The sequence below is a fragment of the Hirundo rustica genome, chromosome 11 (genome assembly GCF_015227805.2).
Source record: "Hirundo rustica isolate bHirRus1 chromosome 11, bHirRus1.pri.v3, whole genome shotgun sequence".
In the NCBI taxonomy this organism is placed as follows: Eukaryota; Metazoa; Chordata; class Aves; order Passeriformes; family Hirundinidae; genus Hirundo; species Hirundo rustica.
In genome coordinates, this window is record NC_053460.1 from 4,649,657 (window position 1) to 4,750,592 (window position 100,936).

Here is a 100,936-nt window from a genome sequence, read left to right on the forward strand (position 1 = left end):
CCTGGAGCAGATGGGGAATGGTCCCATCCCCCTAGGCAAGGACTAGGAAGCCAGTTCTGAGATTTGCCTAAATCTTGAGCACACACAGGAAACTCCTGGAGAGCATCCCTGGAGACTTGGTCCCCAGCCACGGGGAACGTGACACGAGTAACAATGTGCTCACAAATTCAGTTTGTGACTGGTTCAGAGATAGAGGCTTAAACTTCTTGCTCAAATCTCACTGAGTGCATTCGCCACACGCTCCAAAGCAGATTTGTTTGTTTTATCTGTTTTCTTTTTTTAAAAAAATGAACTAAGAACACCTAGTGTTAATCCTACTCTAAGTGTAAACATTTGGTTCAGTAACTTGAACTGCAAAACAGTGCTAGAGTATTTACTTGGATTTATCATGTACATTTATCACTTACGTTTTCTGGATGCTGAATGCCCTCAAGTGTACTGGGAAGCTACAGGGACTCGGGAGATAGCAGCTGGCAATATTCTGAATAACATTTTCAGAAGTTTTCCAAGCCACTTAGAAAACTGAGCTCAAAGTGAAACAGATACTTAGGAACATTCATCACTTTTGAATATGGGATCTTGGCACTTTGTCTGAGGAAAAAAAAATTGATCCGTGTAAGATTTTTTCAAAAAAGGGAAGTTTTACAGATAAACTAACAGCACTTGATTTATTTCACAAGACAGCCAAGGATGGAAATAGTGGTTCACATTTCTGTTGTAAAGCATTATATATAAATTTAAAATCTAAAGACATATATATACACACACCAAGTTTACTGCAATGCATAAATATATAAACTTTTTCATATGCCAACTAATATAGGTCAGAAAATCAATGTATATAGTTCAAGTTTTGCAGCACTTCAGCATCGTAAAAAAATTTCAAAAAAAAAAAAAAAGGTCAGTGGATTGGCTGCTGCCCTTTTCCCCACCCTCCCACACTCCTCTGCTCAGGAATCAGAGTAATTCCAACCCCACATCAGTGCTATGGAAGAACTGAGCAGAAATAAGTTTCAGAATGGCTCCTCACGGACTATTTAGTGAAATACTGATATTTTGAACTAGTTTGGGATAATATTTCAACATATGTAAGATGATTTCAATAAAGATGATGAAGGTTTACACTAACACAACTGAGGGCAGAGTTTGGCTTGTCTGAGGTCCACAAAGTTGCAGAATGGAAAGTCTTGTATGTAGTTATAATACTGGTTGTACAAAGTCTCTTTTTCTGAAGGGCAGGAGGTATTATTTCTATTTTCTATCTCTCCCATTTTATTCCTTTTAAATAAATACAGGTTATGTCCCACCCATCATAACAACAATGAAATCAAAAATTGAGGTAAAACTGTCCTACCAGCTGATCTTGACTACAAACAAAAGTCAATTAAATATCACTACTGATGAGAACAAGGCTTAGTAAGAAATAAAATGCAAGATACTAAGTTCTTCACTATAACCACACCATAAAACCCAGCTTTCAAAGTCAGACAGCAGTAAACAAGACTGTACTGTAGCACAGAAATCATTAGTAAACCAAGTTTTGATCCCAATTTAAAGTCATTGTACAAATTTTCCTTAACTCTTAGTCCAAACCCCATGTTTTCTGCAAAATAAATATATCCTTGTCACATTTAACCTTTGTTCTAAGAGACATAAAATACACTTTTCTATGATCCTCACTCTTAAAAACCATTCTTAGCTTGCAAGCAATCTGAAGTAAAAAGGAACACCATTTAATTTGTCCTTTTGCTCTTACCAAAAGCAGCAATCATTATTAACTGTTCCAAACATGCCTTCCCTTCTCACTTCAAGGAAAAACAGCCACCAAAGCCCACCCAGAAGTGCACGCCACCCACCTGCAGACCAGTTCATCAGGCTACTCGAATGACAGCGTAGAAAAAAAAACAGTTTACTTCTTTGTGGTGTACGGTATCCGTTTCCTGGGGTGTATCCATTTCAGATTAGTCCATTTTATATATATGTATATTAAAAATATTTGTCGGAATGAAACCGCTGCAAATGAATGAAAAACCGTATGTACACACCTCCACCACTTTTTAGGCACAGACCTTATCTTTTGAGGAAGGACTAGAAATAAAAGGTGCAACGACCAACACCTCCTGTGGCCTCACGCTCCAACAGCAGCACAGCAGGGAGGTTGGTTATCGTGGAGCTTCTGTGTATTACAGCTATCCAGTTCCAGATAGCACACGGATTCGTATCAGTTCCCCGCAGGGGAAACGCACCTGAAATCTTTTTTTTTTTTTTTTTTTTTTTTTGCTTTTCAATAAGCTTCGCCAAAGGAAACCGATTCTCACCAGTTTCAGACACAAAAATCCTCCTTCAATGACACGGTTTAAACTCCAGATGGTTACGACTGAAAGGTGTTTCCTTGATCTCCCCTTTTATTTTCCCCCTTCTCCTCTTTTTAATGTGTACTTAAGTTATTTGTTCCCAAAACAAGTACTGAGACTCAAGCTTTGTAAGCATTTAAAACAAAAACAGTTACCATACCAAAGCACAGCATACAGTGTAAGTTTCAGCTGTAATTTCTCAGCTTTTCCTTTAAATAGAGCTAGATTATGGTGGACTGCACAGAACTCTTCCAGTCTCCTCCCCTGGCAGCACGCGGATCACGGAGAAGGTACGCGGATGCGGAACAACCCCTGCTGCAGCTGCAGTCGGAAGAGTTTGCAGTTGGCGATCCGCAGCGCCGCGCAGCCCGTCCGGCGCAGGTCCGATGGGAACAGCGGCTTAGTGCGCTGCCAGGTGCCCGTGCTCCTCTTAAACTCCCTGACATAGTCATAGTTTGTACCTGAATTAAGGAAAAGAGAGGTGGAACGCTTAAAACTCACCGCAGCTGCCACCACGTTCAACCTCTCGTAAGGCAAAGACGTGAACGAGAGCGGGCACAGGAACACAAATCAGTGTCTGGATGGGTCGTTGAAATCGTCGTCAAAAGGGAACTACTACACTACTACCACATCACATTTCTGATCTACTTAAACCCAACAAATTTGGAATTTCGTTTGCTTGTATTTTGGAGAAAGCCCTGCTACACGCTCATATACGTGCACATGGCCACAAAAGTCTTCCAAATCTCTTTTACAGAGCGTGGCCAAAAGCTGGCAGCTGAGGATGGAGTATGTTTGATAGCACACATTTATTTGGTTGGGATTGAGAGCCAAGAGTCACTATCACATCCATATGAACCACTGGACAATGCCCCTCGAATGCAGAATTGCCTGTTTCCCTCTGCAAAGACAGGAGCTACAACCTCAGGCACTAACAGCTCTTCTTACATTTAGAGAAAAGCAGTAACACGCTCTTAGTCTCGACCACTTGTGGTCTTCAAACTAATTAACCAAATCAACCCAATGCTCATAGCACTGAACTTGTTACTGAAGGGGTCCAAAACCAACCTGTGTGTTTCTGTGTATCCAGCATAACCCCCCTGACCCACATTGACAGAACAGTGTCCCAGCCTCTTATTCTTAAAATGTTCAGTCTCATAAGTGCCAAGTATTCAAAATATTGGAAGAAAATGAGCATAAAGAGGTTTTTAGTCCTGGTTCTGACCTGTATCAAGATCTCCAATCACGTATATGCTGGCTCCGATGGGCACGGCTCCGTACACAAAAGAAGAGCTAGTTGGGATACATAGGTTCTGGTCATTTAGATAAATCCACCTGTAAAAATAACAATTAAAAAACAAGATTTGATTTTTAGTGAGCATGGTTAAAAAAATAATCCAGAGTCTTTCTGCAGCTGTAATCTTTAACTCAAAAGCAGAGTGTACATATTCTTTTGTTCTGTAAAGAGAACGTTGTATAGTTTGGGACAGTCCTGGTTTCTCCTAGCCAAGAAAAGCAGCTACTAGTGCTGTATCCTGAAGTTGCTTAATTTCAGAATTGCTCCACTCATCTGTGAAATCACCTATAATAAATTCTTTTTGCAGCCACCCAGTGTGACCTTCTGGAAGAGAGCAAGAACATTAGAGAGCCAACAGCTGTGCCAGTCAATCTTCCCTACAGAGAAAATTTTAGGCAGTTTTGTCTTAAAATTCGTCCTTAAATTGTCTTTAAAATAAACACATATAAGTTTTAATGATCCATAGTAAGGGAAATAACAAATTGCTATAGCAGAACCTTGTTATTAGGCAGTGTCTCCCCCATATAATTCTTCAACTTCTTTTAAAAGTGCTTTATCAGAGACAACAAATCCTTGCCTGCTAGGAAGAATGCAGCACTTGGCAATGCCTAACTTCAAACAAGGGATAGAAGACAGGAAATCAAAGTGGTAATGGAACTTGGAAAAGAAATGTCCTTTATCTGGAATTGCCACAGACCTTCCCAATCACATACCAGGCTCTTTTCAATCCCTTTCCAGTTCCTACAGTAATTTTCCAATGCCCCTGTGTTCACTGTAAGCACAGGCTCATTTCAACACTACATCAGCCTGATCTTTATACCGAATGAAAAGCATTAAATGCTGGTTTATAAAGAGGTCCAAAAGTTATCAGCATCCTCTCTGTGGTTCTGAAACAAATTCCTACAAAATGCTGCTGCACCTTTGCAGATGCTGTCACAGTTACCATGTATAGACCCTGAGATGTACAAATCAAGGGCATTTTAGGGGACTGCTCCTACACTTTTTATTAAATAATTTACAGAGAACATGAAGGTCTGAGAAACCTTTGAAAATCATCCCATATATTTTCATGGCCATACCATGTTAATTTGAAGGAAAAAAAGTTAGAAAATACCCTCCCAGATACTGCTGATCTTTGAAAATTCTGCATCATCTGAATCCTGATTCAGAAGTAAACTTCTGGCACTGAAGGAGATGCTGCTCCATATCAATTATCTTGGAGACAGAAATCAATTTTTAAAGGGCAAATGAAAGGATTAGTTGTCCATTATTTTGTCTGTGCTGTACACTGAAGGATCAACGCTCTGTGCTAAGCAAGGAAATGGTTTGTAGCTGTCACAGAGGAGGACAGATGAACTAAGGAGAGAAAAGGAGAAGTTCTCTACACTGGTTCAGAAACTCACACATCAAAACAACTTGCACCATATTTCATTAGTTTCCTTCCCTTACTGTAGGAGGACACAGTATTTTCACTGCTTTTAGCAGCAAGTGACCTAGAATTATGAAAACTGAGTAAGTGGCAGAGAAATGCAGAAGGAAGACAGGATTTTTTTTTTTTTTTTTTTTTAATTCTAACTATAGGACCAGGTTAAGGAATGGAAAAAATTCAAATTAGGAGTTTATCTGCACTAGATACCCGAGGTTTTGGAGTTTAAATAAAAAAACCCTAAACCCACAGGGTGAGACTCAAGCCTTTTCCTACTCTGCATCACCAAAGGACAATATTAAAGTATCTGTAGCTGCTTGTGAAAATTCATGCTCAGGCTTTCTCAATGTGTATACTTTAAAAAACAGGCACCACTTTTCAGGAACATTCACAGCAGCTTTAGCAGTTAAAACTAGGAAGGAACAAAGACAGGAAGGGCAAGGGGTCACGTTTCATCAGAATTTGACTGAGCTCCAGCTTAATGTGGGTTGTGCCTGCTGTTTGAACAGTATGGAAAAAACACCATGACCAAAAATTCACAATCTTCAGGAATCTGAAAACAGTCCTTGGAACAGAACTCTTGCGTACTTCCCTGGGATGGCTCCACTCAAACCGAGTCCAAGAGGAGCAGGGGGGAAGGCAAGTCCTGCTGCAACCACGGGCAGAAGTGATGGCTCTGAAAATGAACAGGCTTCCACCCAATTTAAAAAAAGAAAGGAAGGAATCCTGATTTTTTTCAGTCTTAAAGCGAGACAAACAAAATGATCCATCCACGCTGCTGTACTTAACGAGTGGGATGGGGGTAACTGCTTTATTTCCAAGTGGGAAGTAAATAAAGATGTGATACAGAACCCACATATTCCAGACACGTCACCTCAGGATCACCCCAGCTGAGAAAGGAAGCCTGGAAATGAATGGGAGTCCATGTTCCTCTCATCTGACAGTGCTATCAGTTAGTCAGTGTTCTCATTACATGTGCAAAAGCACTTGCTTTTAATGAAATTCCTGCACTCTGACTGGAAGAATGTTGCTAATTACACATACTATGTCACAAGACTATTTAGGTCATTGGTTATAAACTGCTGAAAGCTCCTCCTTATTTTTATGATGTTTCACTAGCAAAAAGAACATTGTAAAGGATATTTTACCAAAGCACTGCTTCTGAAAATTACCTCTCTTTTTTTTATCCCCCTTAATACCTCCAAATTTTCATAATTCTTTTTTGAATTATGAAAAGAAGGAAGAAATCCTACCCCACTTACAGGCCACTAGGGAAAGGCAGAAGTGGCCATACACAAACAGATCATGCAAAGAATCCTAAAGTCAATTTGGGCTCTATTAAATATTTCCAACCATCCACATTGAAAAGAAAAAACCCAAGTGTGTACAGACATCATCCAATTCTCCACTCACCTACGTGGTGCAAAAGGTGCATTATAAATTATGAACTCTGACAGAAAGAAAGTCTGACCCATCAAGGTCTTGAATACGTATTTAAGACTTCCTGCTTTTTATGGAGTAGACCAACACTGGATCACTGAGTGAAGGATACCTTCACATTTCCACCTTCCATTTTCACATTCATTAGATCTGTTTTTAGCTTGATCGATGCTTAAAAAAACAGGATACAACGCACACAAAGCTCAATCTACAGCCTTTGGAACAAAAAAAAAATCTACAGCCTGCAAAAACCCTGCAGTTTGACATAGAGCTTTTTCTATCTTTGGGTTCACTTAAATCCATTCATGCACATGACTCTAAAGACAGGCTGACAAAACATTTATTAATTGAAAAATCTCAGTTACAGCAGCACTTCAAGTATGAGAATTATTTCCTACATTACCCTGTTCACATTTCATGTGGATGCTACTATTCTGTCTCACTTCATTTATTTTATTACTTGTTTATACAGCACAGCTTAACAGGAGTCTCAATGTTTATTTTTTTGCTAGTGTGAAGATCTCAGCATATCCCCAGTCTTTGAAAAGTCTGCGTCATGGTTAAGAATAACAATTTTGAAAGACTCTGCTCTGCGAGCTATTTTGGAGTAAGTTACTGTCAAAGTAAACAATATTAAACAAGTCCAGTCCTTTAATCCTATTCAAGCCGGAATTATGGCAGCTTACATGAATTAATATGTTTGTACACTGATGTGAGTACGTCCTTAGACATTCACGCTGCAGTAAAACCTGTAACAGACACTCAGGCTCCGGGTGCCTGGGATGATGCTGGAGCCTGTGCTCTGGCAATGAGGCCCGAGGCACACGTGGAAATTCGTGCAGGTGACACAGGTGTGCACTGCTGCACGTACCCCACCGCCAACACCATCCCACTGCTGAACTCACAGTCCAGAGAGCTCCCTCCATCCACAGAGACAGTGAACATCGTGGAGTTCTGCACTCACTTCAAAACAGCAGGAAAAGCCCAGAGCTCATTACAAAGTATGCAGTATTGGCACGTAACTATTAAAAAAGTCACGGTGAATTTTAGTTTGAGACTGCTAGAACTGATCTGTTACACAGATCTCTGAAGCCTGGGATAACTGACAGACCCTGGAGCTGAGTGCTGGAACATAACACAGAGACACTGCACCCTCTTCTGGCTACAGCACCCCTGGGCTGAGCTGGGGCCTTCCAAACCCCGGGAGCACCATCCCCAGGCAGCAGCTGCCACCATCCCAAACTGCCACAGGAACACCCACAACCTGTGCCCTGCCTGCAGGTTTATGCTGAGTTAAATTTCTAAGCTCAGAGTGGGCAGTGGCAGAGCGGAAAGGCAAAGTCTGATACCTCAGCTGCCCTCCCCATGTGCCTCCTCCATCAGCTCCATCAGTTACCTCTGCTGCCTCCCCTGCCCCGTGGCAGCACAGCCCTCACAGCACACACCCAGCACTCAGAGCAGCTGGGGCAGCTGGAGCTCCATCACTGTTCCACTGGAATCCTGAAAGGCCTCGGGGATGGCGCCAGGCAAAGACACAACTCCATGCCACCCTGGGTGGCAGGTGTGGGTGCTGCAGTCAGCAGGTGGCACCACGGACTCACCTGCAGCACCCAGGCTGGGCCCTCCCAGCTCCCCAAACTCCACTTCATGGGAGCTCAACCTGCGTCAACCAGTGAAACAGGTTTGAAAAAACTGCTGAGGAATCACGAGCTGTAACCCTCTGAAGAACAGAATTGGGCTGGAAATATTTCAAGTAAATCAGCTGAAAATAGCAAGTAGGAGAGAGGGGAGCACTTATTTCCACAGTTCTTTCTTTTTCAAAGACCTCTTGCAAAACATTAATAAGTTTCTACCATTCCCCCAGCCCCCAGAATGCTAGCAAACACTAAGGGAGCATCAGCCCCTCTGATCTGTCTGCCTCCTTTAACCAATTTAAAGGATGTTCTTCTGCAGCTTCATTTGATTATAGCTAGTTTAGACATCACTTTGAACAACAGAGAAGACCTCTTCATACAGAAATTAAAGTCTCTTTACAACCATATCTTGCAAGAAAATTATATAATGAATTTACATCTACTGTTCTATTTTTGTGTCCTTTCATACAGGTCACTGTCATAAATCAGTCTTGATCTTCTAATAAAGACACGCTAATCTCCTTCACTTGTTAATAAGCCTTGAAACATCTGACCACAAAGTCTTTTTGAAATTTAATTTATGAAAGAAGAATAATCCAATTTAGTTATATGCAAGAAAAAAGTCACTGGAGGAACCAAGCTTGTCAGTTATGGCTGGAGAATAAGGTGACTAAACTATAAGGTGACTATATAAATATAAAACTATAAAATAAGGTGACTATAAGGTGACTAAAAAATTCAATGTAAGGTAACATTTTGAATGGTTACCAGGTATTGTAAGGTGGATTGCACTACCAGAGCCAAGTGATAACAAATGAAGTAATCAGAAGCAAATTCAAAACAAACAGAAGGAGATGAGCCATGCAGCGTGGTGAGGTGGCTGTGGGATGTACAGCATCCATAGTGTCTTTCCTATGGCAAAAGCCTATATGGGTGCCATCAGCGATAAATGCTTGGAAGAGAAATGCATGAAATTTCTCATCTCTAGTTTAGGAATTCCCTAAACTGCAAATCTTGAAGAAATATCCCTGTAAATACACACATTCCTCTGTAGAACCATGGAATCATTTAGGTTGGAAAGGACCTGTAATGAGCACTCAAGAGGGAGCCGTGGGCAGGAGCAGGGGTGGGGGCAGCAGTACCCTGAACTTGGGGAGCTTGCAGAGTGCAGGTGAAGAGCCACAAACTCCCTGTGTGACCAGGGTGCTTCTCCTGCTCAGGGACACTCAAGACCCACATGGTGGCTCCACGGCTTTAGGCTTGGCATGTCAGAGGGAAAAGTGGAGTGGATGAGCCTTCAGTAACAGCCCAAAACATGAAATGAGCAACAGCTACACAACACAGAGCTCATGTGCTTTGGAGTGCAGGAACAAGGGGCGAGGGAACAGGCAGATGACTGGATGGCAAGCTATTTTTTATGTTTAGAGCTGCAGCCAGTTACCTTTTAAACTCATCATGATAAAACTCTGATTTGCACGTCACCATCTCACTGGCTTGGCTGTCGTCACGACTCCTGACCCCACCAAATACATAAAGCTCAGAGGCAACTCCACAGGCCACTGCCCCAAATCTGAAAATCCAAATGAGGAAAGAATATTAGTGCAATGTATCAAAACCCTTTTGCATACCCTTGTGAACTGTCTTCATCTTTTACTCTTTTATTTATTTATACACACAGATGCCTTAAATATCCAACAAGACAAGATGAGTCATGGGTATTAATTGTAAACGCCTAATTCAGATCACAAAAGAAAAAAAAAACAGTAAAAATATTTCTTTCTAAAAATATTCTGAACTTCCAATTGAACTATAATTTCTAGTTTTCATTTTGCATCAGGGAACTATTGCTTGTAACATCAGGGCTATGTTTCTACAAAATTTGTATTTATTGCTTGGATGCTTGTCTTTACTCAGCCACATGTTAGCTACAGGCCACCACGACTCAGAAAGACCTGGTGAGATTCATAGGCCACCTTCACAGATTCATCAGAAAAAGGACATTTTCCCCCCATCAGAGGGTTGGAAAAGCAATCTAGACCCCCCCCTTCCATTTTCCCTCACCTCCTCTCTTTGAGAGGACAGATTGCTGTCCACTGCTGAGTCCTGGGGTCGTAACACTCCACAGATTCAAAGAGTTTTCCGTAGGAGCCTCCACCCATTGCATAGATTTTCTTCTTCATAGCTGCATAGCAGCCAATCTTACGGAAAAAAAAAAAGAAAAATATATCTAGAATGACACACAAATGCACAGTATTGAGAGCTCAAAGCTGTCTATACACACAGGGTTGCCTGTAACATGTCAAACAATGCAAAGAATAAGGAATTTGGTTTGGTGTATAAAGAGAGAAGCTGCTTGCTCCCATTTCGAGACTATTTGCTACAGCTTTTACTCAAAGCAAAAGATTAAAATATATTTTTATATATATATATATACATACATATATCTGCATTGACATTGTTTAACAAGAGGCAACACAATAAACAGGATGCAGTTTTTACCTTTCTAACCATGGTCAAGTCTGGCTGCTTGGTCCAGGTCCGGCTATAAATATCATAGCTCTCCATAGAGATCAGCTCCCTTTCACCATCCTCGCCTCCCAGAATATACAGAATCCCATCAATCTCTACCACACCAAAATTATGCCGTGCCTAAGGAACATCAATAAAGTCAACAGTGAAAAACAAAACTGCAATTGTGAATAAATAAATACAATTATATTTTTCACAGTATCTGTCTGCAAAGTGCTATTGGTGTTATGCCTGGCTTTTATTTTGTTTTTGTTTTTTAATGGTGAAGTTCTAAGCACCAGCATAAGATTATTAATTTAATCAACTAAACAAACAAAGGGTATCCAAATAACAACAACAAAAAAAGCAGAGCAGCAGAAGCCAAAGAGACCACACAGAAATCTAAGAACAGAGCTTGGCCATATTTCAGTTCCCATAGTAGTGGTCTCCACAATGAAGCTGTTGCTTTCAGGTCTCTATAGCAGCAAAGCCTGAACCCATTCTCTGTGCAAAGGCAGCTTCTATTTGGTATGTCTGAGCCCAGCTAACCCTCAGTCTCACAGCAAACACAGCACAAGCAGGAAACTTAAGGCATCATAACTAAAATTGTAGCCAAATCTACATGCCTTTGTCAACCAGAGATTGCAAAGAGGAAAATCCTGTGGTAAACAACTTCTTAATAAACACCCTGTGCTGATTTGTAAAGATAAAAACACAGGTGTATTAAGGATATATGTTTACTAATAACAAACTGTTACTTTTGGATGGAATGTAATTATGAAGAAGGAAGCATTAACTCAAACCAAACCTAAATATGTCTGTGCAAGCCAAGTTCTGTATGTTGGCCAGTCCTCTGTCCATCTTTTCTGCACAGTCCGATCCCTTTGTCCATCTCAGAGGTCTCTTGTTTTAGAAGGCCAGTACACGCAGAACATTAAGTATACTATAGGACTGATTCATTATGAAATTCCTGAAATTTTGTAGTTCATCTTACAGTTAGCTCTTCACCAATTGTTTAGTTTTTCCAGATCCAGCAGTCAGCATCAGACCACAAGAACAACAGGATATAAACAGAAGTCAGTGTGTAGCATGATATTGAATGTGTAAGATGCAAGCGACTGGAGATTCAGAATAAAATTTTGCAGAAGAAAAGGAACATTTTGCCAAAGTAAAAACTTAAATCCCAACAGTTAGATAGAGATCTTGCCTCATGCATTGGTGGTAAGGAACTCCATGAATTGGTGTCTGGATCATATTTCTCTCCAGAGCTTAGCGTTCCCTTGTTTTCATCCTGACCACCAAGCACAAATAAAAATCCTTCTGTAAGACAAAATGTAACATGATCTTAGAACAGAACTCTCAAGAAGAAGACTCACATCCACACACTGAGCAAAACAACTTGACTGGTGAGCTGTATTCTGGAATTCACCAGGAGATCCAGACCAGTCACAGGTCAGACTCTGGACTAGAGAAGGTAAAGCACATACTTACATCTGACTCAAGTCTACCCCTGCAGATACCCTTCAACATATTCAGTGATGCAGCAACTAGAATTTACTTAAAACATGAAATACTCCTGGAGAGACAGATGCAGCAGATTCCCACAAAAATGTTGCAGGAATAGTGGTTTTAAGACACTCGGGTGACAGGGATTTTCACAGAATCAGATACAGTTTTGGGCAGACAAAGGGGAAGCATGAAATTATCCCAGTGCAGTCAGTATTGAAGAAAATATATTATTTTAAGCTGTATCTCAGATTTTGAGGCACTGGTAAGTTTTAATAACATTGACTTTACAAAGACAAAGTTCCCCTTTACCTGCTGACAATACTCCATGATTGATCCTTGGAATACTCATAGGAGCAAGTTCAATCCAGAGCTGTCTATTGGGATCATAAAGAGGACACATACACCGCATCACTGAGGTTGGTTTCCGTGATCTGAACACAGGGTGGGGAGGGAACAAGCAGAAACAGAAAGACAAAGACAGAGATTTACGAGTTCACTGTTAACACCTTGTGTCCAAAGCTCACTTGTTCTTGTTTTCCTGTTTTTTCATCACGTGGCATTTCCCTGGTAAGGAGAAGACCCCCAAACCAAACATGTAAATTGAGTTTCTACAGACTTGGAGACATAAAAAGCTGATTCACTGCATTCCTACTGTATCTGCCTGTAACCACTTTTTATGAACTTTGAATGAGCTAAGAAGAGAGTATTAGTAATGTCTGAGTAAAGTGATTCACAAACTGATATGCAAAATGCTATCCAAGTGGTTTACTACGTTTCTATAAAGAGCTAACATCTAAATGCTAAATTTATTTAAACAGGACTGAATCCTCCTTTCTGCTGCAGGGGTACTCAAGAAAAGAAAGGGATTATTGTGTGGAACAGGAATTTTCACCTTATCTCAGATGCACCAATAATGATTTTTTTTTTTTTTTTTTTTGGAACCACATCTATTATAAACAAAGCAGTTCAAAGCACATGTTCATTACTTCTAAGTTTTGTTATAGATGCTTTTCAGATCATCAGAAATTATTCAGTTTAAAAAAAACCCCAGCGAACACTTACTGAACAAACAACCCTACTCTAAGCTTACTACAGGTTGACCGTCAGAAACAAAATAACTATTTATTGCTGAATCATCCCCGAAGGTATTTTAGGCGTGTCTGACCAACCTAAAAGAAACTCAAATGATAGAGTAATAAGCAACAGGTGCACATATTCTCTGCTCTCTGAGTGTTCAGAGCGCCGTGAGCGCTGGCACCGGGAGCAGCTGTGATGCCACCGCACACTTACACTCTCTCTTCCCCCCCAACAGTCACGATGCACTCGGAGTAGCCCCGGGGCTTGAAGGAGGCCAGCATGGCCTCTCCTTGCTGCGGGGGTGTCAGGGGGATGTTGTTGCACTCCTTGACGATCTCGCGGACCAGCGGCTCGCTCATCATCTGCTCGCGCAGATAGGCTGCGTCCAGCCCCGACACCCACACCGCCGACATGACATCCTTCATGTGGACCTGGGGGAGGCAGCAGGGACACAGAATCACCCCCAGCACGGAGCCACACGTGCACACAGATGCTTCTGTGTTGAGCAAATACTTGAGAGGTTTTGATGCTGGTACGTAATAAATTATACGACACGGTGTTGGTAAGAAAATGCATCAAACCCTCCAAGTTTCTGTATCAATGTGCTACTTGCTTTCTCACCGTGTAAAATCGTCAAATGTCAAAATGGTGCTTTTTTTCTTAATGCCTATTAAATAATAAAGGCAGGAGATGATAGATCACCAACACAGCTTTCACCTTTTTACTGCAATGCCATGGTCTGCATTTCAGGCAAAATTCAATAAATTCTATAAGAATAGTCCTGAAAGAAACAGATCTATCTCAAGTTCCCACCGATTAGAAAGAACACTCCGATTTGCGCCACGTTCAAAATACAAACATTTAGATGTCCTGACCTTTCTGGATTCTGAATCATGAGAAATCCACCTAATGACCGCTTCAAAGACGTATCTTTCGTTTCCAACATTGAGCTTTTCCATCGACAGCACTTCTTTCAGTTTTTGAGGAGTCAGTTCCAAGAATTCCTCTGTGCTGCTGACATCTCGAAAGTGAGTTTCCAGATACTCTGAGGCAAGGTAGTGAACATGATGCAAACAATAGTGCAGTGCAAAGTCCCGAATACCAATACAGTTCTCAGCAGCTATGCAACCTTCTAAAAACTCACAGCAGAGAGTTTTTAAGTCTGTAAGCAGCAGGAGATCAGCTGCCTGTACCACATCTTGGATAGTTTCTTCATTTAGCCTGATCTGCAAGAATTAATTTAGAAGTTATAGCTACTATCACTCATTTGTTCCATGACATGCCTGCATTCATTACACTCATTCTCAGTGGCTGAAGAATGGAGTATTACTGCCAGTGTAAAAATTAGCAGAAACTGATATGACTGCTAACCATTTATTAATTAACAGAGGGTTGGAATGGGCATTTGCTTGACAGAAGGTGTGAAGCAGAAATTTTCATAAGTTCCTGAAGTAACCAACCATAAAATTGCTCTTCTCATCCAGGAACCTAAAATGAGTTTTGCTGTAATAAATAAATACTTTTTTTAAACATACATGCAGCAATGAATTTCAAGCCAAATCTGCTTTTATTTCTATGCTGAAAGCTAAACTTGTTCAGCAATCTCAGTCTGGTTCCAAATAAACCAGACACACTAACTTTAATTCCTGCTAAGCTGCTGGCAGGCAGATCTGGTAAGAGGCCAGAGAGGTGTGCGAGAGGGGCAGGCAGGGAGGGAAGATGCCTGGTGTCTGCAACGCTCAGTGATGGGGTCTCCATCTCTGTGGCTACCAAAGCAGTCCTCTGTCACAGCTAACAAACACTGCTTGCTTTAGAGCAGGTTACTGAAGGTAGCCACCAATTTTAATACAAGCATTTGACATCGACTCTGAATTTTAAAGTCCTCCTCTGCGGCACAAGAAGAGCAGAGACAACTCCCGCAGAGCCTACTGCCTTGACTTTGTATGCACAGTCCCACTCTGCAGAAGTTTTATCACAAAGCTTTAAACACCTTTCAGGATAGTAGTGCTAAAACTCAAGTTATTTTGCCAAATAGTGAGGTTTAGGGGTTTTTTTAATACCATACCTGCCCACTGAAGATGTAATCTAGTATCTCTTTCATGATATCAACAGATATCCCTTCGAGTTCAATCTTGTATGTTGAGCCATCATCCTTTGGAGGATTGTAATTCAATTTTGTTCTAAGAGAAGAGAAAAAAAAAAAAAAAGAGGAAAATTCAAAATCTGGGCATTGCTTGCTCTCAGTTTCTGAAGAATCTGAGATCTCAGAATATGGATCTCTTGAGCCACAACAGAGATGTTAAAAGCTTTCAATGTGATGGAAAAAATTGTGCCTTGAATTAGCATGTAGGTATGGCCTCTGATACTGCTCATCACATTTCCAAACTGAACAAATCTGTCAGACTTGCAAACTACCCAGGCCATCAAAGAGCCAAAGTATTTTTTATCCCAGCTCATTCATCACAAACATTCAAAAACTTCACTCAGACCTTCCAACAGAACATCAGCTCTGCTGACAGATGAAACACAAGAATTTGCTTTGATAAAAGTGGGGGGGGGGGTGGGGGGGAAGCAAAACAAAACCAGAACTTTTTTTTTACCAAGGAAGAAATAATTAGAGTTAGCAGATGTGATCAGAATATTCACTGACAGCACAAACATTTGGATTGCATTACCATTTTGTGTAGTTTATGATGTTATCAGCCTAATGCTGTGCCTGGCTGTAACCGAGCCATGCACTCACGGTTGCAGGAAACAGCCCATGTGCTGCTCAGCAGAGCTTTAAATATTCATCTACATCAGTGGACACTTCACTTAGAAGCCATTTCTTTAAACATACCAGGAGCACTGTGATGTGCCTGTGAATAGAATGTTAGGGGCTAGGGGAAAATGTGAGGAAGTAATAATAGCACAGCAGAGACCTTGATCTCCAGTCAGCACAAACACTTCTTCCAGGAGACACAACTTTAAGTGTTCAAAAGGGAGCAGCATCCACCAGTCTGGTGCAAGCAGCCACAAGAGCTAATAAAAGATAATTTTTAACATATTTTTCCACATTTTGGTCAATGAAGAATACATTACATAAAGACAAGAAAGTTTGTTTCACTACCTCTGTGTATATATAGTGACCTACATCTACACCACAGGACATTAAAATAAAAGCTTTTAAAACTTTTTAACATTCATTTGAATATATCCTTAGATAGAATAATTTTTTTTTTTAATGTGAAAATCTGTGGCTTTGCTAAGCTGAAAGTGTCCAGCCTCTTACTATCTGCACTCACGCTAAGCAAATACATAAATAGGTCTTAGCTAAGGGCAGATTCTGCCTCACTTACTCATATTGGAATAAATTAGTTTCTCACAAAATAAGCCGTAACTCACATCAAATAAAACCTTAGACTGTAAGGAGCTATTTTTAAGTGTGAATAAGGGCAGTAATTTTAGCCCTTTAGTTCATCACACTTGTGGTCCTGTCTTCTCACCCCTTTTCTGCCCTGCAGAACACCTGGAGATAGCGGTGCTGGGGTGCCCAGGTACCACTGCACCAGGGCTGGAGCTGCTCCAGCCTGTCTGCACAGCACCTGGCACGAGTTACAATACAAATAACAACAACAGCGTGGCGTGGGTTAGGAAATTGTTTATTTCCTAACACTTGGAAGGGGATTAGGAAAATTATGTGACTCCCATTAAAGTGCATGCTGCAATAGCAGGCCCTGATTTTCAGCTTGTCAGCTGAAAACTCCTGTCCCAAATGCACATTTCCAGCAGAATGTACAACGTGTACCTCAACCCAAGCCATCCTTGCCCATGTGCAATGTGCATTTTTCATGTCTACAAGCTCCAAACGAGCCACAGAGCAGATACACACAGGGCAATGTGCCTTTTCACTTAGAACAGAGCAAAGGCTTCTTTACACACATCTTCAAATCTATCCAAACTACCTCAAATTACACTTGAGTTCTGGGGCTCTTGGTTTGTAACAAAAGGCACTTCTTTGTTTCCTAGGATGAAACTTTTCTTTTAATTTAACATAAAATGTATCAAGGTTCACGGCGTCTGGCTTCCTCCAGCAAAGACAGTCATTTGGGTGATCCCTGGATGTCACATGATTCAGGTACCTGTAAGTAGCTGTTATGATCAAATACACAATATCTACACAGAACCTGGGGTCTCCAACACATTGTGGGGCTTAAAACAGGTCCAAGGCGTACAATAAGCATGTTGATGCCAGCACAAATGGGGAGATTAGGGAAAGGACTCGTGCTATTTATCACTACCTTTCATCTTAGCATCACCCGTACACACCCAAGCTAAATCACCTTATTGCATGGACTTTACACTGACGCTTCCTGGTAACAAGAAAGTGTTGTTCAGAGGTTTTGGGTCTTATCAGTGTAGATGTTCTAATTACTGTGTGCTTTTTCAGGCATCAACAGTCTGTAAGCTGAAAAGAAATTACCTAGGCCCTAATGCAAGGCCAAAACATAAAGCCAAAGCAGAGAACAAATAAAATTACTTCAAAGTTACAGATACTTGTATCTAGGCAAACATTCACCTTATGCAAATGCTTCCCAGTTCAGATTAAGTTTTGTTCCTATCATCTGTCACAGGAAGCAATAGCGATCCATCTGTCACATGATTTTAATGTGTTGGTTAATAAAATACAAGGTTATTTATTTCAGTACAAGTACTTCTGGGATATGCCAAGAGAACCATTCCCAAAGGGAGCTGGAGGTACTCCTTGTCACTCATGTCAAAACTGCAGGACAGCTAATGGCAGTTGGGAGGAGAGGAGGAAAAATAAGATGCAGGGACATATTATAACCAGGTTTGGGGCGGGAAAAGTTTAAGGAAAAAAAAAAATCATGAGTCCAAATGGAAAGAATGCTGAAGGAGGAGAGAAAAGTAGGAGGTGTGCAAGCAGAGCAAGGAGCCACATCCCCTCCTGCATCACCGAGCACCAGCTGTGACCTGCACCCACACCTCGCCAGCAAACTGAGGCCTGGGCATCCCTGTCATAACACACAGAGACAGAATGAGAAAGTTTCCAAACACGTTTGTTCCCAGTTCAGAAAGACAATAGGCAGCATATGAAGAAATACTTAACCCTCTATCAAATTTCACTTTAGAATGTAAGTTACCAGCTATCTTAAGCAGAGGCTTTCCAATCTGTCAGCATCAGAAGGAGGATGCCCTCTTTCTGCCATGCTCCTCCTCAGGGTGATTTATTCAGCCTGTGATTTGTGTGGCTGAGAGCTGGAAGTGGCAACCAGCAACCCAAGGTGCAGGGAAGCGCCAGCTGCAGCACAGCTGCTTCTAACACAGGCCTGGGACAGCTTCCTACTGCAGACAACATTTCTAATTACTTTAAAAGCACTCCAAGCTGTCAAACCACAGCAGAAAATGCTGCCTCAGTCTTCCTTAATTCAGATGGATTCAGAACATCAAGATCTAGAAGGAAATAACCCTCCCAGCCAACCAAACCCCCATGAGTTGGGAGCAGAGCAGAGCCAAGACAGAGCTGGAGGAAATGAAACAAGGTAACTTCTTCATCCTGTTTTCTCAAGTAATTTAGTTTTGAGCAACTTGACTCCATACACGTTTTAAAACAATAATTTCCATTTTTTAATTAAGATCACGACTGCGAGTTGAAATTGCTTCCAGTAGCATAAAACTGTTCTATAAAAGCTCAACATCCACCCCAACATCTTGTGCCTCGTCAGGAAAACTGCTGGCACACACAACACCTTGAGCCAGTGGCAAAAGAACAAATGGGTTGATGTTGTGTTTTGATGTTGTCTGTGTGACAAATTTAGAATCTGCTGTTCCACATCACTAAAGGAATACAATCCTAATGAGTCATCTGAAACGCTCTACATGAGGCAGAATGAGGATAAAAATTCCAGTACCTCTTCTGTATATGTAAGCAGTATAAGCAAGGTGAATCCTCAAAATGAAAACACAGGCTCAAGAACTGATGTTGATGCTGCTAGGAACAACAATTTACCTCTAATGACATAAAACAGATTCAAATAATAAAACAACAAACACCAACCCACAAGCAAAAAGCAAACCTACAGGTAAATTAAGACTGTCCACACTTCTTGTTAAAATTAGGATGGAACTTCCAACTTACTGTTACATTAAAAGAGCAAAACTAATCAAAATGCAATTAATACTTCCAACCTCACAGTCAATCCCTGTGAAATCCCCCCACTGTTGTGGGACAGTTAAGATTTATTAGAAGCAGATTGAAAACCCGGTTTTCTTACATTTTACAGTTGAAAGTTTACAGGAGGGGAAAAAAACTCAACTACACAAAACAACAAACAAAATGAAAATTCAAATTAAGAACATGGTCACCACCGACACCACTTGCTTTCCTGAGTCAGACATAATTTCGTGGGAATATTTTCATCTTTGAAATCTCTGCTTTATCTGTGAAGTATTAAGAAGAGACAATTGATGTGTTTTTACAATGGTCACCAAAGTTATACAGAGAACAAGAGCACAGCTCTTGGAAAGCATTAATCCTTAAGGGCCGGTATATCGGAACCTAAACAAGTAAACACCTGTCTGCAAAGACTGTGCCTACGAGAATGCTCCAGACCACAGTCACCCAAGCAGATTGTTGATATTTACAATGAACAGGCATCAAAAACTCTGGGAAACAGGAGACAGACGCTTTGGGTTCGATGCTTTGCAACACCAAACTTTTACCTGCACCCACGTCACCGCGGTGCAAACGCAGCTCCCTGACCTACTTACACCGCAGGGTGTCAGGAACCAGACTGCTGGAGACAAGAGGGAGACACTTGTCTTTTGGAAAGGAGCTGACTTCCCAAATTAATGATTTTGCTCCAGATTAGGCGTTAAGGGCTGGTCTACACACGCTTTGCCGGTATTGCCACACTAGCAAATTTAATACTCAAGTAGCAAAGCTGTCCTTCGAAACCAAAGGGCAATAAAATTGGGGTTTGATGATTTATCCTCTACCTGCACCAGTGTTTTGGCCTTCTCCAGAGAGAATCAGCATTTTAAAATGAAGTTGGACCTCCAGCAAATGGTTCCAGCAAAGACATGCACCAAACCTAAAACACGCTCGCAAGGATGACTCAGTCCCAAAAATGGCAAGTGAGTACTTGGAGATTTTGCATCACTAAGGAGAAAACAAAAAAAATCTGCTTTTGATGCAAACATAAGGTCAGTTCAAGTCTCCTGGCCTGGGCTTCCTTATGTAGGTTTGAGTCTTTCAAGTACAAGCTTTCCATGGTAAATCTAATTAAGTCCTACTTAGGACTGACCATTTTAATGGTGAAGTTTTTCATTTGTCTGCCTTGATCCCTGCAATGTTTCCTCCCATAAAGGCTGGTCCTTCTACCTGCAAAAAAAACCTCCTTAATAATCACATTATTAAACAGGTCAGACATAAAAACATGATGCAGCAGTTCACTCCACCCACTGCCATCCTCCAAAAAGATATTTTACAACCAAATCAGAAGGTTTCCTTTGAGGTCGCACCCTGGCCTTTAGCACCACACATAAAAGTCAGTCTTCACCACGCCCTGCAAAGGGTGCCAGCTCTCAGAGGATTTTGGCTATGCCTCTCCTATGTCTCTCTCCTTAAGATTATCTGTAACTCCAATTCAGATCTCAAGGCAAAGGAGTCCATTTAACAGCTCAGCACAAAACCTGGCAGAAGTTGCTTTGTTTGCTTTAAAAGAAACAAAAAAAATGACATATAACTTAATTTTTTCAACTTATTGAAAAGTTTAAGTCAGGCAAAAATGTGGCTTGCCCCCTTTCCATAAGAAAGGGAACAAGGCAATTGCTTCAACAGCGGCACAGGGGACATGTACAGGGCTCATGGGCTTTGCTTAGTGAAGAGCTTGTTTACCATGAAAATCTGAAATTACCCTGATTACACTGAGCTCATCCGGAGCTAGATTGTAATCTAAATTGGAAATCTACCCTCAACCAGAGTGTCTTGCCTAAACATGTGAGTTAGCCCTAAGTAGACAGAACACACACTCAACAAACGGTGCCAAGGACGGACCCTGGGAGTTCTCAGCAGCACCAAGGACATGATGTTTCATTTCACTTCAGGTTTCTTTAGCCAGCACAGAAAACAACCAAGCAGCTGCAGCAGCTGAGCTTGCAAACAGGTCAAACACAAGCAATGCAGATGAACTGCTGGGCACCTGTGGCTTGTGCACCCCGTGCACGGCACGAAGCACAGTTCAGGCTCATCTGTGATGTGGTGGAGTAGACCTGGCTCAGCAGCCACTGTTCACCTGTGATGGACCTTCCTGTGACAGAAACACCTGCCACTGGGTTTAGAAAGGTGGCTTGGGTTTGGGTTTTTTCTGCTCCACTTGACACTCGAGTCCACACACTGAACTGACAATTCCCAGGACTGTCACACTTTTTAAGTTGCAGTTTGGAACCAGGACTTCCTCAAAAAACACAAGGGAAGACATTTTTTGAAATACAGTTTAAAGCCAAGAAATGAAAAGTGTCTTACTTGAAATATGTCTTCTTTCAAATTAACCCTACTTTTAAACTTGTTAAAAATGCTTTTTTAGGAGAAACAAGTACAGTGCCATACCCATGCTGCTAAATTTGCTGTTAAATATATTTAAGAAACACAATGCTGTGTAGCATGTGTCTAATAACCCAAATATTCCTGTAACTTACTATTATTATTATTATTTAAAAAACACCAATAGATCTGCTGGGAAAACTTGGATTAACCAGGTTTTTATACCTCATTTATCCTTACAGCACATGGGAGAAATAAGCAACAGAGTCAGAGAAAGATTTTTATTATTGGTGCTAAGTATGAAGTCAAATGGACAAAATTTTAAGTGCATGAGTAGTGCTGTGGAACAGCTGGAAGATGTTTGGAATCCAACTGAGGGAAGCACCAGAATTCTGGATATGTCCAGAGCTGGAAAACACAGATCTGCAAGAGTTTCACAGAAAGCAATGCCACAGCCAAGAGGAAAAAGGAACCAGGAACATGGATTCCATCAGCACAGGAGTCTCCACCGCAGAGCACTCCCCATGTCCACACACAAGAGCTGCACCAGGCAGCCCACATCATCCAGGGGATGTAAACCAACGTGCCTGAGGACATAAACCAGCCACTAACCACATGGCATTAAGGACATACTTCCTTGATAGGGACAAGGACTTTCAGAGCTGTGCATAAGCAGTGATTTATTTTGGATTTTTGCACATTTTAAGCCATGGCAAAGATAAAATATGAGAGGCAAAGACAGGCATACTACCCCTGTGTACGGGTAGTACTCAGTACCAGCACAGGGAAAAGCTTCTGTACAATATTCAGAATAAGAGTCTGAACAGAGTGAGAACCTTTTGTTACCATTTATATTTGTCACTCCACACCAGGAAAAAGTGCCTTTAGTAACTGCAGCTGAGACCAAAATAAACAAAACAGGTTCAAAGAATTAAAAAAAACACCACCAAAAAAAACCAAAACACAAGTCAAGCATTTCAGACTCGTCAGCTCCAGACACATCAGCAACTTCAGAGCAGCCCTGTTCCAGCCACAAAATACATTCTAATTTAAGCTAAAAAAAAAAAAAAAAAGGTTCTTTTAATAATAAAAGTTTTGCCAAACAAGGCAATTAACACAAGTGTAAAGGCAACCTACAGAGTATAAATTACCCAGACATCCCAAGCAGCCCCATCCTGCCACACCTTCCATCCCAGCTCGCCTCTTACGTCAGGCACGCAGATGAGCTGCGTGTCTTCAGATACAAAGAAAGGACAAAAAATTTCATCTCCAGTTCTCCTGGGTAAATAAGATGCTCTGATTCCCAGTTCTCCCTTTGCCTGACGTGTAGCAGCAGCCCAGCTGTATTTTTTTTACTATTTTGGGCTGGGTAAGAGCCTTATGGCTTCTTCCCCTCAGGCGATCTCTAGGGGCTTGCTGGAGCAGGAATATAATTAACAACTCCCCATTCAAGCCTGGTATAGTGACTCCTAAATCCCTTTTTAAAACCATAAACTTTTAACACACCTTTATCACTGTTGCCCCTCAACTGCTTATCCAAACATAACATGCATGTAGGCACTTCTGGGTTGTGCCAGAGACTTTCTGGCCAAGACAACTATTTTGATTTATTGCCTCTCGAAGCCACAGAGACTGTACAACTCAGCTACCACTAAAACATAACAGGTAGCATTTTAATTTAACTTTTTAAAAATCAAAACCTAAACAAAACTATGCCCAATTTAAAGAACAAAGTCTGGAAGCAAATTCTGGCCTGATCAGTTCCTGACTTCCTACTGCCAGGGCAGCCTCCAAAGCTCCCAGGAGACTGCCAGAAACAAACCTCTCAAAAGGAACCTTGAAGACAACAATGGCTTTAGAGCTCTCCTTGACAGTGCAGTTACCACAACACTGCCCTGCACACCCAGTGAAGAGGGAACAAGCCCTGGCACAAGCACAGCATGATTTGGCGAAAGCAGAACTTGGGAGCATGGGGTTCTGACAACCAAACAGCTCCCAGCTCCAGCTGCTATTTCTTTCCAGTCTGTTCTTGACTTCAATATGCATCCCAAAGTGAAGAAAAGTTTTAAAACTCTATAGAAGATCTCTGTAAATGTCAGTAAAAACCAAACAGGCACCAGGAAATAAGCAGCAGAAGCTCCTGGCATGTGTTGGCTCCTACTTGACCTTGCTCTACAATATTCACTGTCCAACAGGTGTAACAAGAACTGCCCAGTCACACCTCCAGGGTGCAGGAGGGACATCCCGTCCCACCTCCCACACCAGCACTCAAGGATGCTCCCAGACACACTCACACAGGGATGGAGTCTCAGCAGGCTCCCCTCGTGACAATTGCAAATGCTCCCAGTGCCAGCACGCAGAGGAAAGGGCAGGGGGTCACTGACGGGGGGCACGTACCCCCACATCTCCACGGAAATCCATTTCAGCATTGGCCGTGGCTGTGCAGGATCTTAACAAGGTCTGCAGTGTTTTAGGGATGTCAGAAGGCTGAACAGGACAAGTGAGAAGATGCAAATGCTGTCAGGTTATTTCTGACCAAAACCCATTTACAAGCAGTGCAGCTATTTATAAGTACGTAAAAATAATGTGAACTTAACCTTACATTTACATTCTTGTTTAGCTATATTATGCTCATCTGAAAAAAGATTTAAATATGATTACTGGTCCATTATTGAGTTTGAAAAGCCTTGGGGACCAGTAGAAAACACATACAGCCATCTGTAATCTGCTCACGCAGACGCGTGAAAATCAAAGACAAAACTTGCTGAGGTAACAAAAATGTCTTAATTCAATTTGTAATGCAGCAGCAGAATCCCTGCGTAACAACAGTAAATTTGTCTAAGAATATGGGCCTAAATATCCTCTTTGTTCAGGTAGCTCCCACATGCTCCCTGTGATCCAGGCAAGCAGACAGTAAGTGAGCAAAATATAAAGAGTTGCAAGTTTCAGCTGGCCAGGAACGACTCATGCCAGACAGTGACAGATCTGTTCGGATGGGAACATCTGCTACTGCTGAGGATACCAGGAATGCTTGGACCAAATCTATCCTATAAAAGGTTGGTGGATCTATGCCACAACTCAGGTCAAACTTACTGGTGCAAGCATGGTTTGTTCGGGTAAAATCCCTCTTATGCCACTGTAATTTACACCAGGCTCTCAAAGTAAATAAATTAAACCAGGGCAATGGATCTACACTAAGGCGATTGCCAGGACAAAGAGTGCTACCAAAAAAAGTTCAGGTTTCTGGCTGAATTGTTACAGAAGAGAAAACCAAGAGCTAAGCTGGCTCAAATATAACTGCCCTGGGATGCACAGCAACATCACCTTGAGCCAAACCACGCTTTGTCCTGTGGCGGTTTCTTCCTGAGGAACCCTCCTTTTCTCAGGCTCAGGAACATACCACAAGATGTTAGAGATATGCAGGGAGACTTCTGTGCTTTGTAAATGGCAGGATTTGCTCCAGGGGCACACAGAGGGATTAGGTAAACCTGTACATAAAAGGGACTTTGTAGGAATTCACACAACCACTCCAGACCTCACTGCCCTGAGAGAGCTACAAACCAGTTGGCATTAAGCAGTCGAGGCAAGACCTCAAGAATCAGACTACCACAAAAATTAAAATTCTTACTGGTCCCACAGACTGAAAATTTGAAAATGAAACAGGCCTTTTTTTATTTTTCTGTACTTGCAGAAGCCACACTATGGATCAGGCAGGCAGGTGGGACTCAGGACACCAATAACGCTTCCAAATGTGTTTCTGTGCCCCTTCAAGCCTTCTTTTCTCTCCCCACTGAAGCTGCTATCTTTGGGCTGCATGAACAATCCAGCTGCCAAATAACTAGTGGGAAAACACATCACTATAATTTACAAGTGTACTACTCATAACCAATCGGCCAAACAGCTTCCATGCAAAACTAAAAAACAGGTAACGCTCCTCTCCTTGTGGCTGCACAAATCCTTCAGCACATGCAGACTCTGCTCACACCCAACCACCCCCTCACAAAGTCCATGCCTACTTATTTTCCTACTCACACCCTAAACTAGGCATTCATGCAAACCCTACAGTTTCTGAACTCGCCCACCAATTTGCCCACAGCCACAGCACATAATGACACAGCCAGACACTGAAAACACCACATCAACTCATACTTCCACTGCTCCACTTCAAGTTGCACGTAAACGCTTGTTTTTATTCCAAGTTTTGCTTCTGAAATTACTTAATGGATTTTTCTGAGCTTTATATTGGAATTTTTCAAAATGAGAGCAATCTGAATCAACTGGCATTTGGAGACTGTAACAGCCTGTGGTACCAGAGCTTTGGAATCAGCTGCCCTTAAAATACAGGGGAAGGAAATTCTTGTCTCTCCTGCAATAACTGTTTATATAGAGGCCTAAACTGATTTTCTTTGGAAAACCAACACTCAAAATAAATGGGACTTGCACAGACCAGGTACAAGGTGGAGATTAATTTCATCTCCAAAAAAGAGCCACTGAAATATTACCCTTGGCTGGAAACACAATACTCCAACACTGGCAACCTACCTGACCAATTCTACCCAGTATGAAGACCAGCTGGACTAAGAGAGAGATTCTGGAGTGATAAAAAGAAGAGAGACAGGCAGCAAGTAAAAACTGGGCTCTGCAAAGGTAGGTAATACAAATGTGTTTCCTAATGTGCCATACCAGAACTAGGTACATGTATTTTTGGTTCTTTACATTTTGAAAGCCTGAGGAGAAGACATGAGTAAGCTTAAAAAAAAAAAAAAAAAAAAAAAAAAAAAAAAAAAAAAAAAAAACCAACCCCACACTTAATCATATTTATATATTAATGCATGTAACCTACTTTCACACATAGTTAATGAGTTCCTTCATGAGATTTGAACCTGAACAATTCTGAGTTTAAAAAAGCCACAACTCAAATGACTACAAGGGTTTTTTTGCTAATGTAGTTGTGTCTGGAGCTCTTACTCCTCACACACAATTAACCCATGTTTCCCCAGTACATTTTTCAGAGATTAACAAAATCTTAAAGATGAAATTCTGTGAAAAGGCACTTTTCCATAGGATAATCTTCAGTATCTTTTAGTTAAGCATTTCTTTTCACAGTAAAAAAGATGACATTTTCTGTAAACTCATCCTGCTGTAATAGTAGAACAGCAATTTTTCCAAGGACATGACCTCTTACCACCTACACCAACTCTTCTGAAACTTAATGTCAGGCATATGGTCATCTAAAATATGACAGCCAATGACCTAAAAAGCATCCAGGCATTTTAAAGAGTATGAATCAATGGCTCATTTCTATTTCACGTCTTTGATTTCTTTCACCACACTCTTCCAAATCTGCTTCTCAAGACAAGCAGTGACAAAAAATTATTAGTAGTACATAGGCTCCACCACGTCCTTTTTGCAAATTCTTGATGATCTTCCGTTTCTGTGCATTTTATTTTGTATCTCAGCTCTGCTAGCTCAATCAGTGGAGACAACCGTTTACTTAAAGTCTGTGCATGATCACTGCTATTTAAAAGTTATTCACCAGACTCATATTCTACTTCTTTTTAGCTTATTTTTGTACTTGAGAATGCTGAAGTTGTACTGCAATGGTCACCCAAGATAGCGTATTGCCTAAAAGCAGATGATATGACACTGCAGAAGGTGGCATTTTTTTGGCCTGTGGCATAAAGAATCCCCATCCTCACCTAGCAAAAAAATGGAAATTTTATGACAACTTCACGGGAAGCAGCAGCTGGAAGAGATGTCCAAACAGCACAAAAAGTCTGCTAGAAATTTATAATCCTATGTTTAAATGGTCCTGAAGGTCTGCTCCTACTTTACACATGAAGACAAAACAAATGCCTTTACTACCTCCAAATGAGTGGACTGAAAAACCCTTTGAAATTAACCACTTGTATATTTTGTTTACCTGCTCTGACATGCAGATATGTACCATAACATCTCGTGGAGGGTATGCTCTTTTCACCTGATGCGGCTGGACTCGTCAGCACTGAGCGTGATGGGGTTCAAACTGGTGTCAGCAGGACTTTCCCTGACCTGGCTTTCCCTGCACACACAGCCCAGGCACCTCGGAAAGCATGACTGTGCTAATGCAGCTCGTCCTCCCCAGCACTCGCTGTCGAGTGGCACAGTTCTGACTGCACATGCTGGTGACAGCCCTGCCAAGAGCTGCCAGCGAGCCTGGCACGGCCAGCCTTTGTCCCTCTGGCAATTTCCGAGTGATGTTCTTAGATGTCGTGGGGACACAAGCGATGGGGAGACAAACTCGTATTTTTATCTTTTTTAATTTAGAAGCCGATGTACTTCAGAACTCATGACCACCACCTGGAGCCCTGTCTTGCTAAAAGACATTAAGGAGGATAAAAATGATGCTGAAGTGCTGACTCGGTGCGGCCGAGGGACACACACAGCCCAGCGCCTCACAACGCCCCTGGGATGCTGCCCCTCGGCCGGACACCGCCCTCACCATCCTCACAGGTCATTCTTTGGGGGTTACTTGTTCAAACCACGCTCTTGGCAGCAATTAAGTTGTTGGGGGGATTTTTTTTTTTTCCCTGGTGGGTGACACAGCCTCTCAGAGCTGGGAAAAAGCAGCGGTGTGATGCCGAGAACAGCACGGCTCCTGCGGAGGGGCTCGGCGGCTCCGGCCCGAGAGAGGGAAGGGGGGAAGGAGGGAAGGAGGGAAGGGGGGAAGGAGGGAAGGGGGGGAAGGAGGGAAGGGGGGAAGGAGGGAAGGGGGGAAGGAGGGAAGGGGGGAAGGAGGGAAGGGGGGAAGGAGGGAAGGGGGGAAGGAGGGGGCCCAGCAGCTGCTCCCACAGAATTGCTGGTGCTGGAAGGGACCTCTGGAGATCACCCAGTCCAGCTCCTCTGCCAAGGCAGGGTCACCTGGAGCAGGGACACAGGAACGCGTCCAGCTGGGGTTTGAATGTCTCCGGAGAGGGAGACTCCACACCCTCCCTGAGCGCTCGGGCCAACTCCGGGCCGAGGCGCACCCATGGTCCGCAGACCTCCCCCGCCGGCCTTTCCCGGCCCCTTCGTCCTCACACGCCGCGGATTCCGCTCCTTACATAACCCCGGCCCCGCTCCCCGGAGCGCGGCCCCTCCGAGCGGCCGCCCGGGGGCTGCGGGCCCGGCCGTACCTGATGTAGGGGCTGGCGGCCGCCAGGATGTTCTTCTGCACCGGGATCTCCTCGCCCTCCAGCACCAGGTGCGCGTCGCAGAACCGCGTCTCCTCCCGGAACGAGCTGAGCGCCCGCAGCAGCCGAGCCGGGTGCTGCGGGTCCGACACGGCGCTCGGGCCCGACATGGTGCTGCTGCCGCCGCCGAGCCGGGCCGGGCCGGGCCGGCTCAGTCCCTGCCCTCACACCATGGCTGAGCGCCCGCCCGCCGCTGACATCATCTCCCGGCATCATCTCCCCGCGCCGCCCCGCGGGGGCGGCCCGGCCCGGCCCGGCTGCCCTCGGGCACCGCGGGGCCTCCGCGGGCGGGGCGGGGACGGCCCGCGGAAATCTCGGCTTTGTCTCCTCACGGCTCTGGAATGTCGCTAAAGGAGGTCCAGAGAAGGGAATGAAGCTGGGGAAGGGGCTGGAGCACCCGAAGGGAGCTGGGGGGGCTCAGCCTGGAGAAAAGGAGATTCCAGGGGGATCTTCTCGCTCTCCACAGCTCCCTGGATGGAGGATGGAGCCGCTGGGGCGGTCAGACTCTTGTCCAGGCAACGAGCGACAGGACAAGAGGAAATAGCCCTGAGCTTCGCGAGAGGAGGTTTAGGCTGGACATTAGGAAAAATTTCTTCCCAAAAAGGGTGATCAGACATCGGAATGGGTTGCTCAGTGGGGTGGTGAAATCACCATCCGTGGAGATGTTTAAGGAAAAGCCTGGAAATGGCACTCGGTGCCATGGCCTGGGTGACACGGTGGTGTTTGGTCACAGGTTGGACTCGATGATCACAGAGGTCTTTTCCAATCTAGTTGATCCTGTGATCCTATAAAACTGGCCTTTATTTATTTATTTACTTATTTATTTGTTCCTTTACGTGAGCTGGAGGTAAATGTTATGGGGGGTAGGCACAAGGAAAAGTAAGAGAATGAGAATTAAATACAGCAAGACTCATTGTGGCAGTGACCCTTTCCACTACTGCCCACTGGAAATGTGGCCTTTTCCAGCAAAAAAAGGTCTTCTTTAGGACTATTCACATGGTAAAAATTAGGGTGTTTATTATCGTGCTTAATTGCACATTAAGAGATTACTTGATTCCATCTGCTTTCTTAACAGCATCCTACATTAAAGCAGTGAAACTATTTGCACTGAGTGAAGGTGTTTCACAGGCTGTGATCTGCTCTAAAACAGACACCCAGCTGGAGCTGCTGGGAGGGAGCAGCAGAGCAGCTCTCTGTGTTCCCTGTGCTCACAGACACAGCAGCACTTGGATCTCCCAGCTTCTAGAGCACCCAAATGGATTTCATGCTGTCCATCCCTTCGCTGGGAAAATAATGTTTTCAGAGGGTCTGATCTAGTAAAGCTGTGGTGGTTCACCTACTTTTATTATTTTTATTACTTGCATTTCAGTGGAATGTAACAAAATCCTATCATTCATTCAGTTTGATGGTGTCTCTAAATCATTTTGCTACTTGGAAAATGAATTAGGGTATCTGGAAGTGACCCCATAGGAAAGAGAAGTTAATGCCTTCACAAAGGCAGCCCTGTTCTTTCCGAGCAGGACACAATGCTGGTTTGTTCTGCAGCTGGGACATCCTCACACATCACCCAGCAGTGCTGAAGTGCTCCCTGACTGGAGAGGGGGGAGTCACAGGGAGGAGCACCGTGCTGCAGGTTTGTTGTGCAGCTCTGAACGAGAGTTTTAGAAGCACAGGGTGTAGGACAGAAGGCCTAAACCCACAGCAATGTGCATGAGACACTGGCAGCTCTGCAACACTTGTTGTCGTACAAACCCATTTACAAATAATATTAGGCCACTTTTTCTTGCTTGGGTGTAATTATCCAGGATGTCAGGTGTAGGTTGAGGATCCAGAGGACACATTCGCAGCTCTCTTTGAGGGTAATGAAGGCAGAGAGCAAACTGCTCCTTGGCTGCAGGGGAAAGATGTATTTTGCTTGTCATTAATACTCATGTAATTGCAGAGCCAAGGGAGCAGTGGTTTAAAATTATTGCAAAAGCTGTCATTGAGTGGCCTGGTTATTTGAAAAAAAAGAAAGACACTGGATTGTTTCCCTGCCACCTGCACAGATTGTTACAGAGGAAAACATTGTTGCATTTCTGGTTTTTAAGGCGTCCTCCTAAACACTGTTTCTGCTTCCTCCAGCTGCCTATGTGGGGCAATGGGACAAGGTGTAACATAATATCCAGTTCCAGAGAACAAATTCATTGTTGTATCTTGTTATTTGTTCCATTTAATGGGTGTATTAATGATAGCAACAACAACAACATCCCAAAACAAAACAAAAAACCCACCAAAACAACAACAACAAAAAAACCTAAAGCAAACCAAACCAACAACAAACCAAACCAACAACAAACCAAACCACTCTATCAAGGTCCATTTGTAGCATCTCCGAAGTAATTAATTATATGTATGCATACCTGTGGCCTGATTCTCTTACTCAACTATGTATTTTTCTTTTAATGGAGATACTTATCTTTACTATTTTTTATTTGCAGTCACTCCATCTAGATTTGTGTTAAGCCATTATAATGATTCCAGGAATTTTGTTGAGTTAATTTATGACTTAAATTGGTGTAAAAGACAAACCAAACCCTTCTGGCCCTTGAGATTTCATTCACAGTGAAGGGTGTCAGAAGCAAACCAAATGACACTCATTACCACGTGCCATGTTACCACATCAAAAAAACCCTACAAATCTTGCAGCCACTTGGCAAAGCGTATCTGCATTTCCCCTTGCTTCTGTCACCCTGGAAATGATAGTGTGTTACCACATTCAGGGTAAATGTTTCATCAGATTGGTACTGCAACCACTAAAAACATCCTTGAACAAATTTGTGATCAGCTGTATGGTTTTACTCCTATTGTCTCTGCTGCAGGAGGATACTGGGATGAGCAAATGCAGATTTACATCACTGTTTTTCTCCTCAGCTTAACTACAAACTTAATGCTAATCAAATCCTGTGTAGTACTGACCAAGGGAATATGGCACATCTCATTTAAAAAATCACACCCAAGACATGTTCTTACCATTTATTTTCTGCATTATTTCTACATGAATGTAAATAACACATTTGCTTTCTTAGACTACAGGTTGTTTTCCTGATGAGTGTATTCCCTATCCTGTCATCTCTACCAGTAGAAATTATCTCCTCAGAAGTCAAATAACTCCCATACCCAAACCCATGATCATCTAAAAACAACCCTGTGAGTACTCAGAAGAAATTCTGGAGAGGAAACTCTTAGAAGGAAATTAGTGACAATAGTTAGATTTTTGATTCATTGCCACCTTGTAATTCTAGAAATGTATTTGTGGACATTTGTTAAATTGAAACTTTTTCATATGAAAAGAAACGGAGCTGATGTCTTTTGCTAATATCACAAGTCAGTCGTCTCTTCCACGTTATTTACAAAAATGGAATGAAATTTCTTCATTAGAAGATAAAGTGCTGTTAAATACTAATGGTAATATGCCCTGAAAACACCAAAAGTGACTGTTTCTGCAGACACACCTTACTGAAGTGTTTATTTCCATTTTATGGAACATGTAAACATTTGAATGCCCAAGCCTCCATATTTTAACTGGATCTGACCACAGTGTTGGCGGGGTTTTTTACATTAAAAATAGTCTATATATCTTTATCCTAAAAAAGTGCAAAGACTTAAGCAGAGGAACAGAGGTCTGGTTGTTACAGAACAGACAGGAACTGTGGATGATATTGGTTCAGTTTCTGCTCTGCCACAAACACCTCAGGCAATCACAAACAGGTCACCAAACACAGATTCTCATGTGGTGAGGAGGTAGTAAATGTCAACAATTTCATTCTGTTTCCTTCCCATGAAACACTGTGAGCAGTACAGGCACTGTTGTGTCAAAGTGAGAGGTACCTGAGTTGTGTGGTGACCAGATGAACACCCGAAATGGATGGATGTGCACCTGGTTTTCTCCATCAGTAAAGATGCTTCCAACAGCAAAATGCCTACAATGAGAAAATACAATTCAAAGGAAAAAAACCCCAAAAAACCAAAAAAACTCTCACTTAAGGAAAAGGCAATACCTCAAATCAGGAATACACTCAGGGGAGTAAGAAATGCCATTTCTGTAACACAACCCATCACACTCTGCTTGGCACTTGAACTTTATGTTGAAATGTGCTTTTTAATTGTGACTGTGAGTGAGAGTTGTGCACTTTTCTTAGGAAGCATCTGGTACAGGCAAGGATAAACACATGTGAGGACATGGATACTCCTAAGCAGACATAAGGCAAATGCTCAGTTGTGGCAATAACAGCTTCTAGTTCCAGCTACTGTGGGGTTCAGATGAGGCCCAAATTAGATCTTTTACCCTTTCTCTAAACTATTTGTTGCACGTGTGTGTCTGAGTTCTGCTAGAAATACACTGCCCTCATTCACATACATACTGCTACTAACAGAGACCAGTGGCAAGAGCAAATACTACAGTTCTTCTTATCTTTTACTCAATGTAATGATCTAATTACATGAAATGCCATGGCAGATATTCTGCTCAAGGAAAACTGATTTAAATACAGACTGCTTCAGATTTAATATCACTAAAGTATAATTGAATGCTACCTAAAACCATGTACTCTGTTTCAATAAAGTCACTTGATTTTGTCAACATAAAAGTGAAAAATACACCTTTAAATAATGAGAAAAGCTGGGGGAGCTAAGATTCTGGATAAGAAAAATGTAGCACCTCAGCCTAGTACTTTGGTTATGGTTGATTTTAAGAATTCAAGCACCAAGAGAATGCATTGCCATGAATTATTGGTATCATGGTAGATAGTTGAACATGAGGTTTTCTGGCTGGAGACAACTTTCATCGTCAGCTGCAGTCTTGCAACAGCCCATGGAAGCTACATGACCTGCAGACATGTGTGACTCATGCCATGTGTCACCTTATGAATACACTACTTCATTTGCTCAGAAAGCTTTGTTCTACTCAAATAAAACATTTCTTGATACCTTTGTCTCCTATTCCTTGCCCCACAAGCTTCAACACTAGCACTTCATATTGATAATTCTTCTTTTGGAATAGTAATATACCAGTTGTGCACACAATAATTTGTAATAAAGTCATTTCTGTCTCTTTTAAGAGCTTCTATGTAGATATTGAGTAGGTTACAATTAGTCATTTCTTATCATGAGAGAAGGCTGTTCCTGGAGGATATTATCCCACATTCAGTAGAAGGTTATGTCAGTCTGTGCAATACAACAAATAGATTTTACTCAGTCTCAGTTTTCATGGCTTGCTGTGGTATAAACATTCCATGCAGATCCATATGCATTTCCACATTTACTGTGGCTCGACCCAGCTCTGTGAATGTTTTAGCATCCAAGACAAGTAGGAAGGGTGGATCCTTTGGATCAGTCTTCACAACACAGGTCAGAACAACACCTGTGACAAACAAATGAAGAATAAGAGATATGAAAGTTTCACTAAGAAGAGAAGATAACCCCATCTCAAAGTGGAAGCATCAACCCGACTTTCTTGACTAAGAATATTGAAACCTGTAAGATTTAACACAAAACTCATGTAACCCCAGCTTTCAGAACGTTCTCATTATTTTACCATCGTCCTCTTCTTTTGCATCAGGTCTGGGAACAAAAACGGGCTCGGATGGCCAGCAGTCGTCCTGTCCCCAGTGGAGCATTTCCTTTGTCTGGGTGTTAAATTTTGCAATCTAAATTGTTGTGACAAGAAAAGAAAAATGTCACTGACCCTGACAGTGGCTTTTTCCAAAGGTACAACATGAACAGACTGATGGTGGGGGGACAAATGCTAAGTGTTAAGGCAGGTATCATCACAAGAAAAAACACCTGGAAAATGTTAAATTTTGGAGTCACATTTTGTGGCTGCATAATCACACAATGCTCTTTTAATTTCATTTATTTAGATTACAATTGCTCCTTTCATTTACAGGCGTTTAATAGTTCACAAATGTTAACAAGTCACAAGAGACCCTTCACTGTAAGTAATGGCCCTCACTGCAGAGAGTCCAACACACAAAATATTTAAGTGACTCGTTCCAATTCACTGAGATTCTGCAGTAAAGCAGGAAACAGGATTTAAACTTGCCATTTTCTAATCCTGTGAGTTATTTTTCTTTTATGGCTACTTCCATATTCCTCAAGGCCTTCTATTGTGCAGGAGGGTACAGAAGAAAGGCTGTTCCTAGTGAGGTGTAAAGAATAAACCAGTGAGGCACACACTGGAGTTTACTGAAGGAACAGAGTGTGGATTTTCATCCCATTGAGTGGCCAGACCAATGGCCAGAGGGGATACCTGGCATTTTCAATTCAATTCCATTAAGCCCTTTTCTCTACCCATAGAGATGCAGTTCTATTCTTTTCCATTTTGATCTTTAGCCAAAAAATATGTTTACACAGAAGTGAAACTATTCAAATTACTGGAGGAAGAATTAGAAAGAATTCTCTCTTCTAGTCAAGATGACAGCACTTTCACTGACAGAATTTACCTAAGGATTAGGTTGTTGTGCGTGCATTCATTAAACTGCAACTGATGTGAAAAAAGATCCTCCTACCAGCATTTTTTATTGTATTTGAATCAAGCAGAGATTATCTACACTGTAAATCATGAACTTGCAGATTTGTTTGAGTTATTGTCAGATGTACTGCAATAAATTTTCTTGCAGAAATCCAGCTTTATTTTGTAATCCGTTGTGGTAATTACATGCAAGAACCAACACTGACTTCAATTTTTGTTGCCTTGTGGTCACAGAATAAGAATTGTAACGAGTGAGTTTGTCCATATAATATTTTATATTTTAATCTAAATACTTTTCCTTTTAATCTATTTGTACTCCAGGCTGTCTCCTGGCATCATGCACATGTAAATAAAGCACTTACTGCCTCTAATAGAGAACTAGCCAGCAAAATAGGAAGCCTCCTCAAAATTAGGCATTGTTTTAATACTTAAAATGTATTAGGTAGTGTTGCAATATCTTATTTTTCTGTTAGGCTTCTTAAAGGGAAAAATATTAAATATATACATGTGAATAATGCTTCTTTTTCCTACTCCTTTGTAGTTCCTGGCACATCACAGAAGGTTCAGTCCAATTTTGCAGAAAAGTGGGGGTCTCAGTAACTATTCAAGAGACTTTCATTGAATATAAGGCTGGAGTAAGAAGCCTGAGTTTTGAATATTTTATGAGGGAAGTGGTACAACATGAACTTATCCTTATGAGAATTTCATGTTTCTTTGCATGTGAATGGCCCAGCGATGGGAAAACACTGACTTAATAAATGTTAATTATACCTTTGTAGGAACTGGACTCCACTGGACTTCTGTTGCATAGACATACTTGTATTTTTTGCCATTGTAGTCATAGTTGATGCGAGGCAGTTCTATCCCTGTGTAAAATAAAGTTCAAGACTTGGGAACAAGACAAGAGAAAACCTCAAATGTACATCTATATAGAGGCACCAATCTTCAGGAATTTTTGCCCTCTAAAAAACCTTGAAACTCCTTAATAAAGGTGTTGTATAGACTTTGAATGTCTGAATTTCTAAGAATCTGAAGATGGGTATTAACATAAGTAGGCCAGGGCTGTTAGTTGAAAAGGCAAAAATTTTTCATTTTTAGGGATTCATTAGACTGGAATTTATGAGGGTTTTTCTGTTTGTTTTTTTTTGTTTTGGTTTTTTGGGGGGGTTGTTTGTTTCTTTGTTTGTTTTGTTTTGGTAGTTTTGTTTGTTTGTTTGTGTTTGTTTGTTTGTTTTCCTTTATAAATACATGACATGAACAACTGGGATAGAATTGGAAGGTACCAGTCTAAGAAATTACTTTCACCTTAGGTAATTACATATTTCTGTTATTATCCCCTGATAAAAGGTTGAAAATCCTCTTTCAGAGGCAATCTTTATAAAATGCAGCTAAATTTGAAGTACTACTTATAACAGACTCATTTAACTAAAATTACTCTTTTAACTAGTAGATTTGCAAGCCATATTAATAGTTGTAAGATTAGACTTGGAACCCTGTATTAATACAAAACTGATGTAGCATCAGATTTTTAAAGGATGTGTCTCACCTTCACATAGTATTTCAGGTTGGCAATAGATGCTTCCATCTTTCTCCCTTACAGCAGTTGCAGTAGAGGGAAGTGTGACTAAATTAGAATCCACTGCAGCATCCTGAAAGAGACAAATGCTGGAAAAGTCATGGATTTCTAAAAATATGCTTCTAAGTCAGATTTTTGTCAGGTTTGATATTAATATTAACAATTTGGGGATTAAACAAATAAGCTTCAAGAAGATCCTTTGTGTGGCATTTTAGATTCTGAGATTTTCGTTAGAAATCTTGTTGCACTCGTAGTAGTTTAATATAACATAGAATAATAATTTTGGATCACATTGAGTCCCTAAAAATGTTTAGATACACATGGCTATGGTTCAGAAGTGCCATAAATTTGAGAATTTAACACATAAAGATGTGTTTCAAGGAACAAGGTGTCAAATTTTCACTGAAGGTTACCAAGGTTAGGTTTTTGCACCTGCTAAAATTCAGAGCAAAAATAGGTGTGATATACTCTATAATGTCCTACTGCTGAATTCTTAAGATTGAAGAACAGCTGGTGTGATCCAACACATCCTTTGTCATTGCTGCAGAGCTGTGTCTGAGACAAGAACAGAGCAGCAAGGTTGTAGGATGTAGAAAGAAAAAGTAATATCCATTCCAAAGGTATCAGGCAGAAACTTGCCCAAGTTGCTGGGCAGTATAAAATCTTCCACGCAAACGATGATGTAAAGTGATGCTTTCAATTAAACTGAAAGATAAAATCTTTTCTCTTCCTGCTATATATCACACTCAAATGAAATCTTCTCGTTTGAATTGAACCATTGCACCAGCTGGGAGCATGTGTGTATTGTCTGTGGGCTTCTAGTGTAGTGTAAGAAACAGATTGTGCAAAAGCTCATGCATGCCCTTGCAGTTAACAGCCAAGTGGGTATATCTGCTTCTGTTTGATGGCATTTAACAAATAATCTCATTGGGGTGAAGATGACATGTTCTTCACAGCCCTGTTCTCCAGAGTGGATGGTGTCAGAACCAGGATCCATAACCATGTCCAGCTGCCCACGGCCATTTCCCACAGGACATACAAAAACCAAACCTCCTGCACGCTTTGGGCATCACAGAATCAGTAATTTGCACATAAGGGCTGGCAACTAATGATATACCCATTATTCACACCTGATGTATTTTAAATTACAGATCAAAGAACAGGTTAAAAAGTAATTTTCTTCCTACCTTGTCATACTGCAGAGGAACCACAAATCTTTTGCAGGTTGGTATGGAAGTAAATTTAACATTCTCTTCAAAGTCTTTATCCAGGTTTTTCAGATAAAACATGTCATATAAGCTATTGTCTGTGTAGGCAATAATATCAAAAATAATGTAGCCATCCTCTTCATAGGCATTTATGTGGTGAAAAAACACCATAGCATCAGTGTAAAACTTGGTGGACACTTCTTTTTTAGTCTTCCTGTCTATAAAGTGAAACCAAGTCTGAAAGAGAGAAAACATTATTTAAAATCATTCAGAATCAGCAAATAGTTATTTAGAAAACTATTTTCTAATGGTAACCATCAACATTCTATCACTGTGTATTTGTACCGAAGGATATTGAGAACTCAGGGTTTGCTGCTAGGAGACAAGGTGTTCCATCCTGACAAAACACAGCAGTAAAATGACTGTGGGACAGCTTTAAGCTCATTTTACTGTTACAAATTACTATTTGGGCTGAGGATTGAAATTTTCCAGAAGAACCTGGAAAATCCCCGGCTCTCTTTTTCAGTTAAATAAACCTGCCTTGGTCATGAGTTTCTGTGGTGCCGGTGCCCTGTACCTCAGCAAGTCCCATGTGTTTATGCCCAGAGGATGTTGAAATAAGATCCTCAGAAACCAGGTTTTCTCTCAGTTTCCACAGTGAAAGACTCTTCTTTTGTTCAGTGCAGGCTTTTCCATGTCTGGATCTCCAGCACATGCAATGCACCTGGAGCAGTTCTCACCCACCACAGACAGAATTTTGTTTGGACCAGGAGCAACTAGATCTGTCTTGGATGCTAGTGCAGATTGGAATTTCTTTGATAGCACACAGTATTTCTAGCAATGCCAAATTGTCCCCTCTCTCAAAAGCTTTGGCATCAGATATTTACTTGAGAAATTTCTGGATATGGGAGACAGGATTCCAAAACACACAGCTTCTAAAAAAATTGTGCAACATGAAAGTCAGGGTTGGGAAAAAAAAAAAAAAGAAAATAAAAGAAAAAAAGAGTGACTTCTGAAATGAATGAACCAGATGATAAACAGAAGAGTGTGGAAGAGGTCACTGGCCTGCCTGACTCCATTGTTCAGCAGTAGGAAGAGTACCTTATCATCCTTATTAAAGGCAAGGCAGGAAGCCCAGCTCACACCTCGGATGTAAGCAGTTGCCATTTTGACAATATCCAGTCTGAAGGGCTGCTCTATGAAGATAATGTAATTCTCTGTGATTCCAAAGCTGTGGTAGTAGCTGGGGTGAAGCAGAGAGCGAGAGGGAATGGAGCAAACAACTTCCAGGTGCTTGAAACAAGATTTCTTCTTTTCTTTTTCTGAAGATGAATGATAAAAATTAAAATTATATTTCTTATAAATTCCATTCCAAACTTGTGCTTGGATTTCTCCCAGGCAGGGAAGAACTGGTTCTTCTCAATTTTATTTGCATTTTCCTGTTAAGAAAGTGTTTGTTTACTCCTGTATAATTAACCCAGAACGTTGCATGCAGGAAGTAACACAGTGAAATCATACCGCTGGATCCATTCAGAAGTTCCAGCATGGTGCAGAAATATGTTTAATTAAATCAGCAGCTTTAAAAAGGGGTTCAAATGTCCCTGTGTTTTTTAACTTCTAAGGAGATGTTCCCAAATTTGAGCCCCCAGGTAGAAATTGCAAACTGATCTTTGAGCAGTGGAAGGCCTCTCGATTGTTCAGGAAGGGGCAGGCAGCACAATGACAGCTGATTTTCAACAACATGCACCAAAAAAAGATCTTGAAGGAAAAAAAAAGCAAGGGATTTACTCTGTGAACTATGGACAGCATTTCAGCAAGGGCCAGTATTAGGTTAGAAAGGAATTAACTCTATATTAGGTTTTATTTGGTATCATGCTTCCCTATAATCACAGTGTCAGCACTTGAAGAGAATTTTCATTTACAAAAAAAATTAAAATTCACAGCTTCAAATTATATGTACTGCCCTATAGAGAAAATTTGTTTAAATTCTTCATCAAAAAGTAAGGTTCTTCCTACTGAAACACCCTATTTACACAGTACTCAAGAAAAGCCTTTGTAACAGTACATGCCCAGACAGACTAAGCAGTTAATATGAAGTTCACAATAGATTGAAATTAAGAAAATGAACAGCATTGGTTATTAGAACAGCTGTATCACCACCTTTGCGCTCTGAAGAAAAGAATTTGCTAACAAGTTTCTAGAAAATACCAATAACAGATATATCTTACCTGGTACAGAGGAAGGAATCTTAAATAGAAGGTATTTTGTCCTCCCTTTTTCAACTATTGAAGTGCCCATGTTGAGAACATTTCCAGCACTGTCATAGTGGGGGTGAGAAGTTGCCAGATTTACAGCTACGTATTTGTTGTAGTCAACCTGAAAAATGATACAATAGGAGATTTGAGAGATGTGTAAGAGAATGAAAATTGATTTCAGTTAACATCACAAAACCACCAGATATATAGCTCTGGCAGCCTTATATTGGGACCCCATTTACAAATGGCTTTGAAATTTAAATAATTAAACCAAATTACTCATTTAGTTATTTAAATTATTTCCTTATTCAAGGCTAAAACAAGTTACAGAATCTGAATTACAGTCACCTCTCTCTTGAAGCCACTTAACATCAGGGAGGATTAGCTAAGCAAGATATTCTGCAAATGCCTGTTTCACCCTGAAAGTACTTTATTTAACAGGGCTGTCTGGCAATCTGCTGGAGCAAAAAGATTTCTATTTTATCTAGAGTTTGGAAATTGTACTCAAACTGTGATGTGGGCTAGAAAAAAAATAATCCTTGTATATATCTCAATATTGCAAGTTCTCATTTTAATAATTAAATTATATCTTACATAAGGTCCTTGAAAAGTAGTCACATAACTGACCTACTGATTTTTTAATTATGTAAATAATTTTATAACTACAGATCCATAATAACAGCAATCATCCAAAATAATCATGTAACTGTGCTATTATTTCTGCAACCTTCATAGGTTATGTACAAGTGAAATTGTTCAAAGCCCAGCTTTTCCCAAACTAAACAGGATTAAAATTTGAACTCAGGAGTTCTTAAAAGATATCTTTTATCTTTTGGTATCTTCACTATTTCACTTTAGCATGATTTCAAAAGTAAGGCAACAGTAGAAGCAAAGTATTTTGTGTCCTGAGCATGCTGAAGGATCCTTATGAATCACCCTGAAATGTATTCATCAGCAGACAAGGAACCAGAATGACAGATGGTGGCTTGTACCTTCTCCAATGTCTCCAGAGTATGTGGATTAATTTTCCTGATGAAGTTAGTCTCGCCAGTAGCATAAAAATCATCCCCAGTTTTCATAATGTTGATCAGACAGTTGTCTGTGAACTCAGGAATGGTGTGAGACAAATAGGAGAATGCCCTGTCCAGAGGGAAATTTCATTAGAGCTGTGGAATCAGGAGCTGCCTTTGCCCCACACGGAGCACAAGTAACCCTGCAGTGCAACAGACCTGGGGCTGCCTCTCCCTGCTGTGCCCACTCCTGGCAGCTCCCTGGAAAGGGTGGGAAAGCAGAGGAGATGGACTTCTCCAGCGCCCTTGGCCTGGGTGAGGGTTAGGGACGTACAAGTAGCTGTTTTTCCACACACAAATGGGCATCCAGGCCCATTCCTGCTGTCAGCTTTAGGACATGCACTGGTTTATCAGGATGGGTTAATACCTCTCCTGAGCCTGTCTCAGGAAAATCTGGCCTACCAGTTCTTACCTAAAAGCTGGTAAGTTTTTCAGTATATGCCTTAATAAAATAGATAGGTTCATATACTCCTCAATAGAATACTTTTGCTTCCAGTGTAATTCTGTATCACAATTATGATTTCAAAGAAGACTGAACTTCACATAGGCTTGACATTTTGCTTTATCGGTATATGATTTCATCATAGTCACTAGAAGCCAAGACAAAGTTGCTATATTCCTTCTGAACTTAAAATGCCAGAGTTTCTCTATCACTGTTGGAAGAAGGATTTCAATTTACAACATATCAGCTCTTTTTCAATAATTATGTATGTGTCCTTACCAAATATCTGATTTGAGGTCACTGGGGGTAGTTCAGTGACAAGAAGGAGAGAAGGGTGACCTATTTGCACTTGTTAGTGAATTCCTACAGCAAATTTTACAAGACCAAGGATAACATGATGGCATACACCTCGCCTTTCTGTGAAACCATCTTTAATCAAGAAGTTTTTCTTTTTTTTTTTTTTTGTAGTTATTGATGCTTCTCTCTTTTTTGTTGTTGTTGTTGTTTTTGTTGAATAGACTTTGTGTTAATAGCTTCCCCATTTTTCTTTCTTGCTGCTTCTCCCCTTACTGAGTATCAAATGTTTCATTAATACTGGAGAAAGAAAATGGGTTTTTTATATATATATAACCTACTTGTGTAACTGAATAAAGCAGCAAATATAGGTGATAAAATGAATTTGAAATATTTGCCTTAGACTAACCCATAGGTAGTGCGTATCTCCTGGCCTTTTCAATATTTAGCAATTGTAAATTTACAAATCAACTTTTGTATTTTTACATATGTGTCAAGGGTAAACAGAAAGACATCTGTGCTGAAGAGAGGAAGTAGATAGAAGAACCTTGTTGGGAAAAGCACTGCTTACTTGGCAAATATGTTTTTGCATGGATCTGGATAAGCCATAGTCCCGAACTCAGACACCACAATTCTGTTTGCTTCTATGTTGCAGTTGTACGTGTCACTTCGGAGATATTTACTCCTGTAGTAAACTTCGCCTGAGGAAGAACAAACAGGTTTCAATCACATTTTATACTTAGTCCTTCAAAAACTTAGCACAGGTGGAGCCAGAGTTTTTCGAGCAGCTGTTCCTTAGCCATCAATGGAATGAAACCAACACTGTCCCCAACTCCCTGCTTTAAAAGTTTTATGGCTGCTGAGATTGGTAACAACTTGTCAAGATTCCCTGGCTCCCAGTACCAATACTGGGGAACTTGTGAGGGGAAAGGAGGGATTTGGATAAACTGTTGCAGAAAATAAAAAAGTGTGTGCAAAAGTGATTAAATGTACAATCCACTTACGGGTGGTAAAAAATCTGTATTGGCAAAATTGTTATGGGAGTAACAGATTGCTTGAAGCAATCAACAGTTTAATGATTCACTGTACTTGAACTAACTGAGCTCTTTAGGTAAGAGTAAGATATACTGGCAATTTAAAAAACACTGATTATTTCTTTATAGGTTATTTTGTTAAGGACGTAGAGCTGGACAGACTAGAAATCCTGCAATGGTATTAAATGCTTACAATCACAGAAATGGGAACTAAAAAGTAAACACTCAGATTAGAGGATAAAAAGAGTAACCCCCTTTTTTTTTATAGATACATATTTTTTGCCACAGGAATCCAGGTGTAAACCATCCTGTCTCACACTGTATAACAGCTGAATGGGTGAAAAATGTTGTAACTGAAAAAAAAAAGAATTAAGATAAATAGCTGGTATTTTTGCAGAGGCTCCTCTCTGTTGACAGTTGGGATGGAAAAGGCAAATCTGGTTTTCCTCCATAAGGATGACAAGCAGGAGGAGGGACTGTAGGGTGTCAAATATACCAAGTGAGTTTTGACATGTGAAGTGACACAGTGGCTCAGTTTCTCTCCTGGGAGCTGTTGTAGCTGCAACCAAATCCCAAGAGGGAGTACTGGTCCCCCCTGAAACTGTTCATCCACAGCAGAACAGCCTCTGGGCACTCCAGTACTTGTGGCTGCTCCTTTCCAAACAGCAGAGGTTTTCTTGCCCCAGGTGGAAGGGGAAGGCTGCCCTGCAGTGCCCAGAGCTGGGTTTGTGCTGTCCTGGGGTGACAACAGCTCTGAACTCGGGCACTGCGGAAGAAAGGAAATGCAACACCTCCCTGCAGAGAGCCCTGCAGAGCACAGCTGTGCTGTGAAGGGCCAGGTGTGAGGGAGTGTGGAGAGACTTCCCCCAAAGCATTTCCCCCCTCACACAGCACTCCAATCTAAGTCAGAACAGAATTAGCAATGTAAGGCACCAAAACGTGGGTTGTTGAGTTCCTTTCAATCCAGTGTGCAGCAACTTACCGTTTTTAAATGTAAAGCTGTGCAGCAGGGCCATGCCATCAAACCAGTGGTTGTACTTGCTGTCCCCTATGGTGTGCATCCCTGGGCCATTTCGGAGTAGTATCCCTTGTAACCAAGTGGGCAAGTGCCCTGTAAACAGAAGGGAATTACCAGGTCTTTCATTTAGGCAAGGAGGACGTTCCAGGACAGTTTTCCTAAAGGCAAAGGCTTCATGTAGTCAGACAGACTGTAGGTGTGTTGAGAGCCACAGTACCATATACTGATATTGGAGTCTGGGTAAACTGAAATTTTCCCTACTCAAAACTGTGGCACTAGTGACATCCTGCACGACTATTGCTATCAGAGATTGCTATAAGAAAATGAGATTGCTGGAATGTAATTTGTTAATTATCAGGAAGTAAATAAAATTGGACCTTTCCTTCCTGCATTCGTATTTTACAGTGATACATTTAAACCCTTCTACTTGTGCCAGGAAAAGCTAGAGCTTATCAGAAATAAATATATTTTATAGGTTATATGACTTGCATTGGCTTTCAGCACATCAGCTTAGACCTCAGGCTAAATTAATGCCACTAAAAAAGTCTTCAATTAGATTATGCAGCATAATATAGTGTCATTTGGGAAGTGCTTTTGTGACAGTAGTCATAATGTAGTGTTTTGTACAAAAATAAAATATAGGAATATTGTACTGAAAATGTATAGGTGCTGCTGAGATTTGAATCATAAATGTTCCTCATCAAATCCATGCAAGAAATGCATCACCTATCACTTGACTCACAGAATAATAACAATTAAAGAATGTCAATAGGTTTGAAGGGATGAACAAAGGCATATCACATATTAAATAAAAAGCTTGACTTGCTTCTTTGTGCATATGATTCCTGAGGGAACATTTAGGATCACAAACAGCTTCTCCACACAATTCTTGCACTGGGTACTGCCTTTGAATAAAGAGCTCTTCAGAACTTATATTTCTCCTTGTCATTTAATTTGTAACCCCACACTGATTATGTTGACAGGCTTTCTTATTAAAACCCCTTTACAACAGCTAGAAATGTCCTCCTATGGACCTTAAAAATGAACTCATTCCAACCCCTGCCATGGGCAGATCCATTTGACCAGGTTGCTCAAAATCCCTTCCAACCTGGCTCTGAGCAATTCCAGGGATGGGGCACCATCATTAGGGTTACAGTTCTGCAATACATGAGCTACATAAAAAATTATTGACACAATGGATGAACTTTCATCCTCATCATTATTATTGTTGTTGTTGCTATTTTCTAGAGGAGACTGGAAAATTAGACCTTACTTCTCCTTCTAACACAAGACACTCCAAAGCAAAAACTATAGTATATTTTTTTACATGATAATTTTGCTAGGAAGGATGAGAAAGGGAAAATATCTTTTAAAAGCAGTGTAGACTTAATTCAGTTTCTGAAATTTCTGGTGCAATTCCATGTAATTTCTAACATAATTTCAGTATGAAAAACAAGGAGCAAAGGGTCATCTAATGAGATTTTCAGATAATTCATCTTAGTGAGAATTAAACATTTCTATAAATCACACTGGGTACCAAATCAGCATCCAAAAGTGCTTATATAGCTTTAAAAATATGGACCTTACTCTTTTATGTAATTTATGAGGACACATTGGTGACACAATGAAATCGCCAAATATTTGGACATTTATTAACTATGGTAACGACAGAATTTCAGAAAATCACATGGTTGTAGGGATAATTGCAGCTGATGTCAGAAGTGTGATAGATATTTACAGTGTACATATTAAGTAGCAAGGAGCCAAAACACTGGCAGAATTCAGGATTACCAAAATATTTTAAGGGGTCATGGTTCTCTTTTATTTTCTTTAGCAATGAAGGAATATTTTGTGTGTGTTTACCTTCTGAAATATGCAGTCTTTGTTCAAATAAATGATTACATAATATAGATCAGGACTGATAAGTGGTATGTTTGCAAATAACTTCAAATATTTTGATAATAAGTTGTTATCTTGAGAAAAAAAATATGAAAGGCATAAACCCATAAAAGCCTAAAATAATTCAAAGGCATGAAAACAAAGCACTTTGTCTGACTTGACACAAAATCTTTTCCAATTCAGCCACCAAACTGAACAGCAATAAAGCCCTGAAGTTTTAATTGTCATCTCTTTACGTTTTGGAATTGTAGATTCCTCCAATTTACTGGACTATATATACAACACTGTCAAGATTTACTAAGCAGGGGATCCGAGCAACAAATCCATCCTGTAGCTGTAACAACAACAACAACAAAAAAAAAGCGGAAGGAAATGGGGTAAAATAACAGCTTGGTCGAGCGTCATCCCTAGAGAGCCACTTTAAACTCCCTTCCCGAGGGATATTCCGCAGTTTCTCCTGGATTGTCTTCTAAACTCTCTTTTTAACTCTGCCCTGCGGCATCCTGTACTGGTGCTTTGTTACTTGGAAATGCTGCTGGTGAAGAGCCCCGGGTTTAGGGACCTCCCCAGCAGAGCAGGGCAGGGTTACAGAGAGGAGAAACCGAAAGTGTGAGGGGAGCCATGGGGGAGGGAGGGGTGGCCCAGCCGCAATCCCGCTCTCTCCCTCACCACCGCCTTCAGTGAGTCCTGTTCAAACAGAATTTCGAAAAGTACACAGAAAAGCTCACGGAGTGAGGAAAAATCCCCCAGCGGGCTCACAAATATTATCTGAGATCAGTCCTTTAAACAAAATTCCCTTGCGCCTCTCTCTCAGTTTCCCTTTCCAACGCTGCCTCGGGCGAAGAAGATTCGCAGTTTTTACGGATTGGAAAAAAAAAAAAACAAAAAACCAAAACCAAAAGCAAACAACAAAAATAGCGGCTCGTTTTACGACAGATTTTTCTTTCACTTACCCTGCACCTCAGCTTTTATGGGCTCTGGGTGCTCTTCCTTATTCTTGCCGTATAGCGTATCCATCCCGGCTGAGGTAACCGCGCGGCCGCTCCGGCAGGCGCTGCTGTCCCCCCGGTGTGGGCTGAGAACGGCTCTTTCCTTTTACATAGAAAGATAAGGTCAAAGTGCAGCTCCAGCTGGTGGCCGGTGGCTTATAGATTGACTATTTATAATAGCTGATCTTTAATCCCTAGCACATACACTCTAATTCTTGCACATTCGTATTAAAATTAACTCCTTCACTGGCTCGAAGGGGAAGGCAGCAATGCATTAACTCCGCTGTTTCCTCCTTAGGAAGCTGGAAGAGGCAGGCAGGCACAGCCAGGGGACAGCTGGAGTGAAACATCACCTGAAACATCACCTGAAACATCACCTGCAACTTTCCAGGTAAATGTTAGACACTGCTAGGGATGCATATCACATTTGGCTGGTAGGGAGAGGAAAAGAAATCTCTGCTCCCTGTTCTGGAGTTGGCACTCTGGGAGTGACAAGCACGACAGGACAGGGGATCATCCTTTTCTCTTCATTTTGTGGTTTGAAACTGGGCTGTTCTGGAAATTAACAAACTATCACCACTCAATAATCATGTGATGTATTCCTTTACCTACAAGCTGTTCTAGAGTCAACTGGCAGAGTGGCACATCTTTGAACTAAATATCTTTTCACTCCACCATATTCTCCCATATGTGACCCAAATCCACCTATGAAAGTATGGCAGGATTCCTTAAAACTAAGGCAGATTTTTAACTTCGTGCTTTTGTTTCTAAATAAGGTACTTAACTGAGTTCAGTGTTGTTAATTTTAAAATCTTCTGTAAAGAGAATTATTTCAATATAAAGCATGTGATTGTGGAGTAAATCTTAGGCTCCACTCACCATGAAGGATAAAGAAAATCTTTACACAATTATATATTATGCAATTTCATATGAGGTTACCCTAAAATCCGATTTTTTCAGCTGAATCACCATTGTTCCCAAAATGTTTAACATCACTTCTTAAGACTGACTGATCTCTTAGAACTGTAACAGTTATTTTATCCAAAACACAAAACAGAGTTTTGTGCTACAAACTCTTCTGACACATTATACATTATTCCTCTTCTCTAAATCTCCTGTCTGATGGCTGATCTTCACTCCAGGAGATCAGCAGAACAGCATGCCTTGGTCTCTTTTTGGAAAGCACTGACAGAAGCAGATGATAACAAAATAAAAAGCCAGATTAGAAGAGAAAATATAAGGTCTTTGTTTTAAATTGTAATACTAATAAACAGCAGCATTGAACCAGAAGGCTGTAGGAGATGAAGGGGATCAAACCCCACATATATGTGGAGACACACAGACACGCATATCCACTGTATTTGTGCATGTGTGTACTTGCCTGTATGTGAGAGTGTGCACTGAGATGCTGATTCACTTTATACACAAAGCCGAGTAAGGGATTTTTCAGCAATTTAGGGACTGAAAAGGATCTGGCAAAAAAACCAAGGTTGCCCAACTCTACTCTCACTAAGCCGTGGGGACTTTTTCTCCCTCCACAATGTTCTGGTTTGCTTTAATATCTTTGTTTCGGTGTATACTCATCCATTTATATGTGCAGCTCTTAATGCTGCAGTTTTAATTATCTGACCTGTGAGTTGTCTAATCTGCAGTGAAATTAAGTTTTCCATAGAGCAAGCAAGCAATAAAAAGATTAATTCAAACCTCTTTTGCCTCGTCCACCCCAAGTGTTCATGTAGGTTAAGGTTCAGCCATGATGAGATAGTTGGAAACCTTGTTAAATGTTGTCTGAATGGAAGAACAAGGAGCTGCAGATATCCAACAGCTTCTGAAATACCCTAAATGTGTTTGGTAGCTAATTTTAGGTGCCTGTGACTGAAAATTTTGTCTCATATGTTGTACAACTAAAACAGAGAAACTTTATGAAGTCAGTTTTTCCTGCTTGTCAGTAAAAACCACTTCATTTACTAGCAAAACTCTTTTTTGTTGTTGTTTTAATCACACTAAAGACAAATAAGCCGTTTAGTACAATATGTGAAGAATAATTTTCTTGCCAACTGTGTGATTTCCTCCTTTTTTACATTGAAATGGCAAAATATCAAAGCACCGATTTACAATTATAATGTGTAATTGTCAGCAGTAGAGGATGTGGGTTAGGAGATTTTTCTAATTTTATTATTTCACAATGTTTCTTCTTGTTGCAAAACCCTTCAAATATAAGCCCTCCCCCAATCAAATCTCACATTTCTCTCCAAAAATTTCCTCTCTCTATTCACTCCCCATGACAATATTTTTGGAGTCACCAGCTCCCCATCACATGCAGATTTGCTTCGCTGTATTTCTTTCTGCTCTAACAACTGTGGTGAAGGCCACAGGCGCTTTCCTCTTGGGCCCTTTCTCACTTTCACTTCCCTCCAGTCTCTCTGTGCCCTGAGCTTCTCTCCCAGACTTCAAAATGGCCATGAAGATATTGTTGGAGGCTGGGGGTGACATTTTGGGTGTGATCTCTGAGGTTAATAATAATAAAAAAACCTTCCAAGACAGCATTAATTGCATTTCTAATACGACAGTAATGCCATTGCTGCGTGCCTACCTTTGTACTTTTGGTTCATTTAGCAAGAAGCAAGTTACTGCCTTATAAATCACAGAGAGACCAATATAATTCCTTATCTCTATTGTACTTAATTTATTTTAATCTCAATCTTTTGCTTCTAGAAATTGAGTCCTAATTAAAGCCCATTAACAAACATCAAATTGACTAGATATATATGACTTTAAGCTGTGCTAAGAACTTTCAGCTATCAGCAGTTATCTATCACTACCAAATAAAACTCCAGTAGTAAAACTGATATGAATTTCGGAGTTGTTCTTGCTGAAATCACACTGATTGCTATCTCACTTTCTAGAAACACAAGTTCTTATCTGTGTTAAATACTCTTTTATTGGCATGATCTCATTTCACAAAACTGCCACCAGACTATCTAGAAACACGTGTCTTGAACTGTCCAGATAAAATTGCAAAAGTATTCACTAATGTAGTTTGTTCAAATTTAAGTTGCAGCAGTTTCCCAATATTATTCTGACCAGATATTATTTGGGTCAAAACTGTTTTGATCATATATTGTTTTGCTCATTATTGGGACAAAAATATCTGATTTTGTGAGATTTTAATTTCCTTGATAAGATTTTGTTTTGGGGAGGGGAAGTTTTTTGTGAGATTTCACAATTTCTTTGATAAACAAAAGTATAGCTTTCTTTTTTACAGTCATAGTTTTCCTACCTATAATGAGAATTATTGAATTGTTCATTAAAATAAATGTATAATGTAACTTAATATCAAAACCCTTCAGGTGCTGAGGCATGGAGCTGCTGGCCTACCCATATTGGCAACCACCAGACTGAGCCTGCCCAGTGATCACAATGCCCAAATATTTAAACACTAGACATTAAAACAAATAAACAACCACAGTACCCACATAAACTCCCTTGCTGTAAGACTTCTATAACCATATCTGCACCTTTCAACATCCCTGTTTACATGTTTTAATATGGAAATTATACAGTTCAGTCACATGTTTTCAAGTGGGCAGAATGACAACATGAAGGTTGGCATCCACTTCCATGACTGAAGGTGTAGAAATGGGGTCACAAACAGGTACAATGACAGAAGTTAATGTTGCTGCACTCTATTCTACCTGGTGGCCTACTGTACATCTTTGGGGTAACATAAAGAAAAACACAACAGGTAGGTCTGTTTTCTGGTTTTAGTAAATGACAACTGAGTGTGAAGGGCTTAACACAAAAAGAGTGTTCCTGAACAGAGAGGCTGCTGGGCCTCCTCCTTTCAGACATTATCAACGAAAACAAATTGTAATAGAGCTTTTTTTTCCTCTCTGTTTCCATGCCCTGTAAGCTCTGAAATATCTCATAATAAGCAGAAGAAAAATGTGTAACCAAATTAAATAAAAGAAGCAAGAGGTGGAAACTGAAACACCTTGGAAGTCTGGCCAGTTTTACACTTATATGAATCTGGAGAGACTGCAGAGACAGTGGCTGTAAATGATGGCTGTAAATTCAGGTCCAAGTAATTTATTTTACCTCTGTGTGTGCTGAGCGAAGTTCAGGCCATTTGTATCTACCAGTTAATGTTTTACTCAAAAAAGGGCACCTTTAATGCTTTGACCAGTTCTCTAATTAAGATATTAAGGCAATGGCAGATCTAAATTGTGCCACTTAGTCAAGTATGATCACAAGGGCACATGAGGAGTCATCAGGTTCTTGAGATAGTTCTGCTCCTTTCTGTGTGAAAGGGGCTCAATTTGGCCATCAATAAGCGCAGCTCAATAAATGTTCTTATGGGGCCCACTCATCCCCTTCCTCCTAACAGCCAAAGTTCTGCTCTGAAAGGCAATAACGCAGGGGAAATAGCTGGGAAAGAGGCAGGGATTGGGGCATCGACTGTGGCAGTGAGGAGAGGCCAGCTATGAGCCTAAAGGCAATGCCAGACACTTCCAAGGGGACAATTCCTATGAGAAGATCCTCAGGGACTTATCCAGGTGACTTATCTAGGTAACCATACACATCCCATGAACAGAAATTATGTTCAAACCAATAGCTCCTGAACATAATCCTATTTATCTTTATCCTGACCCCATCATGCCAGGCATGAACATTTAATTTAATTATTGCACCCTGTACAGATAAGAATTGTTTTCCCTGTTTTTATAAACAAGATAACATCAAAATTGCAACTTGGCAGGGATCACTGGTAAGTTCAGTGTGTTGCCTCATGGAAAATTAGACAGTAGAAGCAACAACAAGACCAAACCCTTTTCAGTCAGCAATAACTGGGTCTCACCATCAGGACAAGCAGCACAGGAGAGAAGCAAGGAAGGAAGTGGGGTTGTGATCCACCTTCTTAAATGAATTGGCAAATGGGCATTTTTAAAGCCAGCTGAAGAGATGGAAGGTGGAGGTGGAGGTGTCTGCTCAGGACTCAGTACTTCCTACCTATCAGGGCAACAATGCTCTTCATAATGCAGAAGTTTACCTGACATAGTAAAATGGACTACTCTTAATCTTGTCTCAAGTTCATCATACCTGAAAATAATCTTTTTTATACTTCAAAGTCAAAGTAATAGAAATCAGTTTTCCATTTTTATGTTTATTCAATTAATAGAACACAAAGATGTTTATATTCCTGATAAAATCTGTATATTACATTCAGTAATATTCAGGAATGTAAAGATGGCAATATCCTTCTATAGTGAGCAAATTTACTTGCTCTTCCTCAAGGCAAATGAACAACAGCCAAAATGAACAGGGGTGTGATTTATTCTTTCTCTTTGGCAGCTCTTCACTTCCTTAATTCTTCAAATCTAGCACTTTCTGGTCTCTACTATGGCTTGTCAAACTATTTTGCAGTGCTGCAGTTTGAATCACAGGAGGTTCTCAGGCTGTCATGATGCAGCTGTAATCTATGATCTGTACTGGGGGTACAGATCAGGACCACTCCAAAGTCAATGGCTTCTGGCATAAGAAAATTATTAAAAAAAAAATCTTTCTGTTGAGGAAAAGACATGCAAAAGATATGTTTCCCACAAGAAGGTAAGTTAAAGGAGCACTGTTTACTTGACATCTAGTGAGTTTTCACTTATGAGTGAGAAGGGTTTTCAGAAGTTTCTCTCTTCCTGGAGACCCTAGCTGCTAATTTTGATGCTTTAAAAGCTGTATTTTCTTTTCATGTAAATTCTTTTCTCATTCTTGTGGTAAACAGAATCGACTGACAGAATGCTTTCCTGGCACTAAAGTATAAAAAGTCAACAAACTGCCAAAGAGGGAAATTGTCTTTCTTCCATTCTCCATCTGCTGCAGGCAGCTGAAGAGTAACTTATAGCAACCGCAGATTAGGAAAAAAATGCACATTGCTATAGAAATTGCCAACAGTAGGCTCACTTGGAGAGCTTGGCTTTATTTGTAGACATTTCCAAACATTATTTGTTCTTTTTTGGGGTCTATTAAAAATCCGTCAAAGCCAGAGACAAGACTTCCATTAATTTCAATGCCTTTGGAGCAGATTCACAGGGGAGAGTCTGTGGCACCCTCAGCCCTGGCATTTTTAGTATGTTCATACAGTCAGATTTCCAGTAGCAGAGAATGAACTGGACAATGCTACAGAACACATTCATTGCAAAAGCAAGCTCCCACTGGAAATGTCTCTATCACCAAGCCAGTACATTTAAGTATATTCTCCTTCATCATGCCTGTGCTTTCAGAAACAGGCTGTTTCTCATATCTAGAAGGACAAAGTGGGAGGGCTGGATGCCAGCTGCTGTGAGGTCTGGCAAGTCAGCAGGGCCCAAGAAGAAGCAGGGAGTCTGGAGAAAGCATCATGCAAACATACAGTGGCCAACTAACTGAAGAGCAGCTGCCCTCAGCTCTGTCTGCTGCAACAGCTTGAATGTAAAACAGTTGGATTGGGCGTTCCCAAACTGAAGCCTGTGAAGTTTTGTATGGGGCCTGAAAGGGACTCCTAATTTGCAGACACCCCCAAGAGAAGCAGCTGATAATCATAATTACACAGTCTCATCCGGAAAGGGGATGGGTGCCTGGGCAAATTAGCTAATTAGAATATGGATTGGCCTTCTCCAGAGCTGGGAAATTCAGTCTGAATATTCACATCTTAGCTGCTCCATAAGCTCTCCCTATTAATCAGTCAGAAATTCATATGGGATCTGCTCCAAGGCTTCCATAGCTGAAGTCTTGATTTACAGGTGTGGTGAGAAGGAAGACATCCAGCACAGTGTACTTTCTTCTCCTTCCCTCTCATCCCCTACAATTTTCCTACCCATTAAACACTTTCCAATTAACTTTATCTTGAAAACACTGATAACAGTCCTGCTTATTCCTGCTGAGCAAGACAGCCATAAACTGGAGGTCCAGAAAGGTCTTGGGACTGAAGTTCACTCTTAGATGTTGACTGGATGCAGTGCATGACTTGACTTTTGCAGAAAGCTTTGGAGCTAGACTGGCACACTGCAGGGATGGGCACTGCCTTCAGCCCAGCAGTGCAGAGCAGGAGGCATTTCTGCTGTGCAGGAATCCATCAAACACCTCTGATTCCTCTGTGTTGTGGTAACTGGCTCACTGACCATGTCTAAACATAAGTGCATGTTCTTTCAGTTTCGGGTTATAGTGGTATAAATTAATAATAATGGCACCAAACTCAATGGAGTTAATGCCAAAGACAGGAGGATCACAATAACTAAAATCCTTTTTTCTACTGTGATTCTACTAAGCTGGTGGCTTTGTAAACCCTATGGATATCTTTTATGGGGAAGTTGAGATGCATTAAGAGATTTCAGCTCCTAAATGTTGCTGGGCTTGCTTCCCAAAGTCCATCAGCAGCCTTTGGAATGCGCAAATTGGGCTCTCAAGTAGTTCTGATGATTAAGGCAATATTTTCATCTTTCCTAAATCATTGGTTTAAGTTACAGCTTTCTCTTCTGCCTCCCAGCAGGTATAAATACAGTAGCTCCAAATAGTTGAGCAGCTTATCTTTTAAGGGATGATGGGAGCATTTCACTTGGTGTGTGGAATTCTAAGCAGACACAACTGTTCACAATGAAGCTTACTTGGAACAGCTGAGATGAATCTTCACATGCGTAAAGAGGAGAGCAGGATGGATATGATACAATAATTACAGACATTACATTAACATCTAAAAGAAGCACCTCAAACAATAATTATTACAAATAAAGCAATCCAGACCAATTAAATGTATCTCAAGAAGCAGTGTGTTTTCCCATCTCATAAATCTGGGTGTTTCTCATTTTTCTTATTCTCACTATTGTATCTCTTTGCTGTTATAAATTTAGACCTCCCAACTTCAATGTCCACACAATGAAGCCTTTGAGTAAGAGCTTTATCTCATTTTTCCACCTGTTCAACAGCAGCATACATCAACTTTATCTTCTCTGCACATGAGTAAAGCAATGATTTAACATCTTCTTCTCAAACTGGTCTCACATGGGATGTGACATTTGTACAATAGAGCTCACAAGGGTCAGTGCAGGGGCTTAGCAACAGCACAACACCCCCCCAGACACAAGCACAATTATATATTAGACATTCTGTTCTCTTCCATGCTCTACTGCTGCTGTTGTGGCAAGCAGCAAAGAGGAAGGAGAAATGCTGATGGCATGGCAAGGATGACGCCTCAAGCTTTTGAAGAAGGCAGCAAAAAGAGTGGTGCCCTGGAAAGCAAGACAAGTGTGACACACAGCACTGAGCTGAGAATGTGGCTGGGGGTCACAGTTCTGATTTCTCTTGCTGTGTGCTTGGCTGTGGAGGAAGCAGCTGATGAAGGAATACCTTGTGCAAAGTACCAGCAAGCTTTCAACCATTCATGCTATGAGTTTGTTAGACTCCAGCAAACCTTCACAGGTGCCCAGAGCTGGTGTGAGAGAGGAGGAGGGCACCTTGTCTTTATTCAAAATGAGGACACTCAAGAGTTCTTGCAGAAACATATTGCTGAGGATCAGGAATGGTGGATAGGACTGATCTCAAACTCCTTGCTGAATGAAACTACTGATGGTAGGTGTTTTTAAAATCATGTCTTTAAAATTGTATCAGCTCATAGTGCTTTCTTAACATGGTGAAAATGCAGTGTCTTTGTAGATATCTGCTGAAAAGCCTCTGTCTTTTGTTGCGGTATCTTCAGATTTATATTAAGATGTTTAATTGCCTGCTTCGCTTCCTTGTTGCATGTTATCACCCTTTCCTTTGGATCTCGTGGTTGTGTGAACACATGGTGAATGAGACCAGCTTGCTGACCCAGTGAAATGAATGTGCTCTGTTAAGTCTCCAGTGGAAGCCAATTCATCCCACTAGGAAGTGCTGCAAGGTCTGATGCAAGGGAAATGGTGAAATCTTGAGGTTGGGAGCACAGGTGGAAGGGGCAAGATTGCATCAGGTTCAATATAAAATGTAATTGAAGATTCTTACCCAGACTAAACCACCTCTGCTTCAGTAGGAGCAGGGCAACAGTCCCACTCTGCAGGCTCTGACTCTGATTGTATTACTGTGGAAAATAAATATTTAGGACAAAATTTTTCTATTCACAGGGTCAATAACTTGGCTGGACACTTCAAATATAAGCTACAGTAACTGGTACAAGGATCAGCCATCTTCCTCCTCATCCACATGTGGGTACATTCTGAAGAATGCCAAGTATCAGTGGGGTGTGACTGAAAATTGCAGCCAAGAATTTGACTTCATTTGCGAGTTTGGTAAGACACACAACAGCTGGAACAGTGAAGTGAATGCGCTGTGATCACAATGGGGCATAAACTGCCTTGTTGCTTTCAAAGTAGCTGGGAAATAACTTAATGAATCTTACTAAACGTGAACAAGCCACATAACCCCAGCAGGCGCTCTTTTTCCAGTGTGCTGATGTAAGACCTGATCCAAAGAAGGAAGAACCCACAGAGCACTGGGAGATGTAGGTGCTCAGCAACCAGACATTAAGGTCCAGGGTTCCAGCAGACGGCTGGTAAAATAGAAATGGATCTGAGAGTGCATCTAATGTGTAGCTGTCCACATCTTCAGTGGACAAAAGCTGGCTTGGTAAAAACATGGCTGCAAGAATAAACTCTCACAAAACCATGGCACCTGAGTGAGGTGGGATATGTGTGGCTGCCCTGTAAGAACACTCATTAATGGATGCCAGAAAAAATTCCATTTGTAACTGCAGCAAAAATATAGTCAGGCTTCCAGAGGCACCACTCCTTGCAGCCTGGAATGAGCAAAAGTGAGAGCAAGTTTTTCTTGTTTCTTCTCAGACCCCTCCATCAGGTGAAGCTCAAGGGTTTCCCCAGGTTAAGGAAATAGACAGGAACCTGCACTTCCTGTGCTCAGACAGAAAATCCACAGACATTGTGTCCATCAAATTGTGACTTGGAACAAACAGTTCTGGAAAGGAAACTTTCAACATATAGATATGAGGGGAATTTGTGTTCCTTGCACTTTGCACAAGAGTACTTTAAACTGCAGCTACAACTGGGGTCACAAGCACTGGAAGGACAGTGCGGCTGTGGGCTCACTAATATAAACAGGTTTCCAAATCAAGCATGTAAGTTTAAGCATGTGGAAACAGGGTTCCACAAGCCCTAGAACTGCTACTGCCCTGTCCAGCAGTCCAATACTACTGACATAAATAACAAGTTGTTCTGCACTGAGCAGAACTAATAAAGTTTTGTTCCCTATCGTGATTTTCTTTTCCACATCCCCTCCCTACCCTCCTCCTCAGCACTCCCAGCTCACTCCCATATCCCCAGCATGTCTCCTCTCTGCAAATACTTTTCACTGCCTCAGCTCGCTCCCCTGAAGCTGCTCCAGAGCTCCAGCTGTATGTACTGACCCCTTGAATTCCATGTCCCAGAATAGGTAAACGTAGGGTCATGATTCCTACTCCTCACAGAGACATGGATGTAGCTTTCTCTTCTCCCTAGATATTGCACTTCATGAAATTTTAGGGTATTGGAGGTTTATATCTATACATCAAATTCAGCTGAAGATGACTAACATTAAAAATGACTAGGGGGGAGGAAACTGGCAGACAGCACAATGCCTTAAGCTTATTTTAGGTTAGCAGTTTATTATAGTAAATATATATGGACCGAGCCAGGGTTTGTACCTAGAAACAGACCAAGTTTTGTACATCTTTCCAGGTAAAAGTTTCTGAGACAGCAAATACTGTGAGAAATCTTCATATAGAGGGAAAAGAGAAAACAAACAAACAAAAAAACCCACAAACAAACAAACAAAAAAAACCAAAAAAACATGAAGGCATGAGATGGCAGTCCATACTAAAATTTACCAGCAAGTTATTTTTCAAGCTTATTTAGAGAGCTCTAATCTGCAAACTGATCATGTTGCTATAGTTACAGCCAGGCTTAGCTTTAGCCTTTAAATAACAATAGCACACAATTATTGCAGTGTGCACACATTGGCACTGTTAATCAAGGGACTTGAGGGTAATGATCCAAACGACAACGGGAGGACAATGTATTTAAACCGGGGACAGCTGAAACAAAAACATCTTTTTGCAACACTATATCAGAGCAGTTATCCACATTCTCCTCTTCAGGTTATTAACTATCCTGATTACTACATGATGCTAAGAATTCTGAAAGATAATTAACTGTCCCAGATTAATCAAAGGATGAGGTGTATGCATTTAGAGCTCTGACCTTACCCATCTGAGCAGTCCTGCTGAATGAAGTCAGTCAAATATCACACAGGAACAAAGGAGCCTTTGTAGCAGAAATGGGATCAGCTGCCATACTTAATATGCAAACTATTCTCCAAAGCAATTACCTGAATATTACGCAATCCAGACATCTCTTTCGGAAGTAAGGAGTAACTTTAAACCTTCCAGTATTTCAGGTCAAACAAATGCTGAGAGTTTTCCACAAAAATACTATTTCTTTTTTATAATTTAAATGTTTTTGCTTATTGAAAATGTCCTCAATGTTTCAAGGCAGTAAAAACATAAATCTATTAATTTTGGCTTTTAAAAAATATAAATATTTAATTCTTTTGTCATTTTCTTAAATCTTCTTAATTGTTTAGCTTAAAGGGGAGAAAAGGGAAGAAAGACAAACAAAAAAAATGGACATGCAATAGAACTGTAGGAGGATTTTTCAGAAATTCAAAGAGGTAATATCTGGGGTTTTTTTTCCTACTAGAATCTGGCCAGAGCATTGCTTGTGATAATTACAATGCCACTGTACAGTGTGGATCAGGAGAAGTTATTCAAATTGAAGAGAGCTTCTATGGACGGAAGACCCGTCACTACTGTGTGTCAGAGACTCCTCTCCAGCTGGAAACAGACGAAGGCTGCAGCTGGATCAGTGTCAAGGATGAAGTAGCAGGTGATATCCTACAGCATTGCTCGTCAGAAACACGGAGTGTGTATCAAAGCTCCTTGTCCCTTAAATACTTGTATTCCAGTAGAGTTAGCAAATGGGAAAGTGGATTATTCTTAAAATGAAGGGAATCACAGAGAACTTCTGGCAGGGAGGTTGCTACAGGAGGCTACAGGTTTTGGAGAGGAGTAAAGATTCAGAGAAGGAGGAGCAAAATGAGGCATTTGTGAGGAGCAAAGATTCAGAAGAAGGGAGGAGCAAATAAAGGACAAGGGCGTGCCTGGCTCCTCTCACTGTAGGAAGAAAATATGTGAGCACACTGATTCCTTGACAAATTCAGTGGGACACGCAAGGTTTGACAGAGATGGAAGGCAACACATCCAGACAAACCTAACTCCAAACCAGGAGGGGTGAAAAGGCTGACACCCACAGGGACATGAGGGCAGGAGGGACCTGTGCTGCCTGCCACGTGTCAGGCACCCACCCTGCTGGAGCCAAGGGCTTGGAGACTGAGCAATGACTGTGGCCCGGCCCCAGGGTGATTCTTGGGGCTTCCAGCCAAAATTAAACAAAAACCATAAGTTTTTTGGGTTGTTTTATTATTATTATTATTATTTGGTACTTTTTCAAATTCAGCTTTGTTCCAATAAAATGAAATGGTGCTAAGAAATGCCACACAATAAGCAATACACTGAAGTCAAAGTGATGTGGAAATTTGTCTAGAAATCAGAGACTTGATACTGCTCCTCCTGCCCTTTTTGTTTCTCAATCAGATTTTATCTGTGCTGTTGTGACAGTAAAGGCAAAAGCCACTCGCTGATCTGAAATGCTCCCTTTTCCAGGCCAGTGTCATGGTCTGCAGGCCTGCCAGGTGGCAGCAGATGGCACTTTCTTTGGAGATCCTTGTCCAGCTTTGGGAAGTTATTTGTCTATTCAATACCACTGCAAGGAAGGTAAGAGGGAGAGGACTGTCTACACTAGAAGCCTGTAACACTTTGCTGTAACACTGAGACCATTGATATTTATCTTAAAAATCACTGTTCCATCCTCAGGGAAGAAACTGAGGAATAGTGGTGATTGCTGAAAATAGGCACAAAAATGTAGATTCCCTGTCCTAACTGAGGGTTTTCAGTAGAATGCAAAGCCCAGAAATTCAGACACATACAACACGTTTAGATGAAAATATGTTCCAACAAAAATTTTGATTATTATCATGGAAAAGAATCAGCTCCCTGTCACACCACTAATGCACACAAATTAGCAGCAGCACCAGCTGTGGTTTGGAGCAGGCTGGCTCTCGATGCCTGAAAATTAATTGATTTTTGTAAGAAAAGTAGACAAACACTGGCACTGGACTGTCATTCTGCTTTGCAGGTCTGCACCTGGTTATGACAGATACATGTTTTGTCCTTGAAAACATCACAGTCACTTTGAACTGGCTGCTCTCACCATACTCTGGGAATCTTTCCTGTACCATTAGCACTGGAGATGGTCACACTATTGATCCTTACTACCCTCTAAGGTAAGATGTAGCCTTCATTTCTCTTCAGACAAACTATACATTACATTGTTTGCACTTTATTGAATGTGCCAAGTTTCATAAATGAGATGTTAAAAACTCAATAACTTAATAACAGAACATACATATGAGAAACTTGGATTCTGCAAAAACCTGTTTTGAAATCAATACAAAATTTTATATTAAGCTGCCAACCACCATCTTTCTTCTATTATAACAAGTGTTTCCTATTTTCAAGGCTATTTATTCCAGACTCAAAGACTGGAAGACTCAAAATTAATGAAAACATGTCAGTAATTGCCAACAGACACATAATATTTCCTTAGGTTTGAAGAGTGGGGTTTTTGATAAAGATTAAAATATAATAAGGGCATTCTGCATTTTTTCTCTTTTGTTTTAATTGCATAAAAATCCTGTCTTTAATAGATCAAACATTTTTCTGCTAGATTTAAAAAATCAGATTTTGTCTCAGTGGTAGGAACGACCTTTGAATGAATGAAATCTGGGGATGTGTTATCACGTAAGGTGAAAAACTTCCCAGGATAATCTTCCACAAGAAGCAGCTGTTCTCTTTCTATTCCAGCCTGGTCAGCAACCTCACATACAGCTACTCCTCTCCTGGGGAGTTCACAGTGTTTGTGGAGTGCAGCACCAGCGAGTGGCACGTGATGGCACAGAGGCAGGTGACTGTGCAGGATCAAGTGGATCAGCTCAGCGTTACTGGGTGCTACAGCCAGCATGAAACAGGGAACGGCTCCCAGTGCCGTACGCTCTATGGGGACGTGCTGTGGATCCAAGTTCAGCTCAGTGGAGGTGAGGATAATCTCTCTGTGTGATTGAAAGGGAAGGATAAGTATTATTGCCTTCCGTGGGATGGAAGTAAGTTTTTCATTATGCAAAATAATCCTTCTTTTTAGTGAATGCTTTCTCTTTAATTGGTGCGTTCCTGCAATTTTATTCTCTCAGTTCCCCTGGAGGGGTCCTTTCTCAGAGATATTTCACCACCAAAAGCATAAGTATAAACCCTTTTTTCCTATTGACAAAGCTGACAGAATGAGCGTAACTTTAGTCGCAAAACTCCATATGATGCCAGTCAGAATATTTCTATATTTGAAGTTAGAAATTTAGAGGAAATGCTCCTCTGATTAGAGTAAAAGGAATCCACTCTGAGCTGGTGTACATTTTTTTCATGCTTCAGGTTCCTGGAAGCCTCATATGTGCTGAAAAAAATTTAAAATTCAGTAGTGTATGCTTGAATTCTCTTCTCAAAACATTCCCAGCAGAAAACGCAAGATAGATTTTCGTTAAGTCACCTTAAGTGACTTTATTAAAAATGACTGCATTGCTGCAGTGTTCTTGTGACTCCTGTATAAACACTGGAATGCTGCACAAAGCAGATGGAATTTGTTGGCCTATTGCACAAACTGTGAGAAATTTTCATCTGTGTTTTTGCAGGCAATGGAGTAACCTACAGTATATTAGCAGATAACATGACACTGACTGAATCTAGTGCAAAAGAAGGCCTTGTCCCCCATAACCTGACACTCAACAGTGCCTCTCAAGAGCTGCTAGGCCCAGGGATACATCAGCTGGAAATCCGAGCATCCCGGGACACGGCATCGGAGATCTCCGGGAGTATTGCTGTTCATTTAATTGAGCCAGTATCTGGAATTCAGGCTGCAGTAGCTTCCCACACTCTGCAGCTGGGGGAGGATTTGGAGGTGAATGTCTCTGTGTTCCATGGTGCCCCAGAGAAGCTGATGTTTGAGGTGATTGGATCCAACCAAACCCACTGTCACAAAGCAGAGGGCCCTCGTGGGGAGCCGCGGACGTACAGCGTTCCCATGCCCTTGGAAGGTACTGACACCTCCTGAGCTTCCAGGACATCACAGATGAGTACTGGGCATGGGGACAGTAAAGTACAGCTGAATTCAGCAGCTTTTCTGACTGCTCAATCTTAGTCTGCAGAGCAGGATGAACAGCACAGTCCTATGGAAGTGAGCTAAAAACCAGAGCTGACAAATGGCTCTGCGTATGCACGCTCAGAGCAAGGCTTCGCCTGATTCTTGCAATGGAAGAGACACAGTGAAAAGACATAGGGTTTATTTTTTCATGGCACCATCTGATTGAAGTACAAATGAGGACATTTTCTTGAATAGCAAAGTGTTTTCCTCCTGTATGTTCATAATGTTTCAAGTTTAGACTGTTCTGCATTTTACACTGCAGTAATTCATAATCTGAGGAGTTCTCAGTAGACAAAGACAAAGAAAAGGGGAGTTTTTCTGCATGACCATTTCCAACACAACTTTTGTTGGAGTTAATTATGAATAAACATTTTAGTAATATTACCCTTCCATTATTACATAGTCAAAACCTTGAAAATATGGAATTAGTCAGATTGTACTTAAGAGTTAATTAACAGTGGCAGAAGATAAAAAAGTTTCCACCTCTAATGAGCTATTCCAAACCCATGACAAAGTGGGAACACTTAGCAGAAGCTAATTATGATTTCATTTCATATTTTTAAATTATTCAGTATTAAAGTTTTATTTGTTCTCCTTGTACCCATTTGAACATCCCTTGCCCGTAGGCAGAAATTTTCAAACAAGATAGCTGCTGTCTCAAGATGCCTAAACTCATTTGGCCTCCGGTGTTTGTACGCCTCTAGTTCCCTGTGTGATAATTTCATAGTCAGCTGACAAAGAATAGCATGACAAGGGCTAGGAAAAGGGCAGCTGAGCTATTAAGAAGTTGAGATAAAGTAGAAAAACATTCCAGGAAGAGACTTTCAGCAGTGAACATCCATCAGAAACCCCCCTGAAAACTCTTAACAGAAAAGAAGGGGGTTTTCTTTACAAATTGGATATTAAACCTCAAACCTGTTGGTCTGGGCCCACTCTTAACTGGCCCTTTGCCTTCTCTAGGTACTTTTCTAGTGAAAGTGGTTGCCATGAATGCCTTCTCAAACATGAGTCTGGATCTTGGATTCATCACTGTGCTGGCAAACAGTTCCCATAAAAAAGGTAATTAATCTGACAGTGCTGGTTTTGACCATGTGTCTTTTTGCAATTGGAGTATTTCATGGAGTGTTTATGGTTTGCATGTGGTAATTGCTTTCCTTCCAGCAACAGCGCTGAAAACTTTTGTGGAGGCTTCCTCCTGATGAAGGCAGATTCCCTGACTTTGATGTAGTCATAAATTAGCATCACTCTGTATATGTAACACATTGCACATTTGCTGTTTGTCCCTGGAAATAATGAGCGAAGTTTATGGCTCGGGACATAGCTTTGAAACCAGAAAATATTTGCATCACAGCAGTCTCATAAATTGCTGTCACTAATGGCTTCTAGATGGCTCATCCTTACATTTACAAGAGCAGATTATGCCAGAAATAAAATAACCTTAGCACTAAGTGTATTGAAAGTTTTCCAGTGCTTTCCATCAATTTTCCTTTGCACATCAGTGAAACTCCATCACCTTCTGTGAGTATATTTTGATTTATAGCATTGTGTTTTAAGAATCAGGATCATCTCCTTTGTAGTCTGTGATGAGCTTGTTGTTACCATTTTACCTATTTGGCTGTGCTGTTTATCACAGCTCTGGAATCTGATTCTTACAGCCCCATCTTTCACACTGTCAGTAGTCAAATCCTGTGAATTTAAGTCATATTCACTGAGGATGTCTGAAAGCTTTATAGGTAGCACTAAAATATTCTGTTCTTTTTTGCATTAAACAGATTCTGCTAAGGAAGAAGACAGCTACAAAACAAATACCCAAAAGAAAAATGTGAGTATTATTTAAAGATCTTTCTTTAAAATTGCTTAGAAATTTTTCTTACCAGTGAAAGTGCTGTATAAGACAGAAAAAAAGAAGTAGTTGTAGCATAATAAATGATGGACTAGAGGTTCTGTTCCCCATATGGCTTAACACAAAATCTACACCACAAGTCTTGGAGACAAATGTGTTTACAGGCATTCCATCTACAATTCATTAAAAAGATTAAAGAACATGAACTTTTCACAATTCAGTTTTGGAAGTTAAAATGTGTTAAATGAATTTTTAATTCATCTACTTGACTAATGCAAACCTCTCTCTGAAGAGTGATCCTTCAAGTAGAGTTTAATATATTTTATATGGTTCCCAAGTGTTTTCTCCTTCTGTATTGGAGTGTTTAAATTATTTTGCAATGAAAAATCTTCCAGTTTATGGCAAACTAAGAAGTCAATGATACACCAATTGCTAGCAGCTGTCCAAATTTAAATAACAAAATATTCTCTCTGGCATTTTTACCATCTTGGAAGTCTAGTTTTCAACTGTAACCCTAGCAGACAGACATCGGCTATGGGAGATATACTGCTTCACAAGAAGCCATCATGCTTTACAGGTTACCTGAGAGAATATATTACATCAGAGGAATATAAATCTATTCCAAACCCAAGTTTATCACAGTTTGGTACACAGAAAGACAAACTCAGCTACCCCCTTCTTCTCTTTGTTTATAGCTGCAATATATCCAATTCTGATAAAAAAGGGATGCACCAGAAGACAAATGGTTGTTCAAGGATTAGAAGTCAGTCCAGATGTGAAGGTTTAACAGGAAGTAATTTCCTAAATAGCTAGTTTTGAAAATGGGAGCTGCACTCCTAAACCAATTCTGCTTTTGGGAGAACTTTGCCAACAATTTTTCCGTGCCCTCTGCTTCTATTCCCATAGCTTCTACTCCCGTACTACCTCTGATGAGGGAAAGATCATATAAACTACAGATCTGCATCGAGTGATTTGGGGTCTAAACTTTCAGTCCTTTTTCATTATAAAGAAACAACATATGTGTGTGTTTATACATGTTTGTGGTCTAACTGATACATTTACTCCTCATTTAGGATCACAAAATATATATTAAACCCAGTCGCCATGTGGATCCTTTCACAACTGTTACACTTGGCTGGCCAGAAAACAACAAGAATTCCAGTTTTCTCTGGACCTGTGGTTTGTGCATTTCCTGAGCTTTTTTCATTATCTTGTACTTGATGAGTAACAAACTCACTGTTGTGTCAGATCCAGCATTGAAAATCTGACTTAAGGATGCTTCATTTTCTGGCTTTAAAGCTTGCCACTCACTGCACATAAAGAATGTTCATCTACCCAACCCTACTTTTGGCACTAAATTAATTATGGTATATAATATGGCGTAGTACTTCATTTAGTCTTCTCCCAAAGGTTTCACTTTTTCGGTTTTTCAAGGTCTACCTGTCCTAAGCTTCACTCTCATAGCCAAGGACTAGTCCCAAGTGACTTACACAGTCATTTGCAAAGTACACGTGTCTCAATAAAACAGCAATAATTAACATTAAACATGATGCAAAAACATTTCTGGCTGAAAACAGGATTGGGATTCAGGCTATCTGTGTTCTATCCCCATAATTATCCCTGGAAAACCTATATTTTTGGTTATCCAGATTACCAACTCTTTAAATTGTGTTCAAGAAACTTGTTTATAAAGCTCTTTGAAACTTATGTCAGGAAAGTTCTTTATAAGATGCTGCTCTAACTATTAAGGAAATGTTTCTGCAGGAGCTTGCTGGCCTGCCTGGAATGAATGTGTGAAGCAACAGATAATCCTAACCAACCAAAGTGAGGTGCAAATCCCATCTTCCTGCCTTCCTCCTCCGAAATCAGCAGTGACCGTCAGGATTACCGTCCAAAGCCATGGCAGTGAAGTGAGGCAGGATGAGCAATGTCTCTATGTGACTGCAAAACAAGAACTGCAACTGGAAATCAGGTCTTGTTTTAAACCCTGGTATTCACGAGTTAATATTATTACTGCACAAGCATAGTGCAAGGCCACAGTTTCCAATAATAATGATAATAAAGTGGTATTGGACTTTTAGAATAATAGAATCATAGATAACAGAATGATTTGGGTTGGAAGGGACCTTAAAGATGATTTGTTGATGTCACTAGAGGACCTCTCAGTCATGGGCAGGGACACCTTCCACTAGATCAAGTTACTCAGAGCTCCATCCAGCCTGGACTTGAACACTTCCAGGGATGGAGCACCCACAGCTTCTCTGGGCAACCTGGGCCTCAACACCCTCACAGTACAGAAAACTTATCATTCTAAATCCATTTACACCTTACCATTATAAAAATTACTGACCAAATAAGTCTTGCTGCATTTTTCAGTCAATGTTTCTAAACACAATCCTTTTATAAACTGAAACACTTTCTTCCAAAAACCACTTAGGGTTTTTGAGCCCACCGCATCCTTCCAGTGTTGGAGATTTCAATGTGTCAATCTCATTGAAACAACAGGAATAAATACCATAAGATATGTCTGAAATTTCTCCCAGACATCTCATACTATGTGTAACTCCCATCTTATTTCCTTGCAGGTGTGAGGCAAACTGCAAGCCAGTGAATGTTAGTGATGAAGTTGTTTTGAGTGTCTCGGGACAGGAGGACTCCCAGGCCATATATTATAACTGGTATTTAGATAACACATTCCAAAACAAGGTGAGAGCACCAGATTTTTCAGAAATACTGTACACACAAAAAATAAATATCTGCAAAGCCATATGGCCTCAGAGGGATATTTTGTCAAGTGGATGCTTAGAAAATACTAACGAAGACTGAGACAAGGGGCTGCCTGGATTGGGAGGGGTTATAATGAAGGGCACAAAACTGCCACCCTGCTCCTAATCAATCACAACAGAAAGAACAGCAAAGAGCCTCTACTGCCATGTGTTCTTCCCTGTCTGATTTTCCAGCCTACAACCCTCCCTCTAGCCTGTGGCCTGACTGGTTTCCAGCAGAACTCTTTGAATTTGCTTCAAAGCAACACATCTGTGTTGAGAATGACCAGCTCCTTCTTGCAGACACAGGGAGAAGCTTTTCAGATTAAAGTAACAGGTAGGGGCTAACAGGGATTTTAGGGTTTACAGGCTCCTTTGGATAGTCTCTGCTGACACAACATCATATTGATATCATACGTGCATAACCTCGCTGGCAAATATGAAGGTAAATTAGTCCACAAGTTGAAAGGTGTTATTTTATATGTGAGTCCTTTAAAATAAGGAAGATATAAATTTGTTCTGGGGTGTCACACGGCAGGAGAAATGCAGTTATCTTACTCCAAGCTGTTAATAACTTTGTTAAGGCTCACCTGAAACAAAGTTATGCTAAATGCTTGATCAAATAATAGAGCTTTTCTTTATAATGCAAACACTAACGTATTCGAAATAGTTCTTTTCCTGTTACGGCTTATTCAGTAGCAGGATTTCATCCTCATTAGGCACACGCTGCCGTGCGCGCTGCCTGAGCAGACAGCCCCGTTGCTCGGTGGGCGCGATGCAGATCGGCGCTGCTGGGTCAGTCCTGGCTGATGGTCCGCTCCCTCCACTCCCAGGCACGACTCAGCGAGGTTACGGGGAGGGATGGTTCCTGCTGAGCACCGTGCCCCCTCCCGAAGCCCCCGGCTGTGCGGTGAGCCCCGAGCACGGCTCGGTGCTCACCGCCTTCAGACTCTCCTGCGGCGCTCCCGGCTCGGAGGGGTCGGGCCGGTCCAGCCCTAGCAGGCAGCTCACATATTGCTTCTATGTGACACCAGGTAAGTCCCCAGCGAACTGCCTGGCTTCTCCTGACAAGAGCAAAGGCACGCTCTGCCCTGCTCTGCGGGGACACTGCCCTGAGCCCCTGCTCTCAGAGAGCAGGAGGTGTCTGTGGTGTCCGGTCCCTGACCCATTCTTTTCCTGTTTCAGATTCTCTCCTGGACTGTAGCCCGGATCCTGAACTTTTTCCAGTTTATCTTCCACTTGGAGAAGAGGAAAATAATTTTATTTTACATGTGACAATTATTGTTAGCAACAACTTTGGTGATACAGTTCGAACAAATGTTTCAGTGAAGGTATACAGAAGAATTAATTAGTTTCAAGAACTCTCAAGTTGATAACTAACCCATAACTGACTTTTGGAGCTTATTCCCATTTTAAATATATTACTTCCTTCTGAATGTGCCACAATTGCCTTTTTTCTATCTAACAGAGAATATTCTCTGTGCGCTCAAGGTCAAAAGATCTTCCACTGCCCTTTTTTCTAGAACAGAAATCTAAAAGAATTTCTTGGGCATTGATTGAACAGTGTAAGCCGATTTACTGAGTCTGAAGTTATTCTGTGTAAGCCCCAAAAGCCTTCTGCTTCTTCCCCAGTGCCACAGAAAGGAGACCCTTATCAGGCCATTAAAAATAAAACATTTAAAATGGGGAACATGAAATATTATGTCCCAATCTATCTAGACTGTCATTAAGACGATCATGGAAGCTGCTCAAAGAAAACTGTAACAGCCTTGGCAATGCTGAGAGCATATCTGATTCCTTCCTCAGGTTGGACTTGCAGATATGATGGATGGGAACCTGACCCTGCAGGCTGTGATATCTGAGAAGGCAAACACCATCCTAAAAGATGGCAACAACAGCATGAGTCTCTTCCAGCTGTACAAGTCAGTGACGTCTGTCCTTAATCAGCAGAACCAAGAGGAAAGTTTTAACATGTCTTTACAGACAAACACACGAAAAGAGGTCAGCAAAACGCTTTCTTGCAGTACAATGTCACATAATGGACTCTTCGTATTCTTTGACAGCTCTTAAGTAATAAAAAGCTCACATATCACCACTTGAAATCAACGAAGGTTTCAAGTTTCTAGCATCTGTCTCGGGGTTTGGCACAGGTTTCAGCTAGTTTTCACTATTTGTCTACATAAATTATTTGTTTTATCACTCATCAGTAAAACAGTTAATTCTCAATTTTTATTTCATTAATTTAAACTAGTTATTCTAAACCTGATTTTCCAAAGCAATTTAAATATCAATAAAATGGCATCTCTAGTGGGATAAATATCCTATCTAATTTCCCTCAAAAGCATTAGATGGCAGGTAATTTTCTTCTGTCCATTTTAGCCACCAGTTGATATTTCAGTCATAAGCTGATATTTGTACGGTGCTTTGAGTACCTCAGATGAAGAGATTGAGAGAATGTATCCTTCAATTAAGAATCATTATTTGAATAACATCAATCACACATGGTTCTGCTTTCTCTGGAAGTGGCATTTACATAGTAATTCACATACATTAGTACAAATTCTCACAAATAACTCTCCTTGCTCTTAATGGATGTTAAGTGTATGACTTCTCCGTGCTGGGAGGTAAGATAAAACTCATGATTATATAATTACTAGGGCAAGTGGCATCTTGTCAGTAGAGCCAATATCAGCTCAAATGATCCTAGCTGTGGAGCCTTACTCTACTGCATAACTTACAGCCAGCCTGGCTGTCAATACACAGCACTGCTTTCACAGTCCTAATTAGCATCTTGTTCCTTTGCCTAATTATCCCTTTTCATCCCAAGCTCCGAGGGCTGATGCTGACAACTCTCTCTGTTGTTAACATAACATCAATGCAGACTGCTCTGAAGATGTCAGAGGTACTGAAAGAAATCACTTACAGGAGTGAGGAGCTCTCTGTCTCAGCACAGGTAAGAAGCAATTCATCTTATATCTCCTCACACTAATAGTAGAGACTCTAATCATCCCACCGACCTTGGAAGAGTTTCAGTGCTTTATAATTATCTGGTTTTGCTCATTTTTTCAGCTGTACCAGGGTGTGTATTTTGAGCAGCAGTATTTTGACTCTGTTTAGAGTAAGCAAATTCAAGTCTCGGATATTGTCTCAGCAATCTCTACAATCCAGGCTATGGCTATTACATTTATCATACATTTTTGAGACAGAATCTTTAACTTTTAGTCAGAAACTTGTCAGGGTTCATGTTTTCTCTCATAAAGCACTTTAAGAACCCTGAAGAAGGACTGCCCCAAGAGGGTTTTTCTAGAATTGCCCACATTCATTCATCCTTGATCCTGGCACTGCACAAATTGCACATAGGCAATGGTCAAGGAACTATTTATGCTTATGGGGGTGAGCATATGTCAGGACAAACTGTCACTGGGGAAAGTTTCCCAGATATGCAGGCAATAAAAACAGCTGTCCTGATTTCTGATGTATTATAGAGTTGGAGCCAGACAATGGCTTGGGAGCACTTCAGCAGGATGTGGTTAACTTTGGCAAGACAAGAACACAGCTCAGGTCCAGCCCTCACCCTAGAGAAAGGCTGCTCAGTGTTCACAGGCTGTAGGGATGGATGTGTCCAAGCCTGCAGTGAATTTCCTCCTTCACTATCCTAGACTCCTTCACTATCCTGGGCTAAAATCTGGCCAGTGCTTTCCCAGTCACAAAGCTGCATCCAGGCACAAAATAAAAACTGTAAAACTCATTCTCCTTTGGCACTTAGCACTTTGGCACTAAGATAGAAATGTATAACCTAATTTACTACTTTACTGTACATCTAAAAGCTATCCTTGCCCAGGGTTTGACAGACAAGCCTCCTTCAGATGCTATTCATCTTTTTATGGATTACGTCTGTAGGAGCAGGCTGCATTTTTCATGCCTGTATTCCATTTTAGTGCACCATCTAGTATATCATCTTTATTAGCATTTGTAGTATTACCCCAGCACAAATAATTATAGTAAAAAACGGCATTACCCACTAATAGTCCCAAGAGATTACTTGCAATAATACGTTGCAATATTCAGTAAATGACACAAGTGGCACTTCTGTCATTTGTAGTGCCAGCACATATAAACTGCTCCCTGTGTTTCTCATGCAGGTGGAAGCCAGCAACACTCTGAAACATGTCAGTGCCTCCTTGCTCGCTGTAAACATGGAGCACAGCAGAGATGATCAGGAGTTAAAGGAAGCAGCCAACTATCTGTTTAATGCAGTGAGCAATGTTCTTAAAGCTTCTGTAGAAATCAGAGCTGCGAACACTTCAATGCCAGAGGCAGAACAGGTGATTTAGATTTGGTCGAGTTTGTACTGTACTGTGTGTGAGTATTTGTTTGCTTTGGGAGGTTTTTAAAATCTCTGGTCCCTCCTGTATTTTAATTGGCACTGGGAAGGGTTCATTGTGGCACCATGATGGACTTGAATATCAGAGGGGATTTCTCCCCAGTTAGATATGTTAGATTGAATGTCTGGTAATGAAGATGATAGAGACCTCGTAAGATTTGTTACATTGAGGGCTGAACAGGACAGAGAACACTGCATCAGCTCTAACCTCCGATTGATGACAAGCACATTTTTTCAGATTTGCTTCTATCCCCTCCTTTTGCCCTATAATTCAAGGAAGCCACAGGTATTAAATATTCATGATTGCTGCCACTACTTCACAGCTTGAACCAGCTCTGGTTGCTGCTTACACTTTTGTAGAAAGCTCTGATTATCTGTTCAGAAAGACACAGCATATTTATTTTGTCCTACCCTTTCCTATTTATATGTGAATTTTCATAACTAACTCTGTGAGTTTCCTGGGCTGAACATACTTTATCATACTTCATACTTTATCATACTTCATCACTGCAAGGGAGTAGGGATGAAATAAATCTAACCTGAGAGAAAAGATTATGAACTGGACAAGTTCCCCAACAACAACCCATTCATAATACACAATTGATATGTAATTAGGTCTTGCTTTTCCAAGTAACTAAACACTAACATCTGCAGATAAGGGCATTAATACACAAAAGTACATGAATATATTAATTGTAATTTCAATGTGTAGAAGTTATAAATACTGCAATCTAGAAGTAAAATTTGTAAGGCATTTTTTTTTCTGTCTGTAATGTTTCAAAGAAAATTACAGAAACTGAATTGCAATAGAATAACTTTCTCTGAGATTAGGAAGCTCATAACCAAGTTTGTCAGTTTATTAAGACACCAAAATTAAATGGAAGCAAAGACAAATAATGAGCAGCTTGATGAACCTGTGTACCTTTGTTCTAAGTTTACTCCTCCAATCCTTTTCCAGAGTTCAGTGTCAGACCAGCTCCTGAGTACAGTTGAAAATCTTCAGAGTGCCCTTTTGTTTGGGAAGGCACCGGGTGATGAGCCAACAGTCGTCACCTCTCCCTCTGCCACAATGTATATGCACAGGTAACAGCTGCAGTGTCCTCCACTGAAGCTTCTGAGAGCTACAAATATTAATGCCATTGTGCTTAAACAGAATGTTTGCAACTAACAAAATATTGTAGCATAATGACAATTTCAATAGTGAAACAAAGCTGTTGTTGGTGACTGGTAGTAAGAACATCTTGGACCCCAGGAACATCACCTCAGAAATTCCCATGCTGTGTGTTCTTTAACCAGCAGAGAATTTACTACTATTTCCTGAATGAGGCAGTAGTCACTTACTTTTGCAATTCTGTAGAAAACTCATGTCACGCCAGCTAAGGGCTTCTTTTCTTTTCCAAGTTGCCAACAATGACATGTTATATGGAACTGTACCCAGCTTGGCAGAAGCAAATATAATGCTGAGAGGCCTGATAAGCATTCTCCATTCCCTATAATCATCCCTAAATTGTTCCCTGAGAGCCTGGTTTACATCCACATCAACCTGTGCATTCAAATCAAGAGCATGTTCACACAGAAACCAAGTCTTACAAATAAGTACACCTTGGTAGAATTTCCTCTCCAGATATGCCAGTTCCAACCCTTTTTTTATGATTCTGTGGTAGCATTATGTGGAGTACTGCATCAGGGACAGATTCTTTTATGAAGTATTTACTGGCAGAAATAGTTTTGCAACTAAGTTATACTCATGAAGAGAGAAAGTTTTCTCTGTATATATGAAGTCCATGCTATTGATGTTTTGTTTTTTTCTTTTATTATTTTTTTTCTCTTTTATCCTGCTTTGCTTATGCCCAACCCTAACTGGACAGATTACAAACAGAAAACATGGATAGCACATTCATTACCATCTCCAATTCCAGCTCTGCCAGCTTTACTCTCCCACCTGCTTCCTCTCTCAATGTTTCAGGAGTTGATGGTGAAACAGTGGATATAAGGGCAAGTAAACAGCTTTTATCTAACTCTATCTGAGCTTATCTAACTCTACCTTCCTGATCTAATGGTTTTAGAATTGTTTATCCTCTCACAATGAACACACGAGCACACGTCGTTCCTCCTGTCATGCCAAGAAAATAATTTGAAAGTACTGGTCAGAGAAGCTTTCTTTTATCTTAATTGCATGAAGTTGGTTCTGAATTCTTAAATTCCCCATCCCATCAGACCCTTCCATTCACACCTGCATGGCAGGAGCAGGCAATGGAATGAATCAGTACCTAAAAATCTCTTTGCTGTTTGTTTACATCTTATGCTTTGAGGAGGATGCAACAGCTAAAAGTCCATATCACATTCAAACTAACCTATAGCAGCCTTCTTTTATCTTCTTTCATCTTTCAGCCTTCATTCAGGTGCAAGAAACATCTGAGTGTGGGGCACTCAGATCCTGCAGGAGACAAATGTGCTGATGCTAGCATGTCCCCCATCTGAATTAGGATGTGGTTTTTCCCTCAGAGCAATATAGATTGCATATAATTGTCATATTTTCTTCAAATTTTCTGAAGATATCTCTCTGGTTGATTTGACCCTCTCAGGAGACCCCTAAAATACCTGCAAACTTTTTTTTTTTTTAATTGCACCTTTTCCAACTCTATCAAAAAGGTGTCACAATATATGGAAACAATAAAAATTGCTGTACACGTTTCAGAATTAAAATCACTTCCAAGATTTATAGACCCACCTTAGAGATAAGGTAGAGTCTCATTTAAATTTGGATGCAGACTTCTTGGAAGTTGATTTCTATTTGGGTCTGAGCTCAATCTTTCACTATTCAGCAATTCAGAGTGTGAATAAAATGAAATATTGACGATAGCCCAGTTGTCTGACTGTTAATGTCTTCTAACAGATGGTGAGCTTTGCCATGAATCCCTTTTTCTCCAGTGATGGCAGTTTTGACATCAGTGGAACAGTGGGAGGTCTAAGTCTAACTGGTCTGGATGGTTTGATTATACCAGTCAGCAACCTCAAAGAGAACATTGAGGTAAATCTGCTATTTCCTCTCTCACCCCCTCTTCCCATTTTTTTCCCTTTCTCCATTATCCAACTGTCATTTGTTATCAATTGTGAGGTGAACACAAATACTGGTAGCGTTTATTAGATTAGACAGTGGGTTGATGCTTCCATCACAACTGTAGTCATAATGGAAGGATTTGTGTGATGTGGTGAATGAAATAACAAACAGTCTTTTCTTGAAAAGGAGACATTTTATTCTTCCTTTAAATGAATGTAAGAATGCTAATGGTTGTGGAAATAGATTCCAGATTACAGTTGTCCCAAAGGACAACATGAAGTTTGATTTCATCATCCAAACACTATATTTATTGTACTGCTTTTTGGCCTCCTAGCCCATGTACCAACTGACATCTAAATCATTCATTCATGCACTTCATGCAGCCAATGTCTCAGTCATAATCACAGTTCTCAGTTCAGAAATGCACTACGGGTCATAGGCTTGAAGATGAGGCTACACAGATTTCAAATTAACTTTTCAGAGGTTAGTTGACAGAATCAAGAAAATTACTTTGAAAGTGATATTTTTGCTGGCCATGCTTTCCTGATGTTATGAAAAAAGATAATCTAGCATGCTGAGAAGAAAAATGCTTTTCTGTATTTAAACCTGACTTTCTGTTTAAAAACAGATCATGTTACCGAGGCTTTCAGCAACTCAGGAAGATAAGATTCTGTTGAATCTGGGCAATTATAGCACTTTTCAAGTCAATGTTACCTCAGAAAACACATCTATAGTGATCCACCTGGAATCTGAACATGACATTCCACTAATACTTTACTTGGGGTATGGTTATCACCCAAATGAAACCAACTATGATATGAAAAATCATCTGTTCTATAAGAAAACTTCTGGAGGTAAGATAAGTGGTTAGTGACCCATGAAGTTGCAGAGTGAGCCTTGACCATGAGTTCAGGTGTCTAGCTGGAAAGAAACCTCATGCTTCAAAGTTCCAGTCTCTAGAATAATGTGTTCATTAGCAAGATCAAATATTGGGATGATTTGATTTATGTGTTGCCAAGAATGATTTCATGCCTGTTTCTTTTATGTATTACATGCAATACAGCTGCAAAATTCTGAATTAGCCTTTCTGTATATATATTGAAACTAAAATATTTATGTTCAAGGTGAGACAAACAGCTGGGTTCTCAGCCCAGAAGAACTAATTTTTGGAGAGGGAACCTACTATTTCATGGTTTTACAAGATATGGGAATGGATTCCACAGTCTACAGTGGGCTAATTATAAATGCCACTTGCTTTGCATCCCGCTGTGTATTTTGGGATGAGCACCAAGGAGGCTGGAACAGCTATGGGTGTCACGTAAGTAGAGCAAAACAAAACAAAGTGTCTGTAACACACTTCAAAGCCAGCCCTTATAACCACCATCATGTGGTAACTGACTCCATAAAACAAAGTCATTCTGAGATGTTTTAATAAACTCAAGAGGTTTAGTCATATTGAACTAACCTTTAAACAACATTCCTATTTCTATTTCTTGGGATGAACTTCTATGTAAGAAGAAATGGAACCATTCTGACAAGGCCATAATATATTGTAATGCCCATTACTGGTTAGGTGTTAGAATTAATATTCCTTATTGGAACTTGAAAAATTTGATGTGCAGCAGTTCTCTACACTAATTTACCAATTTCAGCACTGTCTTTTTGTTTGCTTGGTAAGTCATCAAATACTTTGAAGCCAGATGTTTTATCAGGAATCTTTCCTGGGTTTCAGGTAGGACCAAAAACAAATCCTAGCAGCACACAGTGCCTCTGCAACCATCTGACCTTCTTTGCGAGCTCCTTCCTTGTCATACCCAACGCCATAGATGTCAGCAAAACAGCACAGATGTTTGGTACATTCGTGGACAATCCTGTGGTGGTGACAACTGTAGGATGCATCTTTCTGATATATGTGCTTGTAGTTATTTGGGCTCGAAGGAAAGACATCCAGGATGATGCCAAAGTAAGTGCCCAACCAATAAAATCAATGTATTCAGGCCAATTCCCACCATGCCTAGCCTGTTTTAATAGGAAATCTTTAATCAGTCCTACTCCTTTCCCTGTAACTCACTGTTTACTGGTAAGTAAACACTCTTCACAAGATCACAAATTCCTACTCATAGCTTTCAGGAATCTGTACTTACAGGACAGCTAACACGCTGCTCGTGTTGTGTGGTTCTGCAGGTGAAAATCACAGTCCTGGAAGACAATGACCCCTTTGCTCGGTACCGTTACCTTGTGACAGTTTTCACAGGACACCGCCGTGGCGCAGCCACAACCTCCAAGGTATCAGTGGCACTGTGTGTGAGAAGAGTTTATTTGCTTAGAGAATTGGATGAATAATGGAGCACCTGAGGCTTTTAAACAGGACAGCTCAAATGCACTGTCTGAGCCAGAAAGCCCTTGGGTTTGATGAAAGAAGAAATAAACACACATAGGATCGAGATGTGCAAATCTTCATTTTGCCTTTTTGTTTTCCAGGTGACTCTCACCCTCTATGGACTGGATGGAGAGAGTGAGCCCCACCATCTAAATGATCCTGATACACCAGTCTTTGAGCGTGGTGGAGTGGATGTTTTCCTCCTCTGTACCTTCTTCCCTCTTGGGGAACTGCAGAGTATTAGATTGTGGCATGATAATTCAGGGGACAGTCCATCCTGGTAAGTGGACATCTAGAGATGTTGGGAAGTAAAAATCTACAAATATTTTTTTATAATGACAACAGCTTTCCCTTTCTAGCACTTGAAAATTATCCTTTCTGCAGTTCTAGAAAGAAAAGAAGTGTTAGATTCTAGTTTTTGCAACGAAATAGACCAAACCGTAGCCTAAACTGTAGGACCAAGAGTGCTTCCCATATCCCACGTCCAGTAAAGGGTGGGATATGTCCTGTGCCTTACAGTTTAGTCACCCTAAGAAGCTGAAGGCCAGAGTTTGTCCTCCACAGTTTTGTTGAGCTCTGGATTTTACACACTCAGTGACATGTGACTGTGCCTTGTGTGTTTTTCCAACAGGTATGTGAATCGAGTATTAGTCCATGATCTGGCATGGGATCAGAAGTGGTATTTCCTCTGTAACTCCTGGCTAGCCATTGATATTGGAGAATGTGTCCTAGATAAAGTGTTCCCAGTAGCAACAGAACAGGACATGAAGCAGTTCAGGTATCTCCTATTTCATGGATTTTTTTACTCTTCTTCTCTTCTCTTTACTGACTTCTTCAGCAGTCAGTCCGGAAAAACACACTTGAAAACAACAGACCAAAGCCCTAGAAAAAAAAGAAATCAAGGAAGGTCTTTCCACTGTCCTTAAAGGGCTCTGAACAAGGGAGAGAGGGAGGATGGTTACATAAATCTAATCATTACCCTAACAGTAGTACCATACTGAAAATATTGGTGCTAAAGAAGAATAGCCTGACAAACCTACAGAAACCTAAACATCTTCTCTTAGGTGTAATTTTCTTAAAACTTTAAATAAGAACTATTCACTGTCCCTCTATTCTGTGGCCAAAAGGAAAGGACATAAGTAGTTATGACCATTCCATGCAAATCAAACCATGATATTTGTTAATTTCTGCTAGTTATTACTTCTGCTGATAGTGCCTAGAAGCATGAACAGGTTGGGACCCTGAACTAGGGCTTTGTTCTTCCCTCTCCTTTCTAGATACCCATTTGATTTCCCTCTTCTCCTTCCCAGCAATCTGTTTTTCATGAGAACCTCCAAGGGTTTCCAGGATGGACACATCTGGTACTCGGTTTTCAGCCGCTCCCCACGAAGCTCCTTCACGCGAGCCCAGCGTGTGTCCTGTTGCTTCTCGCTGCTCCTCTGCACCATGCTGACCAGCATCATGTTCTGGGGTGTGCCAAAGGATCCTGCTGAGCAGAAAATGGATTTGGGTAACAATTCTCATCATTGCTCGGGCAGGCAAATAGCGAGACAGCAGAGTCTGGAAGCAAGAGTTGAATAAATGGGTTTTTTCACAAGAGAAAATCTTGCTGGTTTATTTTGCCTGGGGTTATTTTTCCTTCTCTCCTCTGTTTGACCTTGACAGGTAAGATCGAGTTCACATGGCAGGAAGTGATGATTGGCTTTGAGAGCTCTCTCCTCATGTTCCCCATCAACCTGCTCATTGTGCAGATCTTCAGGAACGTACGACCCCGGCCAGCCCAGCAGAGCAGAGAGAAGAAGCCGGGAAGGAATGGCCAAGTGTCCCCAGGCCTGCATCCCACCCCAGGGGTCACCCAGGCTGCCTCTCTCACTCCAGAGGCTGTGACAGAGGCAAGTCCCAGCGCGTCCTGCACTGCCCTCTGCTGCCACACAATACCGGCTTCCCCAGCTCCACAAATTTCCCTGTTCCGATGCCCCTCAGCCTGTCTGAAGAGAAAAGCCAGTTATCACTGGTGCGAAGCATTCATTTGCCCACCTAAATCCAATCCTACATGACGGTCTGCCTTTGTACATCCCAGCCCTTGCACAGTTGTTGTGTGTGACCCAATCACTGTGTTCAGGAGTTGAAGCAAACACCAAGTAAGACAGTGAAGATAAAAGGTATCATGGACCACATCTTTCTCAGCTTAGGTCCTCAGGCAGAAATTTCAACCCTGAAAGCTGCCTTGCTGAATTCACTGAAATCTTCCTGTCACATCCAGCACTATGTGGATGTGCTATTCTTATCCATTCTGGAGATTTTAGCAGTTGGTGCAGCTCCCAGCCAGCGGTTCTGTCAGATCACATCAGCTTAAGACATTGCAGCCAGTCACTGCTGTGTTGCTGCTCTCTTTCCTAGGATGTAAGAAGAATTGCCAACTCACTCTTTAAAGCCCTGAAGACTCCATCTCTCACCTCAGCACCAGACCTTGAAAAATCAACTAATATCAACACACTCCTGTCATTGATTGAGGATGTCATCTGTCAGCAGAACAGAGCTGGGCAAAGGTTTTATGATGAGAGCAAGAAGGATGGACCTATAACTGTCACATTGGATGCTATGGATATCCAAGGTAAATAATACACCGTGAAATGCCTGCTCAAACCCTTGCAATGAAAATGATGATAGCACTGGATGTGATAACCCAAGATGTTATTACATTCTGACTCAAAGGCAACAACAGAATCACAGACTCACAGAATAGCTGAGGTTAGAAGGGATCTCTGGATCCCAGTGTGCTGCTCAGAGCAGGGTCAGTGTGCGTAGGACTGCCCAAGATCAAATCACTCAGATACTGCATGTCCCCAAGGGTGAAGACTCCACAAATTCTCTGAGCAACATACTCTAGTGTCCAATATAGATATTTTTTCTTATGTTCACAAATTTCCCATGTTTTAAGATGCTCCCATTGGTTCTTGTTCTTTCACTGCACCACTGAGCACCCAACTAAGTAAAGACAACTGTGAAATCTCTGTTTCTTATGCTGTAAAATCAAATGTTTGCTACCAGTCTGGCTTGGGAGCTGGATCAGCATCTACAAATGAAAAGACTCACAGATATAAATTGTTTCACGAACTCTTTGACCTGTCCTTTTTTTTTTTTTTTTCCTTCTTCTTGGCCTTGTTCTCTTGTTTCTTTCAGTCTGGCTCTAAACTAACAAGAATATATGAATAAACAATCTCACTGATTTCATTAAGACTCACATTCGGCTTTTCCAAGGAGTCTTCCAAGCTACTAATTGCACAAGTCCACCATGAACAAATTAACAGTTGATCTGATCTATTAAGCTTTTTAGAACTGCTGTTTAACTCTGTTGCCTTCTGGAAAAAGTTCCAGGCCATTCCAGCAGAAGAGCATTAAGCTCTAGTGCTAAAGCTGCTTTAACAAGTCCCTTCAAATGTTAGTCTTCATCATACCCATGATCTTTAGCTACAGTTCTACCACCCTTTGTATTGAAAAGTGTTTAAATCTGGGACTACTTCTTTTCTCAATAAACAAATAAATAATTAAGCAATTCTTTGCCTGCAGAAAAAACAAGAAGTCCAACTCCAGAGAAAAGAATTTGTGACCAGCTGAAATACAGTGATTATCGTTGCTGCTTGTACATGCAACTCCAGCATGTAGAGATGGAGCTGGAATTACTGGGGGCCCATAAATTTCAGATGCCTCAGAGTTACACACAAGCTGTTTGTCAGGTTCAGCATATGAAGAACGTCCTGGAGAATCAAATCTGCTCATCAGCATCCATCAGTGAGGGGTAACCCAGTTCTCATTCTCAGGATAAGTAAATTCGGGTCATGAATTCAAAATTGGACAGGATGACAGAGCCCAAATAATTACTGCTTACCATGTGCTAGATAACTATTATTACATCTGTGAAAATAAGGGTTACTATTATATCACTGCAGGAGCTGCAAAGAAATTTCCATGCACTGTGAACTGCACACAAAGGCAATAATGACAGATCACTGCTGTTTGTCATTTTTGCCTCCACAGTGGAAAGCTACAATACAGTTCCATATGATAGTAAAGGACTGGGATAATCACCCAGCTCCAAAGTCACAGAAGTCTCTTAAAATATATGGATAAAGAAAAAATAATAAGAAGACAAAAATAGTTCAGTGAAATATGATAATTAAGTTGAAAGTATTGAAAACAATTGCACTAATTATGTCACTTGGACATTATGGTGATCACAAGAGATGCATTCAGCAGCTTTAATGCACTCACAGCTTTGTCAATAATTCTGCTGGAGATTCAATTATGCATGAACTGAGGAGTAAATAAGCCCATCACATTTATTTTGATTTTAGCTGATGTCTGCACACTTCCTCGTTATTTTTTCTCACTGTACTTTTTGGTATCTGTATATCCTATATATTAATCTATCCTGCATTAATTAAAAGAATATTTTGATTTTATATCGGAAGAGGTTGCCTATTCCCAGTGAACCTGATGACTGCGATTTTGGTTCCTGTTCCATCGCTGACCAAATTTTTTCTCTTCTGGTTGACTCTCAAGGTGGTCCCATACTCCATACCTGTCCAGTGATGACAAGAAAAGTTCTTCTCCCAGAGGGCTGCCCTGGTGGTTTGTGTTCATTGCTTGGTTCCTTGTGGCAGCCACCAGCGGTGTGTCCGGGTTCTTTACCATGCTCTACGGACTCCATTATGGCAAGGAGAACTCCATCAAGTGGCTCATCTCCATGGTCATCTCCTTCTTGGAAAGTCTTTTCATCACACAACCCTTAAAGGTGAGAGCCTCAGAAATACAACCACTGGCCAAGATGAACTCACCTGCTGCCATTGCAGGAAGACAATGTAATATGTTCCAAAGAGCTACAGGATTTAGGATACAAAATGAGAAACCTTTACCCTCGAAACAAGAGCTGCCAGGTGATTTACAGAGTTCTGTTGGGTTTTGGTGACATTAACCCCATTGGTTCCATCTCTCCTGCTTTGTCAGGGTTTAAGGAGGTGTCTGACTAGTGAGGATGTGTTGCAAAATCAGTTTTTTAGCTGGACAAACCCCAGCACTGTGCACTGTTTTCTTGTTTATGGGCTTCAGCTGCATGAGTTCAACAAACCCAGAGTTCAGTTGTTTTCCTTGGGTGCCTGGATCCAAAGGGATCCAGGTCAAAGCCAAAGGTTTCTTTATATGAAATGGGAATTTGGTGAGTCTATTGCTGATTCTTTCCAGGTGCTGGGATTTGCTGCTTTTTTTGCTCTGGTTCTGAAGAAGGTGGAACATGAGGATGAAGAAAATACAGCTATTGATGGGCCTTTATCTGCACCAGGTAACTGCTAGTGAAGTTAAAAATTGTTAAAGAAAGTGCAGAATTCTCCAAGATTTTGGAGTGCTTTATGAATGAATATGTGACTAAGCTCAACTGGCTTGCAACAAAACCTGTAACTATTACACAGCTTAGTGAAAATAAATAAGTGAATAAGTGACCAGTAAAAAAATGCATCCTCCATTAGACTGGCAGCTCTTTATCTGACAAGCATAACTAAAACTTCTCACAAAGAAATTTCCCACACCCTTTAAGCCCTATATGGATATTCTCAGGTTACATACTTTTCCACAGCCACAATTATCTGTATTATTCCCCTAAACTGCACAGTGGTTTCTGCAGTCATAATCATATCTAAATAAAGCCTTCACTAGCACACAGGAATCCTGGGGCACAACAATATTATCTGATCTACACCTTTCCCCCTGCTCAGCCTCAGGATGTGGATACAGCACCTTCTGAGATGCTCAGCCTAGAGAGAGACACCTGGACCACACCTGGTCCTAAACCCAACACAGTTTTTGTGAGTTCCTTCCCTCCCCACTCTTTGCCTTTCAATTGCTGTAATAATTATTTCAATCACATGCTCTATATTCCTGAGAGAAAGCATTAAATAGAAAGGTTTCCTTAGAAAGTTCAAACAAAAAGCAGGACTTGGATGATCAATTGAATAATGCCAGGGTTCATTGCTCTCCCTCGCAGGTGATTCACGCCCTCTCTTTGGGGTCCGAAGGGACAGTAGGAGCAATATTTACCGGCCACCTCCTGCTGCTGATGTGGAGAAAATGAAAATCAGCTGCATGAAGGAGCAGAAAGCATTTGCCCTCATCAGAGAAATCCTGGGTATTACGCATATGTAGATTATCTTGTTTTATTCAGTAATACTCATCAGGAATTTTACGCCAGTGAAAATATTGTTCTCTTGGGTGACAAAGTTTTGGCATATCTTCAGCTTTCTGCCAGCCATTATGATGTAGAGACAGGCTGTTCCACGGCAGCTGAAGCTGCAGGGAGGTGGGAATGTTAGCTGGAGATAAAAATGTGGCTAAGGCTTCATTTTATGGTAAAGAAACACATCACAAACACCAGAGATTAAAGGGAAACAAAGGATAAGAGGAGGACGACAACAGTTAAATAAAGTTGAAATCAAAGAGTGGATGGAGGCCATCTTTCTAAAAGCAGATACTATCTATAGATAATGATTTATGCCCCTGTTTTATTTCCTCTAAAATCAATGGAAAAAAAAAAAAAAAAAAAAAAAAAAATTACCTCAACTTCACTTGGAACAAAGTTAGACTACTCATTTTATTTGGAGCTGCCATGACTACTTCTATTCAGCCTCCCCACTTATCTTCTTGACTGCTACTCATATTCCAAGGGTGAAACACGCAAACTGCAGCCCATTGAAGCAGCTTGGGTGCATTCATTAGCACTGGTCACTCAGAGTCTACAAAGCACCTCCTTGGCCTAATAGATGCTGACAGCAGTAATCATTCATGCAATCTATTTTAAACAGCATTGTTAATTCAGAGCTCACATGTGCTGTCTCTTCCTGTTTTTTTCCAGCCTATCTGGGGTTTTTATGGATGCTGTTACTCGTTGCCTATGGACAGAGAGATCCAAATTCCTACTATTTAAACAAACACATTGAGGACAGTTTTACAGATGGATTCCGCGATGTCTACAGTTACCAGGATTTTTTCACGTGGGCGAACACTACTTTACTCAAAAATCTTTATGGATCGTATAAAGGTGCAGAGTCACATTGTTTCCCTTCAGCTTGCCAGATTCTGAGACATAATTTTTAATACTTAACTCTAACTTGCATATTTGAGTGGAGAAAGGGACTGTGAAGCTAGCAAGGAATCTTATAATATGAATACCAGTGGATAACAAAACCCCACAGTTTGACCCCTAGTTAAACATCTCCTGATATTTTCCTTATATTTAATATAACCCAAAAGTTCTGCACTGCAATGCTATTTTTTTCACATTTTACATTACTTACTCCAAGTATTCAGATATATCCTCAGTTTTACACACCTTTCTTTCCATAATTAAATAAACAAAAAACAAAAAACCAATTAAATAAAATTTAAAAGAATGGCAGACAGGTGGCACCATAAAGTTTTCCTCAGGCGTTTGCATCATGACTTGGGTCAATGTGAAGGCAAATTATGCAGTATCACCATGTTTCTCTCTAGCCATATCCAATAAAATATGACCCATTTTCCAGATCACATTTAAGGGTAAGTATTGAAATATATTAGCAGAGTTTTCTTTGGACACGACAGACCATATGAACACTGCATAAAGCTGCTCTTCTATGGGACTCGGGGTGAGTCACTTTTCTCCCCCAGGCCTCACTTTCCTTCTGTATAAAATACAGATGGGGGTGATACAGAACTCTGTTATTGTGACTGTTTAAGAATTCAGTTCATATCAACATGAGGGTTTCATTTTCATAACTATTTTGCTTACCGTGTTTCTGAGAAAATAATATATGGCAAAATATTAAAGCATCAGTGAATCATAAACGAAAGGAAGAAGTATTATTAATTTGTCATATTGCCAGTGCTGCTCTTTTCCTTCTCCTGTTTAGGATTCATTACAGATGGCAATTCCAAGCTGGTGGGTAGTGCTCGAATTCGCCAAGTAAGAGTGAAAGGAGACACCTGCCCTATTTCTCACAGACTTCAGCACGTAGTTGAGGAATGCCACGCTCCATATTCCCTACAAACAGAAGATACATCAGTTTATGGGGAGCACTGGAATACCTCGGTTTTTGATAACTCCTCTGAGTTGAGCTCAGCATGGCAGTATCAGAGTCAGTCCAAACTGAGAGGACATCCCAGCTGGGGTAAACTTGCTGTCTACGGTGGAGGGGGATATGTGATTCACCTGGGAACTGACCCTAAAAATGCCTCCAGGTACCACTTGTGTTCTTGTAAATTAGCAGTGCATCCTCCGTGTGATACTGTCTCATTCCTGTATGAATTAGATCACTGGCTACACATTCTTTTGGCAGAATTCTCCAGTACCTTTTCAACAATGTCTGGCTTGACACCTTCACAAGAGCAGTGTTTGTTGAATTTACAGTCTACAATGCCAATGTGAACCTCTTCTGCATTATAAGCCTGATGTTTGAAAGCAATGCTTTGGGTGAGAGCCTTTCCTAAGTTACACATTTCTGAAGACAGAAAGCAGTGTACCTACAGAAGGTAGATTTACACACTATGAGTGTTTTCCTGGTTCTTTCTTCAGGAAAGATGAGTGTGTTAATAAATCTAATAACAAGAAAATCAATGCAAATTTTCTAAACCATTTAGGAAAAATGCAGCATCACAGTAATACAGACCATAATGTAATATCTTATGCTGTGGTCATCTGCTGATGAAGAAAATATGGTACTGGAACTTGATCTCGAAAATTTACACAACAGGAGCAAGAAAAAATCTGTTTCCTAATCAGTTAAGCTAATCAATACAATATTAAGAAAAAAACATGCAAATAACAGTCTGTCTTTTTTGTTACAGATGACTTCTAATATACAGTTATGTAATCAGGTACTACATAATCTGGATACAGCAAAGAAAATAGTGAAAACAGATTCTGGTTTAAAGGCTATAGGAAAATATTTGGTCTGAACAGCAGCCTCCTTAGGGTGTGTCCAAGTACTGGAAAAAGCCCAAACTGAGCCCATTCTGGGTTTAGAATGAGATTCAGCTTTTTAAAAAAATTCCAAGTCCTTCTGTTGTATTTCTGCATTTGCAGTCCAATTCAAACTCAGTCCTGCTGGGATTACTGTTGTGCTATCGCACAAGACTCAAGCAGACAAGTACTATCACTCCAAAAGCCTTGACTCTCCGAAATTCCTGTTTGAGGAAAATTTCAAACCCTGACAGTGTTACTCACATGAAGTCTAAATCTTAGTTCAATGGTTGGATTCAGACTCATGCTGACATGAAAGCAAGTGTAGGAGTCTTACTGGTGAACTGAGTTGTTTGAATGGAAGCAGAAAGAGCCCTGAGGTGATTCCTGTTTGTTTTTTAGGGGCGTTCTTCACAAGTGCAGAGCTGCAAAGTGTCCGGCTCTACCCCTACACCAACAGCCTCCACATCTTTGTGGTTGCAGCAGAAGTCATTTATTTCCTCTTTATTGTGTACTACATGATAGTACAGGTGAGGCCAGTAGAAAGTTTGGCTGAGAGCATTATCTTGTGCCTGCTGTTGATTTCACGTACAAAAGCTTTAGGACTGTACTTGACTTCAGTAGCCCTACACCAATGGAAGATTGAATCAGGTACAGTGCCAGTATTCAATAATAGGAAGGCAACACTTTATTTGGCTTGGAAGCTGTTTTTGAGAAAGATAAAGAGAAACTAGTGCAAGATGTAATTTTATTAATGCCGAGCATTCTGCTTTATTGTGGAGGGCATTGCTGTAATCTTCAGAGGTGCAGTGTATGATAAGGAGTCATGGGACTGAAACAGTAAAACTCCTCACAGGGAAAGCTGCTGAAGAGTCTGAGATGGAGATACTTCCAAAGCAAGTGGAATCTCCTGGAGATGGCCATTATATTGATTAGCTGGAGTGCTCTGTCAGTGTTTGTGAAACGGACGGTCCTTGGGACCCGGGACATCAGCTACTACCAGGAACACAAGGACGAGTAAGTACTAATGCTATTTAGTGCATCCTTTGCTGTTGCTACTCATGCAGAAATAAATCTATTTTTCCTCTTCCCAGATAGCACCTTGTCTGTGCTAGATATTGCTACATGGCTATATATTAATGAAGTTTGCAAGTGTGTCAGAGCTGAAACCTGTGTCAGCAATAGGATTTTCTTCAGATACTGTTCTAATAAAATCCAGCAGACCTGAGAACCAAGTTCCCTTTTTTAGGTCCTACTTTTCTGTCCGCATCACCTTCTTGTGAACAAACAAGCCTTTCTGCTACAAGACACCCACCCAGAAAGCACAATATCTGCCTTGTTCTTTGTTGTAAAAAGCCATTGGTTAGTGGACAATAATGGAATATTTAGTACAGAATGGAAAATTATAACATCTTTTAAAAAATGGTCACACAGGAAAGAGATGATAGAATCACAGGATAATGAGCAGAATTTGGGCTACAGCCTAGACTTCCTCTTCTTAAAAATCTTAGCCACGCATAACTGAGCTTTTTGTGTGCACACAGTAGGAAGTGCAGGTGGAAACACTCACGCAGGAACTCATTAGGTCTCCACTGAAACCCTAGCACAGGGTGACTGGCTTTTCCAGCATAGCCATTTCTGCACTTCAAAGGATTCTGTGTGCATGGATTATGTATTTTCTTTTTTTTCCTAACAGCTCCATAAGCTTCAGTGAAACAGCAAGAGCTGATGCAGTTCTTGGCTACCTGATTGCATTCCTGGTGCTTCTCTCCACAGTGAAACTGTGGCATCTGCTGAGGCTCAACCCTAAACTGAACATGATCACTTCAACACTAAGAAGGGCATGGGGTGATATCTCTGGATTCATCACTGTTATTGCAATCATGTTCCTCGCCTATTCCATTGCTGTGAGTACCACGGTGCTTACTCTTGTGTGCAATCTGCTTCCAGGTACTGCTGGGTCAAATCAACCATTCCTGAATGCTAAAAGCAACATAGCTTTGCCATGTAAAATGGAATAAAGCTGCCAGTCTAAATCTTAGTTTAGTGGCTTGGAGCCCAAGTCTTCCATATGAGATAAAGAGAAGTTAAAACATCCCCTTGTCTTTTCTTTGCAAACTGAAATTTAGTGAAAAATCAAACACTGAGCTGAAAAATAAGGACTCACTCTATATGTAATAGATGTGACAAAGAACAAAGCACAGGAAAAAAGATTTTCTGGATAAAGCTAAAATTGTGGAGCATTCGGAAAGTGCCATTTTCTGTTTGACTAGTTTATAAGAGTGAAATAATTACCTTTTTTACATATCTAGTGGCAGGTTGAGCAGATATAAGACATATCTTGTATTCAAGCTAAACATGTTTTACAGCAAGGACTCTGATCGTAACACAAGACATGACTTTGTCCTCTGCAGGCAAACCTGATATTTGGCTGGAAGCTCTACTCTTACAAAACTCTCCTTGATTCGGCAGAGACCATGGTCAGCCTTCAGCTGGGAATCTTCAACTATGAGGAGGTACCACATCTAATATTGAGAAGTTTACAGCCATACAATTGGCATCTCAGCTATCAAATACGCTTTAAACCAGCAAATAGAAGGACTTTCAATTAGTGTTAAACATTAATCTAATTTTTCAAGCTCCAGAGCTCCCTAAAGCAACCACCTTTTTTCAGCAAGAAAAAGACATCAAGTGAAACATCTTTCATGTCCTATTTTGGCCACGAGGAGGCTCATAATGAACGTTTCATTAAAAAACCTGCTCACTTTTCAACTGAAGATGTTACTAATTGATTACAAAAGGTTTTGAGCAATTTCCTTAGAAAGCTACAGAGAGAAATGTGACCAAAGCCCTGTGTTTGTTCTAAACCATCTATCTTCCCAAGAAAGGCAAGGCCTTCCACAAGGGAACTTCATGTTAATTTTTTTTTTTTTTTTGTTATTCTTTATCTTTTTGTTATTCTTACTTTTTCAGTAAGGTCTTTCAGATATTTCGATATCCTTTGAACATTCCTTTGTGGATAATTCTTGGACATGTCTAACTGTGAAGTCCTCCTTGGTGGCTGTTTTTAGGATCCAATAGGATATGAGTGGCTTTGAAAATCAGTAATTTGGCACATTTTCACCTCTACATCCCACTCATGTTAATCATGAAAATATGTTCCTATGTTGTAGCTTATATGAAAATCAGTGTTTTGATTTTTCACAACCCTTGGTTTATGAGTGTCTCTGAAAGTCTGACTGTGCTTCTTTGTAAAGCATACAGCAAATTAAATGAAATGCATACAGGGATTTAATCTATTTTGAAAGCTGAGGCATTAGGAAGCTTCAGCTGTTCTGTGGATGAACAGCTCTCCAGGCTTGTCAACTTTCATGTGAAACTGTTTTACCATTACAAATCAAATGCAAATACTTTAAAAACCCCAAAGATTACCTGTATTCACACACACACACACACACATATAGAATATTCTCTTGTGTTTGTACTATATCATATCAACAAAGGACAATACTAGAGTAGAAAAATTTTATGTGTGTATATTACATATGTCATAATTAAATAGACAGGATTTTCAAGGTGACAGACTTCTTCTTGGTCTTAACTGCTTGTATGTATGTAGGTAGGTAGGTAGGTATGCTTTTTTGATTGCTTTTTTGATGTCTTACCTTATGCATTATACAGGTCTTGGACTACAATCCAATTTTAGGCTCCTTCTTGATTGGATCCTGCATAATTTTTATGACATTCGTGGTACTGAATCTGTTCATTTCGGTGATTCTTGTTGCTTTTAGTGAGGAGCAGAAGCATTACCAGGTTTGTTCATCTAAGCTCTCCTGCTTTTAGCATTTTTTGTTCAGTGCTTACTCAGGTATTCAACCATGGATGAAAACTGTGTAAATTCAGTCCAGCTCTTAAGAAGGCAACATTTTCTCAGAAAGTACACTTCAGATTTTCCAGATTTACACAGTCCATTCCTGTTCAGATGAGCCCCTGTTCAGATATGATTTGTAGCCCTCTGTTCACATACCACATCCATCAAAAATCTCTTAGGCATGTGCTGGGCTATATTGAAATCAGTGCCAAAACTGCTACTGAAGTGCATGAGGCTTTAGAGCTCCTTTTAAAACTCTCACTGTGAGTGCCTGACCCATTCAAGTTATTGATAGTGTGGTGTGAAATCCATCCTAGCACTCCAGTACTGCCCAGAATTCCCCTATGTTTTAAATAAAGTCAAGGGAGATGAAAACAAAGGATGTGGCTGATAGAAGACAGGATATATATTTAGTTTTTCTCATTTACTTCATCTAGTGTCTCACTGTGTATCCCATGAGCTGCATGGGAGCTGGCAAGTGCACTCTGGCTCCTGTAGAGAGATTTCCACGGGATTTGACAGGCAAAATTTCTGCAGTGTCCATACTCATCTGGGGCTTCTGTTTGGCTGAAAATATTGGCACGATGTTTTGCTTGGCGGTCACTCATGCTCTGCTGAAAGTTGGCTTATTTCACCTCAAGTAGAAATCTTGTCTTGCAACTTGCCCTGGCTTCAACAGAGACAGAATCCACTTTGGGTGTGCACCTCTGAGTAATATATTTGTTATTATTTCAGGCTTCAGAAGAAGAGGAGATTGTTGATCTAATGTTAATGAAACTCTTCAGTTTCTTTGGGATAAAATGCAAGAAGGAAGAGAAGCCGGTCAGCGGCGATCAACTGGAACAATCTGTCAGCGAGTGAATGAAGATCACCTTGAAAAGTCACTTTGCTTGTGGGCAAAGTATTTGTTTGCTATAAGCCGCTGTTGTTAGAGTTAGGTTAGGTTGTAGGCTTAGGTTATTACAGCTTTTGATTAAAATGGGAACGGCTGGAGCTGTGTCAGGGGAGGTTTGTGTTGGTCATTAGGAAAAGGTTCTTTACCCAGAGGATATTCGGGCACTGAACAGGCTCCCCAGGGAATGGGCACAGCCCCAAAACCTAAGAGAGCGTTTGGACAATGCTTTCAGGCACGTATGGGATTGTTGGGGTGTCTCTGCAGGGCCAGGAGCTGGACTCGATCCTTGAGGGTTCCCTTCCAACCCAGCCTATTCCGTGATTCTGGGAAAACTGCGCGGTATTCACCCCCAAAGCGCTGCCGGCGTTTTATTCCGGAGCGGTAGCTAAGAAATAGCGGTAACCCTAAGGCGAAACGTCCCACGTGCACTTGCTGTAGACTTGGCGCCTGCATTTATTTAATAAACACCGAGCGGCTGTCGCACTGTTTGGCCAAATCCTCTCCGTCTCCGCCGAGGCGGCGCACGGAACATGGCGGCTCCCTCAGGCCGCCCGGTGCCCGCTGCCAGCGGGGCGCGGAGCCGAGCGCGGGCCGCGGAGCCGAGCCCGGGCCGCCCCTCAGGGCCCGCGGGTCCCCTCGGCCCCCGCCGCCGCGCCGGCCCCGCCCCGCCGCCATCGCCGCCTCCCGCAGGCGCCGCCCGCGCCCGCCCCCGGCAAAGATGGCGTGGCGAGCGCTGCGGCGGGTCGGGCCGGTGCTGGCGCCGCGCTGCCCGCGCCTCCCGCTGCCGCCGCGGGGGCCCGCGGCCCGCAGGCTGGGCACCAGCTCGCTGCTGCTGTCCGGTGAGTGGCGGCTCGACGGAGGGAGGTGCGCGGCGGGCGGGCGGGACAGCGGCCCGGTGCTGCGGGGAGCCGGCGGTGCCTCTGCCCGGGAGGGCGGGCAGGGTGGGCTGCGGGGGAGACCCTGCCGGCCGGGGCTGGGTGCGCGGAGGGGCCGGAGCGTGGGTTCCGCTGGCGGCCCCGGGCGGTAGCCGCTCCTGTCCTTCTTTCCCTCTGTCCCTCTATCCGTCCCTCCTCCCCTGCTTCTTGCCGTGCCGTGACCCGGAGGCCACTCGGAGCGCGATGCTGCAGCCGCCCGGAGCCCCCCGGTGTCGGCGGGGCCCGGAGAACCTCGCAAGATGGCTGAAGCCCCGAGGGCCCCTCACCTGTCCCCGGACGCTGCTGACACTCCCGACCCCCGCTCCCGCAGGAGCAGCTTCACCTCCGTTAGTTGGCCAGAAACTTTTAAGCTCATCTCCACACTGCAGTTTTGAGCTAAGCGGCTCAGTCCCGCTCTGGTCCCAGAAAGAGGCTTCGCAGAGTGGGCCGAAGCGGGGAGCGCACCCAAAATAGCGGATCGCTTTCCCCGGGATTGGCGCTTGCAAACAGCTCGATGTTGGCTCCAAGGAGCATCAGCAGCACCAGAAGGGGCAGGGGGTGGGTGTCTGGCAGAGGCAGAGCCGCAGCAGGGACTGGCGTGGGCAGCCAGGGTGAGCCAGGGCTTGCAGGGCCTTGAGCCGCTCTGGGCTGCACAGGTTCGGCTCTGGCTCCTGTGCAGCCGCAGCTGCACGAGCGGCACGGCAGGCGATGGACTCGTGCATCAGTGCTTGCTGTGGTTTAGCATTTGGTGCCGTTAATTCTGAAAGCATCTACTGCTGTCAGAGCTCTCTTCGAATGGAAGTTACCCACTAAAGTCTGCAAAGCAGTCTGTGGTACTCTAGCGAACAGAAATGTTGAAAAAGTAGGCAAGAGAGGAGGAGAATATGCTGTAAAGGTAATGACTGCCACTAAGAAGAGCTCATCCATTTCAATCTTAAACCTACCTGTTTATTGCCTTCTGCTGCAAGTGAAAGAAATGACATTTATTGTTCATTACTTGCAAACTGAGTCAAGATCTAAGCTTCTCTTCACTATTCTGGTCAATGTACCCATTGTTTTTCTATACATATCACTTGGAGGAATAACAGTGTTTTTGTTTGAGACAGAGAAGAAAGTTTTGTATGCCACTGTGGAGGTGTGAGTTCACTATTTAGGTATATGTGAAACATTTAATAGACGCAGGTTACACTAAATGAAGGGCTGAGGTCAGAATGTGCTAATTAAGCTGAAACCAAAGTCCTGTTGGAATGAATGAAGCTAGAATAAATTCAGCTGCTCTTCTGTAAAAGAATGCAGAGAGATTTGGTATGCATTGACATTTCATATTCCTTTAGGCTAATTTATTTAATGGGCTGACCACATAAGCTCGAAGTTCAAATTTTGAGATTACTTATTAACTGTTTTTAATTTGACCTTTACTTTATTTGCAGTGTTTTTTTGTTGCATGCTCAGATTTTTTTTTTGTTTGTTTTTGTTTTTGGTTCTGCAAGAAAGTTACATGCTCTTCTACCTGTTCAGGACATTTCACTGCTGTATTCCAAACTGGTGTGAAAATCTGGTTTTTAAAGCCTTACTTTATAAACAGATTCTATACAATATATTACCATGTATCGGTTGGCTTCTTTGTGCCATGTATAACATCACTAATGTTCAGCTTGGGTTTGAGATTTGTCAATAGTCATTCTCCATTCTTACAGTTCATTACTCATTTCCAATAGAATTCCCATGGGTTTAACGTCTTGACCTGAAATAATTTGAGACATTTAAGACTCTGTTCATTAGAGTGTGTAGTGAGATTTTTTTTTTTTTTTTTTTTTTGTAGTTATAAGTAGTGCTAGATGAAATTCTGCAGATTTTTGACTGATAATTAATGGGAAAATATTTCATATTTACAGTTTACTCATGTTTGTGTACTCTTCTTGCAAACCAACACATTGTTCAACTGAGCACTATAAAACTAGGGCCCAATTCTAAGACAAACTGTTTTATCTGAGACTTGCCACTCTTGAACTTTTCAGACACAAGAGGATCACTGCAACTGAAGAAGCTTAAAGTATTGACTGTCTGGAAAGATTGTAGCAGGTCTACAGTGAGCTCTTCTGTTTTCCTTCATATACAATTTCAGAAAATATATAAGGATTTGCAGAAGTGTAGTTTCTCTGGTGTTTGCCATAAAGAGTCCAGCCCACAGGATGAGCTCTTGAGGGGAGAATTTTGAACTCCAAAGGAAGGTGCAGCTGTACTCCTCTGGCACTAATCACTCAGGAAGCTGTTTCAGAAGTTACCTTTTCCAGCTTCTGCAACATCCCTTACCTGACTGAATGGGTGCTGCAAGTGGAAATTTTTTTTTTTTTTAAGTAGGAAGGTATCCACAGGGAAATTGTGTAGAAGTGAGAAAACAGATATTGGCAGGCTGAAAATTCTCTGAGTAAGAAAAATTTCAGGAAAAATGTTAGCAAGAAAAATGTTGCTTGTTTCAGTTACTTCTTTTGAAGTTTCTCCATATGACTTTAGAAAAACACCTGCCTCTAATAAAGCTGTCTTGAATCTTCCAGATCTAAAATGTAAAGAGAATTGTAACCTTGCTGTGAAAAGACTTACCAAGGTTTTAACAGACGTATTTGAAAGTGATACAGAATAACTACTGAGTTCTCACAGTAACAATATTAACAGAGAGCAAATTCTACTAAGTAGCAGCTGTCTATATGAGTTGCCTTTTTAATTTTTCCTGTATTAATTTCCCCTAATATTACACAGAACTGTGCCAGATTTGCACTTTGAAGGAGATGCTGTAATGCTGACAGTGTTTCTAGAGTCACTAGCACTGGCCTACCCAGTCATAATAAAGTAGTTATCAGAAATAATTATAACTAAATATTATGTTTGAAAGGCCACTGTGCTATCATAAAAATTTATGAGTAAAATACACATCTAAGCTTTAGATTTGCACTTCTGTTTGAAGCAGAGCTGCTCGTTTTGCTCCTGTACTTTATTATAGTCTCCAGATGGTTGCACAGGAACTGATAATACTCTGAGCAGAACACACAGTGAGCCTCTGCCCTGTCACTGAGCATGTTCTGTGCTTCTGTAAATTGCATGTGCTGGTTAAAATATTTTCCAAACATGAACAAACTCAGTGAAAAGCCCTGCAGTTTAAGCCTGCAAATCTGTTACTGTAAGTAACAGATTTAAGTGAGCAACGTGCCACTTTCTGAAATGACAAGTTTGTTTCCTTTTAGCTCGCAAATTCACAGACAAGCACGAATGGATATCTGTGGAAAACGGCATTGGAACAGTAGGAATCAGCGATTTTGCGCAGGTATTGATCTCTCCCCCCTTGCCCAGGTCTGCAATATTTATTTATGCCTGTCTGCTCTGTCCTTGCTCTTTGGACATTTACGGGGTTTTTTTATTGTTTTAATTGCATATGCGACACACTGAACATGATTTTTTTTGGACCTGGGTCTGTCACATTATTTGTGATATTTGTGCCATCTCAGCATTCTGATAAGTTCTCTTGGTAAAAAACTTCAATGTTCGGGTCTAAGCCTGAGCAGTTCATGGCTGTGTGAAGAGGACATCGTGTACGTTTTTAGGTCACGTTTTCTTTGAACACAAGTATGGTGAAATCTCTCTGGCTAAAGAACAGCTGTGAACATGTGTACAGCATGGCATGTATTTCTTACTCCAGGACAGGAATTCCTTTGGATTTTTTTGTCCTCGTGAAGGTACTTGATTCGGAATAGTCACAAGCAAATTCTGGGTTGTATGTGAAACTTAAAAAAGAATGGGACAACCTATCAATAAATGGAATTAATGTTTCTCAGGACAAGCAGCATTTCTTTTAATCTCAGGTTCCTGTCAATAACTCTAATACTCTTTGGTCTTATGTGAGATAGAGTCCCTGTGTCAGGGAAGAGTTGAGCCAATTCTTATGGTGATAAGGGTTCCAATTAAGTCAGTAAGGACAAAGTGTGTGCTAACAGCTCTCTGTAGCTGATGCTAAGACAATCAGCAGATGTTATTCCTTATTCTGCCAGAAAAAAATCTGCATATAAACTGAGCCTGAAGGTTATTAGCTCTGCAATAGAGAAACAGTAATTTGGTATTTGGGGCATGATAACACAACAGTTTATTCATATTAAATGTTTGCTAAGAAAAAGGGAAAAATATGCGATCTGTAAAGAATGAGAACAATATTTAGAGACACAGAATACTTATATGCAGATTCTAGAGTTATTGTATCAGTTCTCTCCTATGTGTAGTTTTGTTAATGTATGCTCTGATGCTTTTGTTTTTCTTTTAAGGAAGCATTAGGAGATGTTGTTTACTGTAGTCTTCCAGAAGTTGGGACAAAATTAAGTAAACACGGTAAGTTTCAGTTCTAGTTGTTCTCGAAGTGATTATTCTACTCATCCCACTCTTCCTTTCCAAAGAAAGAATTTCTGAAATAATATTTATCGTTATTAATATTATTATAAAGCTTCTGGATGCAAAATAAATTCAGGTAATTTCTACAAGATACAGTTTTAATTTTAAATTCTCACTGTGCTTATCAGCAGAAAATACTTGCTTTTAAAACTGAAGAAATTGATTAAAAATTAAAATATTTAATTTTTTAAAATAATTTTGTCTACACTGTGTTTTTAAAATATTTTTGCTTTGATTTGGACTTGTAAGTGTTTATAATTCTTCAATTATGCACTTTGTGAGCTGCATGATGGGAAACTTCTAATTGGTATCAAGCTCCAATTTTTCTACAAATATAGAGACTCAGTAATTTTGGGGTATTAAATGTAATCACAGGGTTTTTGCTTATTAATGATGTACAAATTATTACATTCCTCATCATTCAATTATGTAACTTTTCCTGTTAAAGATAGTGAACATCAACAGGTAGAAATGAAAAGCTTTTCTCTGTATTAATATGGAGAGCTGTCTTTGTAGTACATGAAGAAAAGATTGTCATTATCTTCAGATAATTTTTAAAAAAGGAATGGGGGTTTATGAGGTAAAGCAGAGAGCCTTTCTTCTGCCATCCTTCCTGTGGAATAGATCCCTATCAAACTGTTTTGGCCAAATCTATTACACTGAATGCTGACTGTTATACAAAAGGTCTCTCTGTGTAGGATTTTAATTGACCAATTTGTAGTTTTGCTTTATTTGAAGGATTTTCATTTCCATTTAAGTTCTCTTTTCTACCCATTCTGGCCTCAGTCTAACTCCAAGCTTTCCCAGAACAAGTTGTTCTCAGATCCCTTGTGCTGGTGCCTATCTACTCTTCTGACAGCTCCCTGTTCCTTCAGCCTCTGTCTTGTTTGCTTGTGGCTGAGAGCTGCTCTGGACTAACACTGCTCCAGGAACCATTTCCATAACTCCCTACAAAACAGGAAAAAGGGAAGAGCTGCTGGGTGCTTCCAGTGCGGTGCTTCTGAATACTAATGTGTGCTTTCCAGTGAGTGCAAATATAACACTTGATAGTGTTTCTGAAGGAAAAATGGGATTATTGAAATTGTGGTTGTGTTGATTTTGTAACCAGGTTACAAATGAAAAGGTTTAAATTGTAAATAAAGGACCAGTTAGGTCTCTTGCAGCAAGAGCTGGGTATTGTTCCTTCTAAGCCAATATCATATGTGCTGTGGGGCTTTGGGCAAAAGATTAACCAAATGGAAGGAATTCCTGTCCCTTCTGTAGTAGCCAGCTAGCACAAATTCCCCAGAATAAACATCAAATTTAATAATGCTGATCCTTTTCATAAAATGGGTGACTTCAATCTGTTTTCTTGCTCAAGATCAAGACATTTCTTTACTGGTTGGGTCATGACCAGAATGTCTGACTGAACAAATGGAAGTGCTTTGTGTTGTCCCCTTAGAAACATTCAATCATATTCTCTGTTTCAGATGAGTTTGGGGCTTTGGAAAGTGTGAAAGCTGCTAGTGAACTCTACTCCCCTCTCTCAGGAGAAGTGACTGAGATTAATGCTGCCCTTGCAGATAATCCAGGGCTTGTCAATAAATCCTGTTACCAAGATGGTAAGATCTCACTTTTATCTTTCAATAATGAATAGTATGTGGATTCTTGCTACTACAAATGGCTCTGAATTCCTGTTCTCCCAGTTTAATGGTGTGGAGACTTAAATGCAGTATACTGAATATAGTTCAAGCCCAGTACAATTTGACCTAAAAGCATTATCACAGTGTCATCTTTGAACAGCTGTTTTAAAACATCTTATTTTCAGATATACACTGTGGCTGAATTTAAATCGCTTTGCCTTGGCTGCATTTCTGGGGTTTGGATCTCATAAGAGTTCACGATACTGAGGGGTCAGGCTCCTTTATTCTTTCAGCCAGCACTAAATTACACAACTGCTCTGACTCGAAAAGCCATTTCTCATGATGAGTTGGTTGGTTGTTCATTTTTTTAAATACTGAAATGTTTTGCCTGCACAAAAACCTGGCTGATTCTCCAGTGATCCAAGGCTGGTTGTTCCTGCTGGGAGTGCTTTCCTAAGGCAGTAACATGAATGAATTGTTCTTGTAGGATATTACCAATTCTTTTTAATTTCCTAACTACAGGTTGGCTTATCAAGATGACTGTGGCAAACCCTGCTGAACTTGATGAACTGATGACTGAAGATGCCTATGAGAAATACATAAAATCCATTGAGGACTGAGCTGGAATAATGAAATAAATTCATATAAAATATCTCAGTGTAGTTTGTCATCAATTAAGGAAATACTGGATATCCAGTTTTGGCAACTTAAAAAATACCACCTAAGATCACATGCACAAGACTGTAAATAATTACAGTGATAAATGTGTTTCATGTCTGTGTACCTGTGAGGGTTTTTTTATTCTGTTGTCTGATTCATGTAACTGCATCTATAATATTTTGGGAAACAAAATTCACTTGCAGTTCCATAGATTCATTTGACATCAAATTTAGTAACAACAGCCTTAATATGGCAGTTGTAGGCACTGTTCTCATAACCTGGACTTTCAGTTTTCCCTGAACTACTTTTCTACTGCTCCCAAATCATTGAAAAGCTGTGTCTTCCTAACCTACTCATGTTCCTCTTTCTTAGAGTTGCAAAGATGATACCAAAAAAGGAGAAGCCATATCACCTACCCTTCTGTGTGATTTTTATTTCTTTACAGAACTTATTAATCCTTTGCTTTCCTTTTTTTTTTTTTTTTTTCTTTTTTCTTTTTTATTTTTTTTTAAATCAAATAGTCCTGCCTGTGAGGCAGGAGGGATGGGGGCCCTGCCTTCCCCCTTCTGTGCTTTCTTAGTGTGCAGAGCTCCTGCAGTGATTATTTATCAGGGTGCTACAGTGGATTATTTAGGCTGTATTTTGTCTAGTAAACACTACCTAAGTCACAAGTAATTAAGGAATTAATTTTACATCTTTTGCCTGGCAATTGTGGTGATTTCAGCAGAGCAGGTACTTGTGGAAATCATGTGATCAGCAATAGTTTGACATACCATGTATCCATGTGTGTCTGTATTTAATATCAAGTGGCCAACTGCTCTAATGACATCTCGGGACTGAACCCAAAACTTCCCCATTGCAAACCAGGAAACTAAAGCAGCTGATTCCATTAGAATTAATATTTAATGAATCCACAAATGTGAACTCAAAGTTGATGTGATATCTGATGTTAAGGTAGAGTTGTACACACCTGCACTTTAGGAAAACACAATAGTACAGCAGAGTTTTGGGCTAAAGCTTTTCCCCACCATTTAAAAATGGTTAGTAGCAGCTAAGCACAAAATGGGAACAAACCCTAGCAATTTAGGTTGATCAAAGAGGAAGCAGGGGGATTGCTTAATTCATGTAAGATGACTAAAGCAAAATTCATATTCCTTTGAAAGTTACTTCTTTCTAAAGGGATGTGAATCATAGACCTTCTAAAGTGCATAAATTCACTGCTGGTAATACAGAAACCTTTTTAATGTGTAAAAGGAGGGTTACTTTTATGATCTGAATAGATGTCAAAGTAATTGCTTGAGTGGTTTTTGGGTTTAAATCCTTTGCTGCACAAGTCACACATCAAAGCCCTGCCAAGACAGAATCCATTGTGTATTTAAGATGGTTTCATCTTCTCCACGGGTTTTAAACTGCAAAATGAGTAAGAGGAAAGAGGGAATTTGACTGTTCCACAGGAGTTCTAACTCGGCAGTGGTTGATAAACAAAAGGCTCTTTTGAACCTAGTGTAAATGTTTTAAAAGCTCTCAGTACTTATCCATTATTCACAGTTCCATGGAGTATTTATTGTGACAACATTCAGGGCTCAGAGAGCTGGGAGCTTGGTCCTGGCCTCTTACAGTCTCCCTGCCTCAGTTTGAGTCTTTTACCCCCTGTGCATTTCTGAACAGAAAGTGAAAGCTTGTTTCAAATACAGTAAGTGCAGGCAAATTGAGGTAGGAATGCAGGAAAATGTTTCTATTTGATACTGTTTCTTTCACCATCTTTTTTTCCCACTTGGCTAGAGAGTAACAGGCCCACCATTCTTTGCTGTATAATACCTGACCCTTGTTGATCTCCCTGTAGAGGTTAGTCAGAGCACTGTAACACATTTTTATACCATTTTCCCTTAAAGTGTTTGTATTCTCTTATTTTGATCAATAAAATAGTAATTTCTGTAATGACCTGGGGAAAAATAAAAACTGGCAAACCTGATCTCAGACTGTGGCTGTTTTAACTGTATGAGCAGCTTACGTACATCGATCGGTGTGGATAAATGACAACTGTCTGGGAAAGGGACCTGAAACAGAATTCAATCTCTCTTTCATGGTGTACAGGTGGAAAAGTGATGTTCTGTTGCTTAAAGAGGAGGATCAATAACCTCTCTATCCCTAATTCTTTTAAAACTTTATACAACTTTAAAGTGACTTATTCCTCTTAAAATGTGAACAATAGTAGTTAGGTGCAGTTAGGTGCCTTTTTTTTTTTTTTTTTTGTCCCCATCTGGTTAATGCCAACAGCAGTGGTGTTCTGCAGTTTAGGACAAATCATTTCTATTAGACCAAATATTTTTATACTTTTTTAAAATTCAACTACCTGACTTATGCTGCCAAAGAATGTGTTCTTGTTTGATGTTTGCTACCCAAGCAGAGCTCCA

The 100,936-nt window shown here is 40.8% G+C and overlaps 4 protein-coding genes across 4 annotated transcripts; 2 read left to right on the top strand and 2 right to left on the bottom strand.

Moving 5' to 3' along the window:
- Positions 1 to 1,011: 1,011 nt before the first annotated feature.
- GAN (gigaxonin) lies at positions 1,012 to 29,118 on the bottom strand. Its single transcript, XM_040075563.2, has 11 exons — positions 28,945 to 29,118; positions 15,311 to 15,425; positions 14,121 to 14,471; positions 13,459 to 13,676; positions 12,478 to 12,599; positions 11,867 to 11,979; positions 10,651 to 10,800; positions 10,213 to 10,349; positions 9,593 to 9,721; positions 3,580 to 3,689; positions 1,012 to 2,815 (listed from the first exon to the last, which is right to left on the bottom strand). The coding sequence occupies exons 1-11, from the start codon at positions 29,109 to 29,111 to the stop codon at positions 2,634 to 2,636; spliced, it is 1,794 nt and encodes a 597-aa protein (XP_039931497.1). The 5' UTR covers positions 29,112 to 29,118; the 3' UTR covers positions 1,012 to 2,633.
- Positions 29,119 to 31,983: 2,865 nt separating this feature from the next.
- On the bottom strand, positions 31,984 to 47,343 carry BCO1 (beta-carotene oxygenase 1). Its single transcript, XM_040075564.1, has 11 exons — positions 47,262 to 47,343; positions 44,374 to 44,502; positions 42,929 to 43,058; positions 41,544 to 41,691; positions 40,525 to 40,672; positions 39,398 to 39,618; positions 38,276 to 38,533; positions 37,059 to 37,161; positions 36,284 to 36,378; positions 34,577 to 34,688; positions 31,984 to 34,402 (listed from the first exon to the last, which is right to left on the bottom strand). The coding sequence occupies exons 1-11, from the start codon at positions 47,323 to 47,325 to the stop codon at positions 34,230 to 34,232; spliced, it is 1,581 nt and encodes a 526-aa protein (XP_039931498.1). The 5' UTR covers positions 47,326 to 47,343; the 3' UTR covers positions 31,984 to 34,229.
- An 8,164-nt stretch (positions 47,344 to 55,507) lies between these two features.
- On the top strand, positions 55,508 to 91,293 carry LOC120757916 (polycystin-1-like protein 2). The gene is made up of 43 exons (XM_058422138.1): positions 55,508 to 55,892; positions 56,423 to 56,587; positions 59,048 to 59,233; positions 60,070 to 60,180; positions 60,602 to 60,749; positions 61,330 to 61,559; positions 62,202 to 62,603; positions 63,671 to 63,769; positions 64,483 to 64,532; positions 65,627 to 65,732; positions 66,318 to 66,525; positions 67,139 to 67,259; positions 67,514 to 67,655; positions 68,152 to 68,352; positions 68,504 to 68,649; positions 69,125 to 69,319; positions 70,146 to 70,271; positions 71,461 to 71,643; positions 72,661 to 72,785; positions 73,571 to 73,697; positions 74,599 to 74,733; positions 75,392 to 75,617; positions 75,888 to 76,081; positions 76,496 to 76,726; positions 76,948 to 77,049; positions 77,245 to 77,423; positions 77,775 to 77,921; positions 78,454 to 78,653; positions 78,809 to 79,035; positions 79,544 to 79,757; positions 80,714 to 80,908; positions 81,700 to 81,938; positions 82,385 to 82,481; positions 83,181 to 83,321; positions 84,045 to 84,230; positions 85,081 to 85,408; positions 85,507 to 85,640; positions 86,532 to 86,659; positions 86,986 to 87,146; positions 87,826 to 88,036; positions 88,544 to 88,645; positions 89,811 to 89,942; positions 90,736 to 91,293. The coding sequence occupies exons 1-43, from the start codon at positions 55,508 to 55,510 to the stop codon at positions 90,859 to 90,861; spliced, it is 7,491 nt and encodes a 2,496-aa protein (XP_058278121.1). The 3' UTR covers positions 90,862 to 91,293.
- A 316-nt stretch (positions 91,294 to 91,609) lies between these two features.
- GCSH (glycine cleavage system protein H) lies at positions 91,610 to 98,514 on the top strand. The gene is made up of 5 exons (XM_040075681.2): positions 91,610 to 91,734; positions 95,049 to 95,128; positions 96,117 to 96,180; positions 97,710 to 97,841; positions 98,385 to 98,514. Exons 1-5 carry the CDS (start codon positions 91,614 to 91,616, stop codon positions 98,480 to 98,482), a joined length of 495 nt encoding a protein of 164 aa, XP_039931615.1. The 5' UTR covers positions 91,610 to 91,613; the 3' UTR covers positions 98,483 to 98,514.
- Positions 98,515 to 100,936: the final 2,422 nt, after the last annotated feature.

Bases quoted from the DNA above. Each gene is read 5' to 3' on its own strand.
- BCO1 (XM_040075564.1), bottom strand. From the start codon at position 47,325: ATGGATACGCTATACGGCAAGAATAAGGAAGAGCACCCAGAGCCCATA. The intron at 43,059-44,373 runs GTAAGTTGCTGC...GTTCTTCCTCAG, and splicing joins CAGCTTTACATTTAAAAACG to GCGAAGTTTACTACAGGAGT. The intron at 38,534-39,397 runs GTACTCTTCCTA...TCTCTCTTTCAG, and splicing joins CCTTTAATAAGGATGATAAG to ACTTGGTTTCACTTTATAGA.
- LOC120757916 (XM_058422138.1), top strand. From the start codon at position 55,508: ATGACGCCTCAAGCTTTTGAAGAAGGCAGCAAAAAGAGTGGTGCCCTG. The intron at 60,181-60,601 runs GTAAGAGGGAGA...TCTGCTTTGCAG, and splicing joins TCAATACCACTGCAAGGAAG to GTCTGCACCTGGTTATGACA. The intron at 79,758-80,713 runs GTAAATAATACA...CTTTGCCTGCAG, and splicing joins GGATGCTATGGATATCCAAG to AAAAAACAAGAAGTCCAACT.
- GAN (XM_040075563.2), bottom strand. From the start codon at position 29,111: ATGTCGGGCCCGAGCGCCGTGTCGGACCCGCAGCACCCGGCTCGGCTG. The intron at 10,801-11,866 runs GCAAGATCTCTA...GATGTTCCTTAG, and splicing joins CCTTACCACCAATGCATGAG to GCACGGCATAATTTTGGTGT. The intron at 3,690-9,592 runs GTAACTGGCTGC...TTATTTTTACAG, and splicing joins TATCATGATGAGTTTAAAAG to GTGGATTTATCTAAATGACC.
- GCSH (XM_040075681.2), top strand. From the start codon at position 91,614: ATGGCGTGGCGAGCGCTGCGGCGGGTCGGGCCGGTGCTGGCGCCGCGC. The intron at 95,129-96,116 runs GTATTGATCTCT...TTTTCTTTTAAG, and splicing joins GAATCAGCGATTTTGCGCAG to GAAGCATTAGGAGATGTTGT. The intron at 97,842-98,384 runs GTAAGATCTCAC...TCCTAACTACAG, and splicing joins TAAATCCTGTTACCAAGATG to GTTGGCTTATCAAGATGACT.